Here is a 144,179-nt window from a genome sequence, read left to right as displayed (position 1 = left end):
ATATATTTATTTATTTATCTATTTATTTGTTTATTTGTTTATTTATTTAAGAACTTTTAATATACCGAAATTCGTAGGACACATCACGCCGGTTTACAAATAACTGAAAGAAGGCAAACATTACAATGAACGTGGAGGGGGGAGAGGGGAGCAGGGGGCAAGAGCAGCAGGAAAGATAGAGGGCAGAAGAGCGAGAAGTGAAAGGAATAAACCATAATGAAATGGTAAGTAAAAAAAACCATATCTACAGCAATTCCTTAAGTGACAACAATACAGGCGGAGTACTTATTTACATCATTTCCTTAAATCATATATATATCTTATCAAAGTGTCAAATACTGTTTTTTTCAACCTTCACAATTAACAAAATTTATAACGGATAGAACTAAAGATGAAGTATCTAGTCTAGCAACCACATAAGATTCACGATATTCTCACAAATTTAGAAATTAGACAACCCCCCCCCCCCCAGGTTGGAATGCGTTTGTAATTTCCTTAATTTCTTTAGATATATGATTATATATGACCTTTAATAATATGTATGATCCTCTCCTCCTATAGTGGACTTTGGAAACTATGGTTAAGGATAAATTTACCGCTTATTTTCTTTGTATTTCTTCTACAATTGCAATTCTTTTTGTTAAAGCCATATGATGTTAAGATGTCAGGAATTTCTGATTATGTATTTTGAAATATTGATAAATAATTTTTTTTTAAAAAGTTATCTAGCTAGTGCTGAAAATTAACACTATCATAATCTTGAAAACATATATGGAAACTGATATTATATTCTTATATTTTTGTGAGTGGGAACCTCATAAACGTTGAGAGCTTACTCCATCTTGAGAATGCCTCTCCGTACTGCCAATTTGCAGTTTTTTAATTTATTTTCTTTACAGTCAGAATTGTACCATATGAGTGTGATAATGTTTCAATCATTGGTTTCCACGTACACACACATTCAAAGTTGCCAGTTTTTATGAACTTTTTTTTGAAAGAATTTTTGATTTTTTATAATTAGCAAAAGAACACTTACCATTGCAGAACATTGAATATCTTAAGAACAACTAGACATGGCTCGTGTTTCGCTTGCTTCGTCAGGGGTAGTCAATGTTCTATTTCAAATATCTAAGACACAAAAATAAAAATATTCTGCTTACATTGATTCAGTTGTACAATCAAATAAACTAAGATTAAATGCTTTATTACATACGTTCCTTGCATCATAGTGTCCTCTTGTGTTCTGCTATGTGGCTACCGCATTTCCAAACATGGATCCACCATTTTCTTTCAACTGTATTTAAACTTTCTTGCGACTTGAAAGAGTCATTCTCAAGATGGAGTAAGTTCTCAACGTTTATGAGGTTTCCACTCACAAAAATATAAGAATATTATATCAGTTTCCAAATCCCGGGACTGCCCAGATTTTGAGCACCAGGAATTTTCCAAGCATTGGATCTAGGAATCTAGTTATCTAATTGTCAATATTGATCCCTATGTAACTATTACAGGACTGGACCAGTCTTTCTGTAGTGACCTGGAGCTTGTGGCAATTTTTTATTTTTTTAATAGAAGACACTTTAACATGTTCATGATATCATATTCATTGGGAGTTTCCTATGAATTAGCAATACATTCAAATAATGCAGCTTCATATAATAGCCTACATCCAGGCAGGATTCCCCAATGTCCTCTCTTTCCTGTTCTTTCTCACATGCAAACTTCTCTCTTTTTCTAAATTAGAGCATTTTCAGAGGGACAGAGTCAGTCACATGTATTTAGTTAGCTCCATACAAAACCATCACATAGGCAGAATATAATCCACTTTAAAGTGCCACAAAAGGTGGAATACATATATAATACAAAAGGTGGAAAGGAAGAATATATATAAATAAATACAAAATTTCAACATATCCAAGTGGACTAACATGATAACTACACTTCTTTCTTTAGAGGGGGAGTCAGAGAGAAAGAGGCAGATAAAGTAGGACATTTTCTCTTACTATTCATCATGCAACAACAAATATTTAAATTCTGCATTTATCTCAGTAACAGCAACACTAACTCCCTTCACTACCAGGCTCTTTGTGAGGTAACACAGAACCCTGTAAAAAGCACACTTAGCACCTAGGTAGCAAATCTATGATACCATATCAATAGCATCAGCCCTACCAAGACCATTGCAGGAACTGTCATGAATGTCATCAGCATCCATCCACCCCCATGTTAGGGCAGACTGGTCTGCTATTGGCCAGTTTGGGGAGCACATGCACACCTCTGGGGGTGGGGGAATATACAAATGAGGGTCAAAAGTGCACAGGAGGACCTTGCAAGTGTAGAAGACTGGCATCCAAAGGGCAGATGAAATTTAATGTTGACAAGTGCAAAGTGATGCACATAGGAAAAATAACTCAACCTGTAGTTACACGATGTTAGGTTCTAAATTAGGAGTTACCACCCAGGAAAAAGATTTAGGAGTCATAGTGGACAATAAATACATTAAAATTGTTAATTCAGTGTATTGCAGCGGTCAAAAAAGCAAACAGAATGTTAGGAATTATAAGAAAGGAATGGTGAGAAAAAGAGAGAATATCATAAATCCTCTATATTGCTCAATGGTGAGGCTGCATCTTGAGTACTGTATGCAATTCTGGTCACCACATCTCCAAAAAGATACAGATGCACTGGAAAAGGTACAGAGAATGGTGTCCAAAATGATAAAGTGGGTGGAATGGCTCCCCTAAGAGGAAAGGCTAAAGAGGTTAGGGTTGTTCTGCTTGGAGAAGAAACAGCTGAGAGGGGAAATGATAGAGATCTATAAAATCATTAGAGGACTAGAACAGATAAATGACTAGGAACACTCCATGAAGTTAAAAAGTAGCATATTTAAAACAAATGGGAGAACATTATTTTTCATTCACACACAATTAAGCTCTGGAATTAATTCATACCACCAGAGGATGTGGTAAAGGTAGTTAGCATAGTTGGGTTTAAAAAAGGATTGGACAAGTTCCTGGAGGAAGTCCATAAACTGCTATTAATGAGGTTGACTTGGAGATTAGCCACTGCTTATTACCAGCATTAGTAGCATGGGATCTGTTTAATGTTTGCTGGGCCTTCACACTGGAACACCTTACCTACCAACCTCTGCCTTGAGTCATGCACGTCTAAATTTAGAGCTAATTTAAAGACTTGGCTCTTCAAACAAGCTTAACCTCAATAGCTCCCTGCCCCTCGTTCCCCCTGTCCCTCTTCGCTCCTAGCCAATATTTAATTGAATCCGTGTACATAGTTTAACGTTTTGTTACATTTTTGTTACATTTTGCCACGTTATGATGCTCACGCCCATGGGCTTCCAATGTTATCCTAAGCAGCCCCAAGCATTTGTTCTCTATTATTTCATTGCTATTCTTGTTCCTTTGTAATCCCTCCCCCATACCTGTTCTTTGTAATTTCCACACTATAGTTTTGCTGTAAACCGATATGATGTCTCCACTAATATCGGTATAGAAAAGCCTATAAATAAATAAATAAATAAATAAATACTTGCCAGGTACTTTTAATCTGAATTGACAACTGTTGGAAACAGGATGCTGGGCTTGATGGACCCTCATTCTGACCCAGTATGGCATGTTCTTATGTTCTTATGCTTCTTATGTTCTAATCCAATAGACACAAACATGCCAGCACCAACCTGGATAGTTTCAGAGGAGTTGTAGCCTTATGATACCAACCTGGCTATGCTATGGCCTGCAATATCACAAGACTTTATTTTCTAATTTGTCCTTTATTTTCCTTTATTTTCACCTTATCACAAAAAAATGTTTAATCATTATTTACTGAGTGAATTATAATAACAAAAATAATTACACAATAATGCAGAACATATATAAACAGATAATTCACTACACACACACATACAGAAAAAAAATACATATATGTACATAACCCCAGTTTAGCATGTGTGTGTGTGTGTTGGGGGAAGGGGGATTATTTTCAATTGCTGACAAAATCTCTATTATTAAATTTTAGCTCCAAAGTACTATGAATATAGTATAACTGATTAAAAGTACACACAAATATAATCTTCCTCAAAGACTGGTAGATCATGTATTAAACACAAATCTTTGATGAGGGTCTTAAGATCCAAAGGGAGATAATTCAGCTACATTAAGAATTTCTATTTGGAAGCTCCTTTTAAGCAGCATTGGATTTAGGATCAAAAGTCTGTTAATGATTTGCATTTTTTTTTTTTTTTTTGCATTGCATTAAATTATGCCACATTTGCATGGAGGTGATTTAAATTCCTGGTTATGAAAGCAAAACAAACATAGATATTTTTCTGATCTCTATGGCATCTTCTGGTTTAAATGCTAAGACTGAACCTAGAGGTTTTTTTTTTTTTTTAATGATCTTTCATGATCTTTTGTTTTTATCTCTGACATTTTTTATTTTTCTATAGGGGTTAGTTGATTTTTTATAATTATTAAAGTTTTTTTTGTGAGGCCTATATAAATCATTATTGTTTAGTAATAATCATGTGACATTTTCAGACTGAGTGGTTTTTCCCTGGTGTCTGACTTTATGGAAATATGGATAGTATAAATTATGAACTTTTTGGTTATTGATTGGGAATTTTGAGGTATATTATTGTGGTTGGATTTATTTGGTTTTATATATCTTTTGAAGATGGAAAGGGATCTGTAGGAAGTCTCTGATATGATGTGACACTGTTTCTTTGTACTGTTAAAGGTGAATTTTATTTATTTATTTAGGATTTTTATATACCGACCTTCTCAATACAAGTATCAAATCAGGTCGGTTTCCATAGAACAAAACTGTTGCGGTTAAGGCGTTACAATTAGCAGAGTTTCTGAACATAAGAACATAAATAAATATTACATAGACAACAATAACTCGTCAAAATAACGTGAATAAATATAGGGAATGGATAAAAAAGGGGGTAGTGTAACTTGGGATATACAGTTAACAGAAAACTGTGTTGATGGGCAAAAACATGAGTAATGCATGAGCTCAAAGAACTAATGCATCAACAAAAGAGTATTTTCAAAACAAGTGGGCTGTCCAGATCAAGCGTGATTGGGCCTTGAGGGGGTATGGGCAGTCGAGGAGCTTATAGTGGACTATTTTGCTCTTTGACCGGTGTCAGAATGTTCCTGCGATTCTGGATAGGCTTGCCGGAAGAGCCACGTTTTTAGGTTTTTCTTAAAAGTTAGATGACAAGTCTCTTGGCGTAGATCCGGCGGTAATGAGTTCCAGAGAGTGGGCCCGGCTGTGGAGAGTGCTCATTTTGTTAGTGAAGTTTTCATCGGGGGAGCATATAAGGAACCTTTGTAGTTGTATCTGATAGGTCTTTGTGATGTGTGAGGGCGGAGTTGCGAGTTTAGATTTAGGTGGGCGATGCCCATAATATCCTTGTGGATCATTGATAATGTCTTGAAGGTAATTCTGGCTTTTATAGGAAGCCAGTGAAGGCTGTGAAGAATTGGTGTGATGTGGGCTCTTTTATTTGTGTTGGTGAGTAACCTCGCCGCAGCGTTCTGCACCATCTGTAAGGGTTTTGTAGATAAGAGCGGAAGACCTAGCAGTAGAGAGTTGCAGTAGTCTAACTTAGACAGAATTATAGACTGGACTACTAGACGGAAGTCACTAAAGTGGAGGAGTGGTTTCAGATTTTTTAAAAGCCCGACACGCGCTGAAATTAAGAGATGTATGAAAATGTCAGGCCAATGTGCGCCAAGTGGATTTTAAAAAACAGCTGGATTTGCACGAATTTCCTGCGGCACAAATAAATGAAAAATAGAAAAAAGAAGGCTGGGCATGGGCATGGTCTAGGTGGGGCATGGATATTCCTGGATTAAAACTTGAAATTTCAATATAAATATTTATGTACACTGGCATGTGCCAGGGTCCCCTGCCGTGTAACTTTACTTCTGCTATGGATGGTGTGTAAGTTGTAAAACAAAAAAGTATAGGCAAATCAGCAGGGTTTTAAAAGTCGGGGCTAACAGGGGGGAAGGGAGTCTATTAAACTAGGGGTGGGGGGGTTGGTCCACTAGCAGCCCTCAGAGGACCCACCAGCAGCTCTTCAAACACCGGCCCTCACCCCTCCTCCTATTGGAAGTGAGGCACGCCCACTGGACAACATGCCTAGGAGCCCTTTCAGGCAGGCGCAGACCCACCTTCACATTACCCCGACGGTCGCAGCACATGCTCCACATGGCCAGCGCTGACCGTCTAGGACCCACCGGCAGCTCTCCAAATGCCGGCCCTCACTTCTCCTCCCATCGGAAGCGAGGCATGCCTACTGGACAAGCCTGCAATGCGCCCAGGAGCCCTTTCAGGCAGGCACAGACCCACCTTCACATTACCCCGACGGCTGTAGCACACGCTCCGCACAGCCGGCACTGACCCGCCGGGGTCCGGAGCGTTCCCGGTGCACCAGCAGCCCTCTAGGACCCACTGGCAGCTCTCCAATTGCCGGCCCTCGCCCCTCCTCCCATCAGAAGCGAGGCACGCCCGCCGGACAAGCTTGCAACACACCCAGGAGCCCTTTCAGGCAGGCACAGACCCACCTTCACATTACCCCGACGGCTGTAGCACGTGCTCCACATGGATGGCGCTGACCCGCCGGGGTCCGGAGCATTCCCGGTCCACCAGCAGCTCTCTAGGACCCACCGGCTGCTCTCCAAATGCTGGCCCTTGCTCATCCTCCCATCGGAAGCGAGGCACGCCCACTGGACAAGCCTGCATCGTGCCCAGGAGCCCTTAAGGGCAGGCGCAGACAGCCAGCATCTTGCACCGGGCGTCGCGTGCCCAAGGAACGTGACAAAGGGGCCTGCCCCTTGGTACACCCCTTAGTGCTGCCCCACGTGCACAGCTCCCACAGCTCATCGACTGTACGACCATCCCAGGAATCGAACACAAACTTTCCACCTACACAAATATCTTCATTTCACCCACAGCACTCCTCATCATCTGAGTTAACACCTCCTGTAAGTACCACTTACTTATCAGCCTCTTAGCCATCAAACTAACCCCAAAATGGAATGGCGACATGTAATCCCAAAATTACACCACAGCAGGAACTCTAAAAGAAACAATACAAAACACACAATCTACCCATAATCCCTCACCACGATTCCCATCAACCCTAATGCCCATATGACAGCCCTCACTGTCTTAACCCTGTTTTTACTCAACGCCCAGTCCATGACAAAAAATATACCGATTCTTCACGACCTCCTAATAGACAACTGTCCAGATATATTCTGTGTAACTGAATCGTGGCTCAAAAAATCTGACGCTGCCCTCATCAACCAAATTCCCAAAACAATTTACAACATCTATTCCATACCCAGACCTAAAAGAAAAGGAGGCGGCCTGCTACTCGTGGCCTTAAAAAAATTCAAATTTACAATCCACCCACTCGATCTACCACCTCCCTTGATATAAGCCTATTCAAATAAAAAAACGTACAAATTATCTTGTAGGGATGTGCAGAGAAAAAGTTTATGTTCATAAGTCCATAAGTCGAAGGTGAGGGTCAATTTCGGTCAATATGAACATATGTAGAATTCCATAAGTTGAGGCTATATCCATACGTGCACCGATTCCCTAAATAAAAATTTAAACCCCTCACCCTCCTTAATCCCCCCCCAAGACTTACCAAAACTTTCTGGTGGTCCAGCGGGGAGTCAGGCCGCCATTCCTGTATTCCTTTGCGAGGAGCACGTGACGTCCGCGTCACGTCGGAGTGACGCGGACGTCACGTAATTCACCGCGCGTCCGCTCCGGGACCCTCGTTGGACCCAAACGGAACTTTTGGCCAGCTTGGGGGGTCAGGAGGCCCCCGGTGCCGGCCATCCAGTGCTCCTACCATGTGACAGGGGCCGGCCAATAGCACGGATTCCCTGTCACATGGTAAGGGCAAAGGGCCATCGGTGCCATTTTTATTAACGCAGCCGATGGCCCGAGAGCAGGAAATCGCTCCCCGTGCCCCCACTGGACCACCAGGTAATTTTAAAACGGTTTTTGGGGGTTTGGGAGGGTGGGGGAGGGTTTTTTTGTTATCGGATCGGGCACAGCCGATAACAAAAAAAAAATTGAGCCAGACGATAAAAATTTTAATATTTTGAATCGGAACCGGAACCGGAACCAATCAGATTCCGGTTCCGATTCACATCTCTATCGAACAGTCCTTCAAACACTACTCTTCTCAAAACTCAACTACTGCAACGCCCTCCTCCTCGGACTCCCTGCTTTCACTCTCAGACCAATACAACTGCTTCAGAACGCAGCTGCAAGATCTCTCACCAACAGCAAAATATCCAACCATATCACACCTATCCTCAAAGACCTACACTGGCTTCCCATCACACACAGAATCCAATACATAACGCTAACTCTCATCCACAAAATACTCAACAACGACAAGATAAAATGCCTAGATGTGTCCCTTCACTTCTACATCCTTCAAAGGAGCCTCCGCTCCACTAACTCCAGACTCCTCCAAACCCCCTCTCTGAAAATAGTGCACCAAACCACAGTAAGAGATCGTGCCTTATCAGTGGCAGGACCCTCTCTTTGGAACAACCTACCAGTACATCTAAGAACAGAACCCTTGACCCAAATTTAAAAAAGTAAACCTGAAAACATGGCTCTTTCAAAAAGCCTTACCTCCAGTGACTTAATGCCGTTTCGATCACTGCCCCCGAGAATCCCTAGAACTGCACCACAATGATATCGCTGATTTCACTCATAGCATCACTGATCCCTTTATTTTCAGTCCTGGTTTTCCCTAAGCTAACCTAAAGATAGATCATCAAGACTAAGTTCCCCTAGCTCCCCCAAGCCTCTATCTTTTTGCACCTAACTACAATCACTCCTAAATTACACCAACATTATATGTACAGTCTCTAAGTTTTTCTGTAAATTTATAGTTACACCAACAGTGTTTACATTGTCTCTAAGTTATTCTATTCTGTAAACGAATAGCCCCACTATTAATACTCATAGGTTATGTTAATGTTTCTAAGTTATTATGTAAAATAAGAGACTAATGTCTTATTTAATAGATTGTTCAATGTAAACCAATGTGATATCTCCAGTCGAATGTCGGTATATAAAAATAAATAAATAAGTAAATAAATAAAATAAGTCATATCCCTTACCTGGGCAAACTGGGAATGAACTGGGAAAACTGGTAATGCTATCAGCACATATGTCTTTTAAAATCCCCCTACTTAATCGGTAGAAGTGGCATTTTCATGTATACGGATGCGTCCACTTAAAATTGCGTGCACATGTGTATGCAGTCAGGCTATTTTATAACATGCATGCATATACGTGCATGGCTATTCAGAAAAGCATTTTACAATGAGAACGGAGAATAAGAAACACAGAACAAGGTTACCGAGATGCGTGATCACACATTCTTTTCTTTTATCTTTTTTTATATACTCAAATGATAATGTTAGAGAACTTCAGTTTAAGCAGATTCTTGTATGATTTCCCTATTAATCATATAAATGGACTAGATCCATGTCACCTATCTTATAACTTATATTATATAAGCATGTACCGACACTGTAATGGCACTTTCATAGATACATTATTTAACCAAACTAAATATACGTGCCTCTATGTAAACCATTGTGATGGTACATTACTAAACGACGGTATAGAAAAGATTTTAAATAAATTAAATAAATGTTATAAAATGACTGAGTCCCTGGGTGCGGGCTGAGGTGTGCACGCTCATGTGAGCCCACACGCTGCTATGAAATTTACTGTTCCTGAAGGCAACTATTCCTCTGCACTCTGTGGTTTCTTTATCAGCTTGTTTTAAGTAAGTGATTGAATTGATGTGTGTTTGTTATATGTATTTTTGGGGCGGAATTAATATACCCTGAGGCAGAATTGCAATGAGGCAAAACATAGGACCATGTTGAGATTTTTTAGATAATCAATTCTATAGCTGACTTCTCTCCTTTTGGATCTTAAGTGTCTCACTGAAGATTTGTGTTTGATATGTGATCCACAGTTTGGGTTTTTTTAGGAAGATTTTCAAATATGTGCACTTTTGATCTATATACAGTACACACAGTGTTTTGGAGCCAGAATATGGCAACAGAAATTTTGTCAGCTATTGAAAATATTCCCAGTTTATTGGGGAGAAAGGGTGGAAGGGTTTTGTAAATATTTATTGTTTTCAGTGTATACACAGTTTAAGTTCTGTTTGTCTATTATGAATTGTGTATTTATATGTGTTCTATATTATTGTGTAATTATTTTTAATTGAAATTTTTTTTAGGATCTTTTCAAACTTTTCAATTATTTATGATTTATATAGCTCTGAAAAATATTTTTGTATATAATTTTGTGATACATTTTTTCAGTACTGAAAAAAATGTTTGGTCTGGTTTTCTTCCTTGTCCCATCTCCAGCTGGCTCTGCTCTTTCTGGCTTTGCTTCCCCCACAGATTTTAATGGGACTGAACTGATTCAGTTGAAAAGGATTCACATTTTTTAGGAATCCAGTTTGGTTTCGTTTAGATGACCTAAAATGAACATTGACTCATTCTGATGAAAATCCAGTTTGGGATCATCCTAATGAAAATCCCAAATTCCTTTCATATGCATTAATAAAGATAATAAAATATGTATCAATATATAGTTAATAACCTCTCTTGAGTTGGTTGAAGAACAAAGCTGAGGGATGATGAAGAAGCATGATGGTGGATTCACTTCTTGCTCAGTCTGAGTATCTGTCTGCCAACACTGAAAGTTCCCAAATAGCCCCTTTTATGGCAGGCTATGCTAGAAGACCTGAATGTGTGCTACTATTTGTCCAAGGGATGTTGAAAACTGCAAGGGTGAAACGATTCCTATGATACACTGATCATCACTTGCACTTCTTTAGCTATTGCTGCTTCTTTCTCCTTATCATCAGAAACCTCTGGTACTGCCGTGCCACATTCTTAGAAATTTCTTGGAAGCAAGTTGCCTCATGTATTTTACAGATTAGCACAGAAATATACATCCAACCCCACTGTACACAAATCTCAGGAAAATAAGGTGACATGGCTTTCTTCTTATGACCAAGAGAAAGTTTTTAGCATTTTAGAAATGGAGAGGGTGATTTTACAACCGCCTGAATAGTGCTAAGTCTGCAGGCACTCTGTGCACACAGATTTTATCCCAAATCTTCAAAGTAGGCTTAGGTGCATGAATCTGCTTTGAACATATCTGGGTTTTGCAGGTATGTGTATTCATTTTCACTCAGAAAATTATAGATGGTCCCAAACAGGTATAACTTTCTGCATATGTAGAAATTCTTTCCAAAATAAGAAATGTTCATGTGGAAGCATTCCCCACCCTGATTCTGTCCTTCTCTCCTCCGTAACACCCAACCAAAATGGGATTTCATATAGACTTTTTTAGGCATGACCTCCTAATTGATTTTCAAAGCCCTTCTTATCCACATAAAACATCATGTTGACAATCTAGCCCTAATGTAACTCTTCTACGTGCACTTAGGATGGTGGAATTTGTATACATTTTTCATACCCTTAATATGTCTGTTTACTATTTTTTATTTAAAGAAAAGGAAAGATCTAAAGGAAATGTTTAAATCTAAAGGTAAAATCTTAAATGTAAAATCTGTGCACATTTTACTTTGCAAGAGGATGAAAAACAGTGAGCTGAAGGAACTCCGTTATTTGCTACAGCATCAACTAAAGCAGGAATTATAACCATTTGGAATTCAAATTTCTATATGCCAGAATGAGTTCTAAAGGAACAAAAGTAGTGGCCAACTATATGTATTGGCCAATGATAACAGAAAGGAGGACATTATGTTCCACTATGGCCCACTGGAAGCAGATGGCAGATGTCTTGCCTGTGTGAATTCTTGAAATCCTTTGAAGAGGCAATAAGAGAATTGAGTGCAGATAGTGTCATCCTCAGCCAAATCATCCTTCTGTTAAGGCTACTGAATAACAAATTAGAAAAACAAAATGAAAAGTTCCAGCATTAATTTCCTGGTGTTACTTTCCTTGTCCATAGACTTTGCAATGCTTTAAATCATGGTCCAAGAATTTGCAGCATGTTAGATTCAGAACATTAAGGTGATGATCATTAAAACAAATATTTGGAATGGCCAGGAAAAAATATTCAGGTTGCAAAAGTGGAAGATCAACTATGTTAATGCCCCCCAGTGGTAGAGTAGCCTACTGGTTAGAACAGCAGGCTGCGAACCAAAGTAGCCAGGGTTCATCACCCCCTGCGGTTCCTTGTGATCTTTGGCAAGTCATTTCACTCTCCATTGCCTCTGGTATAAGTTTATGGGTAATCAGTACTACAGCATAGCAAATCTGCAGCATTTTTCCTGTCTATAAAATTCCATGGGAAAAGTACAGTGGCAAAGTGTCCCTGATACGCAGCTTATTTATTTATAGATTTTTATATACTGGTGTTCATCAGAGATATCACCTCGGTTTACAGTATAACAGAAAAAACATACGCTTGGAGGCGTTTTACACAGAACAAGAGTTAGTAACTTAATAATAATAAATATGCATGGGGAGGGGGAAGAGAAATAAGGATTGAAAAAGCAGATATTACCAAAATAACAGTAATATGATAATAACAGATATTATCAATTATATACATTATGGTAAAAAATGCAGTATAACATTAAGAACCGTAGAAATGGCATAATATTTTACAGCCTGGGGCCACCATCTTTTGCGTGGATCTATGCAGCCAGAATATCTCCCTCCACAAAGTCTTGTTAAAACCCTGAATGTCTAAAGAGATCCCCTCCCCTCTGTCCCATCCCATCCCTGCCATTACTTCAGATGGCTCCAGTAGCAGAAAAATGAAAAAAGCCAATGTGCTGTACTATCTTGCCTTGTCCTCCAAAACTCTACTGCCTTTTACCAAAAAATTACCATGACCTACCCACTTGCATTAACTTAATATAGTGATATAGTAGAGCCAAAAGCACACTCTAGGGCTCCAGGCCTGGCACCACCATTTTCAAAATGGTGCCGGCTGGCTGATTTTATACTTTTCCCCATATCATGTGATGGGGCAAATGTCTATGTGGATGTCCACTGCCATTTTGAAGGACAGAAGATGAGGGTGGGTTCTGGGGGGCAATATTTTGCTAAATGGGAGGGTTCGGAGGGAAGTAGCCACAGATAGGATGGGAAGGGACAACACATTGACTTTTTTTCACTTTTTTTTTTACTACTGAGGCAGTCTGAAGGGGCAGCAGGGGGTGGGGTGGATCTCTCTAGACCCTCAGAGTTTTAACGAAACAGATTGTGGGTGGGGGATAGTTAGGCCACTTAGGTCATTTAAGGTGAGCCTTGGGAGCATTGGGTTCATGTTAGCATCCTGATATTCCTGGGGAAATTTAGCTACAGCTCTTTATTAAACACATTATTTTATTTGCATTACCCCATTCCCATGTTACACTGATTTTTTTTTCTGGGTAGGGGGCCAGATAATATGTGATATCTGAAATATCACATTTTAATTTCCTGTTAAGTCCTTTACTGCACAGCAATCACTATTTACCACATGATAGAGCTGTAATGTGGCTTCGTATATGACCTGCTTAGATTTTAAATCCTCTGGGGATAGGGAAATACATTTTATACAGTACTTGAATGAAATCCACTTTGTAGTGGCTGACCAGTCACAAAAGGCAGAATATAAATTAAATTAGATTTTTCCTTAGGGTAAAGACTGATTCATGCAAATACAAGCATGTGCACCTTTATTTCACCTCTGCTAAACTTTAAATTTGAATAGTGAATACATTTAATACGCCCTAAGGCATGGAATTCTGTAATTACTGTGGAAATATGTTGATTTCACAGGCCTTCTGTGTAGCTTCAGCCAGTAGATACACTCTGCAGAGATCTATCTTCTACTTTTAACTGCCAACTAGAGATGTGAATCGTGTGCCAAATCGTCTTAACAATCAGATTCGGCGGGGGGGGGGGGGGGGGGGGGAATCTGATCGTTAAGATATGTGAATTGGAATCGTTTCCGATTCCAATTCACATCGCTAATTTTTTTTTTAGGGAGGCCCGCGCCGCTAAAAATAAAAAAACCCCACCCGACCCTTTAAATCGACCCCACCCTCCTGACCCCCCCAAAACCTTTTAAAATTACCTGGTGGTCCAGGGGAGCCTTGGGGGGCCTCGGGGGGCCTTGGGGAGAGATCCAGGGGGAGTGGTTTCCAACTTCTTTTACTGACAATTGATCAAATGGGTGAAAATGTTGTTTACAGCCTTTTGATGTTAAATCATTTACAAATGATTTACAGGTTGAAATTAATAAATTTGTGACCTCATTCTTTATAGTCAAAGTCTTTAGAATTTGTAATAGCCAATTCCTAAATGATTCATTTTTTTCACCTTTCCCATTAATCAAAACTGAAGAAAGTATAGGCCATCTCCCAATTTCTCAAATTTAGCTCAGATTCTTCCCATTGTGAAATGGTCAGATTAGTAGTCCCAAATCCTTAACTAAATGAAAAGTCCCAATTTTGCTACCTTTTCTGAAGTCTTCTGTATTCTCCTATATCTCCATCTGAAGTGCCAAAGTGGCAATGTCCTCCCAAGTGTAAGACACTTGAATCAGTAGTGAAAATACTACAAAGCAATATCTTAACTCCTTTTGTTGTGCAATGAATGGTGAATCCGTTCATCTGCGATGTCACAATTTCTTCCCAGGTTCTTTCTAGGTGAAAGACTATACATCTCTGGATCCAAAAGAGCACTGAGACACTGGGCCCTAAGATTCTCCATCAATGAATAACACAGACAAAAATCTTACAAAAAAGGGAAAACTAAATGAGAGAAAGGAAGGGCGGAAAATCTTCCCTCTCAAGCAACAAAAGGTCTCCAAAACTCTAGATACTTTGTTTCCAATTCTTTTAATCCAGTTCCCTGTGAAGCTGACCTTCAGAATTCTTTCTTCATAGAACAACAAGAGGGACTGCATAAGCAAGCAGGGCTGTCCCTCAGTAGGTCAACTCAGGAAAATGAAACTAAGAATCCACAGCTTATGGTGGCAAGGATTAATATACTGCTAGAATGATCCCTCCACTCCCAGACCCAGCAGCTGCCATTTTTTAAAATGGCATCTACTGCACTTTGTCCTTATTATGTGACAGGGGATATCCATAGCACTGGTGACCACCAGGAGGAATTTGGTGAATATGGGAAGGGGGAAGGCCTAGGTCAGGCTATGGGGGGGGACAGGCTCCCAGGGGGTCCAGGGGGTATATTTTAGCAAAGGGCAGGAGATAGAGTGGGTCAGGGCCTGTCGCTGGGCTTTTATTTCTAAAAATATTGCTTTTGAGGGGTAAAACAGCCACCTCCAGAGGCAGTGGGGTGAGATAGGGGTCTCCAGAAACCTGTGGGTTGTACCATTTGTCAGGGTAGCCATGCACACTCTTTGCAAATAGTGTGTACAGAAAATGATAGGAAAAATAAAAAAAAATTGTTTTTTCCAATTGATTCATTTTAAAAAAGGAATGAAACAACATAGACAATGTCGTTGATATTTTCTATATCACGTCAAATGAATGCATATCCCATCTTCTGCTGATTCTACTTCCATGGGCTCAGGTAGAGTGGATATCCTTACTCCTAGTTGACTGCAATCTCTTACTGCCTTTCCCTTAATTTTGCAAACTTTCCCCCAATTTAACCCACTTGTGTACCTAGTGAGTATGTGTCCCTATCCCCCAATCCTCAAGGACTCCTCCCCACCAGAGCCCATAAAGCTAGGCTGTTGCTAGGGAACATGTGAAATGTAGTCCATTGTGCTCCTCTCTTTACTCTGGAGGACCTAACCTTGGGTCATGTCCTGAGTTACACTTTCTGGGGGTTTTGTCTGGCAAGTGTGCCCTCTCCTCATTATATTGCACATATTTCCCTTTTATATCTATGGGAACAATTGTTTGCACTCAAAAAAAACCCCACATCTAGTCTTTTCAAATTAAAAAAAACTTCCTCTATCAAATCATCATCTTTTATGCATCAAAAACTTCTTTTAAGTTTTTTTTTTTTTATTTCGTATACATCATAACACAAAACAGGTTATATGGGAAATAAGAGGAAAAATAAAATATCTAATCAAAATAATACATTTATGATTATAATAAAATGCATTTTGAGATGCTTCTTGGCCAGCTTTTCTGCTAGCTGCTGGAGTGGGGGTGGGGTGTGACTAAGCCCTTTTCATCTCTTGCAGAGATGACTGCTGAGATCCTTTTTCCTTCTGCTGATTTTTCAGCTAGAAAATCAGTAGGCTGTAGTGGCACCTCAAAAGAAGATGAAAATAACAAAATAAGAACTTTAACTACAGCTAATAAACTTCACTGATAATCCTAAACACCACATATAGAGAAAATGATAAAGCAAGCAACTGGGCCATTGTAAGAGCCATGTGGGTTTGAACCAGGAGCCCTAAGTTTCTATAATCAAGCATTAACCACTTGAGATATAGAGCTGGTAGAAATATGAGTCCCAGCTATCCAGTTTATGCAAAGTCATTTGCAGAAACTCCAGCATCAGACAGGTAGACAATCTGCAGGGACCAATTTGAAGCACAGTTATTGCTCCTAAATTCTCCAATCTTAACAGAAACACAGATGCCTCTGATTGCTGTTTTGCCTACAATGATAATCTTACCAGATAGACTCAGCCTGACAATCATAGTAACATAGTTAATAAAGGCAGATAAAAGATAAATAATCCATCCAGTCTGCTCTCCAGAGATTCATCAGATTTAAATAGATGTTTTATCAAGTTAGGCAGTGACCAAATTTCTTTTACTGTGGGCTACACCCTTATTTTTGTTTCCATAGAAAAAACTCTCTTTTAATCACACTCATCCCCAGCCAAGCCTATTTCGGGAGATTGGGGATGGAAGTATGTTCTGGCAGTTAATGGGAATGAGTAATTTTCTAACAGGGTCCCTACAAAAAGTCTGGAATATTTTATTATAGTTTGCATTTAATTGATTACTGCCATGCAGAACATCATCAGGAAAAGAGGTGAGAGACTAGTGGGACATAAATTCAAGCTAGAAGTAGCTACTGAGGGACAATTAGCTCTAATTGAAAAAAAATAGCACTGAGTGTAGGGGTTATACTTTTACTGGCCACGTACCAACAACTTGTCCAAACAGACCAAGGAAGCTGAAGAAACAGGTAATGCTAGAGTAGGAATAAGGCTGTGACAAGAAATGCACAACTTCCCTTCATCACAACCATTAACAGGCACCCTTTGGACAATAGACATAAGCCAAAAGATATGCCATACTGGGTCAGACCAAGGGTCCATCAAGCCCAGTATCCTATGCCCAACAGTGGCCAATCAAGTCACAAGACCTGGCAAGTAACCAAAATTAAATGAATAGATCCCAAATTACTAATCCTTATTCATAAATAGCAATTTATGGAATTCTATTTTAGGAACTTATTAAAAACATTTTAAAACCCAGTTACACTAACCACATAACCACATCCTCTGCAAAGAATTCCAGAACTTAATTATGCATTGAGTGAAAAATAATTTTCTCTGATTTGTTTTAAATGAGCTACTTGCTAACCTCATGGAGTGCCCCCTAGTCCTTGCATTATCTTCAAGAGTAAATAACTCATTCACATTTGCCTATTCAAGTCCTTTCATGATTTTGTAGACCTCTATCATATCCCCCCCCCCCCCCCAATCAGCCGTCTCTTCCAGATGAACAGCCCTAACTTCTTTAGTCTTTCGTCATAGGGGACCCTTGCCATCCTTTTATCATTGTGGTTGCCCTTCTTTGTACTTTCTCCATTGCGACTATATTGTTTTTGAGATGCGGCAACTACAACTGCACACAATATTCAAGGTGTTGTCTCACCATGGAGTGATACAGTGGCATTATGACATCCACCATTTTATTTGCCATTTCCTTCCTAATAATTCCTAACATTCTGTTTGCTTTTTTGACTGCCACAGCACACTGCACTATTTCAATTTATTATCCACTAGTATGCCTAGATCTCTTTCCTGGGTGGTAGCTCCTAATGTGGAACCTAACATCAAGTAACCACAGCAAAGGATACTTTTCCCTATATGCATCACCTTGCACTTGTCCACATTAAATTTCATCTGCCATTTGGATGCCCAATCGTCTAGCCTTACAAGTTCCTCCTGCAATTTATCACAATTTGCTTGAGATTTAACTACTCTGTATAATTTTTGTGTCATCCTCCAATTTTAGCATATCACTCATCTTGCCCCTTTCTAGATCATTTATAAATATATTAAAAAACACCAGTCCTAGTACAGATCCCTGAGGCCCTCCATTATTTACCTTTTTCCACTGTGAAAACAGACCATTTAATCCTTCTCTCTGTTTCCTGTTTTGCAGTCCACAAAAGGATATCACCTCCTATCCCATGACTTTTTAGTTTTCTTTGATGTCTCTTATGAGGGACTTTGTTGAACACTGATGGGGAAACGCTGGAGGTGGTTCCAAATTTTGAGGAATTGTGTGCCCCTGGGCCATGATGCAGCCGCAAAGAAGCTCTGGCAAGCGCCAAGGCAAGTGAAGAGTGTCCAAGCATGGGCTGGTGTTGCTAGTACTGAAATTGGCCACTGCCGAACCTGTACGCAGAAGAGAGACCCACAACGCAATGTGGTCTCTGGAGTAGTCTTCTGACCACTTGATAGCCCTTTCGGACCTGCTGCATGGAAGCAGCAACTGCGACAGGATGGACAGCGGTTGAAGGACAAAGACATCAGATGAAGACACAGAATACGTGAGGGTTTCACGGAGACGGTGATGAAATGCAAGTTGATTGAAGAACTGAATCAATAACAAAGTTAATGAAGAAGGACTGAGATGAACTCAGAGTTGCTAGAAGAGAAGGACTCCGACAGAGTCACATACCACCACACTGAGTAGGTACTGCCACATCACATGCACTACCGATGAGGGCTGGTCACGGACCACGCCAGCAGGCACGTCCTACACAGCCAGTCAGGTCTGGTTGCGGACCACGCAGAGGTACCCCACACAGGTTGATAGAAGAATCCAACGAAGACTCAGATAAGGCCTGCACTGAGGTACGCCATGCACAGCCAATCAAGGCCAGGCATGGGAGACGACAACGGAACAAGGATTAGTGAGAGTCCAGGATCCAGAGTTGAGAAGAACAGGAAGAAGATATCTGAAGACAAGGTCAATGGAAGATAAAGAGAAGTCCAGGAGATCTGGCAGCATCAGAGCAAGCTGGCCTGGTGGTCACAGGAGAAGCAAAGAGAGTATCCAAGTGAAGCACAAGGGTCATAGCCAGGGTATATGTCTGAGGGTGGTCAGCCAAAGCAAGGGTCAGTTCCAGGTATCAGTCCGAGCATGGTCAGTAGCAAGAAGAGGTCAGATCCAGGTATCAATAAAAGCGTGGTCAGTGTCAAGCAGAGGTCAGTTCCAGGCAGCGATCCAAACGTAGTCAGAGGCAAGCCGAGGTCAGTACCGTGAATCAGTCCAAGAAGGTACAACCTGGGTAGAGGAACAATGAACAGGAATCAGGAACAGACGTTGGGACGCAGGAGGACCTTAACCACACCTTCTGACCAGGATGGAATAGTCAAGCGGGACATCTGTGGGCATCTGAAGTGTGCTTGGAGCACTCGGTGGCCTGAGTAAGGCATTCTTTGACTTGATTCCACACCTGGCGAATGGTGTGGGCCATCAATTGCGTGACTGGAGAAGGAACAGTAAGAGGAACTGGTAGTGGCAACCGAGGTTGTCGCCCAAATACTACGGAGAACGGTGATATATCGGTGGCAGCAGAGACGTGGGTATTTTGCGACAACTCAGCCCAGGGTAACAGATTGGACCAGTTGTCCTGCTGGTCATTCACGTAGGAACGAATAAATGTTTTCAAGGTCTGGTTGGTCCTTTCAGATTGACCATTGACCTGTGGATGATAGGCTGACGTGAAATTCAAGGCAATGTTGAACTTTTTTGCATAGAGAGTGCCAATACCTGTCTGCAAACTGTGGTCCTCGGTCGGATATGATTTTCTTGGAAGTCCATGGAGATGGAAGATATATTTTAGAAACAACTTGGCTAACTCTGGGGCCAATGGGAGGCCAAGGTTCCAAATTTTGAGGAATTGTGTGCCCCTGGGCCATGATGCAGCCGCAAAGAAGCTCTGGCAAGCGCCAAGGCAAGTGAAGAGTGTCCAAGCATGGGCTGGTGTTGCTAGTACTGAAATTGGTCACTGCCGAACCTGTACGCAGAAGAGAGACCCACAACGCAATGTGGTCTCTGGAGTAGTCTTCTGACCACTTGATAGCCCTTTCGGACCTGCTGCATGGGAGCAGCAACTGCGACAGGATGGACAGCGGTTGAAGGAGAAAGACATCAGACGAAGACACAGAATACGTGAGGGTTTCACGGAGACGGTGATGAATTGCAAGTTGATTGAAGAACTGAATCAATAACAAAGTTAATGAAGAAGGACTGAGATGAACTCAGAGTTGCTAGAAGAGAAGGACTCCGACAGAGTCACATACCACCACACTGAGTAGGTACTGCCACATCACATGCACTACCGATGAGGGCTGGTCACGGACCACGCCAGCAGGCACGTCCTACACAGCCAGTCCTACACAGCCAGTCAGGTCTGGTTGCGGACCATGCAAAAATGGTCGATGATGACCCAGATTGTTGATGATGACCCAGATTGTGTTACTGTTCTGGGAAGGAAGCAGATCTATAATGAAGTTCTTTGGATCATGGCTTGTTAGGTGCTGGAAGCAGTTGGAGTAGGCCCCAAGGCCATCCAGTAGGTGGTTTCTGTTGGGCACAGCAGGAAAATGAATCTACACAGTTACATAGAAACATAGAAACATAGAAATGACGGCAGAAGAAGACCAAACGGTCCATCCAATCTGCCCAGCAAGCTTCACACATTTTTTCTCTCATACTTATCTGTTTCTCTTAGCTCTTGGTTCTATTTCCCTTCCACCCCCACCATTAATGTAGAGAGCAGTGATGGAGCTGCATCCAAGTGAAATATCTAGCTTGATTAGTTAGGGGCATTGCACCATGTTGGGCCACCAGTAATATTTCCACAACATCTCTAGGGTCCTGGTATGACCCGGGTGTCCTGCCAGCTTGGAATCATGAGCCCATTTCAGAACTCGTTCATGTAATCTACGTGGAATGACAGTTTTCCCAACTAGAACTGTAGTGTTCACAGCAAGAGATATGCAGGCAGGATCTATGATGTGCCTGGGAACATCAGGAACATCCTCTGGTTCGAAGGATCTTGATGTGCATCAGCACGGAGGTTCTTGGAAGCCAGGCAGTATCGTAGTTCAAAATTAAACTGTTTGAAGAAGAGCGCCCATCGGGCTTGTCTAGGGTTCAATAGTTGAGCTTCTTTAAGGTGCTCAAGATTCTTATGGTCAGTGAAAATGGTAAATTTATGTTGCGCCCCTTCCAACCAGGAGTACCACTCTTCGAGTGCCAGCTTGACAGTTAATTCTCGGTCACCAATGGTGTAGTGCTGCTCTGTAGGAGAGAACTTGTATGAATAGAATGAAAATGGTATAAATTTACCCTTTGGAGAAAACTGGCTTAAGATGGCCCCTGCTCCGATTGCAGAGGCGTTGACTTCTACGATGAATGGGCATCTTGGGTCTGGGTGCTGTAGACAGGGACCAGAACAGAATGCTTCTTTTAGCATCTGAAAGGTGGGTTGTGCTATGAGAGTCCACACACGAGTGTTAGCCCCCTTTCTTGGTCATGGCGGAAAGCAGAGCAGCTAGGGTAGAATATTTGGCAATGAAGCTCCTGTAATAGTTAGTAAAGCCAAGGAAACATTGTAAGGCCCCTAGGCCTACTGGCTGGGGCCAGTCCCGGATGCCCTGGACTTTCTCTGGATCCATGGAGAATCCTCAATTGGATATGATGTACCCTAGGAAGGGTAAACGATTTTGCTCAAAGAGTCATTTTTCTAATTTGACATAAAGATGATTTTCTCTTAGGCATTGGAGGATGATCTTGACATGATCTCAGTGGGATTTAAGGTCTTTAGAAAAGATCAGGATGTCATCAAGGTATACGACTACGAATGAGTAAAAGAGGTCTCGGAGGATTTCGTTCTTAAGGTATTGAAAGACCATTGGGGCATTGCATAGACCAAAGGGCATCATGGTATATTCAAAGTGACCATCCCTCATGTTGAATGTGGTCTTCCAGATATCTTCAGGTTGGATGCGTACCAGATTCTACGCACCCATCAGATCCAACTTGGTAAAGATCCGAGCCCCTTGTAGGTGGTAAAACAGCTCACTGATAAGGGGCAGTGGGTACCGGTCTTTTTGGGTTATGATGTTGAGCCCTCTGTAGTCAACACAAGGGCATAAACCGCCGTCCTTTTTCTTGATGAAGAAAAAGCCCGCTCTGGTGGGAGAATTGGAGGGTCTGATGAACCCTTTTTCTAAGTTCTGTTTAATATACTCAGACATGGCTAGAGTTTCTGGATGAGACAATGGATAAGTTCTGCCCTTGGGAGGCATCGTGCCCAGCAGAAGTTCTATAGGGCTATTCAGCTTACATAGCAGAGGTAGTGTGTCAGCCTTCTGCTTCGAGAAGACGTCTTCAAACTCGGCATACTGGGTAGGCAACCCAGATAGGGTGGTAGACTTCAAGACAGAGATGGCTGGAGATACTTGACGTAGGCATGTCTTCTGGCATTTGGAACCCCACTGCACAAATTGCAGGGAATGCCAATTGAACTGGGGTTTGTGGGACTGGAGCCAGGGCAGCCCCAGGATGGCTGGATGTGTGGAGAATTTTAACACATAGAAGGGCATCTCCTCCTCATGGAGAGTGGCCACAGTAAGACGAATGGCCACTGTTCGATGGGTGATGAGCCCTGGAAGATGTTCTCCTTGGATGGAGGCAATATGAAGGCTCAGTTCTAATGGCTGGAGAGGAATGTTCAGAAGTTTGACAATTTCATCCATAATGAAGCTGCCACTTGCCCCTGTATCGACAACAGCAGTAGTGGTGAAAGAGTGAGACTTGATGCCCAGAGAGACTGGAAGCAGAAGTTGGGGGCCAGTGACAGTAGCGCCCAAGCTCAGGACCCCCGCCTGGCTCAGGCATTGCAGTTTTCCGGACAGACTGGACAGGACTGTCGAAGATGTCTGGAGTCACCTTAGTAAAGGCAAAGACCTTCCTTCCTTCGATGAAGATGTTCGGTCGGAGACAGTTGCCCACGGTTCACCTCCATGGGTTCCACCACGGGAGGAGGTGGCAGTGATGGAGTCTTGGCTGGAGGACTCTGGACACACATGGGGCATGGTGTAGGAGAGCGATAAGCCTTAACTTCTAGGCACCGTTGCCAGAGTCAATGGTCGATCTTCCCGGTGAGGGAAATCAGATCCAGTAGAGACATGGGAGTCTCACGGATGGAGAGTTCATCTTTGAGAGCACTGGAGAGTCCATCTAGGAAGATGGCTTGCAGAAAATCTTCTTGCCACATGAGCTCAGGAGCCAGGGTCCTGAATTCCACGTGTACTCTTAGAGGGTCCGGGAACCTTGACGGAGGTGGAGTAGATTATGGCTGGCTACAGCTTGGTGGCCTGGGTCTCCGATGGTCTTCTTGAAGAGAGCATTGAACTCAGATAAGTTGGAAAGCATGGGATAGGAGCACTCCTACAATGGAGAAGCCCATGCAAGAGCTTTCCCCTCTAGGCGGGAAAGGATGAAGGTCACTCTAGTGGTTTCCTTCAGGACAAGGAGGGTTGCAGTACAAATTGCTTGAAGCACTGATTGAGGAAGCTACGACAGTAGAGTGGGTCCCCGTTGTATCTAGGAGGTGCAGAGAGTGCCAAGGATGCTTTGGGAAACATAGAGGCCAATAGACCCATGGGATTGGCCAGAGCTGTATCTCGCAGCTGGGAACAAACTCTTCCACCGAAGAGGCTAACGATTCCAAGGCTCTGCAATGTTCTTGGACTGTTGCAGCCAAACACGGTAGGCCCTGGAGGCGGGATACTCTGCTGAGTCAATGGCCTTGGCAACCTGTTGCACTTGGAGGTGGACCCTTGTCCTGGAGCAGTGTAGGATGGCTCCCTGGTCAGGCCCAGGGAGCACCTACCCCCAGGAGGTGGAGCACAGGAAGAGATAGAGGCTAGGAGTAGCTTCACCACTGGAAGCCCGAGGTCCCCTCGGGTGGAGCCCTTGGGGACCCGGGCCACTTGGACTTAGGTGAGCCTCGCAGGGTCTCCTGGAGAGGAAGAATAGAGGTGTCCCCACTAGTAGCAAGGGAACTCAGTCAGTCACTAGACTGTAGGCCTGGAGTGTCAGGGAAGGCCAGTACAGATTAGGTGATGACAAGGCAGGGACAAAGCCAGAATCAAGAAGATGTGGTCAATGGCAGCCAGAGTCAGGTTCCGAGGATCAGTCTGAGGAGTGTCAGCCAAAGCAGGAGTCAGATACCAGGAATCAGTCCGAGAGTAGTCAACGAAGTGAGGGTCAGGTTCCAGAGGTCAGACAAGGTAACAAAGGCAGGCAGAGGTCAGGATCCAGGCAGCGAGTAGAATGGTCAATGGAGCAGGCAGAGGTCAGTACCAGAGAGTCAGTCTGAAGGTACTACCTGGGGAGACAGGACAGACAGACGCTGGAACAGAAGGACACTGGAACAGGAGGATGCTGGAACAGGAGAACACTGGAACAAGGCTGGAATAAGACTGGAATAAGACTGTGAACACGGAGACAAACTAGTACACATACAGTGCTGAAACAATTGGCAAGGCAAGGAAGTGCAGGCAGGAACTTCCTTATGTAGTATGTTCAATCAGGGCACGCCGCGGAGCTAGGACCCGCCCCTGGCCCTACAAGAGACTGGGTAGTCCACGCGCATGTGTAGGGGCGTGGCTGATGCCACTGAGGACGCCAAACTCCAGCATGAAGCCTGGCACGCAGTGGAAGGCCCAGTGACTGCCGCTGCGGGACGCCGAGGCCTGGAGGAGCTTACGGCTGCCACTGGGGAGGCTGACCCATGACCTGCAGAGGAGCTAGCGAGGTGAGCATGCCTGTGCATGGGCCGAGCATGGACAGGGCGCACAGCAAATGACTTATGCCTTAATATAGCAAAGGTATGGTTGTTGAGGGTAAGAAAAAAAGTTGCCAGAAGAAGAAGTATCTCTTATTGAGACATCTCCATTCTATTCCAGTCAGAAATACACAGCCTAGGAATACTCCAATCACATGTCCGACAGATGGCTAAAACAGCCTTTTATAGGTTAAAAATGCTTAAGCCACTGAGACTATCCTTATAGAGGATGTTTAGGACGGTCTTACAAGTTTTAGTCCTGGGCCAACTAGACTACTGTAGTAGTTTGTGTGTTGGGCTCCCAGAGAAGCTGGTGCATGTTTTACAACTAAGCGGCATGCTTAATAAAAGGTCCGATGAGAAATCATCATATCAAACTACCTTTAAAAAAATTACACTGGTTGCCAGTTAATTTAGGGATCTGTTTAAGGTATTGGTGTTAACACAAAAGCTGTCTGTGTGGTAAAGGAAAGAATTCAGTGGTATAATCCAGCACAACTTCTTCAATCCAAAGGGAAAAAAACGTGTTTTTGTGTACCAGCGACCATTTTCCTCTTCAGCATTTAGGTACCGCTGAAGAAGAAAATGGTCACAGTATCGGAAGACATATAATGGATCCTCCCTGTTGGAACGAATGTTTTCAGACATCCAGAGATTCCTTGTACAGCAGTAGCTTGAACGAACCGAAGAGTCCCTGAGGCAGCAGCATGCGAATCGTGACTTCATGTCGGACTCTGGCCCTGGTCTTTAAGTCATCACGCAAAGGGTAGTACCATTTTTACGCTTTTTAAGAAAAAATAGAAATTTGTTTCATATACTCCTTAAAAAAAATGTTTTCAGTGGACCGATGATTAAAAATGACACCGAGCGGTAAACATTAAAGTGAAGACTATAAACTTGGTAACCGCAGGGTGGTTTTAATGGTCCAAAGCGTTTAGGAGAAGAAATCTTTTCAAAAATTAAAAAAACTAAGTCTTTTTAAAGAATTGATTTAATAAAGTTAAGCTGATACATTGAATAAATAAGTATTCGATACAATGTGTCTTTCTTTTATGAAGAACATTTAGATATGATTAATGCCAAATTCCAGTGAACTTCAAAAGTATAAATAGAACCCTAGAAATCTGAAAGATAGCACACAAAGTATTTGTATAGTAGCAGTTGAAAAGGCAAGGCACTAAGGGGTTCTATTTAATAAAGGATAATAGCATTAATGTAGGAGTTTACTACATGTTAACATTTGCATTACAGCTTAACATGTATTAAAGAGCCATTAACACATGTAAATGGACTTGTGGTAAGTGGTAACGCTAAAGAACAGATTTTTCCATTAATGCATATTAAAATGTAAACAATTTAAATAAATTGCTAAAATGCTAAATTAGGGGCAGTTTATCATTTAAATATAGTACAGCTTGCATTGAAACAAGCCACTGTGTCAATGTGTCTTTTAGCATAAAAAGTTAACTTCACTTTAGAAGAGCATTGGTAGGGCAAAGGAGAACACCTGTTCAATCTTTACTTTTTTCCTCAGTGAAAGAAATGAGACAGGAAAAAGTAGAGAGTTCTTCTGCACCAAATAACCTTTTGCACCATCGGATGGTGGTAGGTGGGATTGGGGGTACCTGGCCGAGGAGGCCTGGCAGTAGGGTAAAAGGGGGACCTTGGATCATGGAGCCCCTACAATTAATTTGAGGTGTAATGGGGAACCTCAGGTATGCTGCCTCTTATACACTCAGATAATCTCTTATTAAAAAATATAAGCTGGTTTCTTTTAACATTTCTCAAACCAGTGATAGGGATCATCATATTTTAAGCCCATATGTTTGTCCATGCTTTTGTTTCAGTCCAATTTCTTGATATAATCAATCATAGGTTTCTGTTTTATATATATATTTTTAAAATTTCTCTTGCATATAAAATCTAAAGCTGAACTTAATTCTTGTATATCCATTTTTCCATGCCAAACACTCTCAATGTTTTGAAAGCTATGACATCCTGCTTTAGGGGAAAACCTTTTCCATGCATGTGTTCCTGTATAATAAAAAAAAAAGCAACTTTAAATATTACAACTTCCACTAACAATCACGTTCTGAATCATTATAAATATAGAACCTTCATATCTTTACGGGCAGCATGCTCATATGGAACAACCAAATGCACACTATTCTCTAAGCGGCTCATTTTGTAATCATAGGTCCAGAATTATAGTCTCTACATATGGTTTTTTTTATAATCTGTGATTTTTGGCTACTGCCCTTCAAAAACGCTGTTCTCTTTCAAAATCCCTTGATGTAGGAAGCTACTTTCCGAAACACGGACCATGTAAGGGAAACTGCATACATGAGATAAGTCAGGGCTTTTTTTCCATTACGATTCTGGATTTAGGATTATAATATGGGCCCCTCAGTGAACAGTATGTGTTTGGTTGTTCCAGATGAGCATGCTGCCCACAATATATATGAAGGTCCTATCTTTACAATGCTTCATAATACGATTGTTAGAGGAAGTTGTGATATTACTATTCCTTGGTGTGATTTGGACTCCGTTGTTTTTTAATAACGAAAGCAGCCATTTTTAATTTCTATGTGGATCAGAAGTATCCAATCAATTCAAATCTAAGGGCAAGCCAATCTTCAATTTTACTTGATGACCCAATGATTAAATAACATCATATCACTCCATGGCTTCATGCTTGCTATCACGCTGACCCAAGCAAAGTGTGAAAATCCAATATTGTTCTTTTAAATTCAAGAAGCAAGAACCAAACAAAAGCGCAGACAAACATACAGGCTTCAGGTATGATGGTCTTTATAATTTGTTTGTAAGAGGCTAAAAGAAACAGGCTTGATTTATCTATGTATATTGATTCTACTGGTAGTAATTTAATTTTTTCAATGGTGTATCTCATGTCATCTTGGGGAGGATGGAAGATGGGAAGGAGAAAATTAACCATGGAGCCCCTTGCTGCATCCAAGGACTTGGGTCTGAAACTCCTATAAGCTTGGTTGAGGCCTGTACCGTATGTACCCTTTAGTGAAGAGCATGTTAAATGTCAAATATTAGCACTTGCTTTTAAAATACTTTAGTAAATAGACTTCTTAGTTGAGTTATAATCAGTATTAACAGTCTTCGGGTCCTATGTGCAAAGCATTTTCTCCATAGGAAAAGAATGAGCATATACTTTTAGTACATAGGCCCCTTGTATATTTCACTCTAATAAGAACCTCTATTGTTTATTAACTACTCCTTTTGCAAATAAGATTTGTAATTTTAAGCTATTTTTAAACAGACAAAAATAATTAAAGATTGCTTTGCTTTGCTTTTACTTAGTGTTTTGCCTCTCATGGGAAGTACATTTTAAGCTGCTCTATTAGTGACTGTCAACAGCGTGCGCTGAGCAGAAGGCAAATAGAGTAGGTGGTTGAAAATGGCTGAAAGCAGATAAACAACACAAATGGTTGCCAGAGCCTACTAATCTTGTTATGCATAAAGTTAAGATAAATTAAATGCATGCAAGCTTTTGCTGAAGGTGAATGTTTGACAGAAAAGGAGAGAGACATTGACCAATTTGTATTATACCTTTATTCGTCAGAGGGATTAAATGCTAAAAGTTCTCATAATTATCAAATTCGTAAGCATGACCATATGGACATTTTGAACTTTGTAAAATAGCCACAACAGACAGTTAACGATGGCATATTAGGCCCATTTCTGTTCTTAACAAACATTTCTGACAGATTTCTAAACTTCTTGCTTGAAAGTTTAGCTTTATAGTTGCTAATGTAACCTGATCAGGGTTGACAATACATAGAGAGATAGAGGCAAGCAAATGAGATCCTGACTTAGTTATGCTGATTTAAGAAATGTTCTTGTAGCTGTGCTGGTTCTGAGAAGGATTGGGCTCATTGTGGGTTATGATATCTTTCATTAAATCAATATGACGATTTCACAAAGATAATGAAGTCCATTAATTTGAGCTCACTTTAGTCCTTTCTTCTGATATGATGAGGTATCACATCATCAGTCAGGATTAATGTGGTTTCCAAAGGTGACATTTAACAACATATCTGCATATTCATTATGCTGCTTTAATAAAATACATCATTACCTATGAAGAATGTGATAACTATGTATAATAGCAATATGTAACCAATTTTCAGCAGAGCATTCTAGGTGGATGGATCCTTGAAAACACAAAAATTACATGCCCATCATTCTAAGCTGATGTGCCCAGAAGCAAACTATTAGACTTAAAGGTGTATTTAAAAATCAACACACTCGGCAAAACCATTAGATTCACGTGCATATATCGCTTAAGCATGCCTGGGTGATTTTCTTAAGCTACCACATATGCGCTCAGATACCAATATGTGAATAACTTGCATTGGGGAAAAAAGAGGTGGAATGTGGGTGGGGAATAGGCATTCCAAGACAGGGCCAAGAGATATGCGTATATGTAGCTACATGCACGGGTGCATCCAGGACCATTTCAGCCCAAAGTTACTTCTGCTATCGATGAGGGGTAAGTCTGAATAAAGCTATTTCTAGTCATGTTATGAACTGCCTGAGGGGCTGGCTCAACTGGGGGGAATACAGACTAAAGAACAGGGGGTTTTGAGGACATAGCAATAGAATGGGCAAACTGGTGGGTGAACTGGTTAAACTGGTGATTTCCTGGTCATGCACATATTGGGGTAGATTTTCAAAGGGTTACGTGCGTAATATACGCAAGTAACCCTTTAAAAACCCTCCTGTGCGCATCGAGCCTATTTTGCATAGGCTCGGCAGCACGCGCAAGCCCCTGGACTGCCCCCGGATGTGCGCCGGTCCAGGGGCGGTCTGGGGGCGGTCCGGAGGTCTCCGGCACAGAGGCCGTGCCGGGGGATGGCGCACAGGCAGCTGGCGTAACTCCTGAAACAAAGGTGGGGTGGGGGATTTAGGTAGGGGTGGGGGGTGGGTTAGATAGGGGAAGGGAGGGGAAGGTGGGGGGGAACGGAAGGAAAATTCCCTCCGAGGCCGCTCCAATTTCAGAGCGGCCTTGGAGGGAATGGGGAAAGCCATCGGGGCTTCCCTAGGGCTCGGCGCGCGCAAGATGCACAAGTGTGCACCCCGTTGCGTGCGCCGACCCCGGATTTTATAACATGCGCACAGCAGCGCACCCATGTTATAAAATCGGGTGTACATTTGTGCGCGCCGGGTAGTGCGCACAAATGTACCCCGCGTACCCTTCTTTAAAAATCTACCCCATTATAAATTCCCCTCACTTGTGCATCTAAATGCTGATATTTCCCTGCTGTTCGCATACATGCTTAAAATTAAGAGCACACATATGCACGTCAGGCCTATTTTATAATGCACGGGATATTAAATTTCAGTGCATCTTGCCATGTGTCCACATACACATATATGGGCGCCCGCGCACACATTTTAAAGTTATCCTCCCCGGATTTAATATGCAAAGATATTTCCAAATTGTGAAATGCGTTTAGTTTTATTTCAAGTGATTATTCAAAGCAATTTGCATCTTAGTTCAGCATATGGCTGTATGATCTGGACTTTGGGGATTTAGTCTGTTTGGCTAAATGAAGCATAAATTAAAATTGCAGAGGACTACATAAGTTATCAAAATTCTGATGATTTGATATAACTGCCAATGTGGTGATGAGTCACACAAAAGTCAAACTCCTGAATTTTATAAATACTAACTTCAGGAAAATGGGAAAGCACCTTAAAGAGGCACTAGCAGGGAGGGTGGATAAAAGCTGGGTGGAACAGCAGTGTGCTAAACTACAAAGAGCTATAGAAAGAATTACTAATCTTCATGTTAAAAAATTAAATAAAAGTAAGAGGGAAAAGAAGATCATATATTTTTATAAGAGATGGCAGCAAAATGTGGGTAAAAAAAAATCAGTCAAAATGTACAAAGGATTTCAGAAAGGGCATTCTCTTTGAGCATTAGCTTGCAGATCTTGTACTCATGCAAGCTTCCTGCAATGTTTGAAAATTTCCATCAACATCTGCTGAAAATTAAAATCATGACCAGTTGTGTGAGCTTTTTACATATAAACTAGAAAAACTTTATGAAGATGTTTTCTTTTAACTGAAATATCATTATACTTTGATTTCCAAAATTTTGGATAGTACTTAAAGACATTTTTACATGTCTTTCACATTATTCAAACGTTCACCTGTTTTGCTTGTGATTAGAGTATATTCCATTCACTACCTAGAAAGAGAAAACTATGGAATTTGATGGCAGGTAAGGGCTGTAAAACCCATGAAATTTGTCCTATTTCAGTACATTACATTGGCAAAAACTCTTCAGCAAAAAATGCAAGTAGAAGAAATTCCTTTTGTAATCTGAAACAATTCACTTCAGATACAGCCAGTGACCTACACCTTACATTATGATGATGTTAATGGTGACCACGTTTGGATGTGTTATAAAAGCAGTACATATTTCTAAAGATTCTTTTCTAGAGATGTGAATCGTGTCCTCGATCGTCTTAACGATCAATTTCGGCTGGGAGGGGGAGGGAATCGTATCGTCGCCGTTTGGGTGTTTAGAGTATCGTGAAAATCGTTAAAATCGTGAACCGGCACACTAAAACCCCCTAAAACCCACCACCGACCCTTTAAATTAAATCCCCCACCCTCCCAAACCCCCCCCCCCAAATGCCTTAAATTACCTGGGGGTCCAGCGGCGGTCCATAGCTAAATCGGGGAAAGGGGGAGGGCAGGAAAACCGGCACACTAAAACACCCTAAAACCCATCCCCGACCCTTTAAATTAAATCCCCCACCCTCCCGAACCCCCCCAAATGCCTTAAATTACCTGGGGGTCCAGCGGCGGTCCGGAACGGTCTCCTGCAATTGAATCGTGTTGTCTTCAGCCGGCGCCATTCTGCGCCGCCATTTTGCAAAATGGCGGCGGCCATAGACCAACACGATTCGACTGCAGGAGGTCGTTCCGGACCCCCGCTGGACTTTTGGCAAGTCTTGTGGGGCTCAGGAGGCCCCCCCAAGCTGGCCAAAAGTCCCTGGGGGTCCAGCGGGGGTCCGGGAGCGATTTCCTGCCGCAAATTGTTTTCCATACGGAAAATGGCGCCGGCAGGAGATCGACTGCAGGAGGTCGTTCAGCCGGGGGTTCCAGCCGGGGGTTCCGGACCTCCTGCAGTCGAATCGTGTTGGTCTATGGCCGCCGCCATTTTGCAAAATGGCGGCGCAGAATGGCGCCGGCTGAAGACAACACGATTCAATTGCAGGAGACCGTTCCCCCGATTTACGATTTTTTGACGATAAATCGGGGGAATTGGTATTGTATCGTGGCCCTAATGATTTTTGACGATTTAAAATATATCGGACGATATTTTAAATCGTCAAAAAACGATTCACATCCCTTTTCTTTTCTGCACACAGCTTTAACATCTACAGCTTTAACTGTACCCCGCAGTTTATGGCCTGATTATGGAAGAGGATATGGAGAGGGAGAGGGAGCCCATGTAGATAGAAGATGTGCCAGATGAAGAGATTCTCCAATTCATAAGAACATAAGAACACAAGGCTTGCCATACCATGTCAGACAAAGGGTCCATGAAGCCTAGTATCCTGTTTCCAACAGTGGCTAAGTCAGGTCACGAGTACCTGGTAAGATCCCAAGGGGGTTTATAGATTTCAAGCTGCTTATCCCAAGAATAAGCAGTGGATTTCTGTAACTCTCTCTTAATAATTGTTAATGGATTTTTCCTCTAGGAATATGTCCAAACCTTTTTTAAATGCAGCTATACTAACAGCTTTCACCACATCCACTGGTAACTAATTCCAGAACTTAATTATGCATTCAGTAAAAAAAATATTTTCTCTTATTATTTTTAAATATATTCCCCAGTAACTTCATTGTGTGTCCCCTTGTCTTTGTAGTTTTCAAAAGAGTAAACAACTGATTAAAGTTTACTCATTCCATTCCACTCATCATTTTATAGACCTCTATCATATCTCCCCTCAGCTGTCTCTCTAAAGATACCTATCCTCTTTATGTGAATCTCAATGGATTCATGAGCATCCAAACAGATGTTTGTGAAGCTGGTGAGAGAGATAGAGAGAGAGAGAATGAGAGAGAGAGAGAGAGAGCTTTAAGTCAAGGTGGATTTTTTCTTTGAAGTGTTGCTTTTTTCCACTGGAAAAATAAATCTTTTGGTACTCAAAAAGGGTGACAAAAATGATAGATTTATAAAATCATTAGTGGAACAGGTAAATAGGGAACTGCTCTGCTATTTATCCTTTCGAATATTAAAATAGTTTTTAATTTCTAGCCATGTCTAAGCATCAAGCTGAAGAGAGTTCAAGTGGTGTTTGGGATTTGACTGTATATTCTGTTGAAAAGGACTTACCACATGGGGCTGGACAGCAGGTCCTTCTGGGAGAAATGTTTAGTTATTTGGAGACAGATGGTGTTATCTGCAAAATTTGCTTTAAAGCTGGATCTAATAATGAATGGTCCACAGTGAAAACATGGACCAACTGGAAAGAGGACCATCTCAAACATCTGTACCAGAAATCTCATATCGATTCAGTCACAAAGCTTAAAAACCAATACTGAGGATTTTTGAAAAAAAATAACAGAGTCTTAATAAGAACATAAAAACAGAAAAGAACTCACTCTGTGAAAACAAACAATACCTGAAGAGATAAAAGTTTTAATAGACAATGTTTTGCTTGCTGTTAAAATACATTATTCAATGTTATCTGTCCAGGATATTCACAATTATGTTGCTAAATATGTGAAAATACTGGAAAGTTGGAGAAGTAAGAATTATGCCTTCGAGTTCATCCAGTATATAAATTCAACAGTCAGAACTGATGTGTTAAAATTATATTAGAAATTTGGCTTACCAGTCGATGAATCAAATGGCATTTCATTTCAAAAAAGCTAATTCATTCATAAAACAGTGTTCACTGGCATCATTACATTAATAGCTTGTGACAGTTTGCCTATTTTTGGGGCTATTCAATAATTTTATATGGAAAATGAGTTAAATTTGAACCAGATGATAATGTTTACCTTGGACGGAGCATCAGTCATGCTAGGCAAACAAAAAGGTGTAGCTGTTATTTTGCACCAGTCCATTCCACACTTATCAGAGCAACATTGTGTGGCACATCACGAAGTTCTGGATATAGATGATGCTTGGAAAGATATACCCTTGATGAAGGAGATATAGACTTTGTTAAGAACTATTCACACAATTTTCTGCAGACCATCTGTTAAGAGGGCAAAATTTAAAGAATTTGCCAAAGCTACGGAGGAAGATGTGATTGTGTTTAGACCACTAAATGAAATCAGATGGCTGACCAGACATTTTGCAGTAAATGCTTTAAGAACTGTGATGTATTAGTGGAATACTGCCAACCAACAAGTAGTTGAAGAAGACAATGACCCTGTTCATAAATAATGCCTTCAAAAGTTACAAAGTCAGGAACCTTATGCTGCAATCGCAATACTTAATGAAGTTCTAGCTGAGCTAGTAGACTTGTGTAAAATTCAGCAAAGAAGTATACTTTCGAGTGTTGAGGCTTTTCAGTTTGCAAAAGCAAAAATAAAAAAAACCTTAGGTAACAGTAACTTGGAAACAAGCCACATTTCCATGAAGAGACATGTAATCTGCTCTCTTCATTTCGGTTTCCAGCTAACACAAAATCAATAATTATGTTCATCCAGCGGACATGTGACCATATGCATAATCGATTTCCAGATGAAGAATTAAAAGATTTTTCAGTATTTGACAAATACTGTTTCTCTACACCTGCACATCTAGAAAATTATTAATTTGGATTTGAGCAGATGAATAGGTTTGCCATCAGATACTGCCTTCTGTTGAAGAGAGATTAAAAATCCCTTCAAAAGGATCTTTGTAAGCAGTATCCAACGTTCAAGATACTGATTAATGAGAAATTATAAACTGGAACAGAAAATACATTTTCAGATATAGTTACATTTATTAAACAACAGGATCAGCTCAGAGACATAATTTTACTTCTGCACATCTGTGGCACATTTCAGGCCTCTACTGCTGAGTGTGAAAGAGGATCTAGTCTAATGAACAGTATGAAAACAAAATCTAGAAAATCACTTAGATGCGGAACATTTGGAGAACTTGAAGATAATTAGAATCTTTTTAAATTCCGGACAGTCTGTCAATATTGACAGAGTTTATAACGTATGGAAAACAGAAAAGATCAGAAGAGAAACTGTTTGCATTTCCAGTGAAATATAATGTGAGTAATTAACATACAATAAACAATATACTAAATAATCAATTAAGCAATATATATTTTTTGTGTCATATACAGAAACAAAATACTAATACTGGTGCTCAGAAATTGTTGGTTAAAAAAAATTGTCGCTCATACCATAAAACATTTGCACACACGTACTCACTCCTTAGAGGGAACATTAGGTGGGATCCCCCTCGTATCTCAGAGGTGGAGGCAAATGAAGCATGGAAGTAGTAGGACATATCAGAGATGCTGGAGCTGGTGACACAGGAACTGGATGGGCGGCCATGCCCTGAATATAATTGGCCATCTTGTTTAGTTGGTTTTGCTACTATTGTAGCTGGTGAGCTAGCCCAGCAAAGGCAGATGCTTGTGACGAGTCTGCCAAACTCATGGCCTCAACAAATTATGATGAGTGGAGTTGAAGTGAGCCCTTAGTGCTGTGGCATAGTTGATGCAACCTCATGGGCAAACCCACAAGACCTACACTGACAGCTGTCAAATTTACCCTGAAGCAGGACAGACTAGAGCTTTACCTATACCAGCTGCCTCCACCACAGGTTGAGCTCTTGGGTTCTGGTGGCCAGCAGGTCTTAGGTGGTATCCTAGGGTGTAAGAGAGACAAGAGTCCAAGGCCAAGTCAAAGTCAGAACAGGCAGCAGACTGAAGATAGTGAAGACAGGCCAAGGTTGTGGCAGGGAGCAAGCAGGCATGGTCAGGTTCAAGCAAGAGGTCAGGTGCAGGCAGCAGGCAATGCAAGAGGTTGATACCAGGATATCAGGCTGGAATGGACAAAGAAACTGTTGTGGAAGTGTCTGCTGCTTGTCTGGAGCAGCATTATATAGTGGAATCTTTAAGTATAGCTGCACGCCCAAGCCTAGAGGGAGTCCTGGGAGGAGCAGGAACATGGCAGCACACAGATGCTATGCCAGCATGTAATCCAGGAAGAGCGGACTCAGCAGTCTGAAGCAGCATCCTGGCTGCGGGAGACCTCAGATAGCATTTGGTGCGGGGGTGGGGGGTGTAAGAGAGTCAGCTCATGGGGCCTTCCCATGAGCCATATATCATAACACATTGCTGCTTACTTCCAGCAGTTTTGAGGGCAATTGATAATGCATATATTGCAATCAGGCCACCTGCTGGAAGTGAGGTCAACCAGTGCAACTGCAGGACTTTCAGTCCTTCAACATGACTGGGTCATGAGTAATTAGGGTAGGAGTGATGCCCATTTGCTCCCAACCAGGTCTTGGTCCTTTAAAAATGATGTCATCTGCCTGGAGGATGATGCTGAAATAATGTCATTTTGGCACCTTCCTCCAGTGCAGCCGGTGCCATTATGTTTTATGACCATTTTGTTTGTACAGCCATCCACCACAATGAAACTGGCTACACTGGAAGAAGGTTCCAAAGTTACATCACTTTAGCACCATCTCCTAGGTGGATGGCATCATTTTTCAAGGACCAGGACCTTGATTGAGGGATTGTGTGGACATTGCTTCTGCCCTTTATCAATCAGTACCCAAGAAGGGGGTAAGTGGGGGCCAGGATGGAGTTCTTTAATCCCAGTACATTTAATCAGGGGCCCGGGTAAGCCCTGGCCAGGCTGGCCCCAGGCATATGCCTGATTTGTTTTGAGGGATGGGAGTTGGGGTCAAAGGGGCCCAGGGTAATTTTAGCTGGGCCAAAAAGGCCCATCTGGACAGGCCTCATAATCAGGTTCAAATTTTTCTGGGCTGGAGGAAGTTTCCAAGGCCATAGGAGGATCATTTTGTAAATGCCATGAATACAAAATTATCCTCAAATTTTGGAATAGTTTTGTAGGAGGCCATTTTGGCTTTTTACTTTTGGAATAAATCATAAATGGCCTTGTTTCTTGCATTTTTTGAATTTGTTTGAAATAAATGCACATCCCTAATGTGTTGCTAAGGACACTCTTGAAAAGAAGAGAACAACAACATTTTCCCTTTCCTGACACCTCCTGCCTTAGGGTGTCCTTCTGTTCTCTATGCATCTTCTTTTTGTTTGCCCTAAAAGACCCTGTCCCTAGGTTGACTGAATGTTTACAAGACCCTCATGTACCTAACAAAAAGACACTCAAATCAGAGTTATAACAAAATATAAACATTTTTATTTAACAGAATTTTAACTGAAGAGAGAAGGGAAGAATCAGAGAGCAAAAAAGAGATAAAAGGAAAAGACCCTAGGAAGCTGATGAAGATAGGTTCTGGTGGTCTTAAGAGGTAGGAGGTTGAGGTATTGGGCACAGTGCTAGCAGCTAAATAGAAATGTTAGCTGCTCTTGACTGGTAACCAAACACCACGCTATGGGTGAATCCAGGGTATGCTTGTCAAGAGGAGAACCTCTCCAGGATCTTTATCCTCTGGCCCTGAGGCAAACTTGAAGGTTGCCCTATGGAGGAAAGAAGGTGGGGGCTGGTGGATATACTCTGAACCTAGATCTGGTGCAAACTCTGACCCTGGTGATAGAGGTGGTGGTGTAGCCTCCAGTCTATCTTTTGGGAGTCTTGATGGGCCTGGAGCAGATGCAAATGGGGCCTGCTTCTTCTCATTCTCCTTCAAGGACATGGTGGTAATGTGAATAGAAAAATATGTGAGGGCTAAGCAAGCAGTTATTATGCAAGGCAGTATGAGCAACAGTCAGGTGAAGAAAATCAATTTTTCCCAAAGTGCAGAGTGCATCTAGTGGAAAGACTGTGGTCAGGGGATGTGAAGGAGCCAGTGGGATAATCTGAATTGTAAACTTTTATATGATGTTACTTATTTATTTATTTTAAATTATTTTAGCCCAGGCCCTCCAATGTTTGGGGTGGGCTACAATAATACATGCATCGAAGAAAGTATGTATATACATAATCAGTTTTTAAAAATTACAAAATAAAACCTAAACAAGGATTGCATGATGATACAAATAAAAGATCCTTTCATAGTTTACAGGGCGAGATTTCAAGAGACTGGGGACTCACTTTCATAAATCATTGCTGTGTTAGGGGAAGGGAAATTAAGATGGATTTGATAAAAATACAATTGTGAAAAAATGGGTTTTTAAAGTTTTTTTTTTTTAATCTTTTGTATTTGTAAGAAGTCGTAATTTTGTTGAGCCTTGATTCTTGTTAGGCAGCAGCAAGTTAATTGGGGGGGGGGGGGGGGTACCTCTTTTTCAATTGGGCATGCACTCTTGCACTAAGAGGCTTAACTTGGTGGGTGTCTGAGCCTCTAGGTGGATGGAAAGGGGAGAAAGGTGGGTCCTAGTGGTCATTACACAATGAGTTACCTTTAGCATTGCATGCTTGAGCAGATCCTGGCTTGAGCAGTCCAGGGGAAGGCTTGGCAGGAATAGGTCATTGCTTGTGTGGGGCCAGAGAATGAATTGCAGAAGTGGCCAGAAGGGCATATCACCTCTTGGCCCGAGAAAATGTTCCTAGAACAAGAGTGGGTATAGAACTTCCTACAAAGAGTGAGAAAGGGGTGTCATGCTCAGGGCAGATGCTCAGCGCTTGATGTTTGTTATTATTGCTATAAAGCTGTGGCCATTTATAGACCAAAGCAATTTAATAGTTTGTGTGCATTCTGAGAGTTGTGTCTGATTTGTTGGCATTGATAGCTCGGGATGGGTGTGTCCCAAATGCCCCAGTCAATAAATGATGTTAAATAAATAAATACATTGTATATTGTAGAAAAACAAGTGGGCATTTGGTTGCCTTGAGGGAGTGCACTCATAAAGCATGAAAAAGGGAATAAGATATTGATTTTATTTTCTAATTTTGAAAGAGTATATTGTTTCTGTAGGGTAGCCATCTTTCAAATGCTAATTTCCTTCTCTATGCATGCTCTAAAACTTTTCAAATGCTACTTTGAAAGAAATTTTAGTGCATGAATGGAGAGAAAAATGTTATTAAAGGGCTATTGTAATCTTCTTGCCTGGCTTGCAGGCCTGCAGGTACTTGTACCTGTTCCCATTGGTCCTTACAAGTGATGGGAAAAGGTCAAGGAAGTCTATGATATCAATAGTTGGGGGGTGGGGGAATACATGGGTGGCCAAGGAGACTTTTTCTAAAATTTAAAAAAATGTTATTTTACCAACAACAGGAATTTTATATGTTGACTTAATTCTACAATAAAAATAGTTTAGTTCTAATTATGAAATATATAGCAGGAAATAGCAAGAAAGTCTTGAATCTGACACCCATGAGTTTACATGTTCCGAGAATTAAATACTGCAGCTAGCAAAGCATGAGCACCTCTCCATGCTCCCCAAACCTAATTAGTTTAAGTAAAATGTTTCTTCGTGAGCTGAAACACTTTTATTCAATTTTTGACAGGCAAAATGAGTTGCTTCTTGGAATGTGATAGTTCAATAAACTGAAGCAATGGGTGAGATTTTTTTAAAGTGGGTTCTTTCCAAATTAGATTTTAATTTGGATCCCGATGTCAAGAGGTGCTAGTGTAAAACAGTTTAGTTTGGATTGCAGCCAATGTCTTTTACAATGCCCTTTTCCCTTCTTTAAATGTGTCTTTTTTTATTTCCTCTGGCCTTTACAAAGGGTTGGAACCTATCATGCTTTAATCAGGAGAGTTTTCAGTTCCATGATTGCATCTTCCAGGAGGAAGGCTAGATGAATTTCTATTTTTTTTCTGAGAGTAGAACAACACTTATCAAAGACAACAAAGATGAAATTTGTAAGCAGAAACTCTGACATTATTGTGACAGCTTGAAAATAAAAGTTGGGAAATATTAAAATGTATGCATAAGGTTGTGCATAAAGACATTGCTTAAGACTTAAAGATCAATGTACTAAAAGTGCGTTAAGGTTAACAGAGTATTAACATATATTAATGTTTTTTAATGCACTGGATTAGCCTTAATGCTCTTATGTGTTAGTCTTTTGTAAAATGGAATTAACACAGACTAATGTGCTAGAAATATTAATGAACTATGTTGCCTGCAAATGCATACAAAGCAGTTAATTAATATTAAATGAATTTAACTTGAATTATATTAAACAACATGATTTGGTTTAGTCCTGCAGCTGTTGTAGTCAAGCTTTGCTGCACTATCATCATGAATGCATCAGCCAAGCAGTTCATGTCCTGAGCCACGCTGGACATATGGCCACAAATTGCTCCCCCAGGGTTAGAATGCAGACCTATAACATGGTAATATTGTTCCACTGCAGCTTTTGCTCTATAGTGTCCTCTACTCTTTCTTCTAGATTTGGCCTTGACATCTGTACTGGGAAGTCAGGCTCGTTGGGCAATCCTGTTTAACACGCTTCATGTTTCCCTAGCACATCACTATTTCCTCTTTCCTCTGATGGAGAGTGCAGTGATAATCTTTGGCCTTGCTGCTCAGCTTGGCTGAGACTTGAAAGTCTTGGCTGTTGCTCAGTTTCCAAAAGAGGCTTTCCTGAAGGTATTAACAAAACAAAAGCAAATGGTCATTTCACTAGTCACTATAATAAGATTGTCTTAAGTTAGGATCATTTCTAGGGCCTTAGGTTGTCTATGGCTTTTCATAGTGTAGGAGAGGAGTATAAAAGTCACAAGTGTATAATGTTTTCCAAACTCACAATTAAATCCAAGTGGTTAATGAATATGTAATCCAGAGATTCAGATATTGACTATAGTGCTTTTCTTTCCATTTTAGCAAAACAAAACATGCAATTGAGTGCATGCAGTTGTATCCCAGTGCAGATATTACTGGATAGAATATCACTAGAAATGGATTGGGTTTTTGAGAAAGTTTAGATGTAAAAAAACAGATTAACAGTAAGGATGCGCAACCCCCAATTTTTTTGTTTTGGTTTGTTTTTCATTTTGCTTTGGGGGGAAAGATTAGTTCATTTTAATGTTTATTTCAGTTCAGTATGTTTGCCAAACCAAAATAAACATTAACATATCTAGAGATGCCAACTGCCCAGTCTGTCATCCTACATCCTATACAGTGTCCAGTCAGAAGTACTGACCGAACACTAAAAATCTATCTCCTGTGGCAGGCAGCTCCATCTCCTTTCCCCTACAGCAGGGTTGTTAGATGCCAAGAATTATTAGAGCCCAATTGGTCACCAAATCCAGCCCAAAATAAGCCCAAAACTCAAAAGTTGCAAAAACAATTTTTATTATGCACAATTGTACAAAAATTCCTGCATTGCATGCAGACAAGTTTACAAAATTAACAATGTATGAAAAAAGTTTTAAAAGATTGATAGAAAAGTATATAAATCAATGTTGTCATGTTCAGTGTTGCCAACATAACATAAGGTTCATTTGAGAGCTGTGCAGAGTTGTGCCATTCAAGATGTTTTAGAAGCAAGTCAGGTTGGGGACCTGACCTGATCCCCCCCCCCCCCCCCCCCCCCCAGGGCACTAAATATTTTTGCCCTGGCCATGCTGACTCCTGCATATTCAGTGCAATATTTTAAAAGCAAGTGAATTCTCACACACAGTTTGGGTTTGAAAAACGTGTGGGTAAATATGTGGATGCTCCATGGTGAGACCGCACCTGAATACTGTGTACAATTCTGGTCGCCGCATCTCAAGAAAGATATAATTGCGATGGAGAAGGTACAGAGAAGGGCGACCAAAATGATAAGGGGAATGGAACAGCTCTCCTATGAGGAAAGACTAAAGAGGTTAGGACTTTTCAGCTTGGAGAAGAGATGGCTGAGGTGGAATGTGATAGAGGTGTTTAAAATCATGAGAGGTCTAGAACGGGTAGATGTGAATCGGTTATTTACTCTTTCCGATAATAGAAAGACTAGGGGGCACTCCATGAAGTTAACATGTGGCACATTTAAAGTTAATCGGAGAAAGTTCTTTTTCACTCAACGCATAATTAAACTCTGGAATTTGTTGCCAGTGGATGTGGTTAGTGCAGTTAGTATAGCTGTGTTTAAAAAAGGATTGGATAAGTTCTTGGAAGAGAAGTCCATTACCTGCTATTAATTAAGTTGATTAGAAAATAGCCACTGCCATTAGCAATGGTAACTTGGAATAGACTTAGTTTTTGGGTACTTGCCAGGTTCTTATGGCCTGGATTGACCACTGTTGGAAACAGGATGCTGGGCTTGATGGACCTTTGATCTGACCCAGCATGGCATGTTCTTTTTTCTTATGTTCTAGACTCATTAGCAGTGGCAGTCAGTTCTCGAGGTATAGAAGCACTGCCTAAAAATCAAGGTTGTCATGTTCAGTATTGCCATAACATCTGTACATATCAGATGTAAAATAAATCAACATAGATGGTGTTGGCTCAAAACTGTTACATCACAAATTTTTTCAGGATATATATGCACAAATGTATAATATTCTCTCCAGCAGTTCTTGTTGCATTCTTTTTCTCAATTTTGTTTTGATAAGGTTCATCTGAGAGAAAGTTCTTTCATTGGCGGCATTGCTGAAAAGTAATGACAAGTGTGATTACACAAAATGACCTATTTCGTTTAAGTCAAGTTCCCCTGCTGCATCTGTATAGTTGATGACATTGGCTCAGAATTTTTCTGCATTCAAATCGTCTATGTTTGATTGTTTGACCATGATATTAATTGAAGTTTATTCCAAAAAACTCAAGGTTTTCTTTTCTAGAAGACAGTGACAACAATGAGAGCTTAGACAGAGTTGGTCTTTTCAGACTGATAATGATGGACAGGCTCAAATCAGCTGAGGATTCCAACAGCTGGACATTTGAAGGAAGTCTTTTCTGTATCTGCCTCAATATTTCAATGAGATAGGCTTGGCATCATGTCTTAATATCCTCTGCTACTGGAGACCATTCCATATTCATGTCCGCTAACATAAAATGAAATTTAATCCCAAAATTAACTATCTCAATTGATAGATGATTGGCTTTGTTTTCAATATCATAAGCTAGTATTGCTGTCCAGGTATTAACAGCAGCTGGCCGTATCACCCGTGCCATAATAATGTGATACAAACCCATTAGTCCTTCTATCAATCTAATCAAACTTCCAATTTCAAGTTTGAACAGTTTGTTCACTTGTGACAGCTGGTTTAGTATAATTTATGGAAATGTAAGATACAGCTTGTTTTTGAAGGCACAGTGCATCTGAAATAGCAGTTCTACAGTATAATTCCTTCCTGTATCTTTTGCTAGCTGAAAGTGACGCTTTAGCATAAGAATATAAGAACATACCATACTGGGTCAGACCAAGGGTCCATCAAGCCCAGCATCCTGATTCCAACAGTGGCCAATCAAGGCCATAAGAACCTGGCAAGAACCCAAAAACTAAATCTATTCCATGTTACCATTGCTAATGGAAGTGGCTATTCTCTAAGTGAACTTAATAGCAGGAAATGGACTTCTCCTCCAAGAACTTATCCAATCCTTTTTTAAACACAGCTACACTAACTGCACTAACCACATCCTCTGGCAACGAATTCCAGAGTTTAATTGTGCGTTGAGTAAAAAAGAACTTTCTCCGATTAGTTTTAAATGTGCCCCATGCTAACTTCATGGAGTGCCCCCTAGTCTTTCTACTATCCGAAAGAGTAAATAACCGATTCACATCTACCCATTCTAGAACTCTCATACTTTTAAACATCTCTATCATATCCCCCCTCAGCCGTCTCTTCTCCAAGCTGAAAAGTCCTAACCTCTTTAGTCTTTCCTCATAGGGGAGCTGTTCCATTCCCCTTATCATTTTGGTCGCCATTCTCTGTACCTTCTCCATCGCAATTCTATCTTTTTTGAGATGCGGCAACCAGAATTGTACACAGTATTCAAGGTGCGGTCTCACCATGGAGCGATACAGAGGCATTATGACATTTTTCGTTTTATTCACCATTCCCTTTCTAATAATTCCCAACATTCTGTTTGCTTTTTTGACTGCCGCAGCACACTGAACCGACGATTTCAATGTGTTATCCACTAAGACACGTAGATCTCTTTCTTGGGTGGTAGCACCTAATATGGAACCCAACATTGTGTAATTATAGCATGGGTTATTTTTCCCTATATGCATCACCTTGCACTTATCCACATTAAATTTCATCTGCCGTTTGGAAGCCCAATTTTCCAGTCTCACAAGGTCTTCCTGCAATTTATCACAATCTGCTTGTGATTTAACTACTCTGAACAATTTTGTGTCATCTGCAAATTTGATTATCTCACTCGTCGTATTTCTTTCCAGATCATTTATAAATATATTGAAAAGTAAGGGTCCCAATACAGATCCCTGAGTCACTCCACTGTCTACTCCCTTCCACTGAGAAAATTGTCCATTTAATCCTACTCTCTGTTTCCTGTCTTTTAGCCAGTTTGCAATCCACGAAAGGACATCGCCACCTATCCCATGACTTTTTACTTTTCCTAGTAGCCTCTCATGAGGAACTTTGTCAAACTCCTTCTGAAAATCCAAGTATACTACATTTACCGGTTCACCTTTATCCACATGTTTATTAACTCCTTCAAAAAAGTGAAGCAGATTTGTGGGGCAAGACTTGCCCTGGGTAAAGCCATGCTGACTTTCTTCCATTAAACCATGTCTTTCTATATGTTCTGTGATTTTGATGTTTAGAACACTTTCCACTATTTTTCCTGGCACTGAAATCAGGCTGACCGGTCTGTAGTTTCCCAGATCGCCCCTGGAGCCCTTTTTAAATATTGGGGTTACATTTGCTATCCTCCAGTCTTCAGGTACAATGGATGATTTTAATGATAGGTTATAAATTTTTACTAATAGGTCTGAACTTTCATTTTTTAGTTCCTTTAGAACTCTGGGGTGTATACCATCTGGTCCAGGTGATTTACTACTCTTCAGTTTGTCAATCAGGCCTACCACATCTTCTAGGTTCACCGTGATTTGATTCAGTCCATCTGAATCATTACCCATGAAAACCTTCTCCATTACGGGTACCTCCCCAACATCCTCTTCAGTAAACATTGAAGCAAAGAAATCATTTAATCTTTCTGCGATGGCCTTATCTTCTCTAAGTGCCCCTTTAACCCCTCGATCATCTAACGGTCCAACTGACTCCCTCACAAGCTTTCTGCTTCGGATATATTTAAAAAAGTTTTTACTGTGAGTTTTTGCCTCTACAGCCAACTTCTTTTCAAATTCTTTCTTAGCCTGTCTTATCAATGTCTTACATTTAACTTGTCAACGTTTATGCATTATCCTATTTTCTTCTGTTGGATCCTTCTTCCAATTTTTGAATGAAGATCTTTTGGCTAAAATAGCTTCTTTCACCTCCCCTTTTAACCATGTCGGTAATCGTTTTGCCTTCTTTCCACCTTTCTTAATGTGTGGAATACATCTAGACTGTACTTCTAGAATGGTTTTTTTTAACAATGACCACGCCTCTTGGACATTTTTTACTTTTGTAGCTGCTCCTTTCAGTTTTTTTCTAACAGTTTTTCTCATTTTATCAAAGTTTCCCTTTTGAAAGTTTAGCACGAGAGCCTTGGATTTGCACAGTTCCTCTTCCAGTCATTAAATCAAATTTGATCATATTATGATCACTATTGCCAAGCGGCCCCACCACCGTTACCTCTCTCACCAAGTGCTGTGCTCCACTGAGAATTAGATCTAAAATTGCTCTCTCTCTCGTCGGTTCCTGAACCAATTGCTCCATAAAGCTATCATTTATTCCATCCAGGAATGTTATCTCTCTAGCGTGTCTCGATGATACATTTACCCAGTCAATATTGGTGTAATTGAAGTCTCCCATTATTACTGCACTACCAATTTGGTTAGCTTCCCTAATTTCTCTTAGCATTTTACTCTCCGTCTCACCATCTTGACCAGGTGGACGGTAGTATACCCGTATCATTATAGTCTTCCCTGACACACAAGGGATTTCTACCCATAAAGATTCAATTTTGTATTTAGTCTCATGCAGGATGTTTATCCTGTTGGACTCTATGCCATCCCGGACATAAAGCGCCACACCTCCTCCTGGGTGCTCCTCTCTGTCATTGCGATATAATTCGTACCCCGGTATAGTACTGTCCCATTGGTTATCCTCTTTCCACCATGTCTCTGAGATGCCAATTAAGTCTATGTCATCATTCACTGCTATACATTCTAATTCTCCCATCTTACTTCTTAGACTTCTGGCATTAGCATACAAACATTTCAAAGTTTGTTTTTTGTTTGTATTTTCATTCTGGTTTTTAATTGATAGGGATAAGTTAGAATTTTTTAGCTCAGGTGAGTTTTTAGTTACAGGCACTTGGACTATTTTTCTAATTATTGGAACCTCACTGTTGGGATGCCCTAATTCTAATGCATCATTAGTATCCTTTGAAGATACCTCTCTCCGAACCATGCGCTGCTGAGCGGCTGTCGGCTTTCCCCTTTGTTCTAGTTTAAAAGCTGCTCTATCTCCTTTTTAAAGGTTGGCGCCAGCAGTCTGGTTCCACCCTGGTTAAGATGGAGCCCATCCCTTCAGAAGTCTGGTAGTGGCCTACTGGGGTCTGATTGAATTCTTAATAAAGTTTTTGTTGATATTTTTTTTTTTTTGTGAAAGTGGCACCTGCCTATAAATTAAGGGATGAGCTAGGGGTGGGTGGGCAATCCAAACAGTCTAACTTCAGTTAGTCAGCCAGAGTGACTCACTGCTCCCTTGATTAACAAATGTTGGTCCCTATTCAAACCTAATCACACTACCTCAACACCTTTCCAAGGTGAGTAACTGAGCTGAACTATTCAACTTTTTTACTTAGGTATACACTGCTCCTAGCTTATTTCTAGCTTCTGGCTACTTTTTGGGTTTTGGGTTTTTTTGTGGGGTTTTATTTTTTCAATACAAACACTCAGTTCTTGAAAAGTCTGCAGAACACTCAGTTCTGCAGACTTTTAAAAATAAACACACTACCTACTGCTTACTAGCTACCTTATTGACTGACTATTTAAAAATACAAACAGTCTAACTTGTTTATTCACTGCCTTTCTGACTATTAAAGGCACAAACACACAAGCACACTAAATAATATTCCCAAATAGTTAACTTTGCCCCAATACTTTTAAAAAAGACAATGTCCCAAGCAAAAACTTACTGATTCCTTTCAGCCACCAGCAAGGTGATCCTCTCCTCTCAGTGTTCACACTTTTCATACTGGTCAAAAATGCATTGAAGACATAGAGTGATTGAAAGCCATCTTGTATCGGACAACTTCAAAATCTTCAGGGGTTTTTCACCAACATTTATGCATGAATAGATACTTCTATACTTCTTTTGTTGAACAGTATTATGCAAGAATCAATTGTATGTTTCAGATACCATAAATTTGACGTTGTGAGGCATTATTTTATGAGCATATGAGGAACATAGCTGTATGGAACGTGATGTGAACAACTGTAGGATTTATCTCTCTGACCTTTGTTATGACTAAACTTATATTGCTAGACATTGTATTGCAGCCATCTGTTACAAGCCCTATGCATTTATCACTTGATATTTTTTTAATCAAGAACTTCATTAATTAACTAAAAATTGCTTCTTCTGTTTTGGTCTCTAACAAAATCATGCCAAGAAAAGTGGTAACAACTTCACTCTTTCTCGAACTATAGAAACAAACCATAGTTGTTTCTCAATTGTTGTATCGGTACTTTCATCAATGACAAGTGAATATAATACATCATTTAATTCCTGCATTAAATCTTCCTGTATCGAAGGACTGAGGACATGCTTAGTCACAGAGGTGCATTTTGTACGATGGACCATTAGGTCTTTTCCAGATATATCCCTAACTAATTCCCCCTTATGATCTACTGTTGATATAACTGAATGGCATGCAACGTGCACAGCTAATTTAAGCTCAGAAGTTTTAATGCTATTATCAATTACTTTATGATGACCACTATTATCAAAAAGATTTCACATGTTAAAAAATGGTGCTGTATTGCGGTGGTGCTTGTCAGTTGAGCTGTAAGATGTTGTATGTCCATTAGAGATGTGGTTCGTTTATCACGAATTAGGCAATTTCAACGAAATTGCCTAATTCGTCGTGGGTCGGGGGCCCCAAACCCTGAAACTGATTTTCCCCGAACTACAAGGAAAATTAGTTTTTTGGGTTTGTATAGGGGAGGGGCACATTTTATTTTTTTAAATGAAAAACCACCCCAAGCATTAAAATTCACTGTAATACAACCCCCCCCCCCCAACCATCCTGATTCCTCCCCAAGACTTACTAACATCCCTGGTGGTCCAGTGGGGTCCCGTGAGGGATTTCTCTCTTTGTGCCGTCTGACTTTCGGGCCTGCCTCGATCAAAATGGCGCCGATAGCCTTTGCCCATACTATGTCACAGGGGCTACCGGTGCCATTGGTCAGCCCCTGTCACATGGCCATCGGCGCCATCTTGTCCTTCTAGCATGTGACAGGGGCTGACCAATGGCACCGGTAGCCCCTGAGTCATAATATGGGCAAAGGCTATCGGCGCCATTTTAATCGAGGCAGGCCTGAAAGTCAGACGGCACGGAGAGAGAAATTCCTCACGGGACCCCGCTGGACCACCAGGGATGTTAGTAAGTCTTGGGGAGGGATCAGGATGGTGGGGGGGGGGGGTTGTTTTTAATGAACTTTACCCCAAAGCATCTGACTCAAAAAACAACCCGGTAGAAAAAAATGAAGCTTATCTCAAATGTCCATCCTATGAGTGTGAACTTGGCATTTGCAATATGCTTTTGTAGCTTCGCCTGGAACTTTTGTGATTCATTCTTTAAATGCATCATCTCTCGTTCATGCTTCACAATAAGCTGTCTCGTTTTTTGACCATTTACCCATGAAAGGTACACTCAGCTAAAATAATAAATAGATAAGGTTAGATAAGGACAGTTTAGAGTTTGTTTATAAAATGTCAAAAATTTTACATTTATAGCTATTATGATAGTTATATAAATCACAGTAGTTATGTCAGTTTTCAGATTTCATCCAACACTTCCAAATACTTCCTGTATTTTGAACATTTACCATGAAAGGTAAACTCAGCTAAAACAATAAAACTAAACAATTAATAGAAAGAGATTTATTTAAAACTGTACAAAATTATACACTTCAGCTTCCATTGAAAGAAATTAAACTAGAATTCATGCAGTACATGTTATGGAGTCTCAATTTAGTGGACCCTTGGGCCGACCTGCAAGAGACTGGGAAAGGTATTCAATGTCTCTGGCACACCGCAGGCCGGGAGGCAGATGTTCAGGCAGGACATAGAGGAGCTATTCACCCTGGAAGCTGGTGCTCCCCCGGGAGGAGCCCGGCCGCTGGGACTTAGGCGGGTTGATGATCTTGAGACTGGAGCGGGCAGGCTGATGAGCAGGACTGAGAACTGGAACCAGAGTAGAACAGTAGACAGGAACTGTAGCGAGACACGGATACTGGAACCAGGCAGGAACTGTAGCAGGACTCGGGTACTGGAACCAGTCAGGAACTGTAGCAAGACTCAGGTACTAGAACCAGGCAGGAACTGTAGCAAGACTCGGGTACTGGAACCAGGCAGGAACTGTAGCAAGACTCAGGTACTGGAACCAGGCAGGAACTGTGGCAGGCAAACAGGAACCAAGCAGGTACTGTAGCTGGCAAGCAGGAACCAAGCAGGTACTGTAGCAGGCAAGCAGGAACGGAGCGAGTTCCAAAGGCAGCTCACTCGGGGCACGGAGCAACAGGGAAACGGTTGGTAAGCCCGTTGCAAGGCGAAGACTGAGTGTCCGTGGCCGGCTTATCAAGGCTGCGGCGTCTGACGTCAGGAACTGGGCGGATTCACCATTGGCGGGAAATGGCCTAGAAAAGTGCCCCAGTGGCGCGCGCGCGTGCCTAGAGGCAGGGCATACATGGGAGGCTTCCCGGCGACGTGGCCCTTGTCGGGATGCCACCGAACAGGCCGCGAACTAGGCCAACAGAAGCGGGAACAGGTCCAGGAACACAGAGGTAAGGGTCTGGTTGTGACGCTCGCAGCCAGAACTGTAACAGTACCTCCCCTCTTATGCCCCCTCTTAGCAGGTCCAGGTTTACTTGGGCGATCCAGATGGAACTGCCGTAATAAGTCCTTGTCGAGGATGTCACGGGCAGGTTCCCACGAATTATCCTCGGGTCCGCAACCCTCCCAGGCAAGCAAGAACTCCCAGCGTCGTTGATGGAACCGAACATCCAAGATCTGACGTACTTGATACGTAATATCGTCCGCTACTGAAGGATCCGATGGTTCAGGAGCCCGGGAGTGGTATCTAGATAAAACAAGAGGCTTCAGCAATGACACATGGAACACGTCATGTATGCGAATGGAGGAGGGTAGGCGTAGTCAGTACGAGACTGCTCCCACTCGTTCTGCGACTCGAAAAGGCCCACAGAATCTCGGGGCTAGTCTTTGAGACGGGATTCGTAGCTGTAGATTTTTAGTACTAAGCCATACGCGGTCTCCTGGAAGGAAGATAGGTGCTGGCTGATGATGTCTATCCGCCCATTTATTAGCTGACTGGGTGGCTTTACGGAGCTTTCTCTGGATAGAGGTCCATAAGGAAAGAAGCTGGCAGGCTGAAAGTTGCACTGCTGGGAGTGCACTAGGTTCTGGCAAAGGCAAAGGTGGTCGAAGTTGCTTCCCATAGACAACGAGGAAAGGTGAACTTCCAGTAGCGGCATGCATATGATTATTATACGAGAACTCCGCCCACGGGAGTAACTTAGCCCAATTATCTTGTCATTCATTCACGAACGAACGGAGAAAGGTCTTTAAGGTTCTGTTAGTCCGTTCCGTTTGCCCATTACTCTGGGGATGGAACGCAGACGAAAGACTAAGTTGCACACTGAAGTGTTTGCAAAGTGCTTTCCAATATCGAGCAGTAAACTGTGGCCCTAGATCTGAGACTATATCCTGTGGAAGACCGTGAAGTCTAAAGCTATGTTGAGCAAAGAGATTAGCTAAGTCAGGTGCAGAAAGCAACTTTGGTAAGGGGACAAAGTGCGCCATCTTGGAGAATCAGTCTACGGTCACCCAAATGACCGAATTACCTCCTGAGGCGGGAAGGTCCACGTCAAAGTCGGTGGAGATGTGTGTCCAAGGCTCCACTGGGATGGGTAATGGTTGTAACAGGCCCCTGGGCCTCCCGATGAGCGGCTTCTGTACGGCACAGGTAGGGCAAGAGCCCACAAAGGCTTGGACGTCCTGCCTCACCGTCGGCCACGAGTAGAATCGGTTCAACAGGTCTAAGGTCCCTTTACAGCCAGAATGGCCCCCAGTGAGGGAGTCATGGGCCCAAGTGAGGACTGCTCTCCGGGAGCTTCGTGGAACAACAGTCTTTCCTCGGGAGGACACCAAGGTTGCAGTGAGGCTCACTTTCACGGGATCCAAGATGTACTGGGGAGTGTCAGAAGTTTCTTCAACCTCAGAGGAGCGCGAGAGCGTGTTGGCTCGAACGTTCTTAGAGCCGGGTCGGTAGCATAGGGTAAAGTTAAACCGATCAAAAAACAGCGACCACCGGGCTTGCCTTGGGTTCAGGCGATGGGCTTGCTTCAAGAATGCTAAGTTTTTGTGGTCGGTGTAAATCATAACCGGATGGTTGGCCCCCTCCAACCACTGTCTCCATTCCTCCAGGGCAAGTTTCACGGCTGGCAACTCTTTATCGCCAATACAGTAGTTGCTTTCTGCCGGCGAGAATTTCTTCAAGAAATATGAACAGGGTAGCAATTGTCCAGAATCGGAGTACTGTCTCAGCACGGCCCCCACGGCCACATTGGAGGTATCGACTTCCACCACAAAGGGCCGACTAGGGTCAGGATGACGAAGGCAGGTGTCCAACAAGAAAGCTTCCTTGAGGACCTCGAAGGCTTGGCAAGCGGAAACAGGCCAATCCACCGCGTTTGCTCCCTTTCGGGTGAGGGCAGTCAACGGAGCCACAATACGGGAATAGTTGGGAATAAAGTGACGGTAGAAATTGGAAAAGCCGAGGAAGTGTTGCAATGCTTTGAGACCCCTCAGCCGGGGCCAATTCTTAATTGCCGCCACTTTCTCAGGATCCATTTGGAAGCCTGTTGCAGAGATTATGTAGCCCAGGAATGGCAGGGACGTCTTCTCGAAACTACATTTTTCAAGTTTTGTGTACAGTCTATGCTCCCTAAGTATTTGGAGCACTTCACGGACATGCTGACGGTGTGAAGGCAGGTCCTGGTAGTAGACTAGCACATCGTTGAGGCAGACAATTACGCAGGTGTTCAGATGGTCCCGTAACACCTCATTCATAAGGTGCTGGAACACCGCCAGAGCATTACATAAGCCGAAAGGCATCACAAGATATTCGTAATGCCCGTCTCTGGTATTAAAAGTGGTTTTCCACTCGTCTCAGGGACAAATTCTGACTAAGTTGTAAGCACCTCGAGGTACTGTTGTTGATACTGCAGCTGCTGGGCCAACCCTGGCAGGTCCAAGGGGACAGGCGCATCCGCCGAGTCCATGGCCTTGCAATCTGTTATGGAGTCTCAATTTAGTGGACCCTTGAGCTGACCTGCAAGAGACTGGGAAAGGTATTCAATGGGTCTGGCACACCACAGGCTGGTAAGCAGATGTTCAGGCAGGACGTAGAGGAGTTCTTCACCCTGGAAGCTGGTGCTCCCCTGGGAGGAGCCCGTAGGAGCCCAGCTGCTGGGACTTAGGTGAGGCTTCACAATTGGAAGCCAAAGCCCCCCCCGGGAGGAGTCCGTAGGAGCCCAGCCGCTGGGACTTAAGTGGGTTGATGTTCTTGAGACTGGAGCGGGCAGGCTGATGAGCAGGACTGAGAACTGGAACCAGAGTAGAACAGTAGACAGGAACTGTAGCGAGACATGGATACTGGAACCAGGCAGGAACTGTAGCAGGACTCGGGTACTGGAACCAGGCAGGAACTGTAGCAAGACTCAGGTACTGGAACCAGGCAGTTACTGTGGCAGGCAAACAGGAACCAAGCAGGTACTGTAATTGGCAAGCAGGAATCAGACAAGTACTGTAGCAGGCAAGAAGGAACGGAGCGAGTTCCAAAGGCAGCTCACTCTGGGGCACGGAGCAACAGGGAACCGGTTGGTAAGCCCGTTGCAAGGCGAAGACTGAGTGTCCGCAGCCGGCATATCAAGGCCATGGCATCTGACGTCAGGAACTGGGCGGAGTCACCACTGGCGGGAAATGGCCTAGAAAAGCGCCCCAGTGGCATGCGCGCACGCGCTTAGAGGCAGGGCATCGATGGGAGGCTTCCCGGCGGCGCGGCCCTCGTGGGGACGCCGCCGAACAGGCTGCGAACTAGGCCAACAGAAGCGGGAACAGGTCCAGGAACACGGAGGTAAGGGTTTGGTCGCGGCGCTCGCGGCCAGAACTGTAACAGTACATTACTTCTTTCTTTCTTTTCTTTCTTTCTTTCTTTCTTTCTTTATTTATTTACTTCATTAAGATTAATTCAGGCAGGTCTTTAATTATTCTTCATTGCTATCATTTCTTTGATTTGGATCTCTGTTTTACATTAAATTTGTAGTTCAAATCAACACAGAGAAACACGTGCATATATATTGGACACATGGTAACAACCCCTGTTTTATTTTTAAAAATGTCAATCCATTCTAAAACTATTTCTTGGTCAGATCTCACTCAAGCAAACTCAGTAGTATTTGAAGAACTGAATTTCATTTTGCTTACATTTCTTCATGGTAGTTAAGACCAATAAATCAAGTTCTCCCTGTTTGTATCCTTATCAAAGCCTTGTGCATGCATACAAGTATTAATAGAGTACCACTAAAATATGATCTCGAGTCACTGTGGTATTTATTAGAAACCTCCCTCCCCCATGCACCCTGAAGCTGCCAATTGAGGCAACCTTGCAAAAAAAGTAAAATAATATTTATTTATTTAAAATCTTTTCTATACCGGCGTTAAGTTATATAGCATCACAACGGTTTACATACAAGCACATAAATTAAAATTGGTAAAGATGTACATTAGTACATTCTAAGAAGTGCCAATAGGTATGGTTATATCATGTCGTAAAAATTTTTATTTGTTGAATGAGGTAAATCTTGACCATATATACATGTAAATTACTTATTTACAGGTATAATTCTCGTGCTCTGTTTAATTCTATTAAGTTAGCCGTGAGATAAACTAATAAGTTACTACAACGCACATGTTGAGAACAGTGCTGGATGCTGGTGATCTTCTGCCTGATCCTGCATACTTTCTATTCTCCTTTCTCTTTGTAAGAAGCTTGTTTAAAAAGCCAGGTTTTTAAACTCTTTTTGAAGGTTTTGAGGTCTTTTTATAATCTGACCTCTTACAGCATTGTGTTCCACCGTGTAGAGCCTACTAATGATAATGCCCTTTCTCTAACTTGGGTTAGTCGCACTATCCTAACTGAAGGAATGATTAGGAGTGCTTTGTTGGCTGATCTCAGGTTTCTGTGTGGAACTTTCCTCATAATACCATACATCGACAATCCCCCATCCCCCGAGTCATCCCCCCTCCCTCCTTCTTCCCACATCTCACCCTTGTCCTGCTTGAGAGGATTGGGAAGATAACGAGAACCAAAGTGGGGAAGAAAGCAGGTGCAGGGGGGAGCTCCCAGCAGATTCTTCTACTAGTAAGAGATTTTCTTTTTTTTTTTTTTTTGGAATGATGTGGCTAAAGAAAGAGAAGGGTACAGAATAAAGGAAAAAAACCGCAGAAGGCACAACATAAGAACATGCCATACTGGTTCAGACCAAGGGTCCATCAAGCCCAGCATCCTGTTTCCAACAGTGGCCAATCCAGGCCATAAGAACCTGGCAAGTACCCAAAAACTAAGTCTATTCCATGTTACCATTGCTAGTAATGGCGGTGGTTATTCTCTAAGTCAACTTGATTAATAGCAGGTAATGGACTTCTCCTTCAAGAACTTATCCAATCCTTTTTTAATCACAGCTATACTAACTGCACTAACCACATCTTCTGGTAACAAATTTCAGAGTTTAATTGTGCGTTGAGTGAAAAAGAACTTTCTCCAATTAGTTTTAAATGTGCCACATGCTAACTTCATGGAATGCCCCCCTAGTCTTTCTATTATCCGAAAGGGTAAAAAACCGATTCACATCTACCCGTTCTAGACCTCTCATGATTTTAAACACCTCTATCATATCCCCCCTCAGCCGTCTCTTCTCCAAGTTGAAAAGTCCTAACCTCTTTAGTCTTTCCTCATAGGGGAGCTGTTCCATTCCCCTTATCATTTTGGTCGCCCTTCTCTGTACCTTCTCCATCGCAATTATATCTTCTTTGAGATGCGGCGACCAGAATTGTACACAGTATTCAAGGTGCGGTCTCACCTTGGAGCGATACAGAGGCATTATGACATTTTCCGTTTTATTCACCATTCCCTTTCTAATAATTCCCAACATTCTGTTTGCTTTTTTGACTGCCGCAGCACACTGAACCAACGATTTCAATGTGTTATCCACCTTGACGCCTAGATCTGTTTCTTGGGTAGTAGTAGCACCTAATATGGTACCTAACATTGTGTAACTATAGCATGGGTTATTTTTCCCTATATGCATCACCTTGCACTTGTCCACATTAAATTTCATCTGCCATTTTGATGCCCAATTTTCCAGCCTCACAAGGTCTTCCTGCAATTTATCACAATCTGCTTGTGATTTAACTACTCTGAACAATTTTGTATCATCTGCAAATTTGATTACCTCACTTGTCGTATTTCTTTCCAGATCATTCTCACCCATTTCTCACCCATTTCACGCCCATGTTGACGCTGTAGTGTCACCATCTGTCCCCCGTGCACAACATGTAGTAGCTTGTGACACATCAGGGAATAAGCAAGCAATTCCTGCTTTAAGGCCATAAGCCCCACCCACTCCGCTCCCATTCTGGAAAGATGCCCAAAAAGATGCACAAGTCAAGAAAAGTAGCCCAAAACCTCTCAGCTGAAAAAATAAAAAGTTTCACAAACACTCTGAAAAAGTAGCCCAAGTGGGAGTGAAAACTAACCATCAGGCAATAATGCCCTATGACCATGTTTATTGATAGTAGGGGTGTTAAGGCAGGACGAGTAGCATGAGAGTAGAGCTGTAGCCCTGCCCTATCTCCTCTCCCTGCTGCTGTGGGGAATGGGGGTGGGACCTCATCTGAGCATTCTCCTTAGTGACTGCCTTGCGGCTCTTCCCCCACCTCCTCTCTCTACTGTGTCTGTAAGCTGTGGCAAGAGGGGATGGGGAAACAGCTGTCTTTCTCTTCTCCAGTCTGCTCTAGCAGTGCTTCCTAAATATCTCAGGTATGATTCAGAGGAGAGAAAGAAGGAAGGAATGGGAGAGAAAAATAAGAGGACTAGGGAATGGTGAAAGGAGGGGAGGCACAGGCTGGATGAAAGAGCTAGAGGAGACAAATGGAAGGAAATTGGGGAGAGATGAGGCAGAGGGAATGAAGGAAGGAGCAAGACAGAAGAGGACACAGGAGCTGGAGGGACAGAGACACAGAGGATGGCATAGAAAATGAAGGAGGGAGAGAGTCAAAAGGGGCATAGGGGATACGGATGGAAAGAGACAGAAGGGCACTGAAGATGAGAAGAGGCCAGGAGGAGGCAGGTAAAGAGACATGGGAGGAGACAGGAGGGAAAGAGATGAGGGGCAATGGAAAGGAAAAGATATAGTCGAGGTACAAGGAACAGAGAAAAAAGAGAGGAGATAGTAGCAGGAGACAAATATATGCAAATTTATGATAATGTCAGAAAGGAAAGGGACATCCCCTCTTCCCAGTCCTCAAGTGTCCAGTCATGGACTATGGAAATGTTGATAACTCTAACCCCTGCCCCCCCCCCCCCCAAAATAAAACAAAATTAAAAAAAAAACCAGGGTTTCCCCCATCCCTCAACACAATTTCCTGGGGACTTCTACAGATTCATGGGGCCTTTTTGTGGCCCTCCCCAGACTCCTCACCCCTGCCAAGTTGCTGGAGCCTTGGCCTACCTGACTGGGCTGAGTCAACCCAGCCAAGACTCTTCAAACCCCAGGTACTGTCCCCTAGAAATTAGATGGTACAGGGAATCTCCAAGGCTCCCACTTTCCTTTTCAACGTGGTACTTGACAAAAGAAAGGGTCAGAAGTGATACCTGCCTTGTGTATTTTCAAATGGCCCCTGGTCCTGAGACCAGCACCAAAATGACGTCAAAATGGTGCCAATCTTAGGGCTTGCTGGCATCATTTACTTGCACGGCCCCAAAAAAGAGTATCAGTGAGCCCTGAGGCCATTGCTATTTTGATATCACTTTGACTCCTGGGGTTGGAGAGGTATTGGCCCTGAATGATTTTTAGAGGGAAGGAGGGAGTTTGGAGGTGCCCAGTGAAGTCCTGACTGGACTTGGCTGGGTGCCAGCATTTAGGCAGGAGATGGGATTTGGAGGGGTCTGGGGAGGTCCTGTGAAGCCCTGGCAGGGGCCTTAAAGAGAACAGGGGAGACTACTTTTCTGTTGTTTTCATTTTAAAGAAAACAAAAATACCTGAAAAGTTTGAGGTATTTTTGGGCAATGCTATTTTTGGTTTGCCCCATTCAAAACAAACTGAAATTGGCCTTTTTTGTTAGCATGTGCTAATTCATTTTAAACAGTTGAACATCCCTAATTAACAGCTATAGAAGCATATGCTTAATAAGTGGAATTGGAGACAACATGTACCACTAGGCCCTTATGAAGTATCTATTAATAGTTGAATATGAGATTAATATATAAAGTTTGGGTTACCAGATGGCCTCAGGTCTTCAGAAAAATGAGCCTGTCCTGGTTTGTCCCAGTGCCAGTGGTGTAGCCAGAACTGATATATTGGTGGGGAGCTCGAGGTTATCATGGGTGGGCATTAGGCATTCAGATCTAGGCCCTACTAGTTGTACTCTTATTAATAAATAATGCCTTACAGGTAGATTTTAAAAGTGTTGCTAGTGCAAGAAATGGTCCCACATCCACGTGAGTGAGGAATGTGAATTTTAAGAAGCCAGGAAGTATGTGTATCAAGAATAAGGAAGCATTTGGGCCAGAGGGATCCTGAATACTGAGTGAAAGAAAGAAAGAGAGAGAGAGAGAGACACACACACACACCCAATCTGACACGCTATATATCTCCCACTGTAAGAGAGGCACATTCAAATCAGGGTGCATTTTGTGGGGAGCGGTGTTACTTTGTTCTGCCTAGGTCACAAGGGTCTGTAGACTCTTGTAACACTGTACCCCCCCCAAAAACCCACCCTGAGTTGAGTGTGCCTCTTACAGTGGGAGATATATAGAGTGTCAGATTCTCTTTCTCTGTATAGGCTCCACACATATGTGCGATAGGGATATTATTAAATAATACACATGTACTTGCACACATGATATAAAATTATGTGTATTTTTGCTCGTGTGAAAAATATGCGTGTTTATGGGTGCAGACGCACTCGTTTTAAAATTCACCTGTTAGAGCACATATGATAATGGATTTCTAAATAATCTGCAGCAGCCAACATGTATCATGAGTGAGGCATTGAAATATTTTAATTCGATTATTTCAAACACTTACCAACATTAAAAAGGCCTTACTAATCTGAATTGATTTATTTTATATTTATTGATTTTATAAATAGACATATCATGTAAAAAGTAAACAAAGATGTCCTCCTGGTGTCAGATGTGGAAGCCGCTTGACGACTATGTTGCCTCGTCATCTCCTTAATTTGGGTGGTTTATGAGCATAGTTTCATGGTATACAGCTCGCTTCCTCTTTGATATTCCTATTTATTTATTTATTTATTTAACAGTTTTATATACCGAAGTTCTAGCAACAAAGTTACTAATCAATTCGGTTTACATTGTAACAATAAAATTGACAGAATGTAGAATAATGTCTTACAGAGAACAGGGAAGATTTAACTTGGAAAAATAAAATAAAATAACTTAATGAGAACAATAAATAACTTCAACGGAGTAAGGAGAGTACAATTTAAACAACAAAATAATTTAGGAGAATATATGTTCGGAATTGAATGAGTTGGGCCTGAGGTCGAATATTGATAAGATCAGAATAGTTATTGGGATTAGGAGAATGCTTGATTAAACAACCAAGTCTTGAGTCTCTTTTTAAAGGTGGGAGTCGATTGTTCCAATCTCAGGTCAGGAGGGAGAGAGTTCCAGAGTTTAGGTCCAGCGGTGGAAAGAGCTCTTTTACTAAGAGAAGTTTTGAGCGGATGGGCCTTAAGCGTGCCTCTCTGGGCTAGCCTCGTTGGACGGGAAGAGGTGTGAAGTTGTAAAGGGATGGTGAGTTCAATTGGAGAAGAGTTTTTGATGACTTTGTGGATTATTGTTATGGTTTTATAGAAGATTCTCTGATTGATGGGGAGCCAGTGAAGGTTCTTTAAGATGGGTGTAATATGTTCCCTTTTGTTGGATTTGGTTAGAATCCTCGCAGTGGCATTTTGTAATAATTGTAGAGGTTTCAAAGTGTTAGCGGGTAGACCAAGCAGTAAAGAGTTACAATAATCTATTTTCGAAAATATTATTGTTTGTAGAACATATCTGAAGTCATGGAAATATAATAGGGGTCTTAGTCTCTTTAATAATTGAAGTTTAAAGAAGCAGTCCTTTATGATGTTATTGATGAAAGTTTTGTAGTTCAGCAGATTGTCCATGGTGACCCCAAGATTTCTGACCTGGGTGGAGAAGGCTGGAGGAGAAAAGGAGTGTGTGTTGAGTGAGGAATGGTTGCCATCTGGAGTGATGAGCAGAAATTCTGTCTTATTGGAGTTAAGTATCAAATTAAGCTTTGTTAGGAGATTGTTGATGGAAAGTAGACAGGAATTCCAGAATTGTAAGGTGTTTTGTAATGAATATTTGATTGTTTATTTAATATTTAATATTTAATTTATTTAATATTTAATGTTTAATATTTGATGAATATTATTCACTGATGGACTGCTTTCTCCCCCCTCCCCTTCCCTCCCCTACCTCCTCCCCCTTTCCCCCCTTCCTCCTCTAGTCCTTTTACGTCTCTTATTCTCTACACTCTCTTCTCTTTTCTTTCTTCTTTTCTTTTATCTTCCTCACTCTCTCTCCTTGTTATCTTTCTTATACACTATTGCCTAGAGGTTATATCACATGGTTCATTGTGCTTTGTGGTTGTACTAAGAAGTGTATTTATAAGGTTCTTTCTTATGTATGTTACTGTAGTTATGTTTAACCTCTTGATAATAATACTAATAAAAACATTTAAACACAAAAAAAAAAAGTAAACAAAGAACATTTAACAGAAACATCAGATCCAGACAATCTCGGAATAAAACAAATATCAATGTAATCTTTTATGAATCTGCTTTCCAAAAATGTTTTATGTGTATCACAGCAATTGTCCAAACACGTCTCTTCTTTAACTCCAAATATTATTCATAAACTGAATAAAAATTTTGTAGTTCAGGTGTTAATAATATTAACTAAAACTACTCTGTATCTTACCTCTGAACTTTTCCTCTCTAGACAATAAATAATTCTAAACAGTTCTCACTCATTCACACTCACTCATTGTTAAGTGTAATCACTTATTCTCTTTGAGGTCCTTATTCAAAGAGATTTAGATGGATAACATAATAGTTGTCATCTAAATGGCTTACACAGCAATATTCAGCATTTTGGCTAAGCTGGATAAAAAAAGGGGCATTTCAGGGGCGGGGTTGAGTTATCCAGCTAACCTAGCCAAGTATTGGGTATATCTGGCTAGGCCTTCTTCTGAGCAGGCCTATAGTTATTCAGCCTTTGTGACTGGATAACATGCTACTTAACTAGATATCTTTAAATGATATGCGGCTAAGTAGCATTGTCATTACCCCAACAAAATAAAAGTACAAACAAGTAAGTGGCCAATCTCCTCCCCCCCGCCCCCCCAAAGCGTGATACTAAAGCCATAGTCTCCTACCTCCACCTTTTTAGTCTCCCCAAACCTTTTAAAATCTTGAAGACATTAGGCCCCAGTTCCTGACCCCTGGTCCTGCTTGTAAAAACTATGATCAGCTGCCTCCCTACTACCCCCCACCCACCCAGAATGAAGAATGCTGGGACCTGCACCCCCCCCCCCCCCCCCCATCCCAGCCACTGCTTATTTTATCTGTGCCAGGAGAGAGGGATCCTCTGCCCCACTCCTGGCATTTATATTTTGTTCCTACATTGGCAGCACTGAAAACATAAGCTAACATCCTGTAACTGACTTACTAAATATGGACCCCTCTGTGTTTACAGTGAATTTTGTACACTGGAACAGCCTTTGTGCAAGAGAAGTGAAAAAAACACTCCTGCTCTCTAAAGTGTCAACTGGCACTCTCCTGCAGTTCTGTAACTGCAAATTAATTTTATTTCTAAAAAATACCTACTCCCTTGATGTGATTGGAGAAAAATAGTCCCAGAGGGGTGTTGTATGAGACTGTTGGCGAGCTATTTCTATTGACACCCCCTATGTCTGTTGACACTGAAGGGGATAACGTTTTGGTAACATTAAAATTAAACTGTCCTCAAAAACCTCAGGTGAGATGTTCACTGCATGAATTTAGGTGTTCCTATGTTGGTATGCCAGCCATTTCACTCTTTTGCTATTGTCAGCAATTCTTTGAGGCAGCCAGATTACCATGGCGATGGCTTCATTTGCTAGTTTAAAACTGTTTGGAATCTTGCTCAGTCATGCTCTAGCATGCCAAAATCCTGGCCTAGACCACCCATTTCTCTTCAGTTCCAAGTTAATTTATACAATAACTCTAATTTTTAAGTCTTTTTCTCTTAAAAAAATGTTTATTAGAGACTTTTAAGATGTTTAATGTGAGTCCTATTAATTTTAGTTCTTATTTTTGCCCTATTTTATCTTAAAAACACCTTGGGGAGATATATACCTTTTTGGCTAAGTAACACCACCCCCTTATGCTCATTGCCCACCCACATGTTATCTGGCTAAATTTTTAGCTGGACACCTGACTTATCCAGCTAAGTGGCAGCCAATGAACATAGCTGGATATTCAGTAGCAGTCACTTAGGAAGTCATTTATCATATCACGTTATGGTGTTTTCGCATGCATTAAGTGCCTTTAACACATGTGAAAACACCTTAACAAATGTGAAAACCCCTTAACGCCTTTGATAGCACCATAACACATGGTGAGATTCAAATCTGAAAGAGAGGAGGAGTTAGGGGTGGACAGTTTTCATTAGCATTAGGCCTTTATTGCACATTGCCATGTTTTTGCCCATGCTGGAGAGAACACCTAGCCATAATGCCTGCACACTAGATAGGTGTGGGAAGCCCACCTAGTAACTCAAGGTGAGGTTTAGGTAGAGAGTCCATCAAGCTAGGCTGAGAGAACATTGCATAAATCTCATCTTTGGGTGAGTTTTCTCACTCCAAAGCTCCTCAAATCTTCACAAGAGAGCACTGTGCTGTTCATACATCTCACTTTGAATGTCAAAGTGGCCCCTAACCCCTACACTAATACCTAAACCTCACATCAATTTACCTATCTAATGTGAGGGCATTATGGCTAGGTGCTCTCTCTCTCTCTCTCTCTCTCTCAGCTAGGCTGGTTCTCCAGGAGCTTTAAAAATGGGAAATACAACAATCACAAAGTGTGAAAAGGTTAGCATTTTACATAGGTATTAGTGCACTTTGCGATAAACTGCCTATTACCATAAAACACACCCCTTTTCCTATCATATGCAATATTTAGTGCATTTTGATAAATTCAGGCCTTAGCTGGATAAGTCCTTCATATGCAGCTAAGTAGCTTTTGAATATCAACCTCCTCAATTTATGAAAGTTTTAATTAATTAAAATATTTAAAAACATAAATGCAAAAATATATGCACATAAAAAAGGGTAGATATATACACTATACAATTAAAATCCGACGTACTTTTGTTTGCACCTGGTGCACGAACAAAAGTACGTGAGGGCATAGTTTTTAAAAATCTACCCCACTGTTTTCTCCTTGCTGCTCTCCATTTCATTTGAAGAATGGGAAGAATCAGTCAATAACAAATAATGAGAAAAACACAGAGGACTGACAGTCCACAGAGTGCAAGCATTTTCTAAATATATGTGACAGCCTAAATAGATTATTATTTAAACCCTCTTGTTTAATGTGGCACATAAATCTGCGGTACAAATTTCTCCATATCCTGAAAGAATTTATTACCATGTGGATCTATGTTGAGCCATACATTTTCACATCAACCGTTACAGGAAGACTTCCATGGTAATGTTATTTACCAGGAGGACTTAACTTGGAAGAGACAAGTCATTAGTTGAAGTTGACTATAATAAAATAACATTTCAGGTTTGTTATTAATTAGATCCTACTCTCTGTACTATACATACCTACTGTGACAAAGTACGATTCAGTTCTGGGTGCATGGAGCTGCATGGGAAGTCTGTGCAGAGGGAAAAGATATGTTGCTATTCGGTATTCATTGCGCCAGGATCCAAATCCGTTGCATCCATGTTCATAGGGAGAAACCCGATTAGTCCATTAGTTGCATTCGGTATTCGTTTTCCATTAAAGTTGGAAAAAAAAAAAAACCCATCCCAATCCTGTAAATTTAATTAACTACAACCCTATACCCTCCTGATCCCCCCCCAAGACTTGCCAAAAGTCCCTGATGGTCCAGCGGGGGTCCGGGAGTGATCTCCTGCACTTGGGCTGTCGGCTGCCAGTAATTAAAATGGCGCCAATGGCACTTTGCCCTTACTATGTCATAGGGGCCGACCAATGGCACCAGTAACCCCTGTGACATAGTAAAGGCAAAGGGCCATCAGCTGCCAGTAATCAAAATGGCACCGATGGCCCTTTGCCCTTACTATGTCACAGGGGCTATCAGTGCCATTGGTCGGCCCCTGTCACATGGTAGGAGCAATGGACGGCTGGCATCATCTTGTGTTCCTACCATGTGACAGGGGCCTACCAATGGCACCGGTAGCCCCTGTGACATAGTAAGGGCAGAATACTGGCAGCCGACAGCCCGAGTGCAGGATATCACTTCTGGAGCCCCGCTGGACCACCAGGGACTTTTGACAAGTCTTGGGGGGGTCAAGAGGGTGGGGGTTTTACTTAGTTTTTTTTATATTCACTCCTTAAGATGCACAAAAAATTTGGTAATGATATGTTGCATTCGTGGGGGTTTGCCATATATTTCGCGGACCCACAAATGCAACGAAAAGAGACCTATCCATTGCGGATTGCACATACATTCAAAACAAATGCACATCCCTAATGACTGGTACACATACAACAATCACCATCCTGACCAATCTCTCTCACACATACAACAGTCACCTCCCTTACCAGTTTCTCTCTCACATACACAACAGTCACTTCTCTGACTCATCTCTCTCTGACATACATACAGCAATCACCTCCCTGCCCAATCACTCTCACACACATACCTCAATTACCTTCCTGATCAAACTCTCTCATACACATAACAGTCATCTCCCGGACCAGTCTTCCACTGTCACACATAAACCAGTCACCTTTCCAACCAGTCTCTCTCTCTCACACACACACCAGTCACCTCCCTGAACAATGTCTCTCTCATACACACAACAGTCACCTCCCTGATTAATCTCTCCCTCTACTGCACACAATAGTCACCTCTGACCAATCTGCCTTACACACACATACAACAATCACCTCCCTGACCAATCTCTCTCACACACATAACAGTCACCTCCCCAACCAGTCTCTCTTTCTCACACACATACACCAGTCACCTCCCTGAACAGTTCCTCTCTCTGACACACACACATACACACAACAGTCACCTCCCTGACCAGTATCTTCCTCTCACTCACAAACACACACACGCACACACACACACTAGTCACCTCTCTGACAAGAATCTCCCTCTCATCCACACAATAGTCACCTACCTGACCAGTCTCCTTCCCATACACACCAGGCACCTCCCTGACCAATCTCTCTTACATATACACACATGTTACCTCCCTGACCAATCTCGATCTCACACATACATGTCACCTTCCTGACCAATCTCAATCTCACTGTTGCATGTGGCAGCCATGGCAGGTCCACAGCCAGGCCCTCTTACTGCCGTTTGCCTGCTCCAGCACCTGGCTCTGCTGCTCTCATGGTTGGTGGCTGCTGCCTCCAACCCCAGGCTACTCCTCATGCTCCCAGCTCCGCAGCGGGTGTCCCTGCTCTGTGGTGGGCCTCCCCTGCAGTCCACGGGGAGATGCCACTGTCTCACGCCATACCCTTCCTTAGGCGCGCTTGTGCATCAGCTGTTCTTTTAAAGGGGCCACGGTGGGAAACTCACCCGTGGCCCCAGATGATGAAGTCACTAAGTCCCGGTATAAAAGGCCAGGCCCAGCCAGTTCTTCCTTGCCTTGGCAACAGGTCTCCACACTGGTCGTTTCCTGATTTGCTTGTCTCCTTCGTGTTCCTTGCTCCTGATTTGTTTTTCCTGTTCCTGATCCTGGTACCCGGATAGGTCTCTTTCCTGCTCCTGTGTTTGTGTCTACCTTGCTTGTTCCATTGACCGACCTCCTGGCTTTGATTACTGCTTCGTCTGACCATGCTACTGCTTGTCTCCTGGTACTGATCACTGCTTCGTCTGATCCATGCTACTGCTTGTCTCCTGGTATTGACCACTGCTGCTGCTCATCTCCTGGATATCACCCCTGCTTCATCTGACTATGATCCTACCCATCTCCTGGTTTGATCTTTGCCTTGCCTGACTATTCTTCTGTTGACTTCTGGTATTGACCCATGCTTGCCTTGCTACTCTCCTTGCCTGCCATCTGCCCTAACTTCAGCCTGCTCTATGATGCTCCTCTTGTCTTCATTCTGGACTTGGCCTCTCAGGCTTCTGCCTGTTCTTACTCAGGTGCCCCCTGCCTGCCTCCTGTAATCTTTGGTGCCTGGGACTCCAGGACTCTGCCTTGTCTAGATTGGACTACCTATTCCTACTACTGCTGCGGGCCACTGGCTGACCTCCTTGTCATCCCAGAGAAGACGTCAGATGGAGGCCCACCTAAGTATAGCCAGCCCCAGTTCCCAAGGGCTCAACCTGCGGGGAACGAGGGCTGGTATTGGTGAAGCTCCAGCCAGCCTCCGTCAGTCAACCAGCACTGCTTGCCAACAGTAGGACCTGTAGGGTTTGCCCTGCAGGTAGCATCAACCTCACTTCAGCCAGATGGTCCACCTCCTGTGCAACACACACACAGACACACACACACACACACACACACACACTTCCCTTGCCAGTCTCTCTTTCTCACATACATATGCCAGTTACATTCCTGAACAGTCTTTCTTTCTCTCTCTCTCTCTCAAACACACACACACACACACACACACACACTCTCTAGTCACCTCTCTGACAAGTATTTCCCTCTCATCCACACAACAATCATCTACCTGACATGTCTCCTTCCCACACACACCAGTCACCTCCCTTTCTAATCTCTCTTATATATATATATATATATACACGTTACCTCCCTGACCAATCTCGATCTCACATATACATGTCACCTCCCTGACCAATCTCAATCTCAATGTCACACACACACACAAAAACACACACACAACACCTCCATGACCAGTCTATCACTATCACTCACACAGTTACACTCTTCACCTCCCTTACCAATCTCTCTCTCAATCATGTACATGTCCTCTCTCTTTCTTATATACATGCTGACAATCACACTCATGCTGTCTTTCACACACATGCTCCCAATCACATACATGTTCTATCTCATGCACATGCTATCATTTACACACATGTTCTCTCTCTTTCACTTACACACAAACTGGTTTGATCTCTGTCTCACTCCCCACCCCAAAGCACAATTGGCAGTAACTGCATCCTCCTCCTCCTCCTCCAGCCCCACAGCCCAAGAAAGAAGAGTCTCATAGGCCACGGGGCTTAATGCTGCTCTGCCTCCTCTTGTTGATCACAAGCTGTAATATTTACCTGGGGCTGTAGGAGGTAATTTGTCCTGATTGAGGGTTGGAGCCTGATGCCTAATTTGGCCTGGAAAGACCTGTTGCTTTAGGCACTCCAATCAGGCTGGTGGACCTGGAGACATGGCTACAATTTTTTTTTTTTTTTAAACGGGGAGATGAGGACCTTGAGAGATAGCAGCAAGTAGCTGAAGACAGAGACTGATATCTGCATGTGTAGAGGGGTGGAACAGGAATCTGGGAAGCTCCTGGCAGCATGTGGAGGTAGTGGGGAAGGAAGAGACTCAAAGTGATCAGGTGATTTAACTGGAGCTGTCGCTCCAAGCCTCCCCCTTAGCATGGGGCCTCAGCGGTGAATTTAAATTTGCAACACAATTATGGAAGAGGACCATAAAGCAGCGGAAGCCTTGGGGAATATGCAGCTGTGTGATTAAGGCATGCTAGGGCATCGGAAGCCTTGGGCAATCTTCTGGCGTGATGTTACTATGAAGGCCAATCCCACTGACATCATTAATGATTTTAGAGGGACTTAAGGTCCCATTCCTGAAGACAACTTTAAAACTTAAAATCAAAACAAATAATTTTAAAATGTAAAACCATTAGGAGGTAATTTTCAAAAGGATTTACCTATGTAAATGTAACTACTAAAGTAGCAAGTTTAAAAATCCATTTACACATGTAAAATGTATTTACATGGGTAAATCCTAAATTCAATGGCATCTAATGCAGCAATTTTCAAAAGTCCACTTATTTGAGTAAAGTGCATTTACTTGATTACAACCCAGTTTTATGTATGAAAATGCTTTTTAAAATCAGGCACTTAGCATTTTAGATAGGAAACATTAGGGGAAGCTCCCCTACAAATTTCATGTTCTGTAAAGCATTTTGCATACCCAACACCATCGGTGGGGGGGGGGGGGGGGACACTTAAAATGCCTTAACTTGAATAAAATTTAAATGATTTCCTGTTGGTGATCAGTAGAAAAGAACCCAATAACCTGAAAATAAAAACAGATTTTGAGACTAAAAGTGATTTTAAAAGCAGCAATTTGAGCCTTCTTAGGGAAAGTCTTTCAGAGGTTTAAAATTGACTAAAACCCATCAGAAAAATTCAAATTCGAGATATAAAAATCTGAGCAGATGCCTGAGGTCCCTATTAAGTCCTTATCTTGGAGTAAAATATTGTCATTTTTAAATTGTGCTTATGAGTTTCTTTGAGAGTATTTTCTGGAGATTTGGTGGACATTTAAAAAGTGTTACATTTTTCACAGTTGTATTTCAGAGAGGGAGGAAACATTTGGTGATTTTGGTTCTTTTGGTTTGAGATTTTTAGGTTTATTCTATGGGATTATTGATATTAATTTTAGGTTTTTGGTTAAAACTGACAAAAACAAGGTCCATTTATTCAAAGGAAGAGAAAAAAACCCCCAGAGGTCTAAAGCCATAACCATGGAGTCACCATGGTAACAGATTAGTTACCGTAAGTCAGAATGTTAACAGTCTGGTGTAGTGACACTTAATGAAATCAAAGACACTGGATTTTTAATAAATTAGATTTCTTAAAAGACAATATTCAAGTTACTGAAAAAAATCTTTATTCCTTTAAAATAAGAAACAGGGTGTTTACTTATAGATTCCTAGACATTAGATGAAGAGAATAAACTAGGCAAGCACTATTTTTGGTGATGTAAACCAATGTAGGAATCCCCATAAAGAAAAAAACAGGTTGACAGTTTAGAACTGAGAGAAAAGCAAGTTTTCTTACCGTAAACGATGTTTCCGTAGATAGCAGGATGAATTAGCCATGCTGTCATGGGATCTGTCAATCAGGCCCGGGAGGCGGAGCTTGTCAAAGCAGAGAACAGAGTTTTGCTCTCTGCGGCTGCGCGTGTGTTCCCGCGCAGGAAAGTAACGGAATCTCCTCAGTCTGTGATTAAGCTGTAGTGTAGTCGAAGACTTGGTGATTGCCAGGGAGGAGGGTGGGTCAGCATAGCTAATTCATCCTGCTATCTACGGAAACATCGTTTACGGTAAGCAAACTTGCTTTTTCCCGTCGATAGCAGGGCTGAATTAGCCATGCTGTCATGGGAGTCCCAAGCTCCCGATCACATCAGTAGTTATATAAGTGTTTGGACGTGATCTTTGACAGTGTGGCAGTCACCGTGGACAGGAGGATAGAGATTGCAGTATTGCTTGCCCTATCTTCGCATCCGTGGCTGTTTGTTGGTCAAGGCAGTAATGAGATGTGAAGGTATGCAGTGATGACCATGTTGCCACCTTGCAAATGTCTATGAGTTGCACATTACTCAAGTGTGCTAAGGAGGTTGCTACTGCTCTAACTTGGTGAGCTTTAGGAGTAGACTGTAAATGTAAACTCTGTTTGTCATAGCAGAATTTGATGCACTGCACTATCCAACTGGAGATGGTGCGTTTAGCCACAGGTAGTCCAGGTGCCTTTGGGTCAAAGGAGACAAAGAGTTGAGAAACACGGGAGTCCGAGTTTGTTCTTTCTTTGTAGTGTGTTAAAGCTCTTTTACAATCCAGTGTGTGCAGTAGTTTTTCCCTATCGTTCGAATAAGGTTTAGGGAAAAAAGTTGGTAATTCCATTGTCTGATTAAGATGGAATGGGGCAACTACTTTCGGTAGAAAGGATGGGTGAGTTCGTAGAACTACCTTCTGGTGATGAAATTGCAAGTATGGAGGATAATGGACCAAAGCTTGTAACTCACTAACTCTTCGTGCTGATGTTACTGCAACCAGGAATACCACCTTCCAGGTGAGGTATTTAATGTGTGCCGAGTCCATGGGTTCAAAGGGATAAAGCATGAGCTGTTCCAGAACTATGTTGAGGTTCCATGGAACTGGAGGTTTGGATACCGGAGGACGAATGTGTGTTAAACCCTTTATGAAACGAGTCAGTAATGGGTGATTGGATATAGGGATGTCATTGATTGGTCTATGATAGGCGCCTATAGCGCTGAGGTGAACTCTGATGGATGATGTTGCTAGATCAGTGACATATAGTGTATGAAGATAATCAATGAGCAATTCCGGGGAGCAGTCCAATGGTGGTACACCGTTGGAAGTGCACCAGGCAGAGTAGCGTTTCCATTTATAGCTATAATTTTTCCTGGTTGAGAGTTTCCTCGATTGTAACAAAATGAATTGTGCTGAAGTGGAAACTCCTTGTTCTGTCAGAAGGAGCCTCTCAATCTCCAAGCTGTCAAGTGTAGAGATGAGTGTAGCGGGTGTAGAAGTGTCCCTTGATCTTGGCAGAGAAGATCTTGTCGATTCGGTAATGGAATTGGATCCTTGATGGATAGTCGAAGCAGGAAACTGTACCATGGCTGCCTCGGCCAGGCCGGGGCTATCAGTATCAGTTGAGCTTTGTCCGCTATACACTTCTGAATTGTTCTTGTTATGAGAGGTATGGAAGGAAAGGCATATAGAAGGCCAAGATGCCTTCCTCATTCCGTGGATGACATCCACGGAATGAGGAAGGCATCTTGAGCGATCCTGAATTGGCTTGGTTTTATCGAGCAGAATTTGGAAACCTGAGCATTGATCTCTGTTGCAAAGAGATCTATCGAAGGTGTCCCCCACTGCAGAAATATGTCTTGGGTTATTTCTGTATTGAGTGTCCATTCGTGGGGATGAAAGATGCGGCTTAGCCTGTCCGCTCTTGTGTTTGCAACTCCCGGTAGGTAAGTTGCTTTCAGATGTATGCAATTCTTGTGAGCATGCTTGAAGATTGTCAGGGTCTCCTTGCAGAGGGACCATGAACTGGACCCTCCTTGTTTGTTGATGTAAAGCATCGCTACTTGGTTGTCTGTGTAGATCATGACCCTGCATCCCTTCAGGTGGTCTTGAAAGACTCGCAATGCATTGCGAATCGCTCTGAGTTCCACTAGATTTATTTGTAGATTCTGTTCTGAGAGTGTCCATAACCCTTGGGTTTCTTAAGTCTCGAGGTGTTCACCCCATCCCTTGTGAGACGCATCTGTGGTTAGATCTGCATTGTGAGATGGGGGGCTGAACAACGCTCCTTTGGACAGGGTAGAGTCTAGGAGCCACCATGCTATATCTTTTTTCATTTCTGCGGTCAGCGATACCTTCTACGTCAATGGTTGTGAATGCTGTTTCCATTGGCACTTTAGACCCCATTGCAGGCATCTCATGTGTAGCCTGGTGTTGGGAACCATGAAATTCGCCGCTGCAATGTGGCCCAGAATTACTAGGACTTGTCTTGCTGACGGCTTGTGAGTATGTTTCAAGGTGTGTAGAAGTTGACGGAAATGTGATATTCTGTCGTCTGGGAGGTATGCTCTGTTGCACGTAGTGTCCAGGCATGCACCTATGAACTGCAACTGTTGTGTTGATTGTAGGTGTGATTTTAGAAAATTTATCACCAACCCTAGTTCTTGCAAACAGTGTATCACCCGATGGAGGTGATCCAGTAAGATGTTTGGAGTTGAGGCGATTATGAGCCAATCATCCAGATATGGAAAGATGGTTATACCTTGTTTCCTGAGATGAGCCACCACCACTATCATGCATTTGGTGAAAACTCTGGGTGCAGCCGTTAGTCCAAAGTGAAGAACTTTGTACTGGTAGTGTTGATGTTTGTAGCGAAAGCATAGGTAACGCCACGAGGATGGATGGATTGGAATGTGTGTGTAAGCATCCTTCAGGTCGATGGAGCACATCCAATCGGTTTGAATGAGAGGAAGAATTGACTTCAACAATACCATTTTGAATTTCTCCTTGGTGAGAAATTTGTTCAACTCCCTTAGGTCTAGTATGGGGCGAAGGCCCCCGACTTCTTTGGTATAAGGAAGTATGGGGAATAAAATGCTGCTAAATTGGGGTATGGGTGGATTTGTCAAATTGCTTGTTGTTTGCGAAGTAAAGCAATTTCCTCCCCCAGTTGTGGATGGGAACTGTGAGTCTTGAGTGTGGAAAGATGAGGCAAGATGGGTTTTGTGACAAATTGGAGTTGGTAACCTTGACGTACTATCTCCAGAACCCATTGATCTGATGTTATTCTTTCCCAGGCTTTCAGGCAAGCATGAATTCTGCCTGGAGGAGCTTGATGTTGTGGTGGCGGCTGAATAACTAAAAAGACAAAGTTGCTTTTGCTGCAGTAGCCGGCTGCTGTGCCTGCTGCCTCTGGTTACGTGGTTTACCCCTATGTTGATTCGATGTATTGTTTTGAGGAGCAGAATGCTGGTAGGAAGGGTATGACTGGGTACGAAAAGATTGATAAGATCTATAGGGTCTTCTGGCGTATGGTTGCCTACGAGTGGATCCCATATAACGATGTGTAGTCGAGTAAATAGGATTCGATGTTAGAGATTGTACTGCTAGATCTTCTTCTTTTAATTTACTTACTGCATCCTGAAATCTTTCTCCGAACAGGTTATCTCCTGTACATGGGAGGTTTGTTAGTTTCTCGTGCAAGTCGTCACGTATCGAACCTGAACGTAACCATGCTAATCTTCGGGCTGCAATGGCTGTTGCAGATGCCCTGGATGATGTTTCATGTGCTTCGTAGATTGACCTCAAGAGGTGTCGAGAACACTCTTCCATATCATGAAGAGGCTGAGGTATCTGTTCCGCCACCGAGGAATGTATACCTTTCATAGCTTGCATGCATTCATATAGATATTGTACCATGTAGAACTGATGTTGCATAATTCGTGCAGTTAACATCGAGTTATGGAATATTTTTCTGCCAAACTCATCTAAATATTTGTTCTCTTTTCCTGGTGGGAAAGTGGAATGCAGCTTTGTTTTCTTGAACCTTTGCATCGCCGACTCTACTACAATTGATGCGTGAGGTAATTGTGGTAGAGTGTATAGTGATGCTTTCTTCATACAAATTTTTATGTCTGTTTTCCTGGAAACGGCTGCAATTGTATAAGGCGCTTCCCAGGATTTTTGTAAGACTGAATGCAGGATCTCTTGTGGTGGAAGAGATGTTAGTTCCACTTGAGTATCAAAAATCTTTAGCAGACCAAGGGTTTCTGCTCTAGGGTCTGTTTCTTTTTGGACCTCTAGATGTAGAATGGTACCCATTTTTTCTAGGAATTTTGGGTATGTAAGGTCTTCAGGAGTGGAATACGGCTCCTGTAGTTGGTCCTGCGGATCCGACAGACATCCCACCGATGATGATGGGGATGTTTGTATTGAAGTAGAATCAAAAGATGTATCATGTATATGAGTTGGCGAGGCTGGTTGGTTTATCATGGGAGATGTCGGTGGTTCTGCCGACTGCTCTTCATGAGACTGTGCTTTATGTTTCGTAGCATTATCATCATCAATATTAGTCATTTTGAATGATGATTGCAGTGTCTCGTAAAAACATGCTAACGATTCAGACAATTGAAAAAATGCTTCTCTTGTATGAGAGGGCATTACCATACGATTGTCTTGTTGTTGTAGGATACTTGTTTGAGGTGAAATTGTTGGAACTTCCCTGTCCCTTTGTATTTCTTAAGTCTTCCGAATCTGAAGAAGTGTTAGAGGAAGAAATTTGTACCACTTCTCTTTTTGAGGAGGTAGTAGATGGAACTTTACGAGATGATTTAGAAGTCGAAGGACTTATCTCCCATGTAGCACTCCTTTTTGTTAACTTTTTAAGGTGGGAGTGACTTGAGTACTTATGATAGTCATCAGATGATGAATCAGTATCTGTGGCTTCAGCCTCCGAAGAAGGGCTGTGTGAAGAGTATCGTTTTCGCTTCAACTCTTTCCTTAATTTTTGAGGTGAATAATTATGGTTTATACATGCAGATTTTGATCTATGCGCTGATTTAGATTTATGTGCGGATATATGTTTACGCGCAGATATAGAGTTATGCGCAGGTGTGCGCGTATGCGCGGCTATAGACTTATATGCGCTTGTAGATCTGTGCTCGGAAGTAGATCTGTGCGCGATTGTAGTTGTATGCGCATATTTTCTTGATCCTGACTGCACAGGGGTTATCGGCACCGATGTGTTCGGCGCCGTGCGCATAAGTTTTCCTGCAGTCGGCGCCGTACGCGCAGGTTTCCCCGGCACCGTGCGTGTATCTGTTCCAAGCGGTGGTTTCTTTTGCGCCATGCTTGCCGGAAGCGCTAGGTTGTGTGCAGACTCTGTCTTCGGCACCGATAGGATAGTATGCGCAGATGGCGCCGTGGGCGCAGAAGTCGTCGGCGCCGAGGTTTCCTTCTCCGATGAGGTATGTTGTGGCTCTATAGGCTCTGAGGATTTCTGAGAATCCATTGGCCTTCGTCTTTTTGGTTTACCCTTACCTCCTAGAGTGGAGGATTTAGGATCCAATGAGAAAGTTTTCTTTTTTGAAGGAGCCGATGAGGTTAACGGGCCAGGCGATGAGTGAGCCTCCGACGGTTCTCGTGAGGCAAAAAGTTCCTGAAGCCTATAGGCCCTTTGTTTTAATGCTCTAGGTGACATCCTAGAGCAAAACTCACAATCCTCTCGATTGTGATGTGGTCCGAGACATTTGTAACATCGGTCGTGTCCATCCGTGACCGACATTATTTTACCACAACGACAGGGTTTAAAACCCGGTTTTGACATTTTAATTCTGTTTTTAAAACTGAGGAGAGATCAGCTCCGCGTGCGATCCCGCTCGCGGAAAAAACAGACTAAGGAGATTCCGTTACTTTCCTGCGCGGGAACACACGCGCAGCCGCAGAGAGCAAAGCTCTGTTCTCTGCTTTGACAAGCTCCGCCTCCCGGGCCTGATTGACATATCCCATGACAGCATGGCTAATTCAGCCCTGCTATCGACGGGAAAAGAGAGAGATGCAGAGAGGGAGAAAGAGAGAGAGGAGCTGTGCTGTGACACTTGCGTCCCCTCAGAGAGGCCTACTTACTATTAAAACACGCAGAATTAGTTAGGAAACACTTTGTGAGTGATTGTATGTAAAATATTTATATGATAGAAAGAGACCTGAAAAAGGTAAAAACAGTAGCCTGTCAGTTAAAGTTAAATAGCTGCCCCGCAAATTAGTCAGCTTATCAAGAGGTATGAATTCAAAAAGCCCTGATTCTTGGAGATGTTTATTCCTTTAAAGGAATTTACAAGTTTGTTAAATTACTGAACCGGCATATGAAAGTAATATATGAGAGCAGTGCCTTCTAAATAAAGGACATATAAAATCTGAGCAAAACCATGATCATATTACCATCTTTTGCTATACTATTTCCTGATTAATATCAAGGTCCATTGTTCAACCTGAATTACATAAGGAAATTTGGAATTCCAGAAAAAGGGATTAAATGGAAATAAAGTACCTTTGTGCTGTTGAATAAACCAGTATTGTAGTACAACAGGATGGCAAACAGTTGGTTTCTAAGGGGTTTCAGATAATTAAGCCTCGTTATTTTTCTAAACTATTGAAAAAAAAAAAAAAAGCCCAAATTAGAAGGAACTGTGATTGAAACAGGAGGGAGTGTGTGTGTGTGTGTGTGTGAGTGAGTCTGTATCTGTGTGTATGAGAATGTATGCCTGGACATTTCCCATTCTTCTTTCAACTTTAAAATCAAAAGATCAGTGAATTTGATTTTACTAAAACTTAATTTTCGCATTCTTCAAAAAATAGTGGGGTACATTTTCAAAAACAGCGCGTGTGCATACTTTTCTTTACGCACCACTCGCAAACAAAAGTACGCTGGATTTTATAAGATACGCGCGTAGCCGCACGTATCTTATCAAATCCGGGGTTGGCGCGTGCAAGGGGGTGCACATTTGTGCAACCTGCTCGCGCTGAGCCTGGCGCGCGCTGCCTGTTCCCTCCGCCTGACCTCACCGTCCCCTCCCTTCCCCTACCTAACCCACCCCCCCAGCCCTATTTAACCCCCCCCCTATCAGCTCGGGGGCTGGTCTGGAGGCCTCGATCATGCCCCCGGGCCGACATTACGCCCCCGACATGCCTCCCGCCCCGCCCCGAAATTCGCACCGCCCACCCAACATGCCCCTGACATGCCACCTTTGCAAAGCCCCGGGATTTATGTGCGTCCCGGGGCTTGTGCGCGCCGCCGAGCCTATGCAAAATAGGCTCGGCACGCGCAGGGGCCTTTTAAGAGGGTTACGTGCATAACTTAAAATCCGGCCCATTTTGAGGTACATTACAAATAAAACATACATCAAAGAACTTAAATACATAATTACAAGTTAATTCTTACAAAATAAACAAAAATTGGCTTGAACCTGGTACATCAATAGGACTGGATACATGCAAAGAAGGAAATTATGACTGATTGTCAAATTTGAAGGCTTACTTAAAAAAGAATGCTTTTAGAGCTTCCTTAAATGTAATGAAGAAGTAAATCTTGTCTCACTGGTGATTACACTTGTACCATCTCATACCTTATATTCCTTTCATTTACTCCTCATAGTAATTTCACTCCGATCTCATGATGTCACTTCATTCACATTCCATACTATCACATCATCTCAATTTTCTCTCAGTAATTAGTTAGAATAAAAGTTCTTCTTTGTTTTAATAGTTAGTAATCTAGTACGATAATATTTAATTATTTATTTAAACAATGTATGGCCCGCTACAGAACTCAGCGGGCAACAATATAACATTCACAGTATGTCTCTGCATTAAACAAATTAAAATTAACATAAAACAATATAATATTCATAATATGCATCTAAATTAAACAACCAAAATTATATAATCAAAATAATAGACATAATAAAATTGATGATCACTGCAAACATAACCTGTAAGACAGGGGTGGGCAATTCCGGTCCTCGAGGGCTGCAAACCAGTCGGGTTTTCAGGATATCCTTAATGAATATGCATGAGAGAGACCTGCATACACACTGCCTCAGTTGTATGCAAATCTATTTCAAGCATATTCATTAGGGGTATCCTGAAAAACCGACTGGTTTGCAGCCCTTGAGGACCGGACTTGCCCACTTGCCCACCCCTGCTGTAAGAGCTGTTTAAATACCTGATCCCATTTGCCCTGCCAGATTCCTTAAATTGCTGGCAGGACAATTATTGTCCTCAATGGCAAAAATTATTGATGGATTTGAAAACTGTTAAACGCCCCCGGACCGCCCCGGGCCGTAGCCACGCCCCCGTACCCGCCCCCAAAACGCTGCCGACACGCCCCCGAAACGCCGCGACAACCGGGCCCGCCCCTGACACGCCCCCGACACGCCCCCCTCGGAGAACCCCGGGACTTACGCGAGGGGCGGATTTACGCGAGCAGGGCTCTGAAAATCCGCCCCTAAGTGTTTACAAAAGTCTAAGGCATTACAAGACCAAGTTAATGCCCTAGCACTTAAAGTCTTGGGTCTGGAGGAGAAGGAAAAAAACTCCCAGGAATTTAAAATAGCAACAATCAAAGACCGGGATGTTCTCTCTAGACATATGGAACATTTGGAAGACAAGGTGAGACATTTAAATCTTCAACTGCTTAATTTTCCAAGAGTCTTGGGAGATATGCCTTATACAACCTTAAAGAAGTTTCTATGTGAAAAACTGGGGTTTAATGAGGATACATAATTACAAATTAATTCTTACAAAATAAACAAAAATTGGCTTGAACCTGGTACATCAATGTTAGCGTGCACTAATTAGAGTTAGTGCGTGCTAACAGGAGTTAGTACGCGCTAACCCGGAAATCGGTCCCCGAAACAAAAAAGGCCCAAACCACAGGAAAATGAAATTTCCTGCAGAAGCCCGAAATGAAAATTATCCTCGATGCACATCTCTAATGCATATCCCCTTTAGATTGCATGAACAATATTAATGAGACTTATTTGGTGCTTTCAACTTTTATGTAACCTGAATTTTTTTTTTTTTTTAAACTGTGCTGACTAAACATATTTTTTGTCACACCAGATATTACCTAAATAGACCCTTTTCTTACAATTGCTATATGGGGAAAATCCAAATATAAATAATAGGTGCCTTTGAAGCCCTGAAAGACTAGCGATGAATCCACCCCTATAACAAAATTTCATTGGTAAGACAATTATTTTGTAAAATCCACATATGTCAATTCCTATTCAACTAATTCCTGTTAAGTGCACATATTTCTTGCAATGACATTTTTATTTGGTCACAAATCTAAAATAAATCCTCTGTACAGTATGTACACAATTACCACCTTGTCATAGCTTAGCTTCAAAATTATATTAGGGTAAGAGATTTATTACATAAATAATTATAAACCTATGCCTCGATTCTGCAATAAGGTGGTTCTAATTAATAAGCAGAAGATGAGTAACTAAACCTGAAGTGACATTCTGCAGCATTTGCCACTGGGCAAAGCAGTAACAAGCATTTTTGCACAGCAATATAGTAACACAAATGCCTATTACCCGTAGATAAAATCAACATGACTCCGATAAAAATCTAATGATGTCCAATTAATGTTCAGACATTTTCAAATAATTATGCTCTAGGAAGCACAGGCACACACCAAGTGATAAGGGAGCATGGGATTAAACTGTGTATAAATTCACTAATAAGAGAAAAGGTCACAGGCTGATATTACTGCAATTTGATTAGGCTCAGGATTCATACGCTAGGAATCAATGCTTTCTTGGCTTCAGGATTGCTGCTGTGGAGTCAGATGCTCCCCAGGGGCTCAAGAGTCTAATCTCAGGATGTAGCAGTGTTACATCTTCTCCTGAGCATAAAGGCAGCGAGAAATTAGAAAGGATTTACAGGTTAGAATAGATAGACCTTGCAGCCCTTACAGGTGAGTAGCTTGGGGAGTGAAAAACAAAACTGCAGCTGTGGCTGCAAAACTGAATTAAGTGTTATGTTGTCAAGGCTTGTAAGAAAGGTGAAGCCACCTCTGGGATCTCTATAGCTGTTTCTAACAGTTCCAAAAACAATCTAGTTAGAGTTGAATAGCTCTATAGTATATAAAAACCAGACAGTAAATGCTTTGGGCTTCATTCACCCAAATATATATATATTTTTTTTTACCTGTGGAGAGTGAATAATGAAAGAAGCCATTGTATCAATTATCAGAAAAGCAAATATTCCAAAAATATTCAACACACAAAAAAATATATATTTACAACAGTTCCAAAATGCACTCTAAAGACTGCACTAATTTTATGTACCCACAGACATGTTTACAAACACTCATTCACTCATATTCATACATGCCTTCTATTGAACATCAGGGGACATGAGAGCTACTACTAGTATGCTTGCGTATAATTACTCAGAACATCCAGCATGACTGTACATCAGAGAAAAAGAGTATCACTGCTTTCCTATGATCGGGGTTCCAAAACATCTCAAGAGAAGGGCCACATAAGACATTTCAAATCATCGCCAAGGGCTGGGGAGATCCTCCTCAGGTTTTGCTAAGCAGGGGCGGGAGGGGAGAAGGAAGAGAACCCCTCGCGAGTTGTTTGCTGAGAATGGTTTGACGGGGACTATATCTGGCCCTTTTGGTGATTTAAAATGTTGAAAAAGGGGGGAGGCAGGTGGCAGGGTTCCTAGGAGTGTGGCAGATAGTGTCAGTAATAATATGCCTAGATTTCTCCAAAGATGGGAACCATGTCATACCCCCAATAACTTTGCCCTTGCCTCCCCCCATTCCCCAATATCTAACTCCCATTAGTGCACGCTAACTCCCGTTAGCGCGCACTAACAAAAACTGTTAGATTTTGTTACTTTAAAAGTAAAAAAATCTAATGGGTTTTGTTAGCGCGCAGTAACCCAAAATATGATTTTTCGCAAAAAAAAACCTGAACCGAAAAAAAACAAGATTTCCTGTGGTGGCTGAAAAACGAAGAACGACAAACACAAAAAATGATTCACATCTCTAATAATGACACCTTCTGTGCCATCATTTTAGATTTTTCTATGTGGGATTTGTTGCTTTACTTTCATTTTTACTTTCATTTTCTCCAATTTAAAGAGGCATAACAAGCCAATCAGTGACTGCACCTTGAATTCTGTGTGCAATTCTGGTCGCCACATCTTGGAAAGATATAGTTGTGATAAAGTAGGTACAGAGAAGGGCAACCAAAATGATAAAGGGGATGGAACTACTCCCCTATGAGGAAAGACTAAAGAGGTTAGGGCTTTTCAGCTTGGAGAGGAGATGGCTAAGTAAGGATATGATAAAGGTCTTTAAAATCATGAGAGGTCTAGAATGGGTAAATGTAAATCAGTTATTTACTCTTTCAGATAATAGAAGAACTAGGGGGTACTGTATGAAGTTAGCGTGTAGCACATTTAAAACTAATTGGAGAAAATTCTTTTTCACTCAATGCACAATTAAACTCTGGAATTTGTTGCCAGAGGATGTGGTTAGTGCAGTTAGTATAGCTGTGTTTAAAAAAGGATTGGATAAGTTCTTGGAGAATTCCTTTACCTGCTATTAATTAAGTTGACTTAGAAAATAGCCACTGCTATTACTAGCATCAGTAGCATGGGATATACTTAGTTTTTGGGTACTTGCCAGGTACTTTTAGCTTGGATTGGCCACTGTTGGAAATAGGATGCTGGGCTTGATGGCCCTTGGTCTGACCCAGTTTGGCATGCTCTTAGGGGCAGCTTTTAAAACCTTGCGCAAGCGCAGCAGGCGCGAACAAAAGTACGCTGGATTTTATAAGATACGTGCGTAGCCACGCGTATCTTATAAACCCGGGGTTGGCGCGCGCAAGGGGGTGCACATTTGTGCAACCTGCGCGCGCCGAGCCCAGCGCGCGCTGCCTGTTCCCTCCAATTTCGGAGCGGCCTCGGAGGGAACTTTCTTTCACCCTTCCTTCCCCTACCTAACCCACCCCCCCCGGCCCTATCTAAACCCCCCCTTAACTTTGCGCGCGTCGGCCGGCTGCCCCGCTCCGTGGTCCGGTCCTGGGGGCTGTTCCGGAGGCCGCGGCCATGCTCCCGAATCGTCCCCGGGCCGAAACCACGCCCACGTCGCCGCCCCTGAAATGCCGCGCCCCGCCCCTAAACGCCGCGTCGTCCCGGCACGCCCCCGACGCGCCCCCCCCCGACATGCCCCCGACAGGAAGCCCTGGGACTTACGCACGTCCCGGGCTTTACGCGCGCCGGCGGCCTATGCAAAATAGGCGCGCCGGCGCGCGAGGGCCCTGCGCGCGTAAATCCGGAAGGATTTACGCACGCGGGCCTTTGAAAATTTGCCCCTTAGTTCTTATGTTAAACCTAGATGCAATGTTGGCTTCCCCTGCTTTGGCGTGTGTGGAGCCCCATAAGGTAATTTCATACAACCTTTTTGAATATTTACAAAATTGCTAAGTTTTTTTTTCTAAGATCTAGCATATGTGTCCCCTTTTATTGGAGTCTCATAGGGAGCTTTGTTTGAAATTTTCAAAAGGGTTTTTTCAACAAGTCATCACAATAGTACATTTTGCCATCTTCTTCATACACTTTTGACAGAAGTTTAGGTGTCTGTTACGTCAGGGATTCCCACCTGAGGAAGCCGTTTTTGGCGAAACAAGGACCCTGTTGGGGCATTTGACATCATACCCAGGAGGAACACCATTTTTGTTTCAGTCTTCAAGCTGGCTTTTCAATAAATATAAATTGTTCATATTGGTCACTGTATAAGTTCTCTATTTTATACACTCGTCAGCAATGCTTTTTTGAGTTGGCATTTACAACAAATTGACATTCTCTTATGACATAGAAACATTTAAGACATGCCATATCCATTGCAGGCCCGCATGCCTGGAATACCATGCCTCCTGATCTCAGACAGGAGCACTGCTCTCAGAAATTTAAAAAAAACCCCTACAAACCTGGCTTTTTAAACAAGCTTTCTCTTAAATTCAGCGTAACCTAGTCATTCCCTCCCTTCGCTCATTCAAGGGCTAACCCCTCCCTGATGTATACTCCCTGTACTATTTCATTTGCCCACTCCTCTCACATACCTTTCCCCCACATTTTTACCTCCCAGCATACTCCCCCTGTCTTCTACCCCATATCTGACTATTGTACACATTGTTACTTCACGAGTTACCCTTATATATTGAATATTCGTTGTTTTCTGTATCCTCTGTCCTACGCATATTTTGTTATGTTTCTGTATCATTAACTCCCCCGTTCCCCTGACCTTAACTTCATTGTGCACATTGTTTCATCACGCGGTATCCATATATATTGAATTTTCGTTGTTTTCTACTTCCACTGTCCTACACATATTTTGTTACGCCTCTATATCTTTAACTCCCCCATTACCCCCTACCCCAGTTCTTTGTAACTTCTTTTCATTGGTTAACTATGTTCGATGTAAACCAGCATGATGTTCCTATGAATGACAGTAGATAAAAAACCTTAAATAAATAAATAAATAAATAAATATATATATATATATAGGGGCAGATTTTAAAAGGTATGTGCACGGTGTACATTTGTGAGTGCTACCCGGCGCACACAAATGTACGTCCAATTTTATAACATGTGTGCGCAGCCGTGCGCATGTAATAAAATCGGGGGACGGCGCGTGCACCTTGCGCGTGCCAAGCCCTCAGGGAGACCAGCTGGCTTTCCCCATTCCCTCCGAGGGAACTTTCCTTTCCACCCCCACCTTCCCCTCCCTTCCCCTACCTGTCCTGCCCCCATCCCGAAACCCCCTCGTTCCTTTATCTCAAAAGTTATGTCTGGCAGAGGCAGGCATAACTTGTGCATGCTGACTGACTGCCGGCACGCAATCCCACGGCACAGCCACTGTGCCGGAGTCCTCGGTCACACCTCCCACCCCACCCAGAGACTGCCCCACCACGCCCACAGACCATCCGTCCCACCCCGTCCCGCCCCCTGCCTGCCCATTCAGAAAAGCCCCGGAGCTTTACGCGTGTCGCCATGCCTTTTGAAAATAGGCCCGGCGCACATAGGGCTTTTAAAATCTGCCCCATATTTCTGAATTAAGCCATGCTGTAATATATTGTGATGTCTTTTAATTTTGGTATGTGATCAAAAAATATATGACACAGCAGTGAATCAGAATTCATAAAGAGCCTGTATACAGGCGGGGAGGTATTTATATTACATTGTTAAACTCATGCACGTATATAAGGATACATGTTAGGCTGTTTGATGCTCTGTACTCAACAGTATTAAAGTGTTCCTTTATTTTAATTATTTCAAATAATAAACTAATAAAGATTTACTTTTTATTTGTTACCATTTTATACACATAAGTGCTCTTTTTCCATTCCCTCAGAGAGTTTTTGTGTGTGTACACACATACACACACACACACATACACAAACATATGCACTCAAATCACAACATTGCTACAGTCTCCAAACTCACTCAGTGAAGAGAAAAATCCAAATCAACAGCAGTGCACTGCTTCTGTCTTTTTGGTTTAGTGAGTCCACTGCAGCAGAGAGAATAATAGAAGCAGCCCTTTACCAGTAGCAAATCCAAAAGTTTCTAAGTGTAACCTATTGGTTTCTAAGAGGTAGATTTTAAAAACATATGCGCGCGCATACTTTTGTTCGCGCACCAGGCGCGAACAAAAGTACACTGGATTTTATAAGATACGCACGTAGCCGTACGTATCTTATAAAATCCGGGGTCGGCGCGCGCAAGGGGGTGCACATTTGTGCAACTTGTGTGCGCCGAGTCCTGCGCGCGCTGCCCGTTCCCTCCGAGGCCTCTCCAAAATCAGAGCGGCCTCGGAGGGAACTTTTTTTCTACCCCCTCCCTGCATCTTCCCTTCCCTTCCCTTACCTAATCCACCCCCCAGGCCCTATCTAGACCCCACTCTACCTTTATTGGAGATTTTACTACTGCCTCCGGGCAGTAGTAACTTACCCGTGCCGGCGCGACAGGCCCCGACACAGGCCGCTGTGTCGGGGCACTCGGCCACGCCCCCGATCCCTAACCACGCCCCTGGCCACGGCCACGACCGCCCCTTTTTGCAAGCCCCGGGAATTACGCGCGTCCCGGGGCTTGCTCGCGCCGCCAAGCCTATGCAAAATAGGCTCGGCGTGCGCAGGGGGGTTTGGGGTAGGTTTTTGGGGGGTACGCGTGTATCTTACGCGCGTACCCCTTTGAAAATCTACCCCTAAGTTTCTAAGTATAACCCATTGGTTGAAATTTTTAAAAAATGGGGTGGTGGTGGTTGTGGTAATGTTTTTCTTAATGTTAAAAATTAAGGGGATTTTTTAAACTAAAATAAATTAAATTGTGAATTTACTGGTTGAGGAAGCTGGATGGCTAAAATGGCCCATGGTACTTGTGGAACCTGTTTTGGAGGCTTTTATGGTTCCTAGATGAATAAAACAATGAGGATGTATGTTTAAAAGTAGCAGGGTGCTGCAAAGAGGCTTTCATAGCCCATAAATGAGGTGGCTGTGTTTGGCTGCTGTAAAAGTGAAGCAACAGAAGAGAAAAAAAAACAAAAATCTTTCTGAGCAAGTTCTGGCTTCTGCAATAATAGGAGGCTTTGAGAAGGTCCAGCAAGACAGGGGGTTGTCAATCATCCTGCAGCTGCATGGAGGAGGAGGGGATGAGTGGTGTTCTGAGTAACAGTGATGAGAAATACTGCCACCGTTGTTGCGTGTCAGTTGTTTAGAATTGATAAGAAAATCACTATTCTGGAGACCAAAATACAAAATGCTTCCCCCATTGCTTTTAATGGCAAACAAATAAACTAATGAACTGAATAAACAAATATTGTGTTTTCATTTTGAAAGAAATGTGGGTCCCAATGAAAGAAATGAATGAACCAAAACAATTTTTTTTTCTTCTAGACATCCCTGGAGGGCATTAATGGATAATTTCTGGTAGCCCCTCATCTTATATAGCACAAATTTATTTTTAAATATTGTAATGACTATCCATTTTTTTGCAGCATTGATATTTGGCAAAATGTAAATATGTATTGCCACTCATCTTCTGGTAGCCAAACTCTTTGGGTGAATTCAATCCCATGTTTGTCTTCCTTGCCAACCTCTTTAACTAAAAATCTTTTGGTAGTACTACTGCTGCTTAAAAAGAATCATAATTGCAATCCCTTGTGTTATAGAATCCCCAAAATGCATAAGCAGTCTCTTTAATTTGTTATGTAGAACAATTTCTGTGACTTCGTATTGTTTCATGTTTGTAGAAACCATGATTTTCATATTTTGCAAAATATATAACATTTTAATAATTATGGCCCAAGGTACCAGAAGTTAAGTAATTCCCAAAGATTGCTTCTCTGCACAGGATAATTAATCACTGTCATGTAGATCATAATAGCAGAAATAATTAAATAATGGAATAAGAGAAAATAATTGCTAACTTTGCTCTGAAACACTTCCATCTTTGCTATTACTTGTAAGATAACACCAAACGTTTCTTTCTTGAAAATTGCTAGAGAAGGTAGATGACATTTTGGCATACATGTTTTATGAGCCAATATAAAACTGAATCAGATAAATAATAGACCAAAGAGTAAATTAACAAAATATTGCAAGACATTGCCAACAAAATTACAGTGGCAAATATCTACACTTTGTAATAAAATTCACAAAATCAAAAAAGAAAACTACAGCAAACACCTAAGGTTTTAATATTTGATGTAACTATATTGAAAAGACAACACATTATGTCAAACAATTGTTTAAAACATATCTATAGCAAGAAAAATTCAATGTTTTATTCAGCTTCTTCATTACAGGTATTTAATGTTCCAACTGTTTTCACAAAGAGAATAAGCTAAAAAATATTTGGCAAAAGGAGAAAAAAAGGTTTCGAAATATTGACACTTTGCATACAATTTCAAATTAGTCACACAAGTCAATATACAAAAAAAGTTGAGCTTCCAAATTTTAGGCTCCTAAGGACCTGATTCACTAAGGGTTTTTCCTATAGACACAAAATGAAAGAAAATATTTACTGAATCTGGCTCTAAGGGGGTTATTTTCCAAGCCGCAATAGGCCCTTATTGCGGCGGTAAAATTTAAATTAGAGGGAGGGGAGGAGTCGGGTGGAGTTAGGGAGGGAATTATGGTAATCGGCGATGGCACCGCTGCCAGCGATAATGTTTCGAACATTTTCTCCGGCAGTAGCACAGGGAATAGCACCACCTTTTACGGTGGCGCTATGCCCGCAATAGCCTGCAGCCGGCTGACTGTGGCAGGCGAAACCGTACCGCCGTGGTGCGGCCGGCTGCAGGCTATCGCCTGACCACTCCCTGCTTTGCCCCCCCCCCCACCCCCTATAGCGCAGGGTTCATCATTCTGCACGGAATGATGAATCCTGGCTTAAGTTAGGTATATAAATTAGTTGTCTATTTCCAGTAGAGGTGTGCATCCGTTTTCCACGTATTTGTAATCCGCAACTTATTTTTTGCTATCTGTTAAATACGTGGGGAGGCGAAACGCATCGCGACTCCCCACGTATTAAACAGATTTCTGTTTGATTCGGCCTCCTAAATACAAATTTAAACCCCCCGCCCTCCTGACCCCCCCAAGACTTACCAAAACTCCCTGGTGGTCCGGGAGCCATTCCTTGCACTCTCACACCCTCGGTGCTGGTTTCATCATGGCGCCAATAGCCTGTGTCACAGGGGCTACCGTGCCATTGGTCAGCCCCTGTCACATGGTCACCGGCGCCATCTTGTGCTCCTACCATGTGACAGGGGCTGACCAATGGCACCGGTAGCCCCTGTGACATAGTATGGGCAAAGGCTATCGGCACCATTTTGAGTCCTGGAACCGTCGGCAGGTCGCTCCGGGACCCCCTTGGACCCACAGGGACTTTTGGCCAGCTTGGGGGGGGCCTCCTGACCCCCACAAGACTTGCCAAAAGTCCAGCGGGGGTCCGGGAGCGACCTCCTTGCACACCGGCCAGCCGATGCCAATACTCAAAATGGCGCCGATCGCCTTTGCCCTCACTATGATACACAATACTCAAATGGCGCTGTCATAGTGAGGGCAAAGGCGATCGGCGCCATTTTGAATATTGGCATCGGACGGCGATTTTGAGTCTCAAAATGGCGCCGATCACCTTTGCCCTCACTATGTGTGTCATAGTGAGGGCAAAGGCGATCGGCGCCATTTTGAGTATTGGCATCGGACAGCCGGCGTGCAAGGAGGTCGCTCCCGGACCCCTGCTGGACTTTTGGCAAGTCTTGTGGGGGTCAGGAGGACCCCCCAAGCTGGCCAAAAGTCCCTGTGGGTCCAACAGGTGTCCCGGAGCGACCTGCCGTCCGACGCCAGGATTCAAAATGGCGCTGATAGCCTTTGCCCATACTATGTCACAGGAGCTACCGGTGCCATTGGTCATCCCCTGTCAGATGGTAGGAGCACAAGATGGCACCGGTGACCATGTGATAGGGACTGACCAATGGCACCGGTAGCCCCTGTGACACAGGCTATCGGCGCTGTGATGAAACCGGAAAACGAGTGCAGCGATGGCTTCCTGACTCCCCGCTGGACCACCAGGGAGTTTTGGTAAGTCTTGGGGGGGTCAGGAGCGTGGGGGGTTGTAGTTAATTTAAATTTTAGCTGGGACAATAATTTAACTTGCCGTAGTAATGTATTTACAGATCGACAACTTATGGAATTCTCCATACTTCTGCATGAAACGGAATTGACCCCCCACGAATACGTATCACGTAAGCAACGAAAACTTTTTGCCTGCACATCCCTAATTTCCAGCCAAAAATAGAAGCCTTAGGAGGCAATTTTCAATAGGATTTTTGTGCACAAAACTGGGTTTTATGTGAGTAATTGGACTTTATGCATACTGCGTTCAGTGGTCTGCCGGCTAACCCCATAAACCACTGCCCTTACCTCTAGCCTTGAGCCATCAGCTGAGGCTGCAAAGCACCATTGCCGCTTCACGCAGTGGGATGCTGCTTGCAGACACCACGAGGAACCATTGGGCCATCATGTGGCAGGGCGCTGATTTCAGCACTACACCTCCTCCTAGGTGCGCACATGCATGCATGTGCCACACTGTCACATTTAAAGGGACTGCAGCGAGAAAGTCCCCTTGACCCCAAGAGATGACATCACAGAAGTTTCATTATAAAATAGTAGCCCAGCTGCAATATGCCTCATGAACAGGTTGCACTACATTAAGCAGAGCATGTTGCTACAGCGTCTCATCTTGTCATCAGCACCTCATCTCTAGCTCCTGTATTGTCTTCCTTTCAGCCCTGTTTTCAGTGTTCCTTGCCTTCTGTGCTTCTCCTCTCCTGACCTCCCCATCTATCCATCCCTTCTTTCCTTTGGATGGATACCTGGATTGAGTTAGGCCTGACCTCAGATCATGCTTGACTGCTGCTTGCCACCAACTTCTGTCTGCTTTTTGACATGCTTGATTGCTGCCTACCACTGACTTCTGTCTGCTTCTTGATATGCCTGATTGCTGGCCACCTACATCCCTGATAATCCAAGGACCTCCTCTCCTGCTCACAGCAGAGACCCCACCTAAGACATGTCGGCCCCAGAACCCAAAGCTCAATTTGAGGGGAATGAGCACTGGTATACGTGAAGCTCCAGCTGGGTCTCTGCTGTGTCTGGGTCCACCTGCTGATGGTGGGAACCTGCAGCACTTCTCCCTGAAGGTAGTACTAATCCTGCCTCAGCCTAAGGGTTGCGAATGCAACAATGCATGTAAACGGGCTTTAGAAAATTGCTACTTTCACCTACATAACTCTATTGAAAATTCACTCCAGTGCCTTTCAATTCTACATGAGTTCCATGGAAAAGAAATCTGCATAAAATGTAGTGTGCATTCAGAAAGTATTCAGACCGCTTCCCTTTTTCCACATTTTGTTATGTTACAACTTTATTCTAAAATGCATAATATGAATTTTTCCCTCCTTCATCTGCATGCTTTACCACATAATGACAAATCAATATCAGATTTGTACAAATGTGTGCAAATTAATAAAAGAAAAAAACCCTGAAATATCACAATTACATAAGTATTCAGATCTTTTACTCAGCACTTTGTTGAGGCACCTTTTGCAGCAATTACAGCCTCAAATCTTCTTGGGTATGATGCACAATCTTGGCACACCTGGATTTTGGGATTTTTTCCCATTCTTCTCTCAAGCTCTGTCAGGTTGAATGGGGAGTGTTGATGTACAGCTAGTTTCTGGTCTCTCCAGAGATCTTCAATCAGATTTAAGTCTGGGCTCTAGCTGGGCCACTCAAGGACATTCACAGACTTGTGCCAAAGCCACTCCTGCATTCTCTTGGCTCCGTGCTTAGGGTCATTGTCCTGTTGGAAGATGAATTTTTACATCAGTCTGAGGTCCAAAGCCCCCTGGAGCAGGTTTTCATCATGGATCTCTCTTAACTTTGCTGTTTATCTTTCCCACAATCCTAACTAGTCTTCTAGTTCCAGTAGCTGAAAAACATCCCCACAGCATGATGTTGCTACCACTGTGCTTCACCATAGAAATGGTATTTGTTAGGTGATGAGCAGTGCCTGGTTTCCTCCAGACATGATGCTTGGCATTCAGGTCCAAAGAATTCATTGTTGGTTTCATCAGTCCAGAGAATCTTATTTCTCATGCTTTGAGAGTCTGTTAAGTACCTTTTGGCAAACTTCAAGCAGGCTGTCATTTGCCTATTACTGAGAAATAGCTTCTGTCTGGCCACTTTACCATAAAGGCCTCATTGGTGTAGTGTTGCAGAGATGGTTGTCTTTCTAGAAGGTTCTCCTATCTCCAAGGTGGAACTCTTGAGCTCTGTCAGAGTGACCACTGGTTTCTTGGGTATCTCCCTGACCAAGGTCCTTCTTCCCCAATTGCTCAAGTTTGAGTGGGTGGCCAGCGCTGGTGGTTTAAAACTTCTTCCATTTAAGAATGTTGGAGTGCACTGTGTTCTTCGTGACCTTCAATGCTACAGCAATGTTTTTGTACCCTTACCCAGATATGTGCCTCGACACAAACCTGTTCCAGATATCTACAGACAATTCCTTCATCTTCATGGCTTTGATTTTGCTCTGACATGTACTGACAACTGTGGGAACTATGACCTAGAATCATCAAATCGCTACAAATATAGCGAAAATAACATCTGTGATAAAAAGGAAATGTTAGGCTAATTCACAGCCTGCTGCATTGCATAAGTAAATAACACATGTGCCATTGTTAGTCATACCTCAGTGGTGGGAAAAGTAATGGAGTCGCTACTGAAAGAAAGAAGAGTGAACTATCTACAGTCAGAAGAATTGCTGGACCAGAGGTAGAATGAATTCACCAGGGGAAGGACCTGTCAGACAAATCAGATTGACTTTTTTGATTGGGTGACTAGGGAATTGGATCGAGAGAGAGCGCTCTGTTGTGAACCCGCCCGAGACGAGCGTGGGCAGGTCCCCTACCTTCGCAGCTAGTCAGGCCGCTGACAGCATTCCCCTGCGGCAGGCCATGCCACTGTCTCCGGGCTCCTCTGCGGCCATCTCCTGCCCTGCGTGGCAGGGCTGAGCCCCTGCGGGAGACTCCCTTTATGGCTGCGGCTGCCGCAGCCACTCCTGCTTCTTCTTGCCGCTGCCGGGATCTTCAGATGGCAGGGAAGCGATCCCTGCCGGTGCCTGCAGCCTGATTGCTCTTCCTTCCATCTTCACAGAGGGAGCCGCTCTGTCCTGGGCCCTCCACGTGCCAGGGATGCCACCAATGACCCTGCTCTCTTCCTCAGCTCTCCTTAAGTGTGGGCCTCTCTTCTGTATTTAAAGGGCCAGTGGTGGGGAAAGGTTCAGTGGCCCTCATCAGTGATATCATCGCCCTTCCTTGCTTCAGCCCTATAAAAGGGGCCCTGTGTCAGTCCAGCTTTACCTTCGCAAGGAGTTAGTTGCTCTTGGATGTTCCTGTCCTTCGCTCCAGGAGTCTTCTGTGATCCATCGCTTCTTCAAGGTCCTGTGTTCCTTGTTCTTCACTGGAGCTCCATTTCTCCTCCAGATGTCTGTGATCCAGTCCAGATGTCCGTCTTCCATTCCTGATGTCCATGGTCAGTCTTGATGTTCCGTGATCCAGTACTGATGTTCCGTGATTCAGTCTTGATGTTCCTGATGTTGTGTGATCCAGTCCTGATGTGGGTCTTTGGTTCCTGATCTCCATGGTCAGTCTTGATGTCTGTCTTCCAGTTCCTGATGTTCCGTGATCCAGTCCTGATGTTCTGTGAACCAGCTTTGATGTTCCTGACGACCAGGATCCAGCCTTGATGTCCTGAACCCTTGGTTCCTCATCGCCACCTTTCCTGGCAGGCCGGACAGAGGCACTATATAGCTGCCTGTGGCTGGTCGTGGACCACGCTGATGTGGAGCAGGTTCTGCCAGAGTCTTGGGCATGGATGGAGCTGACACAAGGGGACTCCGTAGACCAGGAACAAGAAATTCAAGGTTCAGGAACAAGGCTTAATGACAGAGTCTCCCAGAGGCTTGTGCTTGCAGAGAGAAGGCAGGCCTTGTGTCCATGGTCAGTCTTGATGTTTCATGATCCAATCCTGATGTTCCGTGATCCAGTCCTGATGTTCTGTGATTCAGTCTTGATGTTCCTGATGTTCTGTGATCCAGTCCTGATGTCTGTCTTCTATTCCTGATGTCCATGGTCAGTCTTGATGTCTGTCTTCCAGTTCCTGATGTTCCATGATCCAGTCCTGATGTTCCGTGATCCAGTTTTGATGTTCCTGACATTTGTGATCCAGCCTTGATGTCCTGAACCCTTGGTTCCTCATTGCCACATTTCCTGGTGTGCCATGTCATGGTCCGTGACCAGCCCCACTGGTGGGCTGATAGGGTGCCTCGTGGCACAAGGCCTGCCTTCTCTCTGCAAGCACAAGCCTCTGGGAGACTCTGTCATTAAGCCTTGTTCCTGAACCTTGAATCTCTTATTCCCAGTCTACGGAGTCCCTTTGTCTCTGCTCCATCCATGCCCAAGACTCTGCCGGAACCTGCTCCCCATCAGTGTGGTCTGCGACCAGCCACAGGCAGCTGTGTAGGGCATGCCCTGGTGCAGGCCTCTATGTAATCTTCGCCATGCTCCAGTCTCATCTTCCATTATCTCGCCTAGAGTCTGCTTCAAGTCCAGCGTGGTCTACGACCAGCCCCGTGGGTGGGCTGTGTTGGGCGTGCTGCATCACAGCCTCAACGTAGTACTTGATCCTGAATCCTCATCTTCAGTACCTTGTTCCTGAGTCTTCGTCCAAGTATCCACATCTTCACCTGAGTCTTCATCTGAGCCTTCCATGTTCGAAGGCCTTCATTGCCCCTGGCTTCCATCTGGCCTGCCACTTCTTGCCATTACCCAGCGGCAGGTCCGAAAGGGCTTGGAATTGTTGGAGGACCATTCAAAGACCATCATTGCATTGTTGGTCTTCCCGAAGTGTGCAGGTCCGGTGGAGGGTCAGAACCTTCAGTCATCCTTGTCTTCATTCCAGCCTTGCTCCTATTCAAGATTCCATCGTTTGTCTTCAGTCCAGTCTCGCTCCTGTCCAGCCCATGCTCGGGCATGCCTCGCCTGCCTTGGCAACTCTTCTTAGTTCCTCTGGGGTCGAGCCGTGGTCCATGAACACACAATCCCCTGGAAAGTGGAACCACTCTCCTAGTACTTCCTAGCATGCTCGATGTCATCTACTTGTATTTCAGCAAAGCTTTTGATATGGTCTCGCACAGGAGGCTTGTGAATAAAATGAGAAGCTTAGCAGTGAGTGCCAAGGTGGTGGCCTGGATTGCAAACTGGTTGATGGACAGAAGACAATATGTGATGGTAAATGGAACTTACTCTGAAGAGAGAACGGTGTTAAGTGGAGTGCCACAACGATTGGTGTTGGGACCGGTCTTGTTCAATATCTTTGTGAGCGACATTGCCAATGGGATAGAAGGTAAGGTTTGTCTTTTTGTGGATGATACTAAGATCTGCAATAGAGTAAAATTGCTGGAAGGAGTGGAGGGAATGAGACGGGATTTAAGGAAACTGGAAGAGTGGTTGAAGATATGGCAGCTGAGATTTAATGCCAAGAAGTGCAGAGTCATGCATATGAGGTGTGGAAATCCGAAAGAACTGTATTTGATGTGGGTGAAGGGCTGATGGGCATGGAGCAGGAGAGAGAGACCTTGGAGAGATAGTGTCTAATGATCTGAAGTTGGCGAAACAATGTGACAAGGCGATAGCTAAAGTCAGAAGAATACTGGGCTGCATAGATAGAGGAAGTAAGTGATGATCCCCTCTTACAGCCTTGGTGAGGCCTCACCTGGAGTAATGTGTTCAGTTCTGGAGTCCATATCTCCAAAGGGACAGAGACAGGATGGATCTGGTCCAGGGAAGGGCAACCAAAAAGGTGGATGGTCTTCATAAAATGACTTATGAGTAGAGATTGAAGAACCTAAATATGTATACCCTGGATGAGAGGAGGAGCAGGGGTGATATGATACAGACTTTCAGATACTTGAAAGGTTTTAATGATCCAAGGTCAACAACAAACCTTTTGCGTTGCAAAAAAAATCAGTAGAACTAGGGGTCACGATTTGAAACTCCAGGGAGGAAGACTCACAACCAATGAGGAATTATTTCTTCACGGAGAGGGTTGTAGATGCCTGGAATGCCCTTCCAGAGGAAGTTATGAAGACTAAAACTGAGAAGGATTTCAAAGGGGCATGGGATAAACACTGTGTATTCATAAAGGCAAGAGGATGGGAATGAAGAGAAGAGCCATGGGTTTGCTGGAATGGAGGCTACTACCTGGTGATTACTACCCTTACTCAATAAGCCTTCACATAGTTAATGCAACTCCAACATTGCTCTCTGCTTCAATGTCAAGGGGAAATGTGTAAAAGAGGATTTGCATTCAGACAACAACCAACAAGGACTGTACTACACAGTCTGGGTAAACAAATAAGCATGGGGGTAGCTTGCTTATTGCAGTGGTTACTACCCTAAACCAATTAAGCCTGATACTTCACTTTGAATGCACATACAGCGTTGCTCTCTGCTTCAATGGCAGGGAGAATTGTGGAAAAGAGGATTTACATTCAGACAAGATCCAACAAGGCATTGATCTGTGCAGTCTGGGTAAACAAGCATTGGGGTAACTTGCTTAATGCGGCAGTTACTACCCTTAACCATTAAGCCTTATGCTCACCTTTGAGGCAACTCCAACATTAGTCTCGGCATCAATGGCAGGGGGTGGCAGGAAATTTGAATCAAACAGTTACCAACAAGAGCCCTAAACTTGATGGTCGATGAAACAGATAAGTATGGGAAAATAAGTGTGGGAGCTTGCTGGGCAGACTGGATGGGGCAATTGGTATTTTTCTGCCATCATTTCTATGTTTCTATGTTTCATTGTGTCAGCACATGCAGCATTGGGTCAATGCATGCGGTGTTGTGTCAGCACGTGGTGCATCATTTACACGGCTAGCGTAAATTAGTGCATGGTGCATTATTTTTTCAGTTTATATATCCCGGCTTCCTGCGGTTGCCTCTTTGAGGGTGTATCAGGAGTTTGGAGAGAGGAGGTAGGTAGGTGTTGTTGGTGGCTAGTTGGAGGATCTTTATAGTGATTACTGATTGAGTTGAATTGTTTTCTGTTGCCTTCTGTTTCCCTTTGCCTTGGTCTTTTGTCTTCTATTTTGGAGTGAACGTTTTTGTTTGTTAGTCCAGTTTGTCTGTCTTCTTTTGGTGTGAAGTAGTGGTGATGGAGGAGTTCCAACAGGTATTTTAACCTCACTGCGCAGTGGCGGCGTTTTGCCTCCTTCTCATCTCTTTTTGTTGCTTTAAGAACAAGGAAGGCTTGGGTAAGCTCTGTGCGGATATTTGTTCCTCTTTATAATAATACCTGTTTTTTAGCATGCATTTAAAATTGCTCATTAAGTATTTATCTAGTCTAAACTTCTTTGTTTTAGATGTGTGAACTGATTTGGTTTTCAGTAAAGATTATATAAATATAATTTAATTCTTCACTAAGCGATTAGTGGTGCAGCTACAATGTAAGTACTTTTACTTTGATTCAATTTTGATACTTCTTAATTGTTAACATTATTATATATATTTTCCTGTTATTTGGATTAACCATGTTCATTGTAAACCACTAACTTGAAGCGATAGTTACTGTTCATTGTAAACCGGGGTGATATGTATATTATACAGGAACCTCCGGTATATAAATCCTTAAATAAATAAATAAATAAAATATTTATTGAAGATTTGGTGTATAGGGGATAGAAGAGAGGGTTGAAGGCTTTTGATTCCACATTCTTTGGATATGAATGATAATATGATTCTTCAACTAAATAGAAAATATTGATATGCATGGAAGTACACCCTCTCGCTGATACATATGGAAGCGCATCCTGCCGCTGATATGTATGGAAGTACACCATGTTGCTGATATGCATGAAAGCTCACCTTGTTGCTGCTTCAGTTCATCTCATTAGATGGATGTACATGGATATTAACTCTGTGGCTGATTTTGTGCTAATGGACTTTTATATGAATATTTCAGATTAAGCTATGTGACTGTTGTTTATTCTGAATTTTTATTAAATTTGTTAAATTTTGTAACAATAATTTAATAAATATTTATGTAGAAGATATTTCTGGTATTCTTTTTCCTTCGGTTGTATTGTGATATCTTTGTATTAGGTTGGAACTATTTATAAAAGTTTATTCTTTCTGTGTTTGATTGTATATATATCTATATAGATAGTATATATATCTATACAATATATCTATATAGAAGATTGTGTATATATATATAATATATATATATATATATATATATAGATATATATATACAATCTATCTATATAGATAGATTGTATATATATCTATATAGATATAGATATATATACCGCTGTAAGAGGGGAACTTTCAGCTCAAGGCAGGTTTGGAGAGGGGTGGTTTTACATATACAGTCGAAGAATTAACTACAAATTTGATATTACTGATGGATTTCTATCATTTGAATCAATGAAAGGTGCCAACATGAGGAGTTGATTTATACAAACCCACCCTGAGTTGAAAAGGTCAACGCTTACAGTGGTTTATATATATAGCATATCATAGTGTCTCTATATAAAAGTTCTCTTTCTTGCTCTCCACATGCACTCCTTTTAAAATTTACATATATGTGCACTTAACATTGGTAAAATCTATTGCCAATTCTATAGCATATATCATAGCAATTTTCAAAAACCCACGTATATGGATAAAGTGCATTTAGATATATAAAAGCCAGTTTTAAGTGAATAAATGCTTTTGAAAATTAGACTCACTGGATTTTGCATCCCAAATGTAGGACTACATTTTTTAGCATTAAATCTTAGCTGCCAAAATCTAGACCATTACTCATGCTTTGCTAGATCGCTCGGCATATTTTACACACCTTCCTGGATTTCTACCATGTTGCAGATTTTGGTATCATCTGAAAAAAGACCAACCTTTCCCAACAGTCCTTCCGCAAAATCACTTATGAAAATGATGAAAAGATCTGGTCCAAGGACCGATTTTTGCAGCATACCAAAATTATCACCTCTCTCCATGGAGTACCTCCATTTACCACCTGGCCTGTATTTATACATAGCCCTATTAGACCTGTGCTTAGGGTGTCAATAATTAGGAGGGCAGCAAATTCCCTGTCCCCACAGCCTCAAAATCCTTTCCCAGGCCTTGAAAGAGGCCTCTCTTCTGCTTCCATTCCTGCGTCCTTCCCATGGACCATAGCTCCAGCAACAATCCTCAAAGCTCAGTGAGCAAGGAGACTAAGCCTGCACTTAAGGTCCACCCCTCTGATATTCCATGTAGAGGATGAGGCCTGTGACAGGATTAGTTCCCACACTCACTGCTCTTTAAGGATCACTTCTGGAGCTGAGGTATGGGGTGCCACACATAGCTTGAAGGTTTGCCTAGGGTTGAGAAACATAGATTGAATTAGTGCCTAGGGGTGGCAGTGTACCAAATATGTCATGTTTACTACTACCCTTTGTTGCTGCCCCCTCAACCAGTTTCTAATCCATTACTCATTTTAAAGCTCATACTCACTTATGTGTAATACAAGTGTACGTGGTAAAAATTTAGTTTCATTTCTTGGGATTTTCTTTTTTTTTTTGGGGGGGGGGGGTATTCCCATGAATTTCATTTTGTTTAATGTGTATTTTGTTTAGTACTAAAAAAATTAAATATTGAAAAAAAATGGAAAAAAAAGAAACAGGGCCTCCTGAGGCTTCTTGTCCATACTACCCAACCCTCCCACCCAAACAAAAAATGCCAGGGCCAGGATCATCTCTGGTCTCCACTTACCCCGTCCAGGGTGGATTCTGCCAACAAGGCTAAGGCCCAGGTTGAAGCCTGGGCCTTGGATAGACTGAGGATATAGAAGGTTACTGTGACCTTGGACTAGCCCCTATGCAGACCCAGGCAAGTTGGCCTGGTCCTGATACCATGGCCTTGGACCCATCTGAGGCTTGATGCCATGGTCTTGTCTGAAGGCCAGATCCAGACATCTGGACCTTGGTGTACACCTGATGTCAGGGCCTAGTCTCTAGCCAGGTTGTAACACATGGGCCTCAGCCCAGGCCCAGGCCCGACACTAGGACCTGGGCTAGAGGCGGGTTCAGATGTCAACGGTCTTGGCCCAGGTTCAGGCCCAGGTCCGGCCTGAACCCAGGCTTTATAAGATCTCTTCATCTTCTTTCTTCAAAGAATGGCATTTGCTGAGGACAAGCTGAAATAAATTGACTCCAGTGCATATTTCTCAGCAGATAGCGACATTTTGTTGTATGGGTCCCAATGCCTGCTGAGGCCCAAGTGTCAAGACTGGCCTTACTACCAGGTCCCAGCATCAGGCCTGGGCCTGGGCCTGGGCCTGGGCCTGGGCCTGGGCCTGGGCCTTGGCCTTGGCCTAGCTTGAGGCTCCGGCATCAGGATCTGGCATTTGGGGAGGATCCCAGCATCAGGCCTGGGTGCTTGACAAGGCCCAGGTGTCAGGACCTAGCCTCTGGACAAGGCTCAGGATCAGGCCAGTGCCTAGGACTTGGCTCAGGCATCGGTAACTTAATCCTTGTCCAGGTCCTAATGTTGGGCCTAAGCACAAGCCTTGGTCTAGGCTGAGTCTCAGGTGTTAGGACTGTGTCTCTGGGCTGAGCCACGGTGTCGGGCCTGGGCATGATATTGGAACCCCAGTGATTAATGCAAGTAGGGATTGGGAAGTTTACCAGGCATGGGCCTTGGGTCCAATCTCGTCCGAGGCCCTTACATGGGCCAAGGTCTCAGTCAAGACCCCAGTGTTAAGCTTGGGTATAGGACACGGCTCCAGCATTGGGCCTTGGCCTATGCCTAGCCGAGGCCATGGAATTGGGCCTAGGCCAAATTGCTGGCATCGCGCTCAGGCTGTTTTGGTTCTCCAGCTTCGGGCCTAGGCCAGGACTCCAGCTTCAAGCCTTGGCCTAGGCTTGACCAGTGAATTTTTTGTTTTAGTACTTTCAAAACAAACATAATTAAAAAAAAAATTATCAAAATTTAAATTGTTTTGTTTTGAAAATGACTCTAAACGAAATAGGAATTTCATTATTTCTTATCTTGTTTCTTCTCAAAGTACATCCCTAATGTGTAGCTATGTCAATGGCCTTAGTGAAATCCAAGTACACTACATCTAGTGTTCTCCTCTGATCCAAGACTCTGGTAACCTAGTCAAAGAAGATTCATCTGAAAAGAGCTACCCCTGGTAAAACCATACTGCTTTGGATCCTATAATCCATTGAATTCCAGAAACTAAAATATTCTCTGTTTTAGCCGTGATTCTCTTAATTTGCTCAAAGCAGAAGTCAGACTAACCAACCTATAGTTCCCAGCCTTTTCGTTACTTCCTCTTTGGTGAAGAGAAACCACATCCACCTGTTTCCAGTCTCTGGAACTACTCCCAACTCTAAAGAAGCATTGAAAAGTTCAGCCAGTGGAGTTGCCAAAGTTTTTCTAATTTCCTTTAATAACCATGGATGTATCCCATCTAGACCTATCATTTTATATACATTTTGTTTAGCCAGCTCTTCATGAATATTCTGTGAAACAATGTGATTATTAGTAGTAGTATTGACAGAAAGCATTTTTCCACTCAGTCAAGAAATGCATATAATGACTACGGCTCCTTTTCTCAGCTGTCAGTGCTGCCTCAGCATCTCCAGTCCCAGTAGACCAGAGAAGCAAATGAACTGAACTGGTAATCAACCCCATTCTCTTCACTTGGCAGTGTACAGCTCTAACAACGATCCACCAGGCTGGCCCTATATGTATTATTTTTTTTTAAGAGTTCTGAAGAAAACACTCGAACAATATAATTTTTGCATAACTCTTATCTTGGTCCAATTAAAATATCCAGGACTTTATGATGGGAAATCATCTATGTTTTTATCCAGGGATGATGCTAGATTGTGATTCTTTATCTGCTATCCTATCATTACTACAATATACTGTATCATTCAATCAGTAGAAAGCATGCAAACACAAGAGACCTTCCAGGCTATTTGAGATCAAGAAGAATATTAGCTAAATCTGCAGGTTCATAGGAGGATTTTTTCTTCTTCTTAGAAGAGAAGCAAATAAGAATTTCAATCAGTCATGGGACATAAACTTTTCACTTAGTATTTCTAAAGCAGTAATGTATTATTTACAGATCCATGTCTCTTGTGAAAAACTGATCATTTATATTTGTAGTTTAAACTGCTTACAGTAATAAACAGGGAAAACAGTCCAATAGATTAGCATGATTTATATTATGAAAATACATCACTTGATGGAGAAAACAAATGTCAATCCATTCTATGCTATCATTAAACATGATGATATTTCAAAATAGCTGTTTTTCAGTTTGACAGAAGAAAGACTTTAATGTACTACTGCAATAATATAGGGATTAATATATTTATGGAACTGGCATACAAGTGTTGGTGGTAGGGGGAAATATAGGCAGGTAATGACTGCTTCCATAGTAAGTGCTATAATTCATTGGACTTATTAAAAGAATCATGTAAGGGAAGGCAAAAAGTAACATTCAAAGAGAGAAATAAAGAGGTCAGGTTGCAAAATATGTTGAAAGGATAATTTATCTGGGTAAAGTTTATGGGGTCCACATTCGAAACCTACTTAGATGGATAACTCAAAAGTTATCCGTTTAAATAGAAAATGTGGCATATTCAGCCACTTATCTAGCTAGAATTTAGCCGGATTAAAATAAATAAATAAATAAATAAGAGGTGTTCCAGAGGCATTCTGGAGAGGGCCTGAGATATCTGGCTAACCCAGCTGAATTTTGGATATATCCAGTTAGGTTAGCCAGATAACTTTAAACCAGTCTAGCGTTATCCGGCCTTGTGTGTCCGGATAACCTGTTACTTATCCAGATATCTGGTCCCCACTCCCCTTCCCAGTGACAAAAAGCTATGGATGTGCAGAGGGTACGGATTCGTCCGATTCGGTATTCGTATTCGTCGGCGTGCAAATGCATTGCATTCGTTCAATGGCAACCCCGATACGTTGATACGTGTCATTCGTTTTCCGGTTCCCATTAAAGTCAAAGGGGGAAGTATTCGCAGCCTATTTTTGGCTGCAGAATTGGGGTTTTATTATCAATTTTGATGAAACTTCTGAGGAGCAATCATCAGAGCAAGAAAAGATCTCCAAGGTACTTAGACAGTGGCAAAGTGGCACCAAAGTGGCCTAAGGTACTTTAAAGGGGCAAAGGGGTACCAGGAGTGGCAAAAAGAGTGTTTTAATAGAGGTGCAAAGTAGCAGCGAGAGTAACAAAAACACACCACAGCTTCAAAAGAGAGCACCAATAACAGATGCATGAATCCTAGAAGGCAGTATGATAGGCAAAGCAGCAAGACAAGTGGCATCAACATCCTACAGCACAATGAAGGGGGAACATAGCAAGCAGAAAGACTAGCACCAACACAATGAGCAACCATGATAGTGGCAAGAACACCACAACGAGTTGAGTGAGTCATCTGGTGTATGGCAGCAAGGCACAGAGGCAGAGGATAGATATAGGCTGGCTACATTGGGGAGAGTTCCCTTTCCTTTGTGCAGGAAAGGGCTCCCTAGAATGGGTTTGCCCCTAGAGTGGGATGTTTCCGTTGGCATATAGTGAGCTCTCACTGGTCTTTTAAAATCTGGTGGAGTTAGCAGATATACAAACGAGAATTTTCAAGGCCTAGGTGGAGGAGGTTACCACGTAAACAGTGGTTCAACGTGGGTCAGAGGGTAGATACAGGCTGGCTACACCCGGGGAGAGTTCCATTTCCTTTGCGCAGGAAAGGGCTCCCTAGAATAGGTTTGGCCCTAGAGTGGGGTGTTTCCGTTGGCATATAGTGAGCTCTCGCTGGTCTTCTAAAATCTGGTGGATGTAGCTGATGTACAAACAAGAGTTTTCAAGGCTGATACGGAGGAGGGTGCATGTGAACAGCGGTTCAACATGGGTCAGAGGGTAGATAGAGGCTGGCTACACCCGGGGAGAGTTCCCTTTCCTTTGAGCCAGGAAGGGCTCCCCAAAATGGGTTGGCCCCTAGAGTGGAGCATGAGCCTTCAAAGTGTGGCGACCTGGAGCAGGGTGCCATGTGAACAGGGGTTCAACATTGGTCAACAGGTACTAAGAGATAGGATGCAACACAGGGGAGAGTTCCCTTTCCTTGAGCAGGAAAGGGCTTTCTTGGAATGGGTTGGCCCCTATAGTGGAACACGAGCCTTAAAAGCATGGCGACATGGAGCAGGGTGCCATGTGAACAGTGGTTCAACATGGGTCAACCGGTGCTAAGAGATAGGCTGCAACACCTGGGAGAGTTCCCTTTCTTTGAGCAGGAAAGGGTTTTTTTTTGGAATGGGTTGGCCCCTAGAGTGGATCACGAGCCTTCAAAGCATGGCGTCCTTGAGCAGGGTGCCATGTGAACAGCGGTTCAACTGGTGCTAAGAGATAGGCTGCAACACCGGGAAGAGTTTCATTGCTTTGAGAAGGAAAGGGCTCCGCGAAATGGGTTGTCCCCTAGAGTGGAGCACGAGCCTTCAAAGCGTGTTGACCTGGAGCAGGGTCTCACTGTGAGCATGGTCTCACTGTGTTTGCCACAGTCTAAGTACCTTGGAGATCTTTTCTCGTTCTGAACATGGGTCAACAGGTGCTAAGAGATAGGCTGCAACACCGGGGAGAGTTCCCTTTCCTTTGAGCAGGAAAGGGCTCCCTGGAATGGGTTGGCCCCTAGAGTGTATAATGGTACAAACTGTTAGGATTTAAGAATTTGCAAATAGATCATGACTTCATAAGCAAGATGGAGGAAGTTATCTTCTCTGCCCTGAAACTAAAGAAAACTGTTTGTTTTATTTAAGGATCCATGAAGTGAAGGATTACTAGTTTGAATTGCCAGAGACTGAGGTTTCCCTTTGCAGTGAGGTTTCAGCCATTAGGACTGGACATACGGCTTAGATGGACAGGCACAGCAATTGAGGACAGAGGTCAAGCCCATGTAGGGATATGAGATCTGGACGGACAGGCACAGCAATAGAGGACAGAGGTTAAGGCCATGTAGGGACATTAGTCCTGGACGAACAGGCACATCAATCGAGGACAGAGGAAAAGCCCACGTAGGGACATTAGGCTTGGACGGACAGGCACAGCAATCGAGGACAGAGGTCAAGCCCACATAGAGACATAAGGCCTGGATGGACAGGCACAGCAATCGAGGACAGAGGTCAAACCCTTGTAGAGACATTAGGCCTGGACGGACAGGCACAGCAATCGATGATAGATTTCAAGCCCACATAGGGACATAAGGCCTGGGCAGACAGGCACAGCATTAAAGGATTTCCTTTGTTCAGGTATGTTGTGGTTTGACCTCTCACTTCTTCCGGAACTGGTTCACTGCCAGAAGAAAATGGCATCTTTTTCATTTCTGAAAGATAATTCAACAGAGGATGCTTTTAGAGCAATAGAGACTGCTATTTGTGAATCAAGAACTGAGCTGGAGATTATTTTTGAATACCCAGAAGCTATTAACTGTACTTATGCACTTCAGCTGATGACAAAGGAACATGAAGAGCTTTCAGAAATAAGAAAACCACAACTCAAGTCCAAATCTACAATATCAACCTATGTAGACTTTGTGGTTTACACAGTGCCTCTGTAAACAATGGAACACAGAGGATGAACTAGAGTGCAACTGCCACCAGTTTTTGATAGTACTAAAAACATTACTGTTGGCAAGGTCATGAAAAATATTGAGCATATGAAATATGCAAAATTCAAACATCTTAAGTCAGTTTTTTATGTTCTTACTTTCCAAATGTGGACGGACAGGCTCAGCGCTAGAGGTCAGGCCCTTGTAGGGACATATGGCCTGGACAGTGGATGGACAGGCACAGCATTTGAGGTCACGCCCTTGTAGGGACATTCAGCCTGGACAGTGGATGGACAGGCACAGCATTTGAGGTCAGGTTCTTGTAGGGATGCATGGCCTGGACAGTGGACGGACAGGCACAGCGTTTCAGGTCAGGCCCTTGTAGGGACATACGGCCTGGACAGTGGATGGACAGCACAGCGTTTGAGGTCAGGCCCTTGTAGGGACGTATGGCCTGGACAGTGGATGGACAGGCACAGCGTTTGAGGTCACGCCCTTGTAGGGACATACAGCCTGGACAGTGGACAGACAGGCACAGTTTTGGTCAGGCCCTTGTAGGGACGTACGGCCTGGACAGTGGATGGACAGGCACAGCATTTCAGGTCAGGCCCTTCTAGGGATGTACGGCCTGGACAGTGGATGGACAGGCATAGCATTTGAGGTCAGGCTCTTGTAGGGATGCACGGCCTGGACAGTGGATGGACAGGCACAGCGTTTCAGGTCAGGCCCTTGTAGGGACGTACAGCCTGGACAGTGGATGGACAGGCACAGCATTTGAGGTCAGGCTCTTGTAGGGATTCACGGCCTGGACAGTGGATGGACAGGCACAGCATTTGAGGTCAGGCTCTTCTGGGATGCACGGCCTGGACAGTGAACGGACAGGCACAGCGTTTCAGGTCAGGCCCATGTAGGGACGTTCGGCCTCGACAGTGGATGGACAGGCACAGTGTTTCAGGTCAGGCCCTTGTAGGGACGTATGGCCTGGACAGTGGATGGACAGGCACAGTGTTTCAGGTCAGGCCCTTGTAGGGACGTATGGCCTGGACAGTGGACAGTCAGGCACAGCGTTTCAGGTCAGGTACATGTGCTGCAGTGCTTATATTATCTGGAGCATAGGAGGCAGTTGGAGCTGCTGCAAGGCTTTCAATTGCTTTTATTCATCTTGCCATTCACAGGGAAAATTTGGAAACCCAAGCAAAGGCAGGTTTACTTTCAAAAACACTAGCATTTCCATCAACTCTGGTGCCAGCCTTGAGCGGTGAGGGCTCATGATATCCCCTGTCATTGAAAAGACACGTTCACTGGGCACACTGGTTGGTGGACATGACAGATATCACTTTGGCTAGGTGTGGCCAGACAGTGGACTTGTGTGCCCAATATGCCAGCAGATCTGTCTGCATGTTCTCTGTCGCTCAGCTGTGCTGGTGTCTCCTTTGCTTGGGTGGGCTGAGAGTCACTCATGCAGCTGCTTTCTTTCTAGCCCGTCGCACAACAGATGAATCTTTATGGGCAACATGCCTTTGGCATGAGGTGATTTTTAAAAGCTGGACGTGCACCAAAATTAGGAGATGTGCGCGCATGTAGGACATATGCATGTCCATCCGATATTAAAAGCCACCTACATGCACATACAACACCCGATACTTCGAATAAAAAAAGGGGAACAGTGTGGGCATAGTATGGGCGGAGCATGGGTATTCTGGGGAAGGGCCAAGAGATGTGCATGCCTGGGCACAGACCAGGCCCAGTGCCGTATAAGTTTACTTCTGCTATGGAGGTGTAATTTTAAAAAAAAAAAGGAAATGCAGGCATCCCTGAGGAATTTAAGGGGTCTGGGATAAGTGGGGAAGTGCAGGATAAAAAAACTGGAGGGTTTGGAGGATCTAGCTCTAGACTAGAAGAATTGGTAGATGAACTCGTGAAACTGGTCATGGGTTGACATGCGCCTATTATAAAATTCCTCCACTTGCTCGGCTCAAACCTGAATTTACATGACTGTGCACATCCATATGCAAAACTGGGTGCACCAAGATGCATGCCTAGACCATTTAATAACTTATGCGGATATGTGCTTGCATGTTATGAAATGGCCGTGTCTCTGGGCATGCACCAACACGCCTGTACATGTGTGCTCGCGTGCCCGTTTGATAGTTACCGTTATTATGTGCAGGGTATGAAATACTGTAACATTTTTGTGCGCACACATATGCATGTGTATATGGGCGTACCCTAGCAGTTTTGAAAGTTTGTATTTGAATTAAAATGTGTATACCACCTTCATCAAGGCCCTAAGCGGTTTACAGTAAAAACATACATCAACATGATACAGGAAAAGAATATCCTGTAATATCACAACAGCAAGTTCCTGATCGTCCCTAATTCAATCAACTGCGAGTCCGAACTGATACGTCTTTAGTATAACTTTAAATGTCTTTGCACAGCTCGTTGGACCGGTTCTTGAGGGATAGCATTCCATTGCCATCAATATATACACCAGTATTAGGGTTTTGTACAGAACTCTTGAGACAGTTGGTAACCAGTAGAGCTTTTTTCAGCACTGGAGAGTGATGATCTCTCATGCATCTGCCATTAACCACATGAGCTGCATTATTCTGAAATATTTGTAACGCTTTTAACATGTATTTTGGTAAACCAAGATACAGTAATCAAGCAGGGGCAAGATCAAGGCCTGCACAACATTGCAAAACTCAGTAGCTGGAAGTATTGGTTTCAGGTTGCACCGATCTTGCAATTTGTAGAAGTTTGTGTGGTTACTGAAAAAAAGAAATAATTATACAAATAGAAGAGTTTTAACACAAAAGAATGGCACTTCTAAAAAAATGAATAACAGATGATGTGCTAAACTTGGACCTCCAAAATAGCTTACATTAAAAAAAAAAACAGATGCTTCAGTTTAATTCTTCCAGTTTTGAAAAGAGAAACACAAAACAAACAAATAAATAAATAAATAAATAAACCCTGAGAATTATGATTAGTCTTCATGAGGACTGTAAATGTGAGGGTAGCTGCAAGTATGACTACCAGTATATAAATGTTTGTAGATGGCCAATGTTGATAGAAACTGTCATATCCAAATGTTAACATTTCCCTTGGACTATTCCACTTTGAATCTGATTGAAGGATGGTGTGCATTATAGGAATTCCATTAACAAATTCACTTAAATTTACTGATGATGTCATCTTTTGCTTATTCTATTCTGACCTAATCAAAAAAAAAAGTGTTAATTTTGTCCAATAAAAATATATTATTTTATTTTCAAATGCTTTCATTATTTTACTTGTATTTCCATGTAGTGAAGTAGAGTAACATGGCATCAACATTACTTTATCCATGATTTTCCATGGAAGACAAATAAAATAAAATATTCATTTTTCCTTCCATAGCTTATCATGGAAGCTAATTGGGTAAATAGGAAGTCTTCTGAACTTACTCCTGCTCTGGGATGGAATAAAAATATATTCAAAGTAGAGGCTGCCTTCTAGGAAACAAATAAAACCCATTTTATTTAGGGATATAATTGTTAGTTGTGAGTGGCAAGGAGGCAGAGAGAAATCAAACAATGTACTCTACATCCTCCCTGCTGCAAGAATTTGGATCCTGGTGAATTTCATTTGGAGATTTTGGAAACAGCTTAAATAATGACTGAATGTCCCTTTTGATATCAGTATATTTTCAGAAAAACCTGATAGTTTGCTGATATTCACCATCTGGAGGCTAAAACAGCTGGAGGTGGAAAGGAAGGGCAGTAAATCAACCAGTATGCAATTGTCACTGTATTAAAACATAACAGAATGGTAGTTAGAGAAGTCATGTTAACTGGTTCCTTCACTTCGAGAGATGCCATTGAGAGATATTACAAACAACACATCCTTTACTACAAAAATGCCACTGAAAATTATCTTAAGATATTAAAAAAAAAATCAGTCTTGCACACTAATTTCTGAAGCATAACTGAACTGAGTAATGTGAGCTCTAAATTGCAGTACTGTACTACTTTGTTCAAACAATTTAGCTTGATTGAAGTTTACTATTTTTGGCATATGGCCTGACTTGATGGTTAATAGGTTTCTATTAACCAAGGGGTTTTAATCTAATTTGGTGCCTTTGGGGAAACATCTGAGCAAGCAGAGTTCTAAAACGGTTTCTGCTACAATTTATAGTATTAAATGTTCCGCTTTTAATCTTCTTGCATATAGTGCAATAAACATAACCAACATTTCAACTTTTAATGTCCACCTTTAAAACCCTGATGGTGTTGGTTCATATTTTATTCCATACTTTAAAACTTTTCAGCTTATGCACAGACATTTTTTTATTCTTTACTAAACATTTTTCAGCAGTCTAAGGTATATGGATTATTATACAATTGTCCAATAAACAGCTAGTCTTAATGCAGTTAACAGCTCTAATTGTGAGTCAAACATACCTGTGTGTGTGTGTTTTAGATCTCCATGGTGAACAAATGTATAATGGGAGCTAAAATTCACAAACTTAAATATGGGTGAAAAAGCCTGCTTATAATATGTTGTTACATGGCTGCCATGAATGGCTAGTCAACAAGTTCCAATCATTGCAGGCAAAATAAAACATCTTAAAGTGCATTATTTGGGTGTTAATTTTCTGTAAAGCTAATTTCCTCTATGTAATAGTTCAATAGTTTTAAAATGCATTATTTAAATAAAGATACTGTTTAATTCAAACAATGGTGAAGCATCCAGGAAGATATATATTCCCCCACGAAACAATGTTGAAGCATCCAATATCTTTATTTAAATAATTTAGTTTAAAATATTGAAATTTCACATACAGGCAATTAGTTTTGCAGAAAATGAACATGCAAGTGGTACACAAGTTCCTTTTGAGTGTTTTTTTTATGTCTGCAAGGATCAGTTTTTTCACCCATACTAGTGAGTTTTATCTCCCATTATACAGTACATTTGTTCACCATGGTGATCTAATATCTGTATAGAACACAACAAAAACTCCTCTCAAATATAAATATACATATATATATCTGCTACTATTAAATAGATCATCATAGAAAACAGGCAAAAAACTTTGCCTGCAAAAAATTCAGCAATATTTCATTATGCCTTGTGTTTATATGAGACCAAAGATTAATTTTTATACATTTTTCTTTGCAATTTAAAACTTAATTCAACAAGAGTCCAGAATAGTGATTTGTGTTTTGAAAAATCAGGTTTCCTGCATCAGGGGAATACATGAAGTCATCATCGTATTAGCAGAATTGATACCAACTGAAATAGACAGACACCATCATTATTTCAAAAGGAAACAGACCAATTAACGTCTTCCACATAGTAAAACATCACTACCACTGCTTTTACATGTATCACTGATAAAATGTTCAAATCAATGAGTATCAATCGATTTCTAAATTCAGACCATGCTATTGTACCATATTCAGTTTGTGTATCCAGAAAAGCTGCCTACAATTTAAATAATTTTCCTTGTTCCCACCACGTGATGACTGCACGGGTCCATTTTTTATGGGGAGGAAGAAGACATGTGAGAGGAATAGATTGAGGAAGATGGTCAGGATTGATAATCAGGTCTCAAGTGAAAGCATATCCGCAGCGATTAACTTGTCCCAGGTAAAATTATTGGTTCTACAAGAATATATCTTAAATAAAGGTGTAGGATTTGTACTGATGCAGAAATACAATCCTTTTCAGGGTCATGTTGTTTTTTTAGATTATTTCAGATTATGAGAGAGACCAATGATTAAATATAAGGCATAATGAAAAATGTCTGTGTATTTTATGATGGCCTTTTTAATAGCTGCAGATTTATATATACATCTTTACATCTGAGAGGATTTTTTTGTTGTCTTATATATTGGGATCTTCTCTGTTTATTGACTAAGATCTATATAGTTCATTATAAATACAAGATACAGTTTGTGTTCCTTTTATAGCTATTTAACTAAGGGCTAGATTAATCAAACTATTAGAAACGATGGCAGAAGAAGACCCAATGGCCCATCCAGTCTGCCCAGCAAGCTTTCACACTTTTTTTTTCTCTCATACTTATCTGTTATTCTTGGTATTTAGTAACCCTTTGGCCTGTGATAGGAAGAGGGGCATGCTTTATGAAAATAACTTATTTATCACAAAGTACACTATCTTAGCACTTCCCATAGGTATTGTGGGAGAGAGAGGGAGAGAAAGAAAGAGACACTAGCTATACAGCTCTCATACTAGGTAGATATTTATACCTCTATGTGAGGCCCACCTAGTTACTCGAGGTGAGGCTTAGGTATTAGTGTAGAGGTTAGGGGCAACTTTGACATTCAGAGTGAGACATACGAACAGAAAAGTACACTCTTGTGAAGATTTGATGTCCTTCGGAGTGAGGAAACTCAACCAAAGATGAGATTTGTACAATGTTCTCTCAACCTAGCTTGATGGACTCTGTACCTGGGTAACATCATGCTAGGTTGAGAGAACACTGTACAAATCTCATCTTTGTTTGAGTTTCCTCACTCTGAAGGACATCAAATCTTCACAAGAGTGTACTGTTCTGTTTGTATGTCTCACTCTGAAAGTCAAATTGGCACCTAACCCCTACACTCATACCTAAACCTCACCTTGAGTAACTAGGTGGGCCTCCTAGATGTATAAATACCTAACTACTATTACTCTAATACAGGGATAGTGTAATGACTAGCCTTTATAAAAGCTATTTTTTTTTAAGTTAGAAAATTCCCCATCTCAGCCATTTTCAAAATTTCATTTATGACAGTCTTTATATTGTTCATAATATGATCCTCAGTGACTAACCTATAATATTTTTGATCCAACGGTTGTCTATATGCTTCTATAACATATTGTTCCCTTGACAAAACCACAACAACTCCCCCCTTATCTGCTGGTTTAATGTATCATCCTGTAATTGGTGAAGTTGGTGAACCTCCTCACGTTCTTCAAGAGAAACATTAGGAAAAACTTAACAGGCTATTGTTCCAACTTCCCAATTTCTTCCAATACCAATTTTTTGAAGGACAACAAATGTGGGTCAATAGGTTCCTCTGGTATCCAGTTTGAATTTGAATTCACTATAGAAATATCAGGCACTTTTGGTTGTTTATTGAAAAATAATTTCAACTGCAAAAGCCTAAAAAAATGATGAAACTCAATGCAGGATTTAAAAGCATTATATCGTTGTGTAGGAACAAATCTGAACCACCACTGCTGTTATAAATAGTGCAGGTAAAACTTTACCCTCAGCCCAGGTATCACTACTAAATAAAGGTTTGGAATTTGTTCATTGCGGTGCTTGTTCCCATTGGCTAGCACAATTGTGTTGGATAGTCCCAGGGATGGGATTTAAAATTGATTTACAACATTCTACCTCATGTTCATCATCATGGGTGGTACACATTTTGATTTGTCCTTGTAATTTGTTATATGTGGGATACACTAAGAGATCCATTACACAACGATTGAATGAACATCACAGTTGTGTGGGAACCAAAAAAAAATCAGCTCCAGTGGTACAACTTTCAGGCCTATCCTGTAAAGTGCGGCCGCGTTTACCCTGCTCCTAAGCCGTTTTTAACTTCGTTTTCGGCCGCGTTAGCCCTTCCTGCGATCCTGAATCCCCTTTAACCTACTCCTACCGCGTCCTAAATTCCCTGGGCAACCCCTTCCGCCCGCGGCATGCATATTGCATGCAAACGAGCGAATTAGCGCGATATTGCATGCAAACGAGCGAATTAGCTATTCACCTGCAATCCCGTAACCCGCGCCCCGACTATCGCTACCTTTCCCTGCCGTTTTGTCGCGCGTTTAACCTGGAAACTTACCGCCTACCCTGACCCAGGCGGTAGAGGCATGGGTAAGGGTAGGTGGAAAGCTTTCCCCCAGCCCCCGCTCGCCTGCCCGGCCGCGATCATGGGTGCCGGTCTCCGTGGCAGCCCCAGTCCTCTCCCCTGCTCCCGAAGCCAAAAAAAAAAAAAGCGTAAAAAAACGTTGCAGCCCCCCTCCGATGTCCGGACTGCGGCTGCCACGGAGACTGCAACAGCAAAGCGACATTTCAGTGTCCCCCCTCCTCTCGGAGCAGGGCGCGAAAAGCCGCCTTGCTCCGGGAGGAGGGGGGACACTGACAGCGGCGAAGCAACGGCGAAGAAAGCGGCAAAGCGACATTTCAGTGTCCCCCCTCCTCTCGGAGCAGGGCGCGAAAAGCCGCCTTGCTCCGAGAGGAGGGGGGACACTGACAGCGGCGAAGCAACGACGAAGACAGCGGCGAAGTGACTTTTCAGTGTCCCCCCTCCTCTCGGAGCAGGGCGCGAAAAGCCGCCTTGCTCCGAGAGGAGGGGGGACACTGACAGCGGCGAAGCAATGATGAAGAAAGCGGCGAAGCAAGGATGAAGAAAGCGGCGAAGCGACTTTTCAGTGTCCCCCCTCCTCTCGGAGCAGGGCGCGAAAAGCCGCCTTGCTCCGAGAGGAGGGGGGACACTGACAGCGGCGAAGCAACGACGAAGACAGCGGCGAAGCGACTTTTCAGTGTCCCCCCTCCTCTCGGAGCAGGGCGCGAAAAGCCGCCTTGCTCCGAGAGGAGGGGGGACACTGACAGCGGCGAAGCAACGACGAAGAAAGCGGCGAAGCAAGGACGAAGAAAGCGGCGAAGCGACTTTTCAGTGTCCCCCCTCCTCTCGGAGCAGGGCGCGAAAAGCCGCCTTGCTCCGGGAGGAGGGGGGACACTAGCAACGATGAAGCAACTTACTTTTCTGAAGCCATCATCAGGAACACATGCGATCGTAGCTCCTCCCGATGAAGACAAAGATGGCCGCCTGCACGGGGAAAGCGTGCAATTGGCCGCTCAAGACGTGATGTCGTGACGTCACGTCTTCAGCGGCCAATTGTACGCTTTCCCCGTGCAGGCGGCCATCTTGTTGGGAGGAGCTACGGGAGCCAGATCGTGTTCCTGCTGATGGCTGATGGCTGCAAAAAAGATAAGTTTTGCCGGCATTCAAAAGCGACTTACTTTTGGGATCTTGACAGATCCCAAAAGTAAGTCGCTTTTGAAAAAAAACAAAATTTGCTCCCCTTTTTTTTTTTGCTTCGCCGCTGTCACCTCTTCTCCCCCCTCCCGGAGCAGGGCGCGAAAGCAGCCTTGCTCCGGGAGGAGGGAGAACAGGCTGACAGCGGTCAGGTCGGGTCCGGTCGGGTCCGGGTTGGGTTTCCGGGTCCGGGCTGGGGGAAAGCTTCGCCGCTGTCATCTCTCTCCCCTCCTCCCGAAGCAGGCCTTGCTCCGGGAGGGGGGGAGAAGCGCTGTCGGGTCAGATCAGATGGAAAAGTAAGTTGCTTCGCCGCTGTCATCTCTCTCTCCACCTCCCGGAGCAAGGCCTGCTTCGGGAGGAGAGGAGAGAGATGACAGCGGTGAAGCAACTTATTTTTGCATCCGATCGGACCAGACTTCCTGGTATCTGTCATTTCAAATGACATTTGAAATGACAGATACCAGCGTGGCGTGAAGCCTTAGGCCCGCGCACCCAGGATCCTGTATAGGCGCTCTATCCAGTATCCTGGGTTGCGCGGGACTAAGGCTTTTCGGACGCGGCTTACATTTACATATAATTAGGCTTCAGGATCGAGCGGTAGGTGAGCTGCACTGTGCGGGCGGTAACCGCGGGTACCGTAGGCACTAACGCAGCTCTTCCTACCGCTCGGTACTGGATCACCCTGATTGTTTGGGTAGTTATTGATTTTGTACCAATACCAAGCAGAGGAGGTGACCTCTTGGCAATTATCAATGAACGAGAACGATATTGGATTTACACCTTGGGCACGGTGTACCCCTCTGGTTTAAATCAGGAGATATGTTGGTACTCATAGATTTGAGTGCTTGGATCTAAATTTTTATATATTAAGTTATTTTTATTGTTTGTAACTAAGCCTGTTGATTGGTTTATCCTGCACCATTTTCTATTTAAGGAACTGGGAGTTCATTTATTTATTTATTTCTTTATTTATGGATTTTATATACCGGGAGTTCCTGTATACTAGGGATGTGCAGAGCAAAATTTTATGTTCATATTTTTTATGTCCGAAAGGGGGTCCCACTTGCGGCCAATATGGACATAAAAAAAATCCAATGAGTTGGGTATATGTACATATGTGCAAAAAAAAAATTTAAACCCCCTCACCCTCCTTAATCCCCCCCCCAGACTTACCACAACTCCCTGGTGATCGAGCGAGGAGTGAGGACGTCATTTCTGCAATCCTTGGCGAGAAGCATGTGACGTCGGTGGCACGTCGAGTGACGCGGCGTCACGTGATTCCCGGCGAGTTTGCGCCGGACGGCTCGTTCGGCCCAAAAAGAACTTTTGGCCAGCTTGGGGGGGCCTCCTGACCCCCTCAAGCTGGCCAAAAGTTCTTTTTGGGCCGAACGAGCCGTCCGGCGCGAACTTGCCGGGAATCACGTGGCGCCGCGTCACTCAGACGCGGCGTCACGTGAGTCCCGGCAAGTTCGCGCCGGACGGCTCGTTCGGCCCAAAAAGAACTTTTGGCCAGCTTGGGGGGGCCTCCTGACCCCCCCAAGCTGGCCAAAAGTTCTTTTTGGGCCGAACGAGCCGTCCAGCGCGAACGAGCTGGGAATCACGTGACGCCGGCGTCACTCGACGTGCCGCCGACGTCACATGCTTCTCGCCAAGGATTGCAGAAATGGCGTCCTCACTCCTCGCTCGATCACCAGGGAGTTGTGGTAAGTCTGGGGGGGGGGATTAAGGAGGGTGAGGGGGTTTAAATTTTTATTTTGGCTCAACAATCGCGATTTCCCACATATCGAACATATCTATGTTCGATATGTGGGAAATCCGATCGTTTATGTCGAATCAATTTTTTAAGTAAAAAAAAAATATGAGTTGCGTTTTACTAATGCGGTCAATCCGAATGCACACCCCTACTGTATACAATACATATCACTCCGGTTCACAGTTAAACGGTAATAACTACTGCCGTGTAGCAGTTTACATGGAACAAATCAGAAACTTGATCTAATAAGCATAAGCGAAACTAACTAGTTACAACTTTAAACATATAAGTAAGGCAATATAAATCTTAGCTAAATAGTGTAGAGAATAATACATTAGAACCAAAGGACCAGGGTTGTTATGGGTTGTTATATCAGTTTGTTCTTAGCTCTCTGGGAATGCTTGCAGGAAGAGCCAAGTCTTTAATTTCGCCTTAAAAGTGGTATGGCATGGCTCCAGGCGGAGGTCTGGTGGTAAGGAATTCCAGAGGGACGGGCCTGCGGTTGATATAGCGCGTCTTCTCAGTGAGGATTTTGCGGGCTGAGTAATCATTCTGTTTTGGTATGCACTTCTAGTCGGCTTGTCCGAAGTATGTAGTTGCAGCTTGAAGGTTAAGTTGAGTGGGGATATGTTATGAAGGGCCTTATGCATCATCATGCTGCTTTTGAACTGTATCCTGTATTTAATGGGAAGCCAGTGAAGGTGCTGGAGGATCGGGGTGATGTGGTCTCTTTTTTTGGTGTTGGTGAGAATTCTTGCTGTGGCATTCAGCACCATCTGGAGGGGTTTTGTAGAGCAGGCAGGAAGTCCTAGCAGAAGTGAATTGCAATAGTCTAGTTTCGGGAGAATGATGGCTTGGAGTACTGTGCGGAAGTCTCTGTAGCGTAGAAGTGGCTTTAGTTTCTTTAAAACTTGTAATTTAAAGAAGCATTCTTTGGTGGTATTGTTGACGAATTTATTGAGGTTGAATCTGTCGTCTAATATCACACCCAGATCTCTGACTTGTGGTGAGGTGGTGTATCCTGAGGTGTCTGGAGAATTGCTTGAGGTCTGTGAGGTATGTTTTTCCGGTGCTATTATCAGGATTTCTGTTTTGTTGGTGTTCAGAACCAGGTTGAGGCTGCTTAACAGCTCGTTGATGGATGAGAGGCATTTATTCCAGTAGGCCATGGTCTTGTGTAAGGTGTCCGTTATGGGGATGATAATTTGAATGTCATCCGCGTATAGGAAATGGGTAAGCTTGAGGTTGGACAGTAGGTGACAGAGTGGGAGAAGATAAATGTTGAAGAGGGTGGGGGAGAGTGAGGATCCCTGTGGTACTCCCATATTGGCTTGGATGAGATGAGATTCCTTGTTATTTATTTTGACTCTGTATGTTCTGTTCTCTAGGAAGGATTTAAACCAGTTGAACGCTGCTCCTGTGATGCCGATATCTGTGAGTCGTTGTAGTAAGCTGGTGTGATTCACGGTGTCGAACGCCGCTGACAGATCCAGGAGTGCGAGAAGGCAAGGATGGCCTTTTTCAAGATTGAAGATGATGGTGTCAGCTAGAGTAGTTAATAGTGATTCGGTGTTCTTATTCTTCCGGAATCCAAATTGGTTATTGGTGAGGATATTGTTGTCATTGAGGAATTCCGAAAGTTGTCGGTTAACCACTTTCTCCATAATTTTGGCTAACATAGGAAGGTTTGTTATAGGTCTGTAGTTAGCAGGATCTGTTGTGGGAAGGTTGGGTTTTTTGAGGAGAGGTTTGAGCCTTGCAGACTTGAGTTGATTGGGAACTTGGCCTTGGGCGAGAGAGCGGTTAATGATGTCTGCGAGTGGCTTGGCTACGATGTCAGGGATGGAGCTAAGCAGGTTTGATGGGATATGGTCCAGAGGGTGAGAAGATGGTTTTATCTTCTTGAGAATGTTTGCTATTTCCAAGGTGGACGTGGGTTCGAGGGATGTGAGCTCTGGTGTGTGAGTGTTGGGTTGAGGAGCGGGTGCTGTAGATGCTTGCGAGCTATGGAAGCTGGTGACGTTAGTGTGCGGGGGTGTCCCTTTGAGAGGGGCAACGAGAGTGGTAATTTTTTTGTCAAAGTAGTTGACATCAGACTCCATCTTGCTACATCCAGTGCCATGAAGTGATACATTTGGTGCTATGAGGAGGTAAACATTATTGGACATTATACCTTAATGAAGTGTATTTTTGATGAGGTGAATGCTACATGAAAACTTTGGACAATTTATTGTTTGAAAGGAAAGAAATAAACCGTTTCCAGAGGTAGGAAGCCTGGTGACTTCTGAAACACAGACTATGTTGGAAATTCATCATGAAATTTGGATGGATGTTCACAACAGTTATTTAAGATACGTTTTTCACAGATTTCACAAATTTCACAAAAATATAAAAATAAGGTGGAAGGAGGCATAGACAGATGATTAAATTATAAATCAAGAGTATTTTCAAGACAAGCCCACTTGTCTTGAAAATACTCTTTTGTTGATGCATTAGTTCTTCGAGCTCTTGCATTACTCATGTTTGTGCCCATCAACACAGTTTTCTGTTAACTGTATATCCCAAGTTACACTACCCCTTTTTTTAGCCATTCCCTATATTTATTCACGTTATTTTGACGAGTTATTGTTGTCTATGTAATATTTATGTTCTTATGTTCAGAAACTCTGTTTATTGTAACTCCTTAACCGCGACAGTTTTGTTCTATGGAAACCGACCTGATTTGATACTTGTATTGAGAAGGTCGGTATATAAAAATCCTAAATAAATAAATAAATAAATCAGGAAATGAAAAAAAGTTACAGTAAATATTGCAGCATTAAGCCTCATCCCTTATCCATCTCGTATTGATTATTATTGTTCATGATAATTCCAAGTTAAAAATTTGAAAGAAGGTTTTTGTTTATTTTAATTCATAAGTATTTCCTATCCGGGACTTTTTTCATTATATGTTAGAGGTTTGCATTTCACCATTGAGTTGATGCTGTCAGAGATTTCAGTCATTAAGATGGGGACGGCGTTCTGTATCATGAGATATTTAAGAATTTTTACATGAATAAGGAACAGTTAAGGATTTTTGCAATAAGAACAATATAAAAAAAACAATACTGAGTGATGTTATTAGGTAGCAAATGTAAGTGATTTTATGAGGTAGCAAATGTAAGAATGCATATGTTTTGTTAGGTATATGATTGTTAGGTATAGGGCTACAATTACAGATGAACATGGATGTTAAACAATAACTAAAGATTTATTATATTATATATAAGACATCTGTGGGCCAGCCCAGTAATATATACTGTACATATATGTGGTGTGTGTGTGATACCATCTATTACTTGAAAACTTTAATGACTTTGTAAAGTCAATTTATTATGTCTTGCTTTCTGAATATTTTAAGATTGGTTGCTAATTACCAGTAAAAGGCAGATTTATCAGCTCAAGAGATAAAAAATAGAGATTCATCTGTTTTGCTGTGGGCTATTAAGGATCCATTCACTTGGCAAAAGCTAGGGATTATTGCTGAAACATTTCCAGATTTTGAAATATTTTGGTTTTTGAGAATACCACTCATAATTACACTTCCATTTCACTGAAATCCTTGATAAATATACATTTCACAATGAGAGTGAAAAACTATTTGAAATTATAACCTGAATTATGAGAACATATCATATATTTGGTCCCTTCAGTCTTTTTATTTTCAGATATGTAGGATTTTCCCATTATATTACTCAACTGGGGAACAGCTTACAAGTTTTGGCACAGAGAGCGTGAAAACAAGGATGAATGACACATATTGTGAAAGCAACAGGGGGGCAACAGGGGGGCCAATGTAATAAAACCCATGTTGAAATACAAGTTACATTTTAGTGCAGGTTTTACTTAACCCGAGCATTAAAAACAGGAGTCACCACGGGATGTAGTAAGCTATTGGAATGCAAATGGAGCAGGAGTGAAAAAAAAAAAAGAATGCTATATGGCAAATCAACAGACACCACTGGCAACCAAAAATGTGAGTTTACCTCAGAACCAGGAATTACATTTCTAATGCAAACTCTCTGAGGTGGGCACCAGTCACAGGTTTTGTTTTCCTGAACAGCTGGGCAGTATACGCACAGTGCTAAAGAGCTCACAGTCATCACAGGGGGACGCCCCTGAGGTTCACGCCAAAGAAGGTACTTGAAGCAGGGCTGCACGGCATGCGCCCTAAGGCAACTGGACAGCATGGCGGGAGGCAGCACCCAAGCCGGACCGGGGACGCCGGAGAGGACGGCAGGCAGACGCCGTGGCAGCCAAATGTCCGTCAACCACAGGAGGAGTCGCCAGAGAGGTAAGGAGGGCGGAGTGGAGACATCGGGCAGCGACGTCTAAATATACCGGTGGTTTCTTAGCACAGTTTTTTTCACTGCTGAAACTCATATTGCATGCCTGAGTAAGTTTAGCTTTGATTTTACTTGCCATTCTTCATCAGAATGACCTTTGCTGTAAGAATTTGCTCTCTGGAGTGGGCACTTACAGCAGGTGTACAAAATGTAAACTCCCTGGGTGAGCATCTACAATTAAACAGTATGCCATTGTCAGGATGCCCGCACCAAGAGCTTACACTGAAAATTATACTCCTGGGTTGCAAGGTGCAGTAAATTCATATTTCTGGTGGCCCAAGTTATTTTACTTCTGTGCCCAGTTTGGTAGAAGCAGCTAGATCCTACCATGCTGGGCACAGCAATAGTATAAGTTGGTCACCAGAAATGTGAGAAGTTTTACTTCTGCTCTGACCCAGAAGTTACATTTCCAGCATTTAAGAACATTTGCTGTAAGCTGTCTGCCCTTTAACTCAACTTACCAGGGCTTCCCAAACCTGTCCTGGGGACCCCATAGCCAGTCGGGTTTTCAGGATATCCACAATTACTATGCATGAGATACATTTGCATACCATGGAGATGTTATTGTTTGTAAGGATTTGGGTGGACCCCTGGACTCTGTGGCTGCTGTCCTCACCCACGGGGGAAGTCCCGTGAGGGGCCACGGGTCAGGCTCAGCTTTAGGACACACACACAGTTAGATCTTTTATTAAACAGTATTGAGGAGCCACCAGAGGTGGCGGTAGTGAGTAGGAATGTAGCCCGGCTGGGCTTGTAGTCCCTCAGGCTCTGGAACAGCGATCCCACAATAGCTGTGCTATAGTGGAGAGAAACTGAGATCGTGAGTACAAGCAATATATGCAGGGTTCAGGAATAGAGCCTCGTTGGTATAGTACTCACACAGTGGTCTCTCGGTATGGAGCACAGGAGCTGAAGTAAAGGCAGGCCCACGAGGGGAGAGTACCTGGTTCCAGGGAACAGCTCTGAGAGAAGTAGATGGTAACTCACTGATGGTATAGGCAGCGATGTCTCCCAGGCAGAAAAGTCCAGGTAGCGCGTCCAGGAACATGGGCCCTCGAGGAGCGAGTACCAGTTCCAGACAGCGACCTGAAAGAGAAGAGAGAGAGAGGCTTTCGAGGAGTGGGTACCCCAAATAGAGTAGTCCATTAGTGGAGGCAGAGTAGCTAGGTATGGAGAGCGAATCCCATCCGTTAGGAAACCTTTGCTAACTCAACGGCTAGCGATCGCATAGGCTATTTGTATCCAGGATGCATGATGTCATCACAGGGGGGACGCCCCTGAGGTTCGCGCCAAAGAAGGTACTTGAAGCAGGGCCGCACGGCGCGTGCACCCTAAGGCAACTGGACAGCATAGAGGGAGGCAGCGCCGAAGCCGGGGATGCCGGAGAGGACGGCAGGCAGACGCCGTGGCAGCCAAATCTCTGTCAACCGCAGGAGGAGTCGCCAGAGAGGTAAGGAGGGCGGAGTGGAGACGTCGGGCAGCGATGTCTAAATATACCGGTGGTTTCATAGCACAGGTTTTTTCACTGCTGAAACTCATATTGCATGCCTGAGTAAGTTTAGTGCTGAAAAACTTTCACTAAAACCTGAGTTAAAAACCCACCTTAAGCTCAGCAAGGCTAATTACATCAGACTTATTGAGAGAGAGAGATGAACAAGCCTAGCATGCTATGCTTTGTATGAGTAGTTCCTAGAAAAATAAACAATCAAAAACCTGGAACAATATTTTATAAGACAGTAAGTCAGATATAAAAGCAAAGAACTGTGCTTTTTCGAAGTGTACATATTTGTTTCTGCTCACTTAGCACAAATGAAATACACCCTGCACTCAATTCTTACCTAGGACGATATTCAGAAAAACAGAAAATAGATCCCTCGGCCTAGCTTTGTAGGATTACTTTTAAATGGCATTCTGGTTTCTTTAAGGACTATCAAGTAAATTTTAAAAGGCCTAAGATTGGGGGGTTACACATGTGGCTGGGCCTTGCTTTTGCCGAGCGTGGCCCGGCCACGCGTGTAACACCCATTACAGGCTGAAGTGTCGGGCCCAAAGAAAGGGGTGAGCCGGGCAGCATGGTCCGGAGGGGGGGGGGGGGGCAGGGCAGGGGCTGGCCAGGCCAGCATCATTTGACACTGTCCAGGGGAAGCACTCACCGGATATAACTTCTTCCCCAGAGGAGCAGTAAATACGAAAATTAAAAATTGGGGGATGGTTAGGGTAGGCTTAGGGGGCAGGGTGGAGAGGGGAAGAGGGAGGGAGGAAGGATAGGGTTAGGGTTAGGGAATTTCTCTCCCACTCTGAGTGGAGTGGGAGGGAACTGAAGACCAGCCAATCGCGCCACCGTGTGTAGGTTGTAAAATCCCCCTCACCCCGTAAAATCTCCCCCCCCCCCCCATGTGCGCAAGTCACGGGTCACCCGCACATGCATATGTGGATTTTAAAATCCGGTGCACATGTGCACGTGGCCATCGGATTTTATATCATGTGTGCATCGGCGAGCGCATGTTATAAAATTGGTGCATCCATGTGCTGGATGATGGAGCTCCTGATGGAAATTTGAGTGGTTGGCGCTCACGAGGCTTGTCAACAAGCAGGGAATATGGACATGATACTACATAGATGATAGTTGCACAATTTCAGTTCATTGAACAGTGGAGATCAAATATTATTGTGTGGAAGGATGATTGAAGGTGCTTATAGTTAGAGAAAGTGAACCTATGTGGCAGGTGCCGTACTGTTGGTGTCCAGAAGGAGGTGTCATTGAGGGAGGGAGACAGAATTTAGAGAAGACAGGGGAATCCCACAGATTATAACCTCTGTGGAATACAAATCACAGATGAACCTGATCCAAAAAGGATAAAGCATATGTGAAAGTGACAAGGTCAGGAGGGGCCCACGGAAGAAGCAAAAGATCATGATTAAAAAATAGAGGGCACTGGAAGGCCCTCCTAATAATACTGCAAGGGATAACTGTGATGAAGAAATTGATAAGCCACGATAACAGAGTGCTGGATATTTAATCAGAGCACAGATTTTGAAGACTTAAAAATTAATTGGAAGATAAGTTGTTGCGTAAAGCTTGTGAATGATTGCTATTATATACAAACAAGCTTTTTTTTCTGTGGTTTTATGGAAACCTGCTCGAGCTGTAACCAAGATATTAAGAAAGGAGATTTGGGTGTGGTTAATAGTATGAATAACTTGTAAATTTGAGTCTCATGTATTGAAAAGTAAAAAACTGAATTTCAGTGCCAGACCATATTAGAAAGATATCATCAATAAAATGCAGTCATGTTTTTAGTAGCCAAAAAGTGGAGAGATATAAATAATGGGATTCAAATTCAGAGAAGTAGAGGCATGCAATGTTGGGGTCCATGGTGGCCCCCATCTCTGTTACTTTCATCTGTTGAAAGAACTGGTTTCCTAAAAGAATACTTTTGGGGTGAAGGCAAGTCTGGTAAGTTTAACCAAAACCTTGGTCAGAACCCTGCAGTCGGGTGGGCATTGGTCTATTGTATTGCAAACAATAATAATAGCAATTTTTTTGTAGATATTTGAATATAAGGAGACAATGTCAAGGGTAAGCAAAAGAAAAAGTTCATAGGAAAGGAGAAGTGTCTCTAAAGTGATGATGAAGTGTCCAGTTTCATGCATGTATGGCAGAACTTCAAGAATTTGTTGACAAATCCAGACAGCGGCTCAAGCAATGAGCCAATGAGCACCACAATAGGACAGCCAGGAGGGTTCCCTAGGGACATATGAACCTTAGGTTGAACATAAAAAAAGCAGATTTCACAGTGTGTCTTTAAACAAGGAAGTCAGTCTCTTGATGTGAGAAAATGGATGGTAAGACCAGATTGTACTAAAATGGTAATCTCATTTAATAAATTTGGAGTCAGATCAGAAAACAGTTCTCTGGAATAATAAGGATTCATGAGTAGGTGATATACTTTGGTCCTGTATAATAATGATGACACCACCTTTGTTGGCAGGCTTGATGATAATTGAAGAGTCCATAGATAAACTTTGGATAGCCAAGAGCTCTTCATGGGATACATTATGATATTGTCTGTACGGGAGGCTTTCACAGTGAGCAATATCATGATCAAGTCTTTCAAAAGTCTGAATCAGTGGCTCATTTGGACTAGATGAAATCCACTTTAATGTGCAAATTACCACAGAGATGTCTGGAGTAGACTTGATTTGGAAGAAAAATAGCTTCAAATTCAATTTCAATAGCCAAAAAAATAGCTGTGGATGTGCTTAGGTGTCTAATGGGTCATAGTGGATACTTGGTATAAATAAAAGTTCAAAATTCAATGCTTTTATTTCGGTCATGGATAAAGGTCGGGAAGATAAATTGAAAATCAATGAGTCAAATTCAGTAGCAGAATGGAGGTTAGCAGATCCCAGAAGAAGGTGATTCACCAAAAGTGGATGGTTCTGATGTTGCTGAGACCAGGTCATCTGAGGAGGTACAAGAAGTGGTTCCTGGAATAGAAAACTGTGAGGGCATATATTTCAAAAAGGGTGTGGGATATCTGGTGGGTCTGATGATAGATCAGCAATAGAACCAGAAGAGGAGGGTCCAGAGAAGATTGGGAGCAGGGTCAACCCTTCCCCTGATGAGTCATCTAACAAGGAGGCAAAGAATACATGTTTCTGTGGTAGGTACTTTGAGGGCATCTATGCATAGATTAAACTGAGTATAGTCATGTTCATCTCATTGAAATATTTTAAACTTTGTAGCTTTCAGGCCACTGTGAAACTTCTCGATATCTTGTTTGAAGGTGGAAAGTTGGGCCAAAAAAGGTGTCATCCAGGAGAAGTGCCTTGAGGCTGTCAATTCGGAGGGCTTTCAAGTGTGCTTTCTTTGTTAATTGTGATCTTTTGTTTCTTCCATTGCCCCCCTGACCTCGACACTCTCACATGCTATTTAGCTTTTTAACAATGGGTTTACTCTATCTACAGTAGCATTAAGTAACATTAGAATATTTTGTCTCTTCATCCAGTTTTTCCTACTCCTCTGTAATTTGCATTTCACAGAGGTAATAATCTTCAGGATTCTCTCGTATCCTCAAATTCCATTCCCCTCCCTCAATGACACTTCCCTCTGGACACTAACTGTGTGGCACCTGATGCATATGTCCCCATTCTCTAACCGTAAACAGCTTCAGTCATCCTTCCACACTCCAAACAATCAATGTCTACTGTTCAATGGACTATAGCTCTGCAGGTGTAACCTATACAGTATCATGTCATTGTTCCCTGCTATATATCGTGTAAACCATCCATGAAATGCACACTTGCGTTCTTGAAAATTGCAGCTGCTTAAGATGCAGCCTGAATAGGGTCCCCTAGTATCATACTGGAAGATGGCCAGCCATGCCATTAAGGACCTCTCTTTCTTTGTCATTGATCAGGTGCCATGCTACCTCAGAGATAGTAACTTTGGCACTCTGCTCTTACAGCACAAATAGTGCTCAATTTTCTCTCTGAATTATCTGCATTCACATAGCCTCAGTCAAGATTACTGAATGGTCACCATTTTTCTGACCCTTATCTTTTCATTTTAACTGTACTTTCAATATGAGAATTACTGACTATTTAACTGCAATGATCTTTCTGTCTTCTCTTCTATGGCACTCTTGGCTTTGTATTCTTGTCTGCTATTTTGAAGTTTATTGTTTAAGCAGATTTCAACATCACAGTGTATAACTATTGTTAGTATCAACATTCCCTTTATTTTCTTCTAAATGTCAAGATTCTTCCTTTCCCCACCCTCCTTTACCATTACTGCCCTAGCCCCTCCCCTCTTTCAGTTACCTCCCCCTTGTCTTCCCCTCCCGATTTTCCCTTCTTTCCTTCCATTGGTCTTCTCTATCATGTGATCATTTTGGCATCTTTCTCAATTGTCTTTAGTATTTCCAGTCTTCACTACTTTCACTGTCAGCAGTCTGTCATATGTTAAAGTATCTTCTACTCCAATATATTTTGTTCAGTTTTGAGTGTGGTGTGGCTTCATTGTTTTATTTTTAATATCCTGATCTAGGCTTCTTTTGACTGTTTACATTTGTGTTTAATTTTTAGCTCCTTGTCCCTCTGTTGATGCTTTACTGCTGGCAAGTCCTTTATACTCCTCAGGAAGGTCAACCTGCATCCAATCTAATTCTGGTTCATGAAGCCACTCTGCTTCAGATTCAAAGTTGAGGAAGGAATCCTCTGTTGGAATGGAGGAGTCAGGGGTGGTATATGAAGTGACAGTGAAAACAGTGGTGGTGGTCACAGTCAACACATTCTTCCTACAAAAAAGAAAGAGCATGGCACAGCAAAACAACCTGCTAATACCAAAATTCATCCTACAGTAATAACAAGAAGAACATAAGCAATTTTCTTTCCCATTCCTCCAAGCTATGAACCAGGTCCCAGAAAATCCCAATCCCAACTTCCTCCTACTCCATCAACCTTTGATTTCAAATCATGAACCTCATCTGTAAAATCATTCAACGATATGATATATTTTAAATAACCCTATTTTGATCAATATATGTACAGTAAAAGGTGTTAAAAACTTGATAGATACCTTCTTTATTAGCCAAAATGATATCAAGGGTGTAACTGGGAGGAGATGACTTAACTGGCTAAGGGGGTCATTTTCATAGCGTATCGCACGCGAAAAGTCCCTTTTTGCGTGCAATAGCTAGATCGGGGCGGATTCGACCCAGAAGAGGCGGAGTCAGGGCATCGTCGGGGCAGACGCAGCAGAAACTTCGCTGGCGGCAAAGGTAAGAACCCTTTTCACTGCCAGTAGCGCACCCAATAACACCACCTTCACCACCACCTTCGCCCCCTGCTTCACCCCCCCCCCCCCCCGCCCCTGTTACTGCCGGATTCTCTAAGGTCTGCAACCTTAGAAAATCCAGGCCTAAGTTAGCTGGATAACATAACTGGCCAAGTCTGGTCGTGGTAAAGATCCTTCCTAAAGTTAGCCAACTAACTTTAAGATAGCCAGCTCTATTCAATAGTGCAGCTACACTATTGAATACACTTCCAAAGTTAGCCAGATAAGTTTATCTGGCTAACACTTCTATCCAAACAGTGAGTGAATGCAGACATTCAGGATATCTATGTACTCCTTTGTGTCTTAGGGGCATTCTCATCTGGCCCTCTGTTCATATTGTCGGGATACTAATGGACCAATGCAGTAGCTCACACTAAAGGTTTTAGCATGCATCTTGAAAAGATTTAACCAATATCCTGTGAAAAACATTTGACTGAGGCCACACTCAAAACATACCCTCAATATAAAGGCCTCAATACTAATGTGGAAATTAATATAAAAAAGGGTAGTTACCAGGAAATCCCTCATGCTGATCATCCTAAGGTAAAAAGGTTGGTTAGCAGAAGTGATTTACTCTCATCAACCCCACCCCATTCCATACCAAATACTCAGAGTATCCAATAAAATGTCCTGACCTCCCAACAAAACAAATGCAGAAGTCCTCTTTGGTGCTACTTTAGGTAGTGGAGCCAGGAGGCCTTGTTTTCTTTTTATTTCTTTTTGTTTTTTTGAGATTTTTTTAAAATGTTTGAACCATTTTTTTTCACACAAATGAAATTAATCACTCATTCCATGAACTGAAATGTGGGAAACCTCCTAGAAACAAACCAAAAAATGAAAATGAATCTTTTATCCCTTTACACAACTACTAACCAGTCCTAAGTGAAAGGAATGTTTAGCTAGAGGTACTTCTTCCTTCCCCAAATCCCCATTTCCTCCTGTTGCACAACTCTAGTACCCCATACAAAGTCCTAATAACCATTCCCTGAGACATAACTGCAAAAGCTCTCTCTGGGACTATGCTCCCCGCTTCTGATCCCATCCCCAAAAATAATGACATATAGACCTGTCCTGATCCCATACACCTTTTTCACTGCAGAAATACAGTTCTCCCTTTTGGTGAAAAAAGGAGGAGTATCTGGAATGGTATTTGCCTATTCCAAAAGATTAGGTGGAGGTGGGAGTGGTTTAGGTAAACACATCATTTTTGCAGAGGGGAATCAGGCAGGGAATCAGGCCTAGCCCTGATGCATTCATTAAAATGAATGCAACAAATAAGGTTTGTTTCATTCTGGGAAGCCTCCGATTCATTTTGGGGCCCTGAATGAAACAAACTGACCTTATTTGTCATGTTTTGTTCATTTATTTTAAACAAATGCACATCTCTGCTGATTAGTACTGGGGGATTTTGTGATATTGAATCTGGTAAAAAGTTAACATCTGTCAGAGGCAAATATTAACTTTTTGACTTTGTCAGACCCACATTAAATGGTGAGATGAGGTCAGCATCCCACACTACTTATATGATCCTAGTAAAACCCCATTTGTCTATGATGCACCTTCATTTACGGTTTGCTATATACTAATTTTGTTGTGTCCATATTAATGTGTTGAGGGACTGTCTTAACATGCTTGTTAAGGCCTTATTACAAATCATGTAATTTTTATTACATGCAGAAAAGTCTTAACATGGAAATTAAAAGAAAGTGGAAAAAATAAGAATTGCTAAGTCCATTTTCTATTACATTCTGGTACTGTCAACTATACAACAAAATGTGATCTCTAAAACTGAGCTATGCAAATACAGATAAACTTCTTGATCCAGTAAGTCAATGAATGAAAGCAATGTCATGCTTTGCTATTATAGTTTAATTAAAATATATAACTTACATATGTTACTTATTTTGATTCAACTTTATTTTCTTTCAGATGTATTAGGCATACCTAGATTTATGTTTAACAGAAATGTTAGCAAAGGGTTGATTTTTATAATTTTGGCATTTTTGGCATGGTCAGGATCACCCAATCCAGAAACCTCAGAATAATAAGAGTACAACATGGGATTGTACTTTATTTCAATGAACATATGGCTATGTTTGTCCTGTTTATACTGTTTTCAAAGCAGTTTTGCCAGGAACACATAAAACTTACAAAGAAAGAAAAGGTTAATCAAATGTGAACCAGTAAAGGAGTCTAAAAATGTATCTGAGCAAAATGAAAGTAGACGGATAGATATAAGAAGATAGATCATTTTTGAAAGAAGAGATTGAAACACATATTGACTCAGTACATGGCAAAACCAACCAAGTAAAGCAGTAAAAAACAGATTAGGTTGAGAAAGATTTAAACGATGTAGAGAGCCATGGAAAGACATTTTTTCACATAGCTTGGGTCGATCGTGAGACTGTACTTTAGCTAGAATGGTTATGTTGGCTGCCAATCAAGCAGAAAATAGGCACAGTATGGAAAAACAATCCATACATGATACAAAAGAATTGAACATCAAACAAAATGTACAAAATAAAAGGTGATATGAACTGGACAAAGTGAAAAAAGAGAGTTTAGGTGGAGAGGCATTTATTTAGCAGGATATTTATAAAGCTGAAATATTTTATCATGATTACTCTTTCTCCTCACAACAGTAAAGGATTTTTGGAGGACACAAGGGTCAGATTGAGATACCTGTTTTGGAAAATGTTGGTACTTGTCATCGTCAGACAAAAGAATACCACAGCCCGATGTGAAGTGAACTGACTCATTAGCTTTGTGATGCTGCCAACTTACTTTGTGCTGACCTTCTATTCATTTCAATTCAGTTTTCAATTCCAATCAACATTCCAGACTTGCATTTTATCCTTTTACAAATGCTGCAATCATTGCATTCCTATGAATAGCATCAGACTGGGATGAATTAAGCCTTGTTGGACCACAGTTAAAGAATCTGCATATTTGATTACAGCGGTTACTGGGTGCTTTTATTTTAGTATGTTAAAACCTGTTTTCCCACCATAACACTCAGCGCTGAAGCTTGATGAAGCTTTTAAAGATTGGAGAGCATAACACTTAACACTTCATCCTACATCAAGAATAATGAAATGACTGAATGAGAATTCAAAACTGCCAGACTCATTCATTTATGAACAGTAGGTAAGAAATTAAGGACCTGGTTTACTAAACCTTTTTCCCAGTCTGTGCTTTTCAAGGGGGGGGGGAGGGGGGGAGAGATTAGTAAATCAGGCTCTAAGTGCAAGAATCAGCAAGCCTCAAAGAAAAATATATACCTTTCTGCCATCACAGCAGGTTACCATATTAATTGAGATTGATGATGATATAATCCTAAATACTATGCTCTTCTATTTATTTTGAGAAGATACAGAAGTTAAGAACATTGATTCCATTAGTCTCAATGGAGGCAATTTTCAGTAGCCCACATCAGACTGAAGTATGGATGTATAAAATCCATGCAGATTTTATCTCACATTCTCAAAGCAGACTTTTGCACATAAGACCGCTTTGAAAATTCATGGATATGCATGGAAACAGTGACAACATTTACATCTGCACAAGATGGGCCAGATTTTAAAACGCTTACGCGCATAACCTGTCTTTTGTGCGCCGGGCATATTTTAAAAAGGCCCGGCGATGCGCATAAAGCCCCGGGATGCATATAAATCCCAGGGATTTACAAAAGGGGTGGTCTGGGGGTGGGCAGGGTGGTCCGGGGGCGGGGCCAGAGGCCTCCGACAGAGCATCCATTGCCACTGTGTCAGAAGATCGTGTGTGTGTAGCGTGTGTGTGTGTAGACAAAGGACGGGGGGGGGGGGGGGTTTAGAGTAGAGCTGGGGGGGGGGAAAGGTTAGGGGAAGGGGTGGGAAGGTCAGGTTAAGGGGAAGGGAACGAGGAAGGCAGCGCGGCTCGACGCACGCAAGGTGCACAATTGTGCACCCCCTCACGTCTGCCGACCCGGGATATTATAACATGCACGAGCCTGCGTGCGCATGTTATAAAATTGGGCTTACATGTGCGCATGCCGGGTAGCGCACACACATGTAGGCTGCACGCGCGCCGGGTAGTACGCGCACGCACTTCTTTTAAAATCTACCCCGATATGTGTAGATTTACACACATACTTTCAACAATCAAATGTGTGTGCGTAAATGGTTTCCCTGCTCCAACCCTGCCGAGTGGAATACTATTCCATGCACCCACCACTTTTTTTGTAAATAAATATTTCCTTAGATTGCTCCTGAGTCTACCCCCTTAATCCCATATCCCATGATTCTTAGTTTCAGAGCCTTTTTTCTGTGGAAAGAGACTCACCTTCTGTGCAATGATACCTCTGAGTTAATTAAATATCTCTCAAATCTTCCCTATCATGCTTTGTCGCTTGTGTATACATGTTTAGATCTTGAAGTCTGCCCCTATATGCTTTACAATGAAGAGCACTAAAAATTATAGTGGCCATTCTCTGGATTGACTCAGTCTTGATTATATCCATTGATAAAGAATAACCTGTCCAGATGTTAGTCATTTTCCTATACTATGTCAGATTACTGAACAATCTGAGATAATCTTTCAAATATAGCAATGGAAAAAAGTCCAATGACTCTAAAAATTCAAGATTACAGGATTGAGATTTATTGATATACTAGCATTAACAATTACTCATGCAGAAATATAATTTATATTAAAATGAGTTATTGGCTGATTTGAGGCAAAATGTCCAGTTGGTACTTTTATTTTTTAAGACTGTTTCAAATTATTCTCAAATTGAAATAAGCTTCCATTATATCAACAGTAAGCAATTTGTTAAAGCTCATTCATTGAACATTGGAAATCTGCAGCAACATTGTGGTAAATTTCTAAAGCTTTTTTTTTTTTTTAATTTTTGAAACTGCCTGTTTTTCTCCTTCGACATGCATCCAGGTTCTCAAAGCTCATGGTGATATCACAAACTGGATAAGGGAAGGGAAGGAGAAGGCAAAGGATGTCTCACAACTATTTGACAAATACACTGCCCTCAGCAATCTAGTTAACATTTGGTTGGTTCTGCAGCAATGCTTCTTTAAGGTACCAGTACATTTTTTTAAGATACATTTATTAGGTGGCACATCAAATAAGATCATTTACATGACCTCTGGTTGCTTCTAATATGAATTCCTAAGGAGATAATAGCATTTAAACTTTCCAAAGCCTCTCTTGTTTAATTACTCCCACTACAATGAAGGTCAATAAAACTCAGGCACCACTGTGCTGATCTCTCTCAGAATTATAGGCAGGTATTACACTGATACTTGCAAACAGGCCAATACAGTACAGTGCGCTCCGGTGGAGCACACTGTTAACCCGCGATTAGACGCGCGTTTTTGATGCGCTAGCTTTACCCCTTATTCAGTAAGGGATAATAGCGCGTCAAAAACGTGCGTCCAACCCCCCGGAACCTAATAGCGTCCGCAACATGCAAATGCATGTTGATGACCCTATTAGGTATTCCCACGCGATACAGTAAGTAAAATGTGCAGCTAAGCCACGCATTTTACTTTAAGAAATTAGCGCCTACCCAAAGGTAGGCGTTAATTTCTGCCGGCGCCGACTTAATATCATGGCGATATTAAGTCGGAGGCCCCAAATGTTAAAAAAAAGTAAAAAATAATTTAAAAATTTAGAATGGGCCTGCAGCTCGCAGGTTGAAAACAGGATGCTCAATTTTGCCGGCGTCCGGATTCCGAACCTGTGGCTGTCAGTGGGCTCGAGAACCGATGCTGGCAAAATTGAGCGTCGGCTGTCAAACCCGCTGACAGCACCGCTCCTGTCCAAAAAGAGGCGCAAGGGCGCAGGCACTAATTTAAATAAATTAATTTACTGTATTGCGCACACAGGAGAGCGGGCACTGCCCGCTCTCCCGCAATTTTTACTGTATCGGCCCGAAAGTAAGCAAAGCATGCAGTAAGAATAGCCTACAGCACCAGAATGTAACTCGCCTTGAGCTTCAATGAAAAGGTGCGAGCTAAGTATGTGAAACAAACAAATAAATAAATAATAAGCAAGGACTGGATGGTTAAAGAAAGAGGAGTTTAAAAAATGCTATGCAGTCAAAAGAAATACTGAACAACGTTTACTCCAAAAAAGTATGAAAATATAGGACTTGGTTCACCAGCTTTTGAATTTAAAAGGATGAATGATAAAATGTGTTATTCCTTGAAAATGGCAACTAAAAATAATCATAACCCATCTTTAAAAAGTAACTCATAGGTCCAGTATTTCTCTAGGAAACAGAGTATACCCTTTTCTTATGGGGTTTTATGCTGCTCATGCATGGAATTGTGCAGCACCTTATTAGATGCATTGTAATCCCCTTTCAGATGTATAGAGTCCCTCTCCTGATAATAACAAAAACTGAAATTGGGTAGAGGAAGCAGAAAGAGCAAGTGAGTTTGAACCAAGGGCAGAAAACAGAAATGCCTTCCCCCAGTTTAATCACTTCACTGCCATATTTAAGTGCAGTATATGCTGAAAACACTTGATTGACCTTTCATAGGGTTCAATAGTTAGAGTAAGAAAATAAGGAAAATTATACATATTTATTTTTAGGTGATGAAAATATTTATATTTAGAAGGCATAAACACCTGTTGTTATATAGCAATTAGGAAAATGTCACATGCATGCTGAAGTCTGAATTAAAAATATAAAATGATATCACACATGTTGCACTAATACTAAACTCTGTTTCCTGACAGCTGCACTGCACATCAAGCGTACCATTTGCTTCTTAAGCACCCCATTTCTCTATTCAGCAACTCTGATACTTCCGTTTATACCCCACACCCCTTGTCTTATCATTCAACCATACCTATGCACTACAAACACAAAGCAATTCAGCAAAGAAGGGGGTTTGGATTATGGGGATTTAGAAAGTCTTGCCATCTGGATAAGATATCATCACCTTACTCAGCCTCTTATCTCAGTCAGCAAATGACCTAATCCGTGGAATCATTATGGTACTTCCTATCTGATCCACATTCCTATGTAATGTTTTGGGTGACAGAATCCAAGCACAGTCACCACATACAAAAAATAATAATACATCAGCACACAGAAGACTAATGCCACAACATAACACTTCTCAAGAAGTCACTCAGAAGACACTGTATCCAATGCAGTTCTTATATATGCACTATGGGGTTGATATAATAAAACCTGTGCCAAAAAGATGCCAAATTTTAGTGCAGTTTTTAATAATATGCACATTAAAAACCCATGGCCTCACTTGATGCTATAAACTAATGTCATGCAAATACAATCAAGACTAAAAATCTACAGTAGGTCCAAAAAACACACAAAAACCGACATGCAAAAAACCGCAGTGAAAATGGTGGTAAAAACCAGTGCTAGTTAGAAAAAGGTTACAATGTTCTCTGTTGGCTGGTACAAGTGAACAATCTCTTACTTATTGAAATACATGACAAATGGACTTGAAATAGGAAGATCAGTCATTCACAACCTTGAACATTTTACTCATTTCCATTGTTATTAGGACAAGTGAGTTGGAACTCACATCACATCTCTTATCTTGTGATGCCTTTATTGAAATGATTTAATCCATAATTTCTATCAGCTGTATGAAATGTACAAAGTTCCTTTAAATTCCTCTACCTTGAGATGATAAATTGAGCTGTCATGCCAGAAGCATCAAGTGATTTCATAACATAGTAACAAAGTAATGACGGCAGGAAAAGATGAAATAGTCCATTCAGTCTGCCCAGCAAGTTTCTTACGGTAATAACTGCCACTTTGTGCAGGATACCCCTATGTTTTTGTTAATGGTAGTAACTGCTGCTTATATTAATGGCAGTAATAATAACAATCAAAACCAAGCAATTGCCAAACCCATGACAAAATTACTGCTAGCAATATTTTTACAGGGTGTACAACCTTCTTGATAATTCTTGCAATGCTGCTGGTTGAACGTGCTTTGCTTTTGGACTTGGCCGAAGAAGCAGTCCTGCACTTTTTCCCTGTCTGAGAATCAGTACCCTGAACCATAAAAGTCAGGGTCCAGCATTGGCCATCATCTGAATCCAAAACTCCTTCCCCCCTGCTGTCAAAGTGAGAGCGATGCTGCAGTTGCATCAAAATCATGTAAGCTAATTGATTAAGGGTAATAATCCCATGTCTTCTGTTAGGGATAATAGCTAATGCTCCTTCCTGGTCACTCCCTGTGCACCCTTTTTTACATTTTCAACTCCAGCATCTAGGGATCCACAGTGTTTATCCCATGCCTTTTTAGAATTTATTTTTTTGTTTTTGTCTTCACTACCTCTTCCGGAAGTGCATTCTAGGCATCCACCATCCTCTCCGTGAAGAAATATTTCCTGACATTTGTTCTAAGTCATACATCCTGAAGTTTCATATCATGACCCCTAGTTCTACTGTTTGCTTTCCAATGGAAAAGGTTAGAAGTTTATGTATTATTAAAACCTTTCAAGTATCTTTAAGGACTGTATCATATTTCCCCTTCACCTCCTCTCTTCCAGTGTATACGTATTCAGATTCTTCAGCCTCTCTTCATAAGTCTTCCAATACAGTTCCCCCACCATTTTGGTCTCCCTTTTCTGGACAGCCTCCATCCTATCTCTATCTTTTCTGAGATACAGTCTCTAGAACTGAATACAGTACTCCAGGTGAGGCCTCACAAAGAACCTGTACATGGGCATTATCACCTCCTTTTTCTTACTGGTTATTCGTCTCTCTATGCAGTCAAGCATTTTTCAGGCTTTAGCTATTGTCTTGTCACATTACTTTGCCAGATAGTATCACCCGAAGATCCCTTTCTTAGTCTGTGCACATAAGTCTTTCACCTCCACCACATACACTTCTTTTGGATTACTGCACCCCTGATGCATGACTCTGCACTTCTTGGCATTGAATTCCAGCTGCCAAGTCTTCAATCACTCTTCAAGCTTTCTTAAATCACTTTTCATTCTAGTTTTCCCACTCTGTTGCAGATTTTAGTTTCATCCACAAATAGACAAATATTAACTTCTATCCCTTCCACAATGTTTCTCACAAAGGTAATGAATGGAACTGGTCCCAAAATCATTCCCTATGGCACACCACTTAATAGGGGTGTGCATTTGTTTGCAACGTATTGGCAATCTGCAACATAAATGCCATATTCGTTGTATTCGTGGGGGTCATGAAACATATGGTGAACCCCCACGCATACAATGTATCACTAACGAATAAACCCTTACCCTCCTGACCCCCCCAAGACTTGTCAAAAGTCTCTGGTGGTCCAGAGGGGGTCCTGGAGCGATCTCCTGGACTCAGGCTGTCGGCTGCCAGTATTTAAAATGGCGCCGATAGCCACAGTGACATAGTAAGGGCAAAGGCTATTGGTGCCATTTTGAATATTGGCAGCCAACGGCCCAATTGCAGGAGATCGCTCCAGGACCCCCGCTGGACCACCAGGGACTTTTGGCAAGTCTTGGAGGGGGACTCCTAACTGATATGGTGCCGATAGCCTTTGCCCTTACTATGTCACAGAGGCTACTGGTGCCATTGGTCGGCCCCTTTGTGGAACCATATCAAAAACTTTGATGAATACCTAGCAAAAGTATTTGTTTATTATTTCTGCCATTTCTTCATCTCTCTCTACACATTGCTTCTTGTCACCTTTCAATTTCACTATACCACTTTAGGCTCTCCTTTCTTTCCCTGATATATCTGAAAAAATGTTTTGTCACCTTGTTTTATTTCTTTGGCAATCCTTTCTTCCACTCAACATTTTCTTGTTTTCTTTCTTCATCTGCCTTCCTCTTTTTGGGATCCTTTATTATTCTTGAATGCTTGGGGGGGGGGTGCCTTTATTTTTTCAGCCACCTTCTTTGAAAACCAGATCAGCTTCTTTTTCCTCTTACTACCATTTACCTTTCTTTTTTTTTCCAAAATAATTTTTATTAACATTTTGGGGGGGAAAAACTGTGAGGGGGAACCAAGATGGCGCCCTGAGAGGGAGTGAATTTGCGTCGCTCCGGACCCACGATTCCTCGAAATTTAATGCCTCATAAGCGGAAAGGCAAGATTCGGGTCTTCCCACCCGACCCTGATAATGCCGCCGGTCAGCGTTTAATAACTGAATTCTCCCTCCAAACGCCGCAATTGAGGGCTACGATCCCCGTTGGTGAGCAGGCAGGAGGAGAGCCGTACTCACCAGGGGAGTTATCATTGAGCCCTCCTGACCTCAGGACGCTGGTTAGAGCTTTGCCCCCACTCGTCAACAGAGGAGCTGAGTCGCAGGCTGATGAAATCATTGGGCATGCTCAGCTGGGTGGTTCAGATGCCGAACGAATGGCTGGAGAGGCAGGAGAAATCCTGGAACCCCAAGGGACCGAGGAACCGTGCAGAGGAGTGGAGAAGGCTGCGGATGGACCCAGAACAACGGGAGAAGCGAGTGGACTCGAGAGAACCGGGGTAAGAACTCTCTCCCAGCAATTGAATAAACCGGCGGTTATTACCCTGGATAACATCTGGGAACTAATGGTGAAAATTTCTACCAAACTAGATAACCAAACCCTGAAACTGGATGAAATAGTGACTAAGGTTGGTGTACTTGAACAGGACACTAATCAAAAGTTTCTGGAGCAAGATAATTCCATAAAGAAAATAAGTAGTGATATTAAAAACCTCCAAAGCATTAATGTTACAATGGTCTCAGAAAGGATTTCATCATTAAGAAGAATTGAGTCGATAGAGAATTATATGAGACATTTAAATTTGAGACTGTTGAACTTTCCTATAATTGCAGGGGAAATAACCTTGCTAACTTTCAAAAAATTTGCAATGGAGGTTTTGAAGATTCCACAAACTGAGATACCAGCTACTAAAAAGCTCTTTTTTCTTCCAAAGAAAAGCAGCACGCTGATCAGTTTTCCTTCTCAAACGTCAGAATTTCATAATCTGACTGATTACTTAGAAAACTCTAATGTTGAAATTATTGACCGTGCAGTGCTCTTTGTGACCTTTTTTGAAGAAACAGCTGTATCTTTGATAATGAAGAATTATTTTAAAAATGTAAATGTTTCCTTTTGTGGAGGTCCTGTTCGGATATACCCCGATTTAGCTAAGTCTACGCAACAGCGTAGAAAAGAATTTCTACTTATGAGATCTGAGACCATAGCAGCAGGGGGTAGTTTTAAATTACGCTACCCCTGTAAATGCATAATACAACTGGCCAGAAATACATATATTTTCTTCTTACCAGCCCAATTGAAGGATTTCTTATCTGGTAGGAGACCACCAGAGGAGATGTAGTGAGGTCTATTTGAAAAAGCGGTAGTTACAGGGCTAGTAACTTGTAATTGTTTTTTCTTTTTCTACGCCTCGCATAGTTTCAGTCCCCCCAGTATTTCCTATGTAATAAGAAAACGATGTTTGCAATGAGAAATTTTTTGAATTTTGTTTCTATGTTAAGGGCAGGAAAGGCCCAATACTGAGATTATAATTTCTGTAATTTCCGATACAACGATTTATTGTAAATTTTTGCAAAAATTGAGAAATAAAATAAAAAAAAACCCAAACATTTTGGGGGGTTCACAAGCAGGTAGCGTACTGTAGCAACACTCCCAGGGTGACAGAGCCCATACAGTAGTTTATGTCAGCAATTTTCACCAGTCTTCTAGTTCTCATCCAGGAATATCACGATTTTGACAGTCTATATGTTTTTTTTTTTCCTTTCCTGCCTGTCTGATTGAGATAATGTCATGACTCAGGGGCCAAGGCTATCCTCTTCTACTTTGTCTCATATAATTTCTATAGGGGCCAACATCAACTGAATTACTCTAGAACTTCCTTATTAACCTTCTTAGTATAAGATTTTATTGGTTTGATTAGAACAGGAGATTAGTGTTTTGTAAGGCAATTTTCAAAAAGTTTTAGCTTGTTAAAAATCTGTATGTGTTTGAAAACTGCCCCTGTGAATGCAGATTAGGGAATGCATGCATAATGTTAGCCATGCTGAAAAGGGATGGAGCTGGGCAACGGGTTGGGCTGGTCACAGCAAAGTGCATGCAAAGATTTCATTTTGAAAACCCCACAAGAACTTTATCCCATATGCTTTGCACTAGCAAAATATACGGGTATACAAATACCTACATTCCTCATGGTTCCCTTAATTATCAAAGAAAAACTCCACAGGGAGTGTCCTTTGCAAATTTGCTTGTAGACACATGGAAACTTTTATAATTGGATTATATGCAAGATGTTTTATTTAAAAATAACCTTCAGTATGTATGTGTCTGTATGTGTGTGCGGGTGTGTGTGTGGGGGGGGAGGGGTATGGAAGCAAGGATCTTATTTTATATAGTAAATTTTCACTGCCTCCTTTTCACTGCCTCCTTTTTCACTGCCTCCTTTTTCACTGCCCCCTTTTCACTGCCTCCTCCGTCCCAGCGCCTACCTCGCCTCTCTGCCGGGGCTCACGCGGTCCTTAGGGACAAGAGCCCGCTCTCCTCCAAGAGAGCCGTGCAGACGCGAGCAGCAGCAGGAAGAAAACTTTTAAAAACTGAGGGAAAAGGAGACTCACTCACCACCGTGCGTCAGAGACAGAAAGAAAGTTAAAACCGCCGTGAGTACAACCTCGACCCGGCACGCCGTGACTACAAGCCACGCCCCCGATAGGCACTAGGCCAATCGGAAGCCGGCTGGAGCCCCTTTAAATTCATTAAGGATCCCGACGGCGTCGCGCGCCCGAAGGAGCGCGACCTAAGGGGCTTGCCCCTTAGTGCGCCCCTTTGTGAGCCAACTTGTGAGGACCCCTAAGTAACTCCGTCCATCAGGTCTTAGCCCAGCATAAGAGGCGCACACCTCCCAAATCCAACACCCCTGCAATCCTCCCGCCTATATATAACTCAGGCTAACGCCCATTCGTCTAAGACCACGCACTCATCCAGCGTTCTGCCGTCCACCTCCAGCAAACACCCAGTGGTCATCCACGCTCCAGCAAGCAAGCACCCAGCAAGCTCTCCAGCAAGCATCCACGCTCAAGCAAGCAAGCAAGCACCCAGCAAGTTCTCCAGCAAGCACCCAGCAAGCATCCACGCTCCAGCAAGCAAGCACCCAGCAAGCTCTCCAGCAAGCATCCACGCTCAAGCAAGCACCCAGCAAGCATCCACGCTCCAGCAAGCAAGCACCCAGCAAGCTCTCCAGCAAGCATCCACGCTCAAGCAAGCACCCAGCAAGCATCCACGCTCCAGCAAGCAAGCACCCAGCAAGCTCTCCAGCAAGCATCCACGCTCAAGCAAGCACCCAGCAAGCATCCACGCTCAAGCAAGCAAGCAAGCACCCAGCAAGTTCTCCAGCAAGCACCCAGCAAGCATCCACGCTCCAGCAAGCACCCAGCAAGCATCAACGCTCCAGCAAGCAAGCAAGCACCCAGCAAGTTCTCCAGCAAGCACCCAGCAAGCATCCACGCTCCAGCAAGCACCCAGCAAGCATCCACGCTCCAGCAAGCAAGCAAGCATCCAGCAAGCTCTCCAGCAAGCACCCAGCAAGCTCTCCAGCAAGCACCCAGCGGTCATCCACGCTCCAGCAAGCACCCAGCAAGAATCCACGCTCCAGCAAGCAAGCAAGCACCCAGCAAGTTCTCCAGCAAGCACCCAGCAAGCATCCACGCTCCAGCAAGCAAGCAAGCACCCAGCAAGTTCTCCAGCAAGCACCCAGCAAGCATCCACGCTCCAGCAAGCACCCAGCAAGCATCCAGCAAGCTCTCCAGCAAGCACCCAGCAAGCACCCAGCGGTCATCCACGCTCCAGCAAGCACCCAGCTCTCATCCTTCCACTGCCAGCAAATGTCCAGCACAGAGCTGGACAAAGAAATGCTAACACACTATATACCGGTCAGACATCACCGTCTCCACAAAAACATTTATTCTGCGCTAGAATTATCGCCAAGAAGGCACAGATCTCTCATACCAATTATGATCACACCTCTTACCCAGTTCCTAGGGCTCTCCCTACTCTCAGTAACCCTATTCAATGCACAATCCCTAACTAAAAAGACACACATTCTCAACGACTATCTACTTGACTCCGACCCAGACATCTGTGCCATCACAGAAACCTTGTTAAAAAACTCAGATATTGCGTTAATTAACCAATTACCCTTGCACAAGTACGACATTTTAACTACCCACAGACACAAAAAAAGAGGGGGAGGTTTACTTCTAGCTACCAAAAAAGAACTCAGACTTAAACCTCTTACTATAAAGTCTGAGTCCAATCTGGAACTGGGCTTAGTCAAATCACAACAACTCCAATTACTACTAGTCTATGCCCCACCGGGTTTACTTGAATCTGACTCCTCTCCCCTCATTGAATCCATAGTGAAGCACATCGATTCAGACATCCCTACCATGATCATGGGAGACTTCAACTTACACATAGATGCCTCTCCCCGCTCCTCCAATTGCGAAACTCTCCTCAACTCCCTCAAAGCCTTGGGATTCTCGCAGATCATCAACAACCCGACACACAAAGCAGGACACACGCTGGACCTGATCTTTATCAACTCAAATTTCACCTGCTCTATAGCACCCTCCTGTACTCCTGTTCCATGGTCAGATCACTTTCTGATAACCACCAAGGTCTCCACAATACAACAGTCTCACAGCACACAGCACCCATCTACCATCCATTTCAGGAAAACTTGCGCATCTGAGATCCTCAGCGACCATCTTGCGAAAAAACTCTCTAACCTGGATCTATCCAACCTCGATTCAGCTGTTCTCTCATGGCACAACATCACAGAAGCAGTTGCAAACAACTTATGCCCCGCAGTCTCCAAAACAATAAACCCAGAAAAAAAAGGAAATCAACCTTGGTTCTCCTCTGAACTCAAACGGCTGAAACTAGTCTTACGTCACAAAGAAAATAAATGGCGGAAAACACCAAACTCCTCTACACTATCAACATACAAAGGAACCCTCCATCACTACAGGACCGCAATCCTAAAGTCAAAAAAAGAATACTATGCAAACAAAATTCACCATCTCCAATATGATGCGAAGGCGCTATTCTCGTATGTGTCTCAAATCACAAAGCCTTCCCCATCAACGATACCCGATGATCAGGCACAATCGAAGGCCAATGAGCTCGCTTCTTTCTTCCAACAGAAGATTGCAACTACACTGGCACTCTTACCAACCAAGACTACCTCAAGCTCTACATTCACCAACACTCGCACCCACTCTGGAATCAAGCTCAATAATTTCGAACCAACGTCCTCTAGTGAGATCGAATCCCTCCTCAAGAGACAGAAACCATCTAGCCACCCAGCAGATAACATACCTTCCAAACTTCTGCTACTGATTCCTAACAAGATCTCTGGTCCTTTAGCGAACATCATAAACTGCTTGTTAACCCAAGGGAGGTACCCAGACAGCCTAAAAACCGCGTCTCTTAAACCCCTCCTCAAGAAACACAACTTAGACCCCAAAGAACTGGCCAACTTCCGCCCCATCTCAAATCTCCCCTTCTTAGCCAAACTAACAGAGAAATTGGTTAATACTCAGCTCTCAGAATATCTAGAAGAACACAATATCCTATACCCATCCCAATACGGATTCCGCAAATCTTGCAGTACGGAAACGCTTCTCATATCATTAACAGACCATATCATTATGGGATTAGACAAAGGCTACTCCTTTCTTCTAGTACTCCTAGACATCTCGGCGGCATTCGATACCGTCAACCACTCCATCCTCCTGACTCGCCTGGCAGACATAGGTATAGCCGGATCAGCCCTCAGTTGGTTCACGTCATTCCTTAGTAATAGAAGCTTCAAAGTCAAAATCAACAATAAAGAGTCGGCATCGACTAGTTCCTCAGTAGGCGTTCCGCAAGGATCCTCTTTATCACCTACTCTCTTCAACGTCTACCTCCTCCCGTTATGCCAACTTCTAACGGACCTTAACCTAACACATTACCTATATGCTGATGACGTGCAGATTCTGATTCCGATAACAGAATCCATCACAAAATCACTCACGCACTGGAACAACTGCCTAAAATCGATCACCATCCTTCTCAACAGTCTTAATCTGGTTCTGAACGCATCTAAGACCGAACTTCTCCTCATCTCCTCCAATCAAGACAACCATCCTCCTCAGACCATCCTCAATACCCAGCTCACGCACACCCATGTAAGAGACCTCGGGGTCCTACTCGACAACCGCCTAAACTTAAAGAAAACGATCAACACAACCAAAGACTGTTTCCATAGACTCCAGGTTCTAAAAAGACTCAAACCTCTACTATTCTTCCACGACTTCAGGACAGTCTTGCAAGCCTTACTATTCGCTAAAATAGACTACTGCAACGCTCTCCTCCTGGGTCTCCCCAGCTCATCCACTAAACCCCTACAATTAATACAGAACGCTGCGGCAAGAATTCTGACTAGCACCAACCGTGGAGATCACATATCACCTATTCTCCGTAATTTACACTGGCTCCCGGTGAAATACAGAATCCTTCACAAATCACTCACTCTAATTCACAAAGCCATCTACAATCATCTGCATCTGGACCTCAAATTCCCTCTCAATCTCCATAGCACCAACAGACCGACCAGAGAGGCTTATAAAGGAACCCTGCAGGCCCCACCTACAAAAGCTACACGTCTCACCTCGACCAAAGACCGAGCCTTTTCTACAGCAGGTCCAGCTATCTGGAACAACATCCCATCCGACCTCAGACTGGAACCCTGCCTCTTAACATTTAGAAAAAAACTCAAGACCTGGCTTTTCCACCAGGCCTTCTCAGATCCGCCAGACACTCATTAGACGACAAAAAAGCCATCATGAACAACGGATCCTCTTACTATCCCCAAGCTCGATATAAGAGCCTACCCTGACTCTTAAAACAGTTGTTATCATTATCCTAAGCACTTCGTTCCTTAGTCTTTTTCTTTCCACACTCTTTGCTTCCAAGTTTTACCTCCCTTGTTGAATGTAACTTTGTTCTTCCTGTTACCTACGGTTTCGTTACAGTTCCCCCTTTTTGATGTAAACCGACCTGATATGGTCCCTACCATGAAGGTCGGTATAGAAAAGTGTTAAATAAATAAAATAAATAAATATTCTTTATCCTTGTTTGCCATCACAATTAATGGTTTAAGATTTTATGTGTAATGCATAAAATGTATGTTTATCTGTACAAATTAATTTACTGACATGGTTTACTTTGATTCTGGTTTTTATGACTAGGAAGTAGATGTGAACACACTATTCTTGGTTAGGAAATATTGTCATAGCCCCATGACCAGGAGAAGTAGCACCATAGATTGTGAATGATAGGGTTTCCTGGCTTCTACAGAGCAAGTAGTTAAATTGCACTATGGAAAAGCCCTGACTAATACTTTTCAGCTGGGCAATAAGTCATTAATTTAAATTAGTTTTATGATTTGTATAGCAGTATGTGTTAAGAATGGGCATTTGGGAGAAACAAAATAAGAAATGAGACAATATTTCCTATTTTGTTTCAGGTCTTTTTCAAAATAAAATTATTTAAATTCCAACAAAATGTTGACAGAATCTCATTTTGTTTTGAAAATCTACAAAATAAGTAAATAAATAAATAAATAAAAGTAATCCATTGCGCCTCACCTAAGGAATCGCCAAGATCCAAAGCAGGGGCCGTGGCCTCTCCCAAGCATGATGCTGGTACCTTGGCCTGGGTCCAGGCTCTGGCCTATACCAAGGTCCAGGCATCGGGACTGGGCTTCAAGGCTGGGCCCTGGCATCAGGCCTAGGCTTGGGCTGAAGCCCTTGTGCTATGACCAGGCCTCCAGGCCCTTGTGTCGGGCCTGAGCCCAGCCTTTGGTCTAGTCCAAGGCCCAGGCATTGGTACCTGGCCTCTGGGCTGGGCTCTGGTGTCAGACCTGGGCTCGGGCTGAGGCCCAGAGGCCCAGGCATCAGGACCGGGCATCTGGGCCAGTCCTGGGCATCAGGCTTGAGCATCGGGACTGGGCCTCCAGGCTGAGCCCTGGCATCAGACCTTGGCCCAGGCCCTGCCCTAGGCACAGGCCCAGATGTTGGAATCAAGCCTCCAAACCTCGGCTTGTATAGGGCCTAGGCTTGGTTCACGATGACCTGTCATGGCTTAGGCTTAAGCAAGGCCTTTACCTCTGCTTATGCCTGGGCCTAGGCCTTATCTGCTGATTTCGCAAGACTGGGTAAATGGTGGCTGGGGAGAATTATGGCCCTGGCATTTTTCCAGGTGGCAGGGATGGTTAGTGTGCACAAGAGACCTCAAGAGGCCCAGTTCCTTTTTTTTTGAGGGGGGTCAATATTTATTATTATGTCTTTAAAAGTAAAGACATTAAATAAATATTAAATGTAACAAAATTTGTGTGGAAATCCTGCCCCCAATAAATGAAACAAAAATTTAATTAAATTTTTACTTCTTCCCAAGCCTAGTATTTGTTCCTTTATCTGTATGTGAGTGAGGGAGTATATCATATATATATATATATATATATGTTTGAATTTAAGTGCTTTTTATCTTCAGATCAGCTATATCTTTTCTGTGCATTTAAGTACATTCTTGGTATATCTTGTGAAATTAATGTAGGCAATTTTATATGTTGGTCAAGTATAGGCCTGG

Source organism: Rhinatrema bivittatum, chromosome 2 (genome assembly GCF_901001135.1).
Source record: "Rhinatrema bivittatum chromosome 2, aRhiBiv1.1, whole genome shotgun sequence".
Classification (NCBI taxonomy): Eukaryota; Metazoa; Chordata; class Amphibia; order Gymnophiona; family Rhinatrematidae; genus Rhinatrema; species Rhinatrema bivittatum.
This window is presented reverse-complemented; position numbering follows the sequence as displayed.